The 142,565-nt window shown below is 47.5% G+C and overlaps 2 protein-coding genes and 3 pseudogenes across 5 annotated transcripts; 2 read left to right on the top strand and 3 right to left on the bottom strand.

Moving 5' to 3' along the window:
• Positions 1–4,960: 4,960 nt before the first annotated feature.
• On the bottom strand, positions 4,961–25,122 carry LOC129045040 (uncharacterized; annotated as a pseudogene).
• Positions 25,123–43,991: 18,869 nt separating this feature from the next.
• On the top strand, positions 43,992–44,389 carry LOC129006076 (small ribosomal subunit protein eS12-like; annotated as a pseudogene).
• An 11,166-nt stretch (positions 44,390–55,555) lies between these two features.
• ANXA11 (annexin A11) lies at positions 55,556–106,218 on the top strand. Of its 2 annotated transcripts, XM_054435317.2 has the most exons (15): positions 55,558–55,791; positions 88,490–88,552; positions 90,438–90,553; positions 91,995–92,387; positions 94,037–94,124; positions 94,366–94,460; positions 95,163–95,276; positions 97,312–97,402; positions 97,835–97,914; positions 98,043–98,099; positions 99,409–99,502; positions 102,153–102,248; positions 103,341–103,399; positions 103,600–103,722; positions 105,434–106,218. In XM_054435317.2, the coding sequence occupies exons 2-15, from the start codon at positions 88,498–88,500 to the stop codon at positions 105,491–105,493; spliced, it is 1,521 nt and encodes a 506-aa protein (XP_054291292.1). In that variant the 5' UTR covers positions 55,558–55,791; positions 88,490–88,497; the 3' UTR covers positions 105,494–106,218. The 2 variants fall into 2 exon arrangements, with proteins under 2 accessions (XP_063525966.1, XP_054291292.1); XM_063669896.1 differs by having other exon boundaries at positions 55,556–55,791; positions 103,600–106,218.
• A 10,127-nt stretch (positions 106,219–116,345) lies between these two features.
• PLAC9 (placenta associated 9) lies at positions 116,346–128,844 on the bottom strand. Of its 3 annotated transcripts, XM_054435876.2 has the most exons (4): positions 128,517–128,844; positions 119,189–119,286; positions 117,027–117,150; positions 116,346–116,479 (listed from the first exon to the last, which is right to left on the bottom strand). In XM_054435876.2, exons 1-4 carry the CDS (start codon positions 128,578–128,580, stop codon positions 116,469–116,471), a joined length of 297 nt encoding a protein of 98 aa, XP_054291851.1. In that variant the 5' UTR covers positions 128,581–128,844; the 3' UTR covers positions 116,346–116,468. The 3 variants fall into 3 exon arrangements, with proteins under 3 accessions (XP_054291851.1, XP_054291850.1, XP_054291852.1); XM_054435875.2 differs by lacking the exon at positions 119,189–119,286 and having other exon boundaries at positions 128,517–128,835; XM_054435877.2 differs by lacking the exon at positions 117,027–117,150 and having other exon boundaries at positions 128,517–128,820.
• Positions 128,845–134,705: 5,861 nt separating this feature from the next.
• Positions 134,706–135,086, bottom strand: LOC129006326 (large ribosomal subunit protein eL22-like; annotated as a pseudogene).
• Positions 135,087–142,565: the final 7,479 nt, after the last annotated feature.

Raw genomic sequence — 142,565 nt, forward strand, 5'->3', positions numbered from 1 at the left:
CCCATTCTCTATTTCTGTATGGATTTCTGTCTACATCTGGACTTGCTCTTCTATTACATTTATCTGTCTGTCCATACATAAACAGTTACTACACTGTTTTAATAAATGAAGCTTCATAACTGAATTGCCTTTAATAAATGGTATCAGCTCCAATACCAATTATAGCAGAAAACATGTTCCCCTGTATTAGGTATTTGAGAGCAAGATGGATGATCTGGGTGCTCGAGCTGAGAGAGTTTCTTTCCCTATGCCAGGCCTCCTCTTTACTCTTAGAGAAAGGTACCCCATTTTATAGATACAGAAAGTGAGGTGAGGTCAAGGAAAGTCAGTCCCCAACTGTGCCAGCTCTGAATTTTGCAGGGTTTAGGAGCACCCAACCTCATATGCCCATTTGTGGATGAGAAAACTGGTTCTGGGTGGAGATAGGGACATGTGGAGAAGACAGATCTGATGATGCATTATCACTCAACCACTCACTCATTCACCACTTCACCCCAGCACGGACTGACTGTGTGCTCAGGCCAAGCCCTGCATTGGGGCAGAGAAGGGGCTGCTCTGTCCCCTGGGATCTCACGGTGGGCTGGAGGGAAAGGCGAGGAAGCACTGAGGGACAGGAGGATGTGACTCTGGTGGGAATAGAGGGAGGAACGGGGCTGTGGGCGCCCACAGTGGGGCCTCATGGTCTTAGCCTAGGCCCCCCTTCCAATGCTGAAAGTAGGGCGTGTGCCCAGGACTTTGCAGCAGGAGAATTATTTCGAAAAGTGAATCCAGGGAGCAGAGTGAGGGTCTGAGAAAGTAACAGAGGAGAGAAAAGCTAAGGGTTTACTGCAGAGATGACCACATTGAAGGCAACTGAGGCTTAACTCAGTGTGATCTCTAGGACAGCATCTAGAAAGTGCATCACGGCCAGGTGTGGTGGCTCACACCTGTAATTCCAGCACCTTGGGAGGCTGAGGCAGACAGATCACCCGAGGTTGGGAGGCTGAGGCAGACAGATCACCCGAGGTCAGGAGTCTGAGACCAACCTGACCAATATGGTGAAACCCCGTCTATACTAAAAATACAAAAATTAGCTGGGCGTGGTAGTGGGTGCCTGTAATCCCAGCTACTCGGGAGGCTGAGGTGGGAGAATTGCTTGAACCCAGGAGGCGGAGGGGGCAGTGAGCCGAGATCACACCATTGCACTCCAGCCTGGGTGACAGAGCGAGACACTATCTTAAGAAAAAAAAAAAAAGAAAAAGAAAGAAGGAAGGAAAGTGCATCAGATTGTGCATGTCTCTCTCTCAGTGAAAAAGAGAGAAGCATTTAACTCCACGTTCCTGTCTCCATTGGTTGAGGGCTGTCCTGTGGGAACAGGGCAGCAGTCCACCAGGGATGTGTGGATCTGGTGACAGCCAGCATGCATGGACTGTTTGCCAGAGCTGTGGCTGGAATCTGGAGCCAGGTGAGAACAGATGAGGCTGGACAAAGGGGGTCTCAGCCTGGTTCCCAGGTATGGGACTTGACGGCCACCTAGCTAGCCAGGATGGGAAATGCAGCAGGGACCAGGGCGGCTAGGGAGGCTGCTCGGGGTCCCCACCCCACAGAGGAGGCAAACCTGAGACAGGGCAGCCCTTTCCCCTGGAAGTCCTTGCTTCAGTGAGAGACCCAGAGGCTCCACACAGCAACCCAGCCACAAGGGAGGCCTACGTGTCCCCATGTGATGGGCTTTCATGGCGCTGGGCCCCAAGGAGGTCACGGCCTTCGAGTGCAAGAACTCCTCCTGGCTCCTGAGTCCCAGGACTACCTGCCTTTGCTGTCCCCTCACCCGGGCCATCTGCCCGCCTCCACCTCCTGCAGGCTCACCGCTTTGTTCCCTGCTTTCTCTTTCTCTGCTTCTCTCTGCCTCCCTCTTTGTCCTTCCTTTGTCTCTTTCTGTGACCCTGTCTTCAACAACTCTTTCCCTTCCTCTATTGTGCTGTTTCTCTGTGATTCTCTCCACTCCCCTCTCCCTGTCTCATTCCTCTCCATCTCTCTTGTCTCCTGTCTCCATTCCTCTCTTCTCTTTTTTTCTCTGCTTTTCCCTCCTTGTGTGGATCACAGGCCAGGTCTCTGGACATCTCCCACCCTCCAGCTCCCTTGGTTCTCACTGTGAGTCCTTCTATCTTTGTCTCTTCCAGCTTTCCTTTTCTCCCCCTGGGCCCAAATCAACTTCTCTCCATGACTCCATCCTCCCATCTCCATCTCTCTCTCTCTCCTCACCCTCCACCTTCTCTCTCTCTCCCTTCTCTCTTTCTCTCACTGTTTCAACCCCTCTCTCTCTATCCTCCTTGTCTTTCTCCTCCTCTGTCCTTCCCCTCCCTCTCTCATCCGTTCTCTCTCATCTTCTCTCTGCCTGTTCCATCCTCCGACTGAACTCACCCCTGCGTTCTCTACTCCTCTCCAGTCCTGCTCAGTGAGCCTCTCACCACCGATCTCTGCCTGTCACACAATTTAAAAATTACAGGAAGACTGTGGGGGGCACAGGACTTATGGAGAAATGTCTACACCCAGCTCAACTTCCCTTAGAGCCGCCTGGAGTTTGTGCTACTGGGGGCAGCTGGCTCAGTGGGGAATGGGCTCTGACAAACCCTGAGTCTCTGCGAGGCTCCTCACGGGCTCCACAGCCGCTGCTGGGCCCTTCTATTCCCTGTCAGAAGTTGGCCACCTCATGGGGATGTATTCCTGTCTATCTGCTCACAAGGCACCACTGGCAGTCACTAGGAGCACAGTGACTCTTTCTAGAATGAATGAGCACAACCTCCACCCATGGCTGGATACAGGATATTCCCCCACCCCAGAAGCCCCCCTCAGGCCCTTCCCAGTCAACACTACCCAAAGGGTAACCCTGCTTCTGTGTCCAGCAAGGCAGTATCTGCCTGAGTTTGAATAGTGTATGAGGAGTCACACCTGGTATAACCTGGGATATGAACTGGTCCTCCAGGAAGCGGACATCCAGAAAGATAGGACTGCAAATGTTTAAGGGAAACACTGTGGAAATGAGAGAGAGAGAGGGGGAAGCACAGGGCATGGAGCATCAAATATGGTAGAGACTTTTCCAAGATATCATGGCCCAGGAGACTCTTCAAATTTCAAAATTGTCCTGTAAGGTAAAAAGATTTTGGTTTATTTCCAGGTGACCTTCTTTTGCCCAATATACATTTTGTCTTCTATGAAGTATCTGTGCCCCTGCTGAATACTTGTGTGTATGGCCGCATCTGTGTCTGTATGTCATGGAGAATAATTATCCACGGATCGCAGACATAAATCTCAGAGTTTAACTGTGTATGCATTTTTAGAATCTCTTCATCTCGTAAGGATCTGAATTCTAATCTTGGAGACAGGGGCTTTCCCTTATCTTTTGAAAGAGAAACTGGAAATCCCAGAACCTGAGCTGTTACACCCTAAGGTTTATTAAATGAACTTCAGTGAACATCTTTTGCTGATCTTCTGAGTGGAAATATTTTCATTTAACCAGCGGGAGGGGTGAGGCTCTACCATCTACCAGCTATTTTGCAGGATGTTTTCCTTATGAGCCTGGTCTCCCTGTCGTCACCATGACCTCATAATTGCATCATTCCCAACTCATTTCTGAGAGAGCTGGGGCTCTGAGCTCTACTGAGAGTTGGTGTCTGGGCTTAGGCAGCAAAGACACAGGGAAGGGGAAGCATTTTGCATGCCAAGGTAGGGAGATGCAAAGCTGAGAGTTGTGGGTGGGAAGGAGAGGGTGCTGGGGATCAGAGGAGGTCAGAGCAGCTCAGGATTGGCTTTGAGTTTCCGGCCAGAGTCGGCCTCGTTCTGAAGGCCAAGGCCGCAGCTCCACTGAACCAGACCCATCCTCATTGTTAGTCTCCTTAGGCCATGAAAACTCAGGGAGACAGGTTCCCCTGACAGAACCAAGTTAAAATTTTCAGACCTCTAGGCATTCATTCACCCTGATCCAGAGCCTTCACACATCCAGGGAAAGAATCATCTTCCTACCGATAATGGACTAAAGGCTGTAGGGCAACAAGGAAGTGCTGGGGAGAATTCCCTGTGCACACTGTGCTATCTGAGCTCCCATGGCAGCTCTGTGTGGCCCTCACGCAGCCTCCACGCTCCTGCTCATGCTGCTTGCCTGGCTAGGAGCAGCCTTCCAGCTCTACCTGAGTTCAACAACCCACGATGTGACACCTCCCTGCTTCAGCTTTCTCTTCCACAGCCTCCTGTTTACTCCCAGGAGATTCTGTCTCCTCCTTCTGCACCCTGTGTCCCTTCACTTGTGCTTCCATTGGGGTGGTCAGAAGTTCTGTGACCTTCAGTGTGGGTCTCTCTGCTGCAGGACACAGGATGCCCTGCCAGTCAGGGATGGGTCTCATCCCTCACAGAGCTGGCCATATGGCCCAGGTTCCACACAAGCCTGCAAAACTTGTATTTCTAGCTTCTATAAATAATATCTGGCTGGGCACAGTGGCTCACACTTGTAATCTCAGCACTTTGGGAGACCAAAGTGGGCAGATGGCATGGCTCCAGGAGCTTGAGGCCAGCCTGAGCAACATGGTGAAACATGGTCTCTACAAAAAGTAAAAAAAAAAAAAAAAGCCAAGCGTGGTGTTGCACACCTGTAGTCCCAGCTACTCTGGAGGCTGAGGTGGAAGGATCACCTGGGCCCTGGAGGTGGAGGTTGCAGTGAGCCAGGAGTGCACCCCTGCACCCCAGCCTGGGTGACAGAGCAAGACTCTGCCCCCACCCCTTAAAATGAAAAAAACTCTTTCCTCATCTACAGAAGATACCTGCTGCCAAGGTCATAATGAGGAAATAATGCAACTGACTTGTAGTCTCAGAAACTTGAGCAAAGTGACCACATCCTCAGCCAGTGCAAAGCCCTGCAGTACAATCTGTGACATTTCTATTCATTCAAAAAAGGAAAGATGAATCCATTTTGCAACTCAGTTCATACTGTTCAGACAAACATCCCAAGTGGTACATGTGGAGGTGGTGGTCGAGGTCCTACAGGCCACAATGGGTAGGGGAGCTGGTTGAGGTCCTGGAGGAGTCAGTTCAGATAGCAGAGGCCAGCCAAGTGGAGGAGGTGGCAGATGTACTAGAGGAGACCCTGGTGGAGGAAGTGACTGAAGTCCCAGGGGCCACAAATGGAGATTATTGAAGTAGCTGAGGAGATTCATATGAAGGTGGTTATTGAGGGGCCAGATGCCACCCAGGTAGAAGGGGTGGCTGAAGATCCAGAGGTTACTAAGTGGAGATTTAGTCGGAGATCCCAGAGGCCTCACAGAACAAAAAGGCGAATGACGTCCCAGAGGAAGGCAGCTACAAAAGATGGATGAGGTCCTGGAGGGAAGGCACATGCTGGACTTGGATGAGGTCTGGCAGGACCAAGAGCTGCAGGAGGTGGATGAGATCCTGGAAGACAGACACATGTAGCATGTTGATGAGGTCCCAGAAGACTTACAGCTCCAGAAGGTGGATGAGGTCCTGGAAGACCAACAGCTGCAAAAGGTGGATGAGGTCCCAGAGGACCACCAGCTGCAGAGGTGGATGAGGTCCCGGAGGACTGACAGCTGCAGGAGGTGGATGAGGTCCCGAAGGACAGATGCATGCCGCGGGTCGATGAGGTCTTGGAGGACCAACAGGTACAGCAGGTGATTGAGGTCCCGGAGGATTGACAGCCGCAGGTGGTGGATGAGGTCCGGAAAGACAGGCAGCTGCAGCAGGTGGATGAGGTCTGGGAGGACTGACAGCTGCAGGAGCTGGATAAGGCCCCGGAGAACAATCAAGTGGAGGAGGTGATTGAGTTTTCAGGGCACTCTATAGGGCAGAAGGTGGCTGAGTTCCCAGAGGACAGTCGAGTGGAGGTGGTTGAATTCCCAGAGGACTCTCCAGTGGAGGAGTTTGTTGAGGTCCCAGAAAACCTTCAGGTGGAGGGAGTGTTTGAGTTCCCAGATGATACCCAGGTGGAGGAGGTGGTTCACAGCCCATCAATGGTCCTGAAGGGCCAGCCATGAGATCGGGCAAGTAGGGCCATTCTGAGAAAGGATGAGGCTTCCCTGCAGCCACATTGACCTGCAATTCAGGAGGAGAAAATGTTTTGAAATATATGAATATGATGGACAAAAACACCAAAACCAACATAAGCTGCACTTCATGCCGCAGGTGACAGTCCGTTGCACCTTTCCCTCCTCCAGGTTTCAAAATGGCAGCATCAGTGCCATAAAGTCTCCCTTCAACTGAGTCCTGCCAACGGCAGGGGAATGAAGAAAAGTCGTGGGGACAAACTGCTATCCCCACACGCCACTCTGTCTGGAAATGTAGGCAGGCTGGGGGCCTGTCCCCGGGAAGACAGAGTCATAACCCAGTAACAAAGAAGCATGTTTCTGACACAGGGGTGTCTATGTCTATCCTCATTCCTCCCTCACCGCCATTACCAGAGCATGTTCCTTGCATCAGATAAACAGAGAGAAAGAGAAGCATGAAAAGCCCATTGTCCACACATGAGTCGCAGCTGCTCTTAAGAGAATGGCCTCCAGGCTTTTCATGTGCTGTCTCTGATTCTCAGAAATCTGCAAGGTCAGTGTGACCACCTTGCTCCAAATCTAAGAAAATAGAGGCTCCAGAGGAAGGAGAAATTTCACCTAGCATCACACAGCTTGCAAGAAGCAGAGTGGAAGTCGATTCCAGCTCTGCATGCAAGACTCTCTCGTCCCCCTTCTGCTTCCCTTCTTGACAAAGGGTCTTCCTTACTTTGGAGGCGCCATCCATGGGCACAAAGAGCTCTGGAGAGATGGGGATTCCTGAAGAGCTGCAGGGGAACTGGGAGAGGGTTTTCTGACAGAATAATCCTACATACAGATATTAGTTTGGCACGGCTATCATATTTCTTTAACTGCTAGGCAATACCAAATTTTAAGTGCACCATGACATAAAGAATAATTTTGTCCATGGAAAAATGAGGTGGGAATTCTCAACAACAGAAACAGTTTAAAAATGTGTTTGATTTCAAGTGTACAAGTCCCATCATGTGTGATCAGAGGATTCAGCAGCTGTTGAAGCTACAGAGGCCACACGAGAAACAGCTTAGCTGAGCATCATTTAAAGCCTTCATTGGGAATTGTCTCTGCAGATAATGAGTGACGTTCACTCTCCACTACCTCACAGCCAGGGCATATTTTCTATTAAAATATGGAACCTCTGACACTTAGAATACTAGATCAAGGGCAACACTGGGTGAGGGTAGGGCCATTTTTGCTCAACACAGTTAACAACAGAGATGGGACTGTGATGAATTATGCAATTGACTTTGCCAAAGAACATTCAAAATTGCACAAACCACATATTAATGTTGGATCAATGAGTTTTAACTTCTGGGATTACAGCAAATATTCTAAAGGTTAATCACTTACCTTATAGCAGAAAAGAAAATCACAACAACGACAAAAAGAAACCCTACATATTTTGGAAAGGGGACCCCACACCATCTTGAGTAAAAGGGATCGGTCAGAGTCTACTGGGCCATAAGACCTACCACAGTGGAGTTCAATGGCATCCTCTCATGTTATTTCTGGAAACAGAACAGTGACAGCCCTGCAGCCCCTGGCCCTTAAGCATTTATGGCTTCTGGAGGTGCCACCAAAGAAGACCAGCTGGAAATGGAGAAGTCTGAAAGCTCATGGGGAAGATTTTGCTTTCAAAAAAGTCCAGATAGAAAAGGCACCACAGAACCCAGAGAGCAGAGGACAGGCCAGGAGAGGGCGCTGTAGGAAAAGACAAAAGTGTCCTGAAATAGGCAGAGGGAAAATGACCCCAGCATTTACCTTTGTCTTCTCTGTGTCTTCAGGTGGGACAGAGCGGCTGTTCCTCATGGGAACCGAATGAGGTCCTGAATCTGCTAAGGGCCAGAGAAGGGAACGGGCCTTAATCAGGTTTGCATGTTCTATGCTGAATGAGAAACCCTCCACACCCTCCACTGCCACCTCACTCTCTTTGCCACCCTCTGGGCCTCATCCTTGAGGAAGACACCACAGAGCCCTCATCCAGGAGTTTTCTTAATTCTCTACTGACTGCGGACAGGCCGGGCTCTAAGCAGCTGGAAATGAGCTCTAAATCAAAAGTTCACTGTACATATCAGAGGAATTCACTCATTATGTGAGCACAGACTCAAAATTAAAATAGGAATAGCCATGGATGGGAAGAATATCAATAAACCCTGGACAGAAACAGCACTCTCTCCTTTTCTTCAAGCCATAGGGGCGTTCAAAATTCTGTGGATTTATAGTTAATCTAACCTCCATATCTGACCAGGTATTAGCAATATTTATGAACAGAAATGGACATAAAGAGACTAGCAGTCATGAGAAAAGGTAACAGCTACAGAAATTAACTGGAAAGTTTTAGGGTTACACTTCAAATGTTAGAGGAGTAAGATGACATAGAAATTTAATTTACTAATGAAGCTTTATAGTTTACCGTAAACAATTTAAACAAACAAAAACAATGAAGGAAGCTCCAAAAAGTGTAAATAAATGCTTCTTTAAGAAAAGAAGAAATATTGATCCATGAAGACATAGCCAGAAAATTTCTGCTCCCATCAGCACATATGGCTCCCATTGTAAAATGTTATTGGTGTTACTTTTCTCAAATGAAAATAAATAAATAAATAAAGCCTTCCCACTGACTCAAGGTTGGAAGGAAAGCCGGCCCATTTGCCTTCTAGGCTCATCCCCTCAGTTAAAAGTAACCAAGTCATCAGGGTGGAACGATGTCCACAGTCAGTGGAGGGGCCTGAGCTCCGCTATTCACAAGGGACCAGCCAAGAGCCATTCAGCTGTGGCACCTGAGAAAAACAGGGTCCTGACACTTAAGCCCTCACCCCCAAAAGGAGAAGCAGGGTGTGTGGATTGTGCAGCAGAAGTTAAGCGGCTGCCTTCACAGCGAGCTCCTACTTCTCCAGAAAGGGTTCTCTAGCCCCAGCCGTCCTTGGGCTGCCTCCTGACTCAAGTGTCTCTCCGGCACTCCCTGCTTTTCCATCATTTCCTGTCTTGAAGACAGAGAAAGAACTGACCTGAAGAATTAAAACACCATGTTCTTTACTAGACACTCAAAGCTTCATCTTAAAACAAAAACATCCTTAAAATTTGTCCATCACAATCACCTACCTGTGCTGCTTGCAGGCAGCCTTCCTCTCTGCTGTCTTCCTCTGCAAGGCTTGAGTACAGGACTGTGGGGAGAAAAATACATCCATGTCCTGACTTGGCAGACTAGGCCCAAAAGCAAGGAGGGGAAAAAAAAATTTTTTTTTAAACTTACCCATTTGTGGAGGGCCTTTCTTGCAGCAGAAGGGGCGATCTGAAAAAGCCAACACATGAGAAAGTGTATGTTGACAGATTCTAGGGGCAGTGGCATTGTCTTGATGAGCTTAAGGATCCTGCAACTGCAGGAAGGAAGGCTCCTTGCCTCTCATCTGTAGGAGTCCTCTACCCACCGCCGCAGCTCTTGTCTGTCTTGAATCGTTTTTCTATGGTTTAGAATCACTTTCATCAGACAAAGCATCATCTTTAGTATGATTTTAAATAATCTGCCATGTTCCTGTTGTCCTCACAACCGTACCCTTACACAATCTATCTATACATAGAAAATGTCTTTCACATGGCTATAAAAGTACAGTATGATCAAAACTGTTGCTGTAATGCTTCCTCCTCTTTTACTTAATGCCTGCTGGGTTCTGAGTTGACAATTTCCTTACCCATTTTCAGTATGTCCCTAATTCATCCTTCATTGGGCATCTTTTATCATAAAGCTCTATTCTCCTGGAATTAATATCCTTGCCATATTTCACAGGGCAGAAACAGCTGAGCTTATAAACAGGCACAGTCCTTTTGAAGGATGGGTTGATCCTACAACAACACACTTTCCTAAGGATGATGACAACTCACACCACCCCAGAATGGCTGGTATGAACTGAGTTTCCACACAGTCTGGCTGGCATTGCAGTCAGGAGATGTTCAGCTACTTCACATGTTTTGAACACTAGTAAATCTTAAGGTACTTGTGTTCTCTTGTGTGAATTCTCTCTCTCTCTAGGTATCTCTTCTGACCATTTGTTTCCATTTCTGTGTTAACTGGGTCTAAACATTGTACAAAGATTTAAAACAAAACACTCCAGCGGAGCTTCCCCAAGAGGCTGGTGTCGGTTTCTGAACCCACTTGCAGGTGGGTATTTTTTCTAGAGCCAATTTCATGGTTTCTTCCACCTCTGACAGCCGCCTCTCCTTTTCTTCCCTCTCATGTTCTTTCATTCTCAGCTTCCTGAGTCAAGAAGGGAAAGAAATGCATGCACATGATCCACTGGCCCATGTGGGATTCCTTCTTCCCTTCCGACATCTGAAGGCCGTGATTCAAAGGTCCCCTGACAACCTTCCCATAAATGAACCAACTGATCCTCACAACTGGAGGGAGAATTAACACCTTCCATGGAGGGACAAAGAAAAAGCACACTCTGGCCTGCTGGCAAGTCACCTGTCATTTCCAGCTCATCTTCATCGCTCTGTATTCCTACTCTTTAGTAAATATGAACTATTAAAAGCTTCTATGAGATGTGCTGTGTGTGCTTCTAGGGTCAGTCTTGTGGCGGACACAGCGAAAGCTCATTTTAGTTCAGTATGGAAAACCAGACCTCACCAGCTCATCACAACTAAACCCATAAGGACTGAGCAGGGGATCGCTCCTCGTCTGACTCCTCCTATAGGGAGACCTGATTCTCCATCAGAGGCTGATGCCAGAACCCAGACAATCAGCCTCAGAGAGATCCTTCCAGGACATGCTGTCATTAGCCCTGCGGTTCACTACTGCACATGTCCATGATTCAGGACTGGAACTCTTCTCATCGACTTTAAAGATCCTGGTTGAGAGAAAAGGCCAATCTGAGTGCTGGGTGCATCTACTGAATTGGAAATGATCGAATGGCTCTTTAGTCAGTCAGGGTGTTGTCCTGAAAATAGATGACAACTGCAAACCATCCTCTGGTGTTGAGTGACTTTAATAAGGTTTGGTTCACAGAGAGTGAGGGCAGAAAAAGGAAATGGCCTGAAAAGGTGGGTTTGCTGTGTTGCCCTCACACTACTTGATTCATGCTTCTGACTCTAAAAATCTCACTTGATACTTGATTTCATATGAAAGACGTGTAAAATGCCAAGAACTCTAGGAAATGGGGACAAACACACTTCAAAGAGAAAGTTCATGCACTTGCTTCTGACCGCCCAAGGCACCCTTCAGCACATGCTGTCTCGAGTGGCCCGAAGCAAGGAGTTTGTTGTGAGGTGCAGAGGATGCAACGGGAGCAGGGTCCTGTCCCCACCCTAAAGGAGTTCACAGTTTAATGCTAATGAGAAGCCAGTGAGGATGTCACTACTCCTGCTGTGCACTTGGGAACTAGAAACACAAAACCTGAATCTGGAGGGAAACTAAGGAAGCATTCTGCTCTGGAGTAGACATGAGTGCATGTGCAGCTTCTGATCTCCCATGAGAACAATGGGGACATGGGGCAGAATCTAAAACCCATGACCATCAAATTGCTAACATGGCAATAAAGAGACATGAGGCCAAGACGGAGAAGAAGGAAACCCAGGATGAAGGTCAGCCTCACATATGGGGCTCATTTCCCTGAGTTTCATCACTGAATTCCAGAAGGGACTAACTGAGATGCAAAGAAGCAGAGCAGCTTTTGCACCATGTGCAGGATTAGATGGAAAACAAGTAGATTGAGGGTCTGCCAGTGAAGGTGACCCCTACTGAAGTCCACTGGTCTTGGTTGGGACCCAGAAGAGTCACATGCCAGGAATAGAGGTGGACAGGAAATACCCTGACCTTTGTAGGGACTGAACCTCACTGATAACCTCAATTGCTGATGGTATGGAAGGTGTCTAGGTGTGCTAGGACCCCTGACCATCCTCCAGAAATAGACGCCCATCTTTTCTTTTCTGCAGTGAGCTAACATGCTAGTAGGCCTAAATTCATTGCTAAATATTTTTTTAACCAGTGTCCAACATTTAGCAAAAAAGACTAGTTATGTGGCAGGAAAAATACAATGTCATGTGATCAAAAGCTAAAAGACTGTGAAAATGAATCCAGAGGTGACCCAAACATTGATTTTTTTTTTTTCTGAGATGGAGTCTTGCTCTGTCGCCCAGGCTGGAGTGCAGTGGAGCAATCTCAGCTCACTGGAAGCTCCGCCTCCCGGGCCCACGCCATTCTCCTGCCTCAGCCTCCCGAGTAGCTGGGACTACAGGCGCCTGCCACCATGCCCGGCTAATTTTTTGTATTTTTAGTAGAGATGGGGTTTCACTGTGTTAGCCAGGATGGTCTCGATCTCCTGACCTCGTGATCCGCCCACCTCAGCCTCCCAAAGTGCTGGGATTACAGGCGTGAGCCACCGCGCCCAGCCAAGCATTGAATTTAACAATGCCAGTATCTGGACCTGCTCTTCCCCCTAAAACATTACAATCAAATATGTAGGAAGAGAAAGGAAACACGAAGATTAATCAAGCAGGAAGGACAAGCTCAATTTTGCACCCACTGAATTTGCCACAAATATTGTGGAAAATATTCTCAGGGACATTGCAGTTGTCTACTTTGGTTGGCACATGGTTCATACAACAGTATTTGTGTCAGTGAACATCTTACTCTTCCTCAGCAGTCTTTCTTTGCCCAGAGATTTCGCAATGACTGTCGACCTTCATCATCACCTTTTGGACTTCAGCTTGCACTTTAGCTTCTGTAGATCTCCATGATGTAGAGAAGTATTTTAGGTCCATTTTAATTCCTGGAAATGATAAAATCCTTTTATTTGAGTGCACACAAGTGGACCTGAGCCCTTGGTTAGCGTGTAGAGAGAAGGGGAGAAACCTGAGGGCCAGAAGCTGTTCTTTCCCTTAACAGGGCAAACTCATTTCCACCCTATGGGGACTCTGAAAGATAGCATAACTTTCCTGGGTACTGCTGTTGGACTTCCAGGCTTTCCCCTGTAAATCTGTGGATCTGTCATTTATATTTCGTGACTTTAAGACAGACTTGAGAAAAGACATCTAGGAAACAATAATTGAACAATGATGTGAATATACTTCACACAGCTGAACTGTACATTTCAACAAGGTTAAGATGGTAATTATCACGTTATACATATTTTACCACAGGTTAAAATGTTTCACAGGTTGAAAAGAAAGCAACTACCTTCAGTTCTCTGAGTTCAAGAATTTGTAGCATTTCACCCCCTGCTCCTTCCTGATCTTCTGTGGAGCATCTTTTTTCTGTCCATGCTCTACTCAGAGCCCACTTTCCCTTCCCTGACACCAGCTTCACTGAGGCTGGTTGGAACCTAACACAAAACATTCTCAGTAATGACTGAATTCCCACAAAGAATTCCATATAGATGGCGTATGAGTTGAATCTTCTAAGACATTAAATATTTGTTCTCTTCTTGGCTAATATGCAATGCAAATCCTGTTGCAGATGTGCGTCATATACCTCTGAAATTCCTGATGTATTCAATGAAATAACATCTTTAAAGTTCTTTATGGAATGTTTTTTTTCTGATTTCTTCACATAGGATAGAAGAAAAAGAACACGCACTAGGAGTTCGATAGAAGCAATGGGTGATCTAAAAAGATGAAAGAACAACCGTACGCCCCACAGCTACTGCTAGATTTTATGGGGAAAGCAGCTGGCCCAGTTTGCAGCTAGGAGAAATGTCAAACACGTGAAGAAATGAGAAGCAAAGAAACACCGTGAGGCATGAATGTTTCGTGGCACCCATGATGCCCCGGCTTGTGAGATAATGGGATAGAGGAGTAGATAACAAGGAGAAAGATGAGAAGGTGCAAAGTGGTTCAAGTCAAACAGCTCAACTGAACTTTTCTTAATGGAATATTTAAAAAGTGGTACATTAAAAAACTTCCCCCAGTTCACATCAAAAATTCTCTCTTTAGGACTAAGTTGGGTAGAGACTGTTCAATGTGCCTAGATATCTTCAGAACTCATATATTTTCTGTTTTCTATGTATCTTGAAGGGCAGTGCCAAATGATGTGTAATTATCTAGGTTGTAAAAATAAAACATACTCCCTCTTCCCCTGACGATAAAAAAGCATTGTGGTATTAGTACTTTTTTCTTGGATCATCGTTCAGAAGATGTTTAAGCCCCTAGATACCCAAACTTTTACTGTCATGAACAGCAAGAGAAAACGTAGAGCTCAATTTACTCAATGGACAAAAATGCTCAAAAGCCAAATTATGGCACAATTTGGCAGCCACATTCTTACGAAGTACAGACTTTTGACATACTGATCCCTCTCCAGTGGCAACCAGGAACATGTACTTTGAATGATGCCATTCGAAATGACCACTCATTACTCCGCCCAGACACACTTTTCATTGATTCTTCAGAGGGCAGTTCCAGGAGATTCTCTGGGGCTTTCTGTGCATCATGAGACACACTGCAGTTCTGCCCTTCACCTTCCTGCAGTTTGTCACCTCTTCCTCATGATCTCAGAGGAACTTTGTCTCAGGCCAACTGTTTGTTCCTTGGGCTCTTTCATTTCCCCTAAAAATCATTTGCTGCCCTGCCTACCTCTCCATCTCCCTTTTCCCTGAGAAAAAGGTGCTCGTTAAGCATCAATCATCTGGCCCTTCTTGCAGTCTCATTTTTTGGCTGGCTCCCTTATTTATGCCTGTTAATAAGGTTCTATGTTTTCCTTCTGTTAAGCTGTCTGTTGTTAGTACATTGCTGCAGTGAACCTTTAGAGAGGAGAGTGGAAGTTTTCCTTCCACCCATACAATAGAACTATAAAACAGAAAAGTTGAGAAAGAATTTCTTATTTAAGTGCTGAAACTTTATACTCCAGTTTTTGATAAAGAGCAGAGGGGTTAAAAAAAAAACCGTATTTTTGACCAAAAGGTCTGTTGACATTCTATTAAACAAACAAACTTATTTAATTTTTTAATTAAATAGGTTTAATCAAAAATTTAAAATTTTTAAAAAAATTTAAAAGAAATCTGCCATAATTTAAATGGCAGAGTTTTCATAATTCCTATGCTAATAAATCATTTTCCTGTTTTTTTAATAAAACCCAATATTCATAATGAAGTCCGGAACCACAAATTGTTTTAAATAATTTCTTATTTATGATTACAAGTCTACCTCTAGGGGAAGTCAGTATACTCACACCGAGGCTAGTTTTCCAGAAGAAAATGGCAAGTGTAGAAATTCCCAGGGACACAACAATAATAATAAGCATCCAAGGAATTCCAGAAAAGTCAGGCCCGGGATGAAAATGCTCAGGCAGAAGATTGATGATACGGAATAATAATAGTTGACATAATGAGAAGGCTCAATGACATTTACAATATTTCAGTTACAAAGAATCATCCTTAGAAACCCTCAACCTCCTCCAAGAGCTAACCACACCCCTCAGATATCCCCGGGAAAATCCACTGCTTCAGGAAAGATTGGAAGTTTCCAGTCTCATGTTCCTTGCATGGCTGGTAGTGTATTTAGGCATGCAAATGTGGGGTGTCTTTTTTCTTGGTCTGAAGCAGGGATGTTCAATCTTTTGGCTTCCCTGGGCTATATTAAAAGAAGGAGAATTGTTTTGTGTCACACATAAAATACGCTAACAATAGCTGATGAGCTAAAAAAAAATCACAAAAAAATCTCAGAATGTTTTAAGAAAGCTTATTAATTTGTGTTGGGCTGCATTCAAAGCTGTCCTGGGTTGAATGCCCTCTGTCACCCATGGGTTGAACAAACTAGGTGTAAAGTAATTATATTTTCTTTAAAGTCATTTACTTATTTTTTAAATTGACATAACATTGAATGTGTATTTATCATGTATCACATGATAAAAGAATCTCTCTGGATCCCACTTCTCTCTTGAATTACATGAATCTTTGCAATTTAAAGAACATAAGTAAAAACAAAAATACAATTAAGAGATGACTTCATTCAGAAGTAAGTATCAAATTTTAGTGCTTAAAAATAACCAAGGTGGAGGGTGGGTGCAGTGGCTCATGCCTGTAATCTCAGCACTTGGGGAGGCCGAGGTGGGTAGATTACCTGAGATCAAGAATTTGTGACCAGCCTGGCCAACATGGGGAAACCCCATCTCTACTAAAACGTACAAAAATTCTCTGGGTATGGTGGCAGCTGCCTGTATGTAACCACAGCTAATTTGGGAGGCTGAGTCAGAAGAATTGCTTGAACCCAGGAGGCACAGGTTGCCGGGAGCCAAGACCACACCACTGCACTCCAGCCTGGGCAACAAGAGGAAACTGTCTCAAAACAATAAATAAATAAATAAATATTTAGAAATTTGTGTTACATTGGCCGGGCGCGGAGACTCACGCCTGTAATCCCAGCACTTCGGGAGGCTGAGGTATGCGGATCATGAGGTCAGGAGATCGAGACCATCCTGGCTAACATGGTGAAACCCCATCTCTACTAAAAATACAAAAAATTAGCCGGGTTTGGTGGCGGGTGCCTGTGGTCCCAGCTACTCTGGAGACTGAGGCAGGAGAATGGCGTGAACCCAGGAGGTGGAGCTTGCAGTGAGCTGAGATCACGCCACTGCACTCCAGCCTGGGCAACAGAGCAAGACTCCGTCTCAAAAAAAAAAAAAATTTGTGTTACATTATTTGTAATATATCAAAAAATATGTCCACATTGTATGATGGAAAAATGAGAAAAATATAAGAAAAAAGTCTTAAAGTTATAGATGAAAATATGATATAAAGATATGCTTATATCTACACAAAACTGAGAGTGGACAGCTGCTATAACAATAATACCTGGGTTATATTCCAACAAAAATAATCACAGATTGTTGTTTAGCCCAAGTTTCTAAAAACACTTACTTTTGAAAATCAGTGTTCACTTTGCTGCTGACACAGTGCACGTCATGTCATATTTTCAAAGCCAAAAAGAATTTGCATAACAAAGTCTTTTTGGAATCTTTATTAAAACTGCGAGAATTGAATTTAGTTAAAAATACAACACTGGCCGGGCACGGTGGCTTACGCCTGTAATCCCAGCACTTTGGGAGGCCGAGGCGGACAGATCACGAGGTCAAGTGATCAAGACTATCCTGGCCAACATGGTGAAACCCCATCTCTACTAAAAATACAAAAATTAGCTGGGCACGATGGTGCGCACCTGTAGTCCCAGCTACTAGGGAGGCTGAGGCAGAAGAATCACCTGAACCCGGGAGGTAGAAGTTGCAATGAGCCGAGATCGCGCCACTGAACTCCAGCCTGGTGACAGAGCAAGACTCTGCCTCAAACAAAACAAAACAAAACACACCAAGTAACCAGTAACAAGAGTTCACCTTCATATTTTAGAGCATCGCACCTAAAGCAATCAGTAGCAACCTTGGAAATCTGCATGGAAAACAATATAAATGTTCTAGAATGTATGGCCACCACCACAAAAGGCACACATACTATTTTACAAGCACTAAATTTACAAGTATTGGGGAAGAAAGTAAATTCAAAATGTAATTCAGACCAATGCACACACCAAGACTCAGTTTTGTGCAAATAAAACCTCTCTAGAAAGCAGTCTTTGACCTCTGTAGCACTTTTGTCTTCAGCCTCACAGTGGAGGTGAATGCAGCCTGGGCTCCTGGGAGGGATGCACTGTCCCTGAGGAGCCTCTGTCTGAAAGGGAGTAGGGGCTCTGGGCACAATGGTTAAAGATGTGGATCAAACACACAAGAAGGATAAAGGCCATCTTGTCATTGACCAGGAACTCATCCCCCGTCTTGGGCACTCTTGTCACACCTGACAACTATCTGGTTGTAGGTTATCAGTAGTGGGCTCCTACCTAGATTAGGTCCAATGGGGCCAGTAAAAGCTTAGGTTCTGACAGTCGATGGCCATGAGCAAGGGCGAAAGTAGAAAATGCAATGAGGAAAATGTATCCAAGTCTTCAAAGGTGAAGTAGGGAAAGAGAGTTTAACTGATCTATGAAAATGCAGCCAGGTAAAGGGGAAACAATTCCAGCAAAGATTCTCAACACATTTCCTCCTTCGTAGCCTCAAAAGAAACAACATTCTTTGATTGGAGGGATTCATGTGGGGTGATTCTGCCTCGATGCAGTGGTTGCTCCACATCACTAGACTTTCCAATCCCTTCCTCAGAATCTGGTGCATGCCGGTCAGAACAAATATTCTCATCTCCATAAAAGCGCCCTCTCCTGAGTGTAGTGGAGAGGTTTTATAATGTGAGGGTGAAAACTTTCAAAGTAGAAACCTGTCATTTCTTTATATTTGGACAATCATAAGCACTTTAAGGCCCTTTCTGGTTTGGGTAAGTCAATGATCTGCACAAGACACATTTTACAAAATAAAGGACAATACAGTCCTCATTCACATCCTGGTCATGTCACTCCTAGTGACTCCTGCATTGCAAACATCCCAGCAGGGAGCAGCCCTTTATTCTTTCATCTGATGAGCTTCTTGGGCTCCCATACACTGATTGGACACAGACGCCCTGGAGGCAGCTCCCAAGAGCAGAAGACACGGATGACCCAGAAGTTCCTAAAAAGTCATCAAACCAGATGACATAAAACTCAAATTACATTTCACTTTTGTTTTGTTTTGTTTTGTTTGAGACAAAGGTCTCGCTGTCACTCAGGTTGGACTGCAGTAGGGCAATCTTGGCCCATTGCAATCTCCACCTCCTGGGCCCAAGCTATCCTCACACCTCAGCCTCTACACTAGCTGGGACTACAGGCACGTGCCACCAGGTCCGCCTAATTTTTTTTTGGAATTTCTGTTAGAGACGGGCTTTCTCTATGATGCCCAGGCTGGTCTCAAACTCCCAGACTCAAGCGATCTGCCCCCCAGGTCCCCTCAAAATGCTAGGATTACATGGGTGAGCTGTGTAATTTCATGCCGTGTGACACAGCCCAAGGAAAAGGAAGAAACCCCGCAGGTCCAGCATCTACTCACATGGCTGGATTGATGGTTGGGAAAGCAGGAGGAGCCAAAGAGCAGTCACCTCACTCGCATGGTGTCCTCTCAGGGCGCCCTGAGGCGGCCAGGACAGAGGTGGGGTGGCTTAGGGTTGGGGGGGGGAGGGAAGGGGAAGGGGATGGGGCGGGATCGAAGTTGGGGAGGGGGAGGGGGGAGGTGCGAGGGGAGGGAAGGGGAGGGAAGAGGAAAGGAGGGAAGAAGGGCTGTTGGGCACCTGGAGGAGGAGGAGGAGAAAGGTGTCTGGGAAAGGATCCAGTTCAAACTAAGTCCTCAAGCATTGGTGGGAGGCTCAGCTACAGGTCAGGGGGAAATTCGATCAGCAGAGCCGCAGGAGGCGCGGGGCAGAAGAGCAGGAGGCTCAGGAGCAGTTGGAGGGAGACCAGGGCTCTCGTTTCTGCCAACCCTTCTCCTGTCTGGGCGCTGACTAAGCAACCCTGGGACTTTATACTCCCTCTCCACCAATCCCCGGCCTTGGTACGTGGTCCCTCACAGTGGACATTTCACGTGTCAGCGTGTTCTTCCAACGCCCCCTCCCCCACCTGAGCCCCCCAACCACCATCCCAAGGACAAGTCCTCTCTGGAACCTTTGCAGACCTTCTGATTTCTGGTCTTCCCCAACGCAGCTTCCTTTCCCTGCTTCTGGGCCGCTCCTTCCTTCTTGAGCTCTCAGGGTTCCTCGTGGTCAATCCTGGCTGCAAAACATGAAAAACAAATGATGGCAGGAAGGCCGGAAGAACCTCATAGACAAGCAGGGTGGGAGGCTCCACAGCCCCCTCTCAGGAATTCACGTACTAAGCAACAAAACACCAGTAGGATGTAGAAGGTCCGAATAGTAAACCATTTCCATCACATCCATGTAACCATCCCTCCATCATTCTTGTATATTGGGAATAAATGTTGGAGATACATTCATTTAAAGCACATATGGTACACTTAAATTTTAAGCAAAGTGGTACATTTACAAAAATTAACCCTACTTATTTTGTTCATCAAGCAGATCTCAATCTATTTCAGAGAAATCAAATCACAGCATGTTTCTGATCATATAATTGTGCTAGAAGTCAATAATAAAAAGCTAACCACAAATTCTCATATGCTTGGAAATTCAAAGTGCCCTTATAAGTAAGATACAAACATAAAAAATAATCCAAAATGAAACAAGACTGCCTTTGCAATGATAAGATCATAATATGGCAATAAAATGTCTCCATCTGGCCTGAGAATTCCACTTGCGGCACAAGGTTGTGTGGTCTTAAATCATCCTCACCCACCTAGACATTTTAACATCTGAAATGGGGTAATGATGTCACTTATCTATGTCATCTTACTGTCTGTGACCGTGGACTTTAAATTTTGATCCCTAATGAGGGGAAGAAAACCAAATTGACTCTCATGATTGACCTCCCAGGGATGTTCAAGGAATCTGTGTATTTCAAGAGACAAAGTTCATCAGCTTCTCTCCTGGGGGATTTGGCTGCAATACCCAGAGGGTTTGGCAGCACCAGGAGTGATGGATGGGGAGTGTCAAGCAGGTGGGCAGGACCCAGGGCCCTGGTGACCAGGATAGACACCTCAACTGGCCATCAGCTTTCCTGACCTTGTCCTCAGCTAAACTTCCCAAAGGCCTTCTTCTGCGTGATCACATAGAGTGTGCCCAAACTCACTCAGGCTTCTGGCAGCCTAAAACCACTGCTTTAAATCCCTTCACTATTTATGATGACATGAAGTTATTGTAAACAGGAAATATTCTATCACTGTTCTAAATGGAAAGTCAATGCCTTTACCATAAATAGAAACCCTAAGAAACAAGCAAAAACAAAACAAAAACAGGGACAACAAAACAATGGAATTAAATTCTATTTGTGTGCTGTCACCTGCATAAAGAGCCCCAGATTTGGGTTGTCTTGGTTGTAAAAGGAAAGACCAAGTAAGGGGAGTTGAAGTCAGATTAGCCCAAAAGTGAATGGGAGACCCGTGATGTCCATGAAGTGTTGCGGGGTCACCTTGATTATAGCCCAAGCAGAGAGAGGGAAAGGAAGGAGAAGCGAACAGAGTTTGGGCCCTCGGACAAGAAGTCATTCATGTAACCAGGAAACACCTCCCCAAAGCCAGAGTCAACCTCCCTTGCAGGTGGGCCCCTCATGGTCCCTTGGAGGCTTGGCCAGGAGCCCTTGGCAGGACAAGCCACCTTGGGTGTGGGACAAGCTTTGCTGGTGACCAGCTGTACAACCCTGGGCTGGATTCCTTCTGTACAACTGGAGTGCTAATGGCTGTGTGCAAAGAATGTCAGAAGACAGCAGGAAGTGGTTGAGCAGCTGTATACCTGAGCATTGTAACCTCCCAGGGGCATGTTTCTGTTGGGAGAAAAGCTGAGTATTGGGAGAGAATCTGAGGCAGGGCTTGCATGTCTGCTAGACTTGCTGGCTCCTTGCTTCTAGCACTCCCGTTATCTCAAGCAGCCATATGTTTCTCATTCACTTGATACACTGTTTCCTTTCAACCCCCACATCCTTACCACCTGTTTGTTTGAGCACCAATGAATAGTGTGGGCTCCCAGAGCTCGGAGACTTCACAGCCTCCACACTGGGGATGGGCCCGTGGTCCCCTTTCTCTCTCAAATTGTCTTTTTCTCATTCCTTTGACTCCATTGGACTTCATCGCCCCCACGACCTGGTGTTGGGTTTGATCACCCCAACATCTTTCTTCCCAGAACTGGCATCTTGGAAGGTCCTTGGCCACTAAAGACAGTAATGATGATAAAAGCAGCCCCTCTTGTCGCCACTGTGCTAAGCATAGCACTTTGCAGGCATCATCTCCTGAGATCCTGAAGTACTATCACTGTCCCTTTGCACAGATGGGGATGTAGGTTCAGAGTGGTTGGGGGAGAAGGTGTATCCAGGCAGAGAAACAGATCTGGGGGAACTTGATTCTCAGAGGGGACATTAGGAGAAGGGGAAGCTGGGGCTGGAGACTCTCCAGGAAGATGGGGCCACAGAGATGCTTTGCCTAGGACCCAGCGTTGCCCTGGTCAGCCCTGCTCAGATGAGGTCCAACCAGGTGGCTGTGTTCCCAGCCCAGCACCTCCACCTGTGAGGGAGGGTCGGTCGTTGCTGTGATGATGGTGATATATCACAGAATGTTCCTCGTAGCATTATTGTGAGGCAGAGAGTGCCAGCCCACTCAGGCGCAGGGCGTGGTTCTGGGGGCACATCTGTCTTTCTGTCTTGACCTCTAGATCTACTAAGCACCATGCAACACCCCCACTCTAAGCATACCCCCACAGGGTCCCCAGCCCAACCTTGCGCCCCTTTTCCCAGAGTCGCCCAACCCTGGCCTCTCTCTGGCATCTCAGGGCCCAGGCACAGCCCTTCTGTAGGCCCTGGAAGGGGCACATCCCCAGCCCTGGGTTTGAAACCTGGAAAATACTTTCTTCCAAGAGAGCTCAGGAGGGCCAGGTCATGTCTGGGTCTGTTCTCTCCGCTGGCCCCAGGAGTGCCCTCTGGAGTGCCACCTCTGGTTGTACTGTGGGCTGGGGTCTGGGAGTGTGTGCATGTTTGGGTGTGTAAATCTGCATGTATGCATCTGTGCGTCTGAGTGTCTGTGTCTGTGATAATGTCTCTGTGTAGCTATCTCTGGGTGGCCCTGTGTTTTTCTCTATCTTTGTATGCATTTGGGTGTCCTTTCTTCCTGAATGAGTGTGTGTTGGTTGTGCAAATCTGTGTTTGTGTTTCTGATTGTGTAATGTGTGTGTCTCTGGCATGTGTGCCCCCTGTGGGAGTGTCTGTGTATACCTGGCTTCTGTATCTTTGTGTATGCGTTGAGGTGTGTGCATGTGAATTTGCTTCTCCTTTGGGTGTCCCTGATTTTGTCTGTATTTGTGTGTTTATGTTTCTCATAGTGTCTGTGTTCTACGTCTGATTCTCTGCCTCTAGGTCTGTGCCAGTGTGTGTGTGTGTGTGTGTGTGTATGTATGTGAGCGCGTGCGTGCGCACGTGGGTGTCCATTGTGTGTAGAGTCAGCCCTGTGGGGCTGTGTCTCATAGTCCTGTGTGTGTATCTGTGTCCTCCTGGTGTGTGTGTTTATGTGCCTGTCCATGGGCCATACTCCTGAGTGCCCAGGTGAAGCTGGGGCGGTTCTGTGCCTCTGTGTCTCTGTGCTTGTGGTATCTGTTTATTTCCCTGTGAGTTTCTGGGCTTGTGCACCTCGGAAGTTGGCAGTCACAGAGAGGCCTCGCCAATGCTGACCTCCAGGGGTGGGTGAGAAAGGGACAGTATGTGCTTCTCTCATCTCCAGGCTGGGCCTTTTCTGCCCCTGCTTTTCTGAGCTTCTGGTGGCCCCCTGGTGGTCCCTCTTAGGCCCCAAGGAGGGATGGCATGAAGGGTCAGGACACAGGACTCCAGGCCAGGGGTGTGAGGAGGACTCTGGGTCGCCGGAGAGAGTTATACTGAAAGAAGGAAGATTGTCTGTTGGGGGAGGATTCCGGGCTGGAGGGAGCCTGGGCCCTGGGAGGGTGAATGAGTGGGGTCCTCTAGGAAGGGCTCGGGGACAGAGCTCCTGGGTCACTCAGAAGGTCTGATGTGTAGGTGCCTACAGGGGATAGCTAGGGGCAGGGGTCCTAGGCCCCAGGCAGGGCTAGAGAGTGCTGGGTGCCCAGAGGCTGAGGCCCTCACTCACACATGCCAGGTTTAGGCTGGGGCACAGGTGCACATGGACACTACTGGGGGACACAAAGGACCATTGGGTTGGGGAGGCAGAGGTGGTCTGGCAGGCAAATATAGTCCCCAAGCCAAGGCTGACCACTCTGGATATCTGCCCTGCTCCGGCCTTCCTGGGGCCTCACTCCAGGGCACAGGCAGGTGCCTGGAGCCACATGGAGCACACCTCCTGGACCCCTGTGTCCTGGCCATTGAAGGGTGCCTAGGGCTACCCTGAGAAACTGGTGCCAGGAAGGAGAATCTGGTCCCAAGATATTTCAGGTTGTGGATTAGGGAGAACTACAGAGGGAGGGCATTTAACATAGGTTCATTCCCAGAATAAATGCTCCACACAGGGTATTGTTGAAATTAGTATTTTATTACCTGGAACTCCAATCTGCATACTCACCTGGGAAATTCTAAAGACACAGAGAGGACTTGGAGGAAGCAGAGTAACTGAATTTAATTTAAAAGAACAAAAACAGGCCAAGTGCAGTGGCTCACGCCTGAAATCCCAGCATTTTGGAAGGCTGAGGCGGGTGGATCATCTGAGGTCAGGAGTTCAAGACCAGCCTGGCCAACATGGTGAAACTCTGTTTCTACTAAAAATACAAAAATTAGCTGGGCATGGTGGCAGGCACCTGTAGTCCCAGCTACTCAGGAGGCTGAGATGGGAGAATGGCTTGAACTTGGGAGGTGGAGGTTGCAGTGAGCCAGGATTGCGCCACTGCACTCCAGCCTGGGCAACAAGAATGAAACTCTGTCTCAAAAAAAAAAAAAAAAGAAAGAAAGAAAAAGAAAAGAAAAACATTGGAATTGTGGCACTCCTGATACTTTTCCAAATCAATCCTCCCAATGTCCCATCATCACCCCGCCCTAGTGGGGAGACTGAAGTGGCCAGGGATTTGCCAAAGGTGCCAGTCGGTTCCGAGTTCACTGCTGATTACATCTGACCAAGCTCCTTTTCCGAAGTCCACCTTGTTTAATCTTTCCAGTGACTGTTTTCGGCAGCTCCGGGACAAACTCCACCTGGTTAAGGATAAGGGAAATCCACAGTGACTTAGTCCTGTTGTCATTTCCTACCAATTCCCTACCCTCCTCCTCTGCCCCTCCACAGTCTCCCACACAGGCTGATACCATATGGTGGCCTTAATGGAATCCACCGAGTGTGTCAGGTTCTCCCCTTGGCCCCTTGAAGGTGGATGTAGCCATGTGATTTGCTTTGACCCAAGAGCTGTGAGTGGAAGTGAAGTGTGTCACTCAAGACAGAAGAGTTGGGAGCCACTGAGACTGGCCACCCTCTCCTCCATCTCTTAGAGAAGCTGACAGATGGAGGCTGCTCCTTTATCCTGTTGGTGGATGAGGGGACGTGAAGCACAAGGCCCAGCAGAGCCATGGTGGACGTGCCGCATGAGCAGGATAAGAACCTTCAGTGTTGTAAATTTCCATTGTCTGGGGCTGTCCACTGTACCTACAGCGATATCTAGCCCGTCATAGCAGGCATGCACCATCTATTTCATGCTCTGTGAAGCAGACTAGCCTACCCTCAGAACATGAACTTGTTGTCAGACACACACAGCTTTCAGTTTCAGCCCTGCCTCTTAATGACTGCAACCTCGGGCATTTAACTTTGAGTCTCTGAGCCTCAGTTTTGTTTATGTAAAATGGTTTGCTATGCTATCTCAGGTTGAGGAGAGGATTTAATGAAATAAAAATCCATGTAAAGCATTGAGCCCAGGGCTTGGCACACACCGTGAGTACTCAATCAATGTTAGCCATGTAACTTCATAATGTGTATTGATTGTCAATAGACAATGCAGCAAAGTATTACAAAGAAGGAAGTGTTAACTTTTTGGCATATGTATCTCTTTGCACTTTATTTTCAAACAGATAATACCACATATACTTTTTCACAGTATGCTTTTTTCTCTTAATATGTGTTGAGATATATGTTAAATACAAGAAAACTGCATCATTATTTTAAATTGCATGATAATATTCAATTTTATGAAAACCTTATTCATTTCTGTATTGTTTAACTTTTTGTAGGTTGCACAAGGCATTGAATTAAAATAATCAGAATGCATTGCATTCATAAAAATATCATTCCATTAATTTTTGTTATATGTATGTATATATATTTTGAGTTGCAAAACAGAACATATTTCTTCCTATGAATCATGTTAGAAAAAGTTTGGATGCTGCCGATTTGGATTTCTTTTTTAATTTTTACAGGATTATAAATAACCTTTTTAAAAATATCCTTGGGCACTTGTCTGATTTTTGTCTTTAGGTTAACATGCCAGCAATGATTCCTTTTGGGTTTGTGACACAAGATAGCAATTTCCATCCATATAAATCAACTATGCCATCCCATCCCTAAACCAAATTCCTTCTTCTGCAGAAGAAAAAGCCAGTACTGTGACTGCCTAAGCTTCCCCTTGCACAGCCACCCTATGAGACGTGGGGCGGGAGCACTGGGAGCTGTTCAGGGGCACCAGACCCCTTGCATCTGCCTTCACTCACTTTCCTTGGGGATGTGCATGAGACTGTCACTGACTTTACATGCTGCTGCAGCTCCTTGGTCAGGTGGGCCTTGTCACGGTGTGTCTAGAAGTGGGTTCCTTCTGGTGGGATCTTGGTCTTGCTGACTTCAAAATTGAAGCCACGGACCTTTGCAGCAAGTGTTATAGCTCTTAAAGGTGGCACTGACCCAAAGACTGAGCAGCAGCAAGATTTATTGTGAAGAGCAAAAGAACAAAGCTTCCACAGCGTGGAATGGGACCCTAGCAGGTTACCACTGCTGGCTGGGGTGGCCAGCTTTTATTCCCTTATTTGCCCCTGCCCACATCCCGCCGATTGGTCCATTTTACAGAGTGCTGATAGGTGCATTCACAATCCCTTAGCTAGACACAGAGTGCTGATTGGTGCGTTTTTACAGAGGGCTGATTGGTGCATTTACAATCCTTTAGCTGGACACAGAGCACTGATTGGTGCATTTACAATCCTTTATCTAGACAGAAAAGTTCTCCAAGTCCCCATTCGACTCAGGAAGTCCTGCTGGCTTCACCTCTCAACCAGACAGAAACTGTGGGGTCAGGACAATAAACACCTTCACCACCTGCAGAACAAGGGCAGAGGCTTATGGTGAGTGTCAACCTATTACATAACTTAAAAAGTCAATATTGGTCAGGTGCAGTGGCTCACACCTGTAATCCCAGCACTTTCAGAGGCTGAGGCAGGCAGATCACTGGAGGTCAGGGGTTCGAGACCAGCCTGGCTAACATGGTAAAGCCCCATCTCCACCAAAAATACAAAAATTGACTGGGTGTGGTGGTACACACCTGTAGTCCCAGCTAATTGGGAGGCTGAGGTGGGAGAATTGCTTGAGCCCAGGAGGCAGAGGTTGCATAAGCTGAGATCATACCACTGCACTCCATCCTGGGCTGCAAGAGTGAAACTCTGTCTCAAAAAAATAAAATAAAATAAAATAAAATAACAAGAAAATATAGAGAATTTCACCAAATACCTGGACTTTATTTTTTAAGAATTAAAAACATAGGCTGGGCGCGGTGGCTTATGCCTGTAATCCCAGCACTTTGGGAGGCTGAGGTGGGCGGATCATGAGGTCAGGAGATCGAGACCGTCCTGGCTTACACGGCGAAAACCCATCTCTACTAAAAAATACAAAAAAAAATCAGCCGGGCTTGGTAGCAGGCGCCTGTAGTCCCAGCTACTCGGGAGGCTGAAGCAGGAGAATGGCGTGAACCTGGGATGTGGAGCTTGCAGTGAGCCAAGATCATGCCACTGCACTCCAGCCTGGGCGACAGAGCGAGACTCTGTCTCAAAAAAAAAAAAAAAGAATTAAAAGCATATATAGAATTGAGAAAAATAACAGAGATTAAAAACCCCATAGATGGATTTAACAGCAAATTAGACAAAACAGAAGAGAGGATTAGAGAAGTGGAAGTTAGGTTAGTAGAAAACACTGAAATTGAAGGTTAGAGAGAGAGAAAAAGATGGGAAATATAGGAAAGTTAACAAGAGACATGGAACACATCAGACAGGTCTAACTTGTGAGGAATTAGAGTCCCAGAACCAGGAAAGGAAGTGGAACGTACCTCTGTTTAAAGAGAAAATGGGGTTGCGTGTAGTGGTTCACACCTGTAATCCCAGTACTTTGGGAGGCCGAGGCGGGCAGATCACTTGAGGTCAGGAGTTTGAGACCAGACTGGACCAGACTGAGACCAGTCTCTACTAAAAATACAAAAATTATGCGGGCATGGTGGTGGGCGCTTGTAGTCCCAGCTACTCTGGAGGCTGAGGCAGGAGAATCGCTTGAACCTGGGAGGCAAAGGTTGTAGTGAGCCAAGATGGCACCACTGCACTCCAGTCTGGGTGACAGAGCGAGATTCTGCCTCAAAAAACATAAATAAATAAAAATAAAAATAAATTTTAGAAAAAAGAAAATGGTCCCCCACAAATCTCAAAACAAATAAAAGACATGAATTCACAGACAGGAATCTCTACAAATCCTAAGCAGGCAAATAGAAAAAAAATCATTATTAAATTGCAAATAAATAAATAAATAAATAAATAAATAAAAATAAAAGTAAATTTAAAAAAAGAAAAAATGGTCCCCTACAAATCTCAAAACAAATAAAAGACATTAATTCACAGACAGGAATCTCTACAAATCCTAAGCAGGGAAACAGAAAAAAAAATCATTATTAAATTGCTAAAAAAAAGATAAAAGGAAACATTCAAAAGCAGCCAGATTAAAAAAAGACATATTACTTTCAAAGAAACAACAAGTGGGAGAAGGACTTTTCATCAGAAACTATAGAAGCCAGAAACCCATGGAATGACATTTTTCATGTTGAAATGAAAAAACTCTGCCAACATAGAATTCTACCTACTGAAATATACTTCAAAAATAAAAGCGTAGGGTTCTAGAAAATGACAGCAATGGCGATGATGTCACTTTTAAATCTCCCCTTATCATCACATACCAACGGAGTAACTAGATAACAAAACCAAAAACTCATGGACAATACAACACAACTACATGATAAAATCCTAGCAGAAACAAAACGAGACTTCCAGCAAGACTCATCAAGAAAAAAGACATAATGTCCAATTTTGAGAACAAAAAGAAGATATCAATTAAATCCTACAGATATTAAAAATAAAAGAATATTATAAACAACTTTATGTCAATAAACTTGACAGCTAGATGAAACTGACAAATTTCCTCAAAAGACACAAATTACAAAATCCAAATTATCCTATATCTATTAAAGAAATTAAGGCAAAGAGAATCTACAGCTAAGTTATTAGAATGGATAAGAAGATTTAGGCCTGGTGCAGTGACTCATGCCTGTAATCCCAGCACTTTGGGAGTCCGAGGTGGGAGGATTGCTTGAGCTTAGGAGTTCGAGACCAGCCTGGGCAACATGGTGAAAGACCATTGCAAATTTTTTTTTTTTTTTTTTAAAGAATGGATAAGAATATTCAGCAAAAATGTGGGATACAAAATATAAAAATCATTCTCATTTCTAGCAGCCACAAACAGAAAAGACAAATTTTGAAAAGATACCATTTGTGGTTGCAATAAAGGATACAAAATGCCTAAAAATAAATTTAACAAAAGATGTGTAAGTGGGAAAAATTATTTATCTTTATGAAAGCTATTAAAGAGGCCAGGCGTGGTGACTCACGCCTATAATCCCAGCACTTTAGGAAGCCGAGGCGGGTGGATCACCAGAGGTCAGGAATTCGAGTCCAGTGTGGCCAATCTGGGGAAACCCCATATCTACTAAAAATACAAAATTAGCTGGGCATGGTGGCACGAGCCTGTAATCTCAGCTACTGGAAAGGCGGAGGCAGGAGAATCTCTTAGAACCCGGGAGGTGGAGGTTGCAGTGAGCCAAGGTCGTGCCATTGCACTCCAGCCTGGTTGACAGAGCGAGACTCTGTCTCAAAAACAAAATAAAAACAACAAGAAAAAGAGAAAAATATTAAAAGAAGTCTTAGGCAAAAGAGACATAGGTCATATTCTAGCTTTTATTTGAAGTTCAGGAGTACACGTGCAGGTTTGTTATATAAGTAAACTCGTGTCATGGGAGTTTGCTGTACAGATTATTTCATCACCCAGGTATTAAGCCCAGTACTCACTAGTTATTTTTTCTGCTCCTCTCCCTCCTCCTACCCTCCATCTTCCCATAGGCCCCAGAGTCTGTTGTTCCCCTCTATGCACCCATGTGTGCTCATTATTTATCTCCCACTTATGCATGAGAACATGCAGTATTTGGTTTTCTGTTCCTGCATTAGTTTGAAAAGGATAGGGACATGTTCATAGATTGGGATATTCAGTCCTTTGAAGATGTCAGTCTCCCAACTGATATATATTTTTTTTGAGACAGTCTTGCTCTGTCACCCAGGCTGGAGTGCAGTGGCGCGATCTCTGCTCACTGCAAGCTCCGCCTCCCGGGTTCAAGCCATTCTCCTGCCTCAGCCTCCCAAGTAGCTGGGACTACAGGTGCCCGCCACCATGCCTAGCTAATTTTTTTTGTATTTTTAGTAGAGACAGGGTTTCACCATGTTAGCCAGGATGGTCTCAATCTCCTGACCTCATGATCTGCCCGCCTCAGCCTCCCAAAGTGCTGGGATTACAGGCGTGAACCGCAGCGCCCGGCCCCAACTGATTTAACATGTACTATAATTCAAACAAATCCTAACGGGTTTTTGTTTTTTTTTTTTGAGATGGAGTCTGGCTCTGTTGCCCAGGTTGTAGTGCAAAGGCACGATCTCAGCTCACTACAACCTCCGCCTCCGAGGTTCAAGTGATTCTCCTGTCTCCTGCCTCAGTCTCCCTAGTAGCTGGGATTACAGGCTCACGCCACCATGCCCAGCCAATTTTTTGTATTTTTAGTATAGACGGGGTTTCCCCATGTTGGCCAGGCTGGTCTCGAACTCCTGACCTCAGGTGATCCACCCTCCTCAGCCTCCCAAAGTGCTGGGATTACAGGAGTGAGCCTGTAATGAAATTTGATAATCTATTTTAAATCTTATTTGAAAGAGCCAAAAGCCAAGATACTCTTGAAGAACAAGATTGGGTAAGTTACTTTAGCAGACATCTAGCAGATAACTAGAAAGCTATAGTAATTAAGACAGACTGGTTTACACAATTACACCGTGATAGACAAATTAAATAATGACACAAAATAAAGAGGCCAGAAACCAACTCTCCTTTACACAGAAATTGGATTCATGGGCTGGGCGCGGTGGCTAACGCCTGTAATCCCAGCACTTTGGGATGCCGAGGCGGGCAGATCATGGGGTCAGGAGATCGAGACCATCCTGGCTAACACGGTGAAACTCCGTCTCTACTAAAAATACAAAAAATTAGCTGGGCGTAGTGGCGGGTGCCTGTAGTCCCAGCTACTCGGGAGGCTGAGACAGGAGAATGGCGTGAACCCAGGAGATGGAGCTTGCGGTGAGCGGAGATCGCGCCACTGCACTCCAGCCTGTGCGACAGAGCGAGACTCCGTCTCAAAAAAAAAAAAAAAAGAAGTTGGATTCATGAATGAATTTTAACTGCAGATCTGTGAAGAAATGATGGGCTCTTCAATAAGTAGTATAGGAAAAATTGTTATCCTTGTGGAGGAAAAAGGAAGTCAGAGCTCTACCTCATACCATAGAAAAAAATTGATTTTGAATACTTAAATGTGAAAAATTAAAACTGTAAAAATTTTAGAAGAAAGTATCAATCACATCAATCATGAGAAGTTTTTTTTTTTTTTGAGATGGAGTTTCCCTCTGTCACTCAGGCTGGGGTGCAGTGGTGCGATCTCGGCTCACTGCAACCTCTGCCTCCTGGGTTTAAGTGATTCTCCTGCCTAGGCCTCCCAAGTAACTGGGATTACAAGCACACACCCCCACACCTGGCCAATTTTTGTATTTTTAGTGGAGACGGGGTTTTACCGTGTTGGTCAGGCTGGTCTTGAACTCCTGACCTCAAGTGATCCACCCATCTCAGCGTCCCAAAGTGGTGGGATTACAGGTGTGAGCCACCGTGCCCGGCCTTCCAAGAATTATTTTTTAAGCTCAGAAGGTGAAATAAATACAGAAAAATGCTGATGAATATAACTACTGTATTTGTTTGCTATTGCTGCATAACCAATCCTCAAATTTAGCAGCTTAAAGCCATCTGTTAGCTCGTCGATCTGTAGGCCAGAGGCCCAGGCGTGGTGTGGCTGAGATTTCTGCTTGGGGTCTTGCCAGCTTCAATCAAGGTGCCGGCAGGACTGTGTTCTCACCTGGAGCCCTGAGTCCTTTTTCACGCTCAAGTGCTCGTGGCAGGTTCACCTCCCTGAAGTTGTAGGATGGAGGTCTCGGGGTCTTTGTCTGGGTCCTTGTCGGCTATCAGGCAGGACCTGCTCTTAGTTCCTGGAGGGCATCTGCACGTAGCCTCCTCCATCTTCAAAGTCAGCCTTGGCCGGGCACAGTGACTCACTCACCGAGTGTAATCCCAGCACTTTAGGAGGCCAAGGCTTGCGGATCACTTGAGGTCAGGAGTTCGAGACCGGCCTAGCTAACATGGCGAAACTGTCTCTACAAAAAAATACAAAAATTAGCTGGGAGTGGTGGTACGTGCCTATAGTCCCAGCTACTCAGGAGGCTAAGGCACGAGAATCACTTGAACCTGGGAGGCAGAGGTTGCAGTGAGTGGAGATTGTACCAGTGCACTCCAGCCTGGGCTACAGAGTGAGACCCTGTCTCAAAACAAAACAAAACAAACACACAAACACACAAAAAAAACACCAGCCAGATTTGCTTGCCAAGTTTTTCCTGCAATTTGAAACTCTCTGAAGTTTTCTGTCTCTGGTCCCTAGACCCCAGATTGAAGGGATCATGTGATGAGGTTGGGCCCACCTAGATAATCTCCCTCTTGATTAACTCATATGCAACCAATTAGTAATCCTAGTTACACCTGCAAAATTTCTTTTGCCATATATGCAGCATGATCACAGAAGTGACATCCTGCTATATTCACAGGTCCTGTCCACTCTTCAGGGGGACATCTTAAAAGGGTGAGGGTCGTGAGAATTCTGCCTACCACAGTTACATTATAATTAAAAACTTCTATTCTTCAAATGACACTATAAGAAAGTAAAAGGGCAAGCTACAGAATGGGATGTAAGATTTACAATACACATAATTGATAAGGGAGTTGTTTCTAGAATATGTATTTAATTAATTTATTTAGACATGATGTCTCACTCTGTCACCCATGCTGGACTGTAGTAGTGCAATTGTAGCTCACTGTGGTTTTGACCTCCTAGGCTCAAGTGATCCTCCAACGTCAGCCTCCCAAGTAGCTGGGACTACAGGCACATGACAGATGCTCAGCTAATTTTTATGTTTTTTGTAGAGATGGGGGTCACACTATGTTTCCTGGGCTAGTCTCGGACTCCTGGGTTCAAATAATCCTCTCGCCTCAGCAGCCTGCCAAAGTGCTGGAATTACAGGTATTAGCCGCTGCGTCTGGCAAAGAATATATATTTTAAATCTTACATATTAATAAGAAAAAAGACAATAGAAAAAGAGACAAATGAAATAAATATTTTCACAGAAAAAAACTCAACATATCAACACATGTATGAACACATGTGTATTTTTTTTCTTTGTTTTCTTTATTTTTCTGAGACGGAGGCTTGCTCTGTGGCCCAGGCTGGAGAGTGCAGTGGTGTGATCTTGACTCACTGCAACCTCCAACTCCTGGGTTCGAGCGATTCTCTTGCCTCAGCCTCCCGAATAGCTGAGATTACAGGTGTGTGGCACCACACCGAGCTAATTTTTGTATTTTTAGTAGAGACAGGGTTTCACTATGTTGTCCAGGCTGGTCTTGAACTCCTGACCTCAGGTGATCCGCCCACCTTGGCCTCCCAAAGTGTTGGGATTACAGGCGTGAGCCACTGCACCCGGCCATGTGTATTTTTAATTGTGGAAAAATTTGGTGTCCAGTGCTTGTTCTTCCCTGCTCTGGGAGGCCCAGGTGACTCCGCCACAGCCTGTGTTACTCTGTGACCTGCAGGTACTGGGAGATCCACAGGGAAGACACTGGGACATCCTAGAAGTTGGGAAATGAAAAGAAGAGTGAAGAATGCAACCACACATGGACGGATGGTCTTTTCCATAACAATGCCTGCCTCTCAGGCTCCAATTCCAAAGAGAATCATTTACAAGTTAATTTCTGTCTCCTGGGTTGATCATTCTCAACCATCACTTGCTGCCCCTCAAAAGAATTGTCTACTTCCCTATCTCCTCCTTACCCTATGAAAAAGGGTATGTCAGCTTCTATACCCCATTGGGAGGCTGGGAAATCACTGACTCTCCCCTGCCCCATACATTAATGAACATTTGTATGCTTTTTCTTCTATTAAAAATAAGTGAAAACGGCCGGGCATGGTGGCTCACGCCTGTAATCCCAGCACTTTGGGAGGCCAAGGTGGGCAGATCACGAGGTCAGGAGATCGAGACCATCCTGGCTAACATAGTGAAACCCCGTCTCTACTAAAAATACAAAAAATTAGCCAGGCGTGGTGGCGGGCACCTGTAGTCCCAGCTACTTGGGAGGCTTAGGCAGGAGAATGGTGTGGACCCAGGAGGCGGAGCTTGCAGTGAGCGGAGATCGCACCACTGCACTCCAGCCTGGGTGACAGAGCAAGACTCCGTCTCAAAAAAAAAGAAAAAAAAAAGCGAAAACTCAGTAAGACACCATTTTACCCTGCTGTATTAGCAAACCTTTAAAAATCTGACAATTTCAAGCCTTTCCAGTGAATCATAGTGTTACTGGTGGTAAATCCATAAGGGGCTGCAGCAACCTCAATTCTTTTTTTTTTTTTTTTTTTTTTGAGACAGAGTTTCGCTCTTGTTGCCCAGGCTGGAGTGCAATGGCGTGATCTTGGCTCACCGCAACCTCCACCTCCCAGGTTCAAGCAATTCTCCTGCCTCAGCCTCCTGAGTAGCTGGGATTACAGGCATGCACCACCACGCCCGGCTAATTTTGTATTTTTTTTAGTACAGACTGGGTTTCTCCATGTTGAGGCTGGTCTCGAACTCCTGACCTCAGGTGATTAGCCCGCCTCGGCCTCCCAAAGTGCTGGGATTACAGGCGTGAGCCACCGCACCCGGCCAGCAACCTCAATTCTTGCGTCCTCAGCAGAAAGAATTTGACCAAGGGCATAATAAGGCAGAATGAGAGACCGAGGCAAGTTTTAGAGCAGGAGTGAAAGTTTATTAAAAAAACCAGGCCAGGCTTGGTGGCACATGACTGTAATCCTAGCACTTTGGGAGGCCGAGGCGAGCAGATCACATGAGGTCAGGAGTTTGAGACCAGTCTGGCCAACATGGTGAAACCCCATCTCAACTAAAAACACACACACAAAAAATTAGCTGGGCATGGTGGCGGGTACCTGTAATCCCAGCTACTCATGAGGCTGAGGCAGGAGAATCACTTGAACATGGGAGGCAGAGTTTGCAGTGAGCTGAGATCGCGCCGCTGCACTCCAGACTGGGCAGCAGAGCAAGACTCCCTCTCAAAACAACAACAACAACAACAAACTTTAGAGCGGGACCAAGAGGAAGTAAAGCACACTTGGAAGAGGGCCAGGGGGCGACTTGAGAGATCAAGTGCACTGTTTGACCTTTGACTTGGGGTTTTATCTGTTGACATAGTTCCAGGGTTTCACATCCCTTCTCCCCTGATTCTTCCCTGGGGGTGGGCTGTCCACGTGTGCAGTGGTCTGCTAGCAGCTGGGCGGTGAGCATGCAGTGTGTTTACTGGAGTTGTGTGCATGCTCACTTGAGGCATTCTTCCCCTACCAGGTGAATGTCCCTAGAAGTTAAACTCCACCATTTTGCCTCTTAGTGTGCATTCTTGAGCCCACTCTCCCAACTCCTGAGATCTTATCGGGAAGCTGCTGATCACCAGTTTCAAGTTTGTTCTATTAGGAGACGGCCTTTCCCTGGTGCAGGCTGCGACCCATTATTAGAGACAGTTTAACAATCGCCTGATGATCGGTGACATTACTGGTGAGGGGGTGGGGGTCAAGCCCTCTCCTGCCCTGCTCATGCCTGACTAGCTACCTGTAACAATAGGAACTCACATACTTTTGACACGAGTTTAAATTAATGCAACCTCTGTGGATAACAAATTGTGATGATCTATAAAGTTGGAAATGTACACCCTCTACAATACAAGAGTTTCATCCCTGGGTATGTAATTGACAAAAATGCATGCATGGCTGGTTACAGTGGCTCACGCCTGTAATCTCAGAACTTTAGGAGGCTGAGGCGGGAGGATTGCTTGATCCCAGGAGTTCGAAACCAGCCTGGGCAACGTGGCAAAATCTCACCTCTACGAAAAGATATGAAAATTAGTCAGGCATGGTGGTATGTGCCTGTAGTCTCAGCTACTCAAGAGGCTGAGGGGGTAGGAGCAATTGAACCCAGAAGGTCAAGGCTGCAAGGAGCTGTGATTGTGCCACTGCACCCCTGCCTGAGTGACAGAGTAAGACCCTGTCTGGAAAAAAAAAAAAAAAAAAAAAAGAAGAGGAAGAGGAAGAAGAAATGCATGCACATGGATGTCCAAGCCAGAAAAACAAACCTGGAGACAATGGGAAATAATTTAAATGTCCATCAACAACAGAATGTTGTAAATAAATTATATAATAATGTGTAAATAAATTATAGAATACTTTAAAGGTAATTACGTGGTTCTGTTTCTTAAAGTTGGTGGATACTACAACACAGGTATTTGTTTCACTCTTCCTTCAAGAAGTCTTTCCTACTCCTCTGTCCCTTCCCTTGACCAGAAGTCAGAGGTGGACAGGCGCTTAAAGATCAGGAACTCACCCCTTCGGCTTCACAAACAAGGGGACGAGGTAAGGAGACACATGTCAGGGCTTCCTTTGAAACCCTCCTCTTTGTCTGCACAGGATGCCCTCCTCTTTTCCTTCTCAGTACCCATCTGTCAACATCCTCTTTGTCTTCCTCTGGATCCTTAGAGATCACCCTGGTCCATTTACCTTTTGAGAAAACTGAAGTTCAGAGAGGTTCGAGGATGAGCTTAAGGCATGCAGTCATTGAGAGGCAGCCTTGGCTCTCTGGAATCTGCAACATCCAGGGCTAATTTATGTCTGTACCCATAGCACACTTGAAGACAGTTCCTTATAAACAGGAGGTGCTCAGTAAATGCCACCTCCTCCCTCCGGGTCTTTACTGAGTTTAAACAAGAGCTTTGTAAAACTATGGCTACTTTGATGCTGCTAACATAGAAAATGACCGGCGGATGGCAGCATTTAGCTTTCTCAGCTCTCAAATTTGCAATTGCCGGTTTAAGGTGAGAAAAGTTGGTTTTTCTTTTCCATTCTCCAAACTCTGCTTGTTGTCAGTGCCTGCCAAATGCCCACTGCTCCCATTGGAAGCATCAACCTACTACCCCCTTGCTGAAAAAGCATCTTGAGCATCTGCAGAAGCTCCAGTTTGAGACCTGGTGGCAGAAGGGGGTACGTGGACACACAATGAGAACATGAATGCTTTTTTTTTTTTTTTTTTTTGAGATGGAGTCTCACTCTGTCACCTAAGCTGGAGTAGAGTGGCGCAATCTCAGCTCACTGCAACCTCTGCCTCGTGAGTTCAAGCGATTCTTCTGCCTCAGCCTCCTGTGTAGCTGAGATTACAAGCACCCGACACCATGCCTGGATAATTTTTTGTATTTTTAGTAGAGATGAGGTTTCACCATGTTGGCCAGGCTGGTCTTGAACTCCTGACCCTCAGGGGATCCGCCCACCTTGGACTCCCAAAGTGCTGGGATTACAGATGTGAGCTACCATGCCTGCCCAAACATGAAAGCTTTTCCTCTCCACAGAGCCCAATGAAATGCTGATTCTCACCACAGCCCTGGGATACCATGGGCTGCAAAGGCATCTTAGGGCTCTGCTTTTCATCTGGGGAAACAGACTCCAAAAGGCAAAGTGATGAGCTCAAATTCACAAGTTCAGATTTTCTGATTTGCAACTCCGTGCACTTTCCTGCATTAGTTCTCTAAGGTGAAATCTATCCTGAAGGCATGTTCTGCCTATATGTACAGAAAGGAGGCCAGAAAGTTTTTTAAAAACCAAATGCTACATGGTAAATAATAAAGGAACAGCAGAGAAAAGAGTGTTGGGGCTCAGAGGAGCAGACTGCACCATTTTCAGGGCTGGGGTGGGTGAGAAATTACAGAGTCAGAAAAGAGCTGTTGAAAACAGCGGAGCTCTCACCCTTAAAACAGTCAAGACATGCACAAGAAAAGGAGCAATGGTGGAAATTCTAGATCAGGATGGCCAATGTATGGCTTGGGGCTGCTACTGTCTTTCACCTTCCCCTGTCGCCTGGCCCGCATGCCCATGACAGACATCAATAATCAATCATGGGATTCTTTCCCCTTGATCTCAGGGCCTGACCAGAATCCACTGTGTACAGTGCACCAGGCTTCCTCTACCAACTCATAGGAGATGGCACCAGAGGAAGCCTGTTGCTCCTCCTCACCCTGCCGTATTGCCTCCCTGGTGGCCACAGTTTATTGTGCACTTCCTGTGTGCCAGGAGTTGTGCTGAGCTCTTCACACACACCTTCCATTTAATTCACTTAGCACATTTTCAGGAGTTAGGCATCCTTCTGGTTTTACACAGGAAAATGGGGCACAGAGGTGTTAAAAGCCTCGTAATGGCAGAGCCAGGATTCAAATCCAAGCCCACCTGTCTCCAAAGCCCAGCCTGGGAAACTGCTAGATAGGTGCGATAAGCCAGTATGGAAGAAGGCCTGTGGTTTGGGCCTTGTTTAGGCCTGAAGATCAAGACTAACTAGGCTGCAGTGGAGCCTGAGGTTCAGAGAACAGAGGACACTAAAGATGCTTTTGTTTGTTCATTCATTCCTCAACCCACGTTTATTAAGTCCCTGCTACATGCCAGACACTTTGTAGATCCTGGGGATACAGTGGTCAAACAAGAGAGACAGAACACCCCACCCTCAATCAGGGGAGACTAACAAATAAGCCAGTCAAATGTATTATATGTCGGGTGATGTATGTGCTAAGGGGAAAAACGAAGGCTGGGGAGTGGTGGAGAGAGCCACATAGAGCTATATGCAGACTCAGGCCTAGGAGAAAAGGGAAGGGATGACTCAGGGGCCTGAGATTCTTAGAGTGACTGATGCATATCGAGATAAAGGCCCTAAGGAGTTGGGTCCTGATGCTCTCAGGGAAAATAATGATGGTGGGGGGTGTCTGTGGTGGGGGAGGAAGGAGGGATTGTCAGGAACACATGGAGTTCCTGGGGCCTTCTTCACTTTGATAACAATGTGGCCGAGGGAGGGGGCAGTCTTACCCAGAATACCCCCAGCTCCTGGGCTCTCTCCTTACTCTGGCAGATGTGGGATGGAGGCAGAAAGTCCCACTCATGCGTCATACATTTTTTGAGTATTTAATGAAATAAATTTCCCCGGGTGCAGTGACTCAAGCCTGTAATCCCAGCACTTTGGGAGGCCGAGGCAGGTGGGTCACCTGAGGTCAGGAGTTTGAGACCAGCCTGGCCAACATGGTGAAACCCCATCTCTACTAAAAATACAAAAATTAGCCGGGCGTGGTGGCATAAGCCTGTAGTCCTAGCTACTCAGGAGCCTGAGGCAGGAGAATTGCTTGACTCTGGGAGGCGGGGGTTTCAGTGAGCCAAGATCACTCCACTGCGCTCCAGCCTGGGCAACAGAGTGAGACTCTGTCATAAAATAAAATAAAATAAATAAAATAAAATAAAATAAAATATAAAATGAAATGAAATGAAATGAAATAAAATAAATAAAATAAATAAAATAATAAAATAAAATAAAATAAATAAATAAAATAAATAAAATAAAATAATAAAATAAAATAAAATAAATAAAATAATAAAATAAAATAAAATAAATAAAATAAAATAAAATAATAAAATAATAAAATAAAATAAAATAAAATAAAAGACCGGGCATAGTGGCTCATGCCTGTAATCCCAGCACTTTGGGAGGCCGAGGTGGGTGGATCACCTGAGTTCAGGAGTTCGAGACCAGCCTGACCCACATGGTGAAACCTCATCTCTACTAAAAATACAAAAATTAGCTGGGTGTGGTGGCAGGCACCTGTAATCCCAGCTACTCAGGAGGCTGAGGCAAGAGAATTGCTTGAACCCAGGAGGCAGAGGTTGCAGTGAACTGAGATGGTGCCATTGTACTTCAGCCTGGGCGACAAGAGCGAAACTCCATCTCAAAAATAAATAAATAAATTTCATTCCTCTGCCCACTGCCAGTATCCAGCCCTGCTGATGAGGTTGGGGTGAGGTAGGAGGTAACTTTTCAGCACCTGGGCCCTTATGTCCAGCAAGGCCATGAACAGGGACTTTTTGTGCCAGGAACAGTAGAAAATATGGCAACTGGTGTTTGCCACTATCAACAAGGAACTTGGAGTTTCGTTGAAGGAGCAAAATTGTAACCACCCAAGGGGTTCACGTTGCCTGCTGCCTCGACAGAGCTGATTGATCAAGACGGCAATTGCAATAGAAGAAGAGTAATTCACGCAGAGCCGGCTGCGCGGGACACTGGAGTTTTATTATAACTCAAATCAGTCCCCTTGAGAATTCGGGGAGCAGAATTTTTAAGGATAACTTGGTAGGGGGAAGCCAGTGAGCCAGGGGTGCTGATTGGTCAGGGATGAAATCATACGAAGTCGAAGCTGTCTTCTTGCGCTGAGTCAGTTCCTGGGTGGGGCCACAAGATCAGACGAGCCAGTTTATCCATCTGTGTGGTGCCAGCTGATCCAGCAAGTGCAGGGTCTGCAAAATGTCTCAAGCACTGATCTTAGGAGCAGTTTAGGGAGGGTCAGAATCTTGTAGCCTCCAGCTGCACGACTCCTAAACCATAATTTCTAATCCTGTGGCTAATGTTAGTCTAGTCCCCAGACAAGAAAGAGGTCTGCTTTGGGAAAGGGCTGTTACCGTCTTTGTTTAAACTATAACTACAAACTAAGTTTCTCCCAAAGTTAGTTCAGCCTATGCCCAGGAATGAACAAAGACAGCTTGGAGGTTAGAAACAAGATGGAGTTGGTTAAGTTAGCTCTCTTTCACTGTCTCAGTCATAATTTTGCAAAGGCGGTTTCAAAATGACTATCCATGAGTTTGTAAAATAACCCAGGATGCCTGTTGTTCATAGCACATAGCCTACTGTGTGTCTAAGCTGATAATCAGCTAGACTTTGGGGAGAGAAAAATGCCAAAAGAAAATGGCCTTGCCCTGCTAGAGCGTCTTCAGGTGTCCCTTTGGATGCATGAGCAATATGGAAGGGAATGGAGAAGGAGGAGAAAGAAAAGTCATCCTCCATAATTGGGACAGGGTTTGGAGCTCTTGCAGCCAATTCTTTCATGCTGCCTGGCCCCACCTGCCCCGGAGACTTCTGGTGCTTAATGGAGGCTTTCTTGTGGCTGCCCTGGAACTATGAATGGGCCTGCCTTGGATAATTTTCCCTCCAGGCACTCTCTACCTGGGGTCTGTGAACACCCTCGAAGTAGTATCCACCATGAATTGTGTGAATAATTACACATATGTGCACACGCATGAATACACGGACCCATGCATATGTGTTCACAGCGTTCTTCAGATGCCCCCATGATATCTATGCCAGTTACAACTTATTACTTCTCAACTCCATATTTACCCACTAATACCTGCTCTGTGATAATGGACAGGATTCCCATGAGCATTTCTCCTCTACACTAAGCATAACGTGAAGCTTTCTCAGTGGAGGGTGCTGAGAGAACAGTGCAGGTGAAAGGAGCTTCTCTTCCTGGGTCTGGCTGGTGTGAGGAGATCCAGTGGTACTCTGCTGGAGTCATGTGCCCAGAAGGTCCCAGGCAACTAGTCTTGGCCTGGCGTGGTGATCATCCTCTTAGTATCCTCCCAACACAGGCACCATGCGATCCATGCCTTCTGTCCATACTGGAGACCCAATCATTCTGCATGCTCATACACTCGACGCAGCAGTAACCCAGCAGTGTGGCTTGCATGGGCTGTGAAGGTTTGTTTCCTGCTTGTCCAATAATTGCAACCAGCTCTAGACCATGCAACCCAGCGAATCTCTCTGCCATGTAGGGGGCTGCAATGATACCTTCTCCAACAATGTCTGATCTCCAGCTTGGGGAGGGGGGCCCCGTTCCAAGATTGTCCTACTTGGGTACTCTTCTCCACCTGTAGGGAGAGTAGCCCTATAAGGTTCTCTTTACATCATACAGTTGCTCTTTTATCATAGCTGAATAACTCTTTATATTAAACTTCCATTGCATAAATCACTTGTGGTTTCTATCTCTTGATTGGAACCAGGCTGATACAGTACTTGTGGCCCCCAAAATATTGAGATCCACCATACCTAGTCCCAGGTAAAACAAAAATATAAAAACTCTCAGCTCATTGCCTAGCACATAGAACACAATCCATCTAAGTAGCTATTACTACCATGTGTTGGAGATGGAGGTCAGTTGCCGCATAGGGTCGGCAGCTCTGCAGAATCGCCTTAGATGTTCCCTCTTGCCTGTTTAGCTTGAGCTGCATTCTCTCTGGTATAGCAGTAAAATAACAAGTGGCTAAAGCTATCACTTATGGAGCACACACTTCATCTCAAGCAGTGGGCTATGAGTTTTGTATGCACTATTTGCCCCATTTTGCAGTTGGAAAAGGTGAAGATTAATGAAGTTGGAAACTTGCCCAAGTTTTCACAGTTGACCCTGGAAGAGCTGGAATTTGAACCCAGGTGTATCCAATTCCAAAAACCAAAGTCTTCACCACCACAATATATTTCTTTGTAGCATTTATTGCTGGGTTAAGCTCTGTTCTAAATGGTTCACAGTGGTTATGTAACGTGTTTCTTGTCACAGCAGTGTTTATAAGCAGTGCTTTGTTCCTGTTTTATAGATAAAGAGACTAAATGTCTCAACCAAGGCCTCTCAGTTAGTGAGAGGTGGAGACAGGATTAGAAACTGGCCCCCGATTCCAGAGCCCACACTGCTAATGTCTAGTATACTGCTTCCCTGGCTCACATAATAGAAGTGAACTTTGGGGTGTGAATGTACCTACTCCTGGGGACTGTGATGGCTGAAACAATGGAAAGCACATGGCATTTGACTCACATGCAGTTCCTGCTGCTCCCAACAATGCCATCCATGTGTGTTAGTAAAGGATAGAGAACTGGAGAGAAGGGTGTAGGTATAGGAGCAGGTGTGCCATGTCATCACCCTAATGTACCTAACCCTAAACCCAACTCTAACCCTCAGGGGCAGTGATGGCCTACCGGCACCTGCATTAGGGTGGTTTGGAGGATCCATGTTCATCGCCAACCCTCCCCTAGGGAGGGGGTTCCCTGACACTCAACATCTGGATCTGCCCATGGCAGATTGAGCCACTACGGCATCTTGCCTATACCCCAGGCTCTGATTCCACCTCACCAACTGTGATTAGTCCTCTTTGTGTGGGCTCATGGTTGTTCACTGGTTTGGCTCTAAGATCCTAGCTGCTGACGGGGAGAGGGATATATGACACATTATGAGATCCAGAATATTTGCAGGTTGCTAAGAAAAAGCACAACTATTCCAGATATTGAGGACCAAAGAGCATATTCTCCTCTAGGCATTCATAGAGAGGCTTCATAGAGAAGCCATATCCTCAACAATATCCCTGCAACAGATAGGGATCAGTGTTCAAAACCATGCTTTGAATAATGTGTATCATGTCCCTCAACCAAAGCACAAAGCATTAAAAGTCATTCTTCAAGGAGTCAGTGGGAAGCAGTCAAGCTCACAGGTTCACGGCTCTGGCTAAATTGGTAATAGATTTAAGAATATTTGTCCAGAGGATTGAATACAGCATGTACTCTGCAGGTACTTATCCACGAGTAGCATTTCTCTTAGCCAAGCTTTTGAAAAGTATAGTGTGGCTCTGAGGTTGAGATTCTACTTGGAATGCTGGAACTTTCCATTGCCAATTAAGAGACGAGCCATATACCTTAATAACAAACTGAGCTGTGGCTTGAAATAGATCCTCTTATGAAAACTCATGCACCAGAAAGAACATTCCTCTCTTTCCCTGCTGCCGCCAAGATGTGTGGAGGTGGAGGCTTGAGATTGGGCTTCACCTGTAACCCACCATCATGGCCAAGGAAGGCATTGCTGCTGGAGGTGTAATGGACGTTAATAGTGCTTTACAAGAAGTGCTGAAGACTGCCCTCATCCACAATGGCCTAGCATGTGGAATTCGCGAAGCTTCCAAAGCCTTAGACAAGTGCCAAGCCCACCTTTGTGTGCTTGCATCCAACTGTGATAAGCCTATGTATGTCAAGTTGGTGAAGGTCCATTGTGCTGAACACCAAATCAACCTAATCAAGGGTGATGACAACAAGAAACTAGGGGAATGGGAAGGCCCCTGTACAACTGACAGAGAGGGCAAACGCTGTAAAGTGGTTGGTTGCAGTTGTGCAGTAGTTAAGGAATATGGAAGGAGTCTCAGGCCAAGGATGTCATCGAAGAGTACTTCAAATGCAAGAAATGAAGAAATAAATCTTTGCCTCACACATGGAAAGAAAAGAAAAAAGAAAGAGAGAGAAAGAAAGAAAAAGAAAGAAAGAAAGAAAGAAAGAAGAAGTCAATGTGTTTCTGAAGAGAAGGCCAACCCACATCCCCTCCAAAGTGCATCAAGGGAGTCCCTGCAGGCAGAGCCAAGATTCTCTTCAGGAGGAAATTTGAGAGTTCCCTAACAAGGCAATGAATGGGTAACTGATTCCCTACAATTCCACATCATAAAATGCAACAGCAATAAAAACAGCCCAGAAAAAATGTAAAGCAGGCATGTAACTAATATCTTGTTTGGCTACACATACACATATACATGTGCACACACACACATACCTGTGGCACATCTAATTTTGAGCAATAAGCCCTGTTAAAACTGGTTGTGAAATGTACTCCCAAACTAACTAAATAAGATGATTTATTGTTTATCATTATTTCCCATAAATCTCCCTAAATTTGGGGGATTTCCATTAAAATGATTATTTCAGATCCAGATTTGGTAGCCCTTGTTTCTGGAGGTCATTAGATAGCAGTATTCATTGTCTACTAAAACTACTCCTAGTCCATGATACCCACATCAGGTTATTTGCATCTGAGAGAATGCTTGACCTTCTGTGCTCCAGTGCAGAGCAGGGTGGCGGGGCCCTACCATATGCAACAACCTGCAGGGCACAGATACTGATCCTTTGAAGCTGATGCTGGTCAGTAGCCTGCACTGTGCCTAACGTTATGTGGGTCAGTAGGAAAGCAAACTAATGGGCTATCTCAATATGGTTTCAAGTTAAAAATAAAAGGATCCAGGACACATCTTTGTGTTGCCCACTGGAAATTACAAGCAGGATAGTTCATATTTTTCCTTATATATTGTGTCAAAGGCTGGAAGAGGATCAAGAAAAGTCACAAGCCATTTAATATGATTTTTGGCAGGTGTTGTCACAAGATTATATAAATTACAGCAGATGACTGTGTTCCCAGCCTGTGAGCTGTGAATATAGGTCAGGCTTGCAAATTATTAAGCAAGGCCATGCAAATGGACGTTGCTTGCACATGCTAGAATAGGACGACTAACTCGTTCTGGTTCGGCAGAGATTTTTCTTATTTTAGTACTTGTCTTAGTATATTGTGTTGCTATAGAAGAATAGCTGAGGCTGGGGAATTTATAAAGAAAAGAGGTTTATTTGGCTCACAGTTCTGCAGGCTGGGAAGTGCAAAAAGTATGGTGTCAGCATCTGTTCAGATTCTGGTGGAGGCTTTTTGTGCTATGTCATAACATGGTGGAAAATCTCAATGGTGAGTGGACACGTGGGAAGACAAAACCCGAGGGGCATCCTGGCTTTACAACAACCCATTCCTGCAGGAACATTCCCATGAGAACTAAATCCAGTCTCTTGAGAGAGCTGCAGTGCACCAAGTCATTCATGAGGGATCTGCCCCCATGACCCAAACACCTCCCACCAGGCACACCTCCCAACACTGACACGTTGGGGATCAAAGTGCAACAGGAGTTTTGGTGGGGACAAACTCAAACCATAGTAGTACTGACTGTCCCATGTCCTGTGAAACCCCTCGGTCCCTGGCAAGCCAGGAAGGTTGGTCACCCTTGCTGGAGGCCTTCCTCCCAGGTGGTGACCCCTAGCTGTGTATTCACATTTGGGGGTGAGGCACAAAACACTGACTGCAATCTCTGCGGGGGAGTGGGGCTTGTTGACTGATGGAGCTCACCACAGAGTGTCTGAGCATCAGGTCAGATCCTCATTGAGGAAACCAGCACACATCAGCCACTGGAGGCCCTTTGTCTGGGACATTCCTTTTCTCCACAAATGAATCCTCCGGACTCTAGCCTGTAGATTGTAAATTAGGTTACTCACTCTCTGGGGACTGGGGTCCCATCATTCAATATGTAGATTGTGGCTTAATCCTTGTGTTTAAACTTGTCCTTACCTCCTCCTCCCAAACCTGTGTGGCTCAGACCTCCCATTCTACAGTTTTTTTCAGTTCAATTTATATGACAAATAACTCTCCTTTCTTCCCTGGGTGGAGGCGACCCCTGGCTGAAGAGGGTAGAGAAAGTGGCCTGGGGTTTCCACTTATGCCCCTGTTTTCCTGTTTACAGCCTCACACTGTACCTCACCTCTTTAAGTGTGGATCCTTTCTGAGACTCTGGGGGTGAAGTAGGGAGAATCCGTTGGCTTCCTCTTCTTTTCTCCCTCTGGGGCATCCAAGTGAGAACACGCACCATTCTGTCAAATTACCACTCCTTTGTACACTATCTCCAAAATACATGTCCAAATTCTTGGTTGCTGTTTTCTCCTCTCTTGTCCCTATTGTCCTTGAAGGATTTTACCTGTGCTCTTCCTCTACTGCCATTTTACTAGGATTTGGGGAGGGAGAGGAAATAAATTTGTGTTGCAAATCAATCATGTTTCATTGGACATCCATTTCTCTAGCAGTCTCTCTTTTGGTAACACCCAGTGGGTGGACGTTGGCACTTCTGGAACTATCTTCCATGTCTATTATCTTTTCTTTTCTTTTCTACTTTCTATTTATTTATCCCAGTCTGTTGTTTTCCAGGAGGATTCCAATCTTTCAGTTCACTAATCAGCTCTTCAGCTGCATACGTTCCACTCTGTAGCTCATCCACTCAGGTGGTTTCATTTGTTTAAACTATGAATATATTTTTTGTTTTTTATTCCCATGATCAGTAATACAAAATGAACACATTGTTCATCTCTAACATCCCTAATTGATTCTTTCCCATCCTTTCTTATTTGAGAATATTCATTATACTTACTTCAAAGCACATTACTGGTTGTCTATTTGTTCTGTTTAATTTTCAGATCTGGAGCCAGACAGCTGAGGTTAATCTGTGGCTTCTCATGTTAAGCTATGTGACTTTGGATGAAGTTACTTAATCACTTGACACTTTAGTTTCTTCATTTGTAAAATGGCAATAAAAATAGTCCTACCTTAAACTCTTATAAGGTAGGACTCTTGTAAGGTATTCATGTGTCTATTGCAAACATAAAATAGTCCCACTTTATGTCTGCAATAGTGCCTGACACATAAATGCTCAGTAAATATTAGCTATGGTTATTATGTTTCCTCAGGTGGAAGTCTCCCTTTCATGGTGGTGCTTCTCAAATGATATTTTTTGACAGTGAACTCAACTTCACCCATGAGATTTTCTGCAAGAAATCTGCTGGCCTAGCTTGCTGTGAGGGAGGGCTGTAAGTCGCTGGATGAGCTTGTGCTCCATGTTGCTTTCAAGGAGAGTGCAGAACAGGCAGAGGCACCATCAGGTGGACCAGCTGTGCTCTCACAGCCGGTCTTTGGAATGTGGCTGCTACTTAACTCTTCCTTGGCTTTGCCAGCCATATGGGGCCCTGTCCTGTCTTTCATTCCCTAACACAGCTCATACCAGGAGACAGACATCTGTCCTGGTCATCTTGTCTGCCGGGGTGGGGTTGAGGGAGATATTCAGGGTCAATTCATCTAGCTCCTTCCACGGGGATACTTGTTTAACCCTCTGTCAGTAGCCCTTTGGTCCCATCTTGTTCCAAGCATTCACCACATCTGGGTGTGGAATGCCTTGTTGCTGGTCCCATTATTGAAGTATATACTGTAGTATATACACACAAGGATACCTATAGTATGTCTTTGGCTGCTGCTCATGAGCTGGGCTGCAGTATCAAATCAGATCCTGTCTGCTTTTGGCTTCTCAGAAACGTGTCAGTGCTTCTGATTCTCTGAACATTTCCTGTTATCTTTTTGAGAACACTAATTTTTTTCCTTCCCTGTCATTTCTGGAGGATGGGCCTGGGTGGAGAGATGGCAGCATGCACTCAGTTCACTATCGTGAAAAGGGAAGTCAGAGAATGTATAGAAAAGATAAGAAGTAAGCAGAATCTTGGAGAATGAGTAGGAGCAGCCAAAGTGAAAAGAGGAGAAAATGCCATCGTAGGCTGGGGAGATGGCCTGAGCGAAGGTGTGCAGACAGGAGACCACAGGGTAGGGTGAGGGGACACAAGCAATGCGATGTTTCGAGAGAGGCAAGACTTGTAAGGGAGAAGCAGGGCATGATAGTCTTATGTATCAGGTTAAGGGGCTTAACTTTATTCTGGAGAGCCTCTGATGGTTTAAGAAAGTGACATAGGATGGTTTAAGAAAGTGATTATAGGCAGCGGCTCATGCCTATAATCTCAGCACTTTGGGAGGCTGAGGTGGGAGAATCGCTTGAGTCCAGGAGTTCAAGATCAGCCTGGGCAACATACTGAGACTCCATCTCTTAAAAGAAAAAAAGAAAAAAAAAAAAAAAAAGGAAAGAAAGAAGGTGACAAAGTCAGATGTGCATCTTGTCCACTGTGGAAGTTAGATTTGAGGGGCGTGAGACTAGAGCCAAGAAGACCAGTTAGAAAGCTCTTGCAGAAGTCCAGGCTAGAAACTACAAGTGCCTGAAAATTACCACAGCAGTATGTAAGGGATGGAGACAAGGAGTCAGATTCAACAAATATTCAGGAAGCAAAATCTATAGATAAGGAGGATTTTCTAATACTGTTTTCTTTAGATATCATAGAAAGATATTTCAGCCTTCTTCCACTGTGACCATATGCTTTTTTTCTTTTCCTTTTAATTGCATTTTCTGCTTAAGTCGGCCATATGCTTTTTAAAAATTTGCAGAAGTAAGCTATTTTGACTGCAGATAGTTAATCCCATTGGTACTAGCATGTAAAATTTTAAGACTATAGTCCAAGTTGAAAATATTTCTATCAAGTTTCATATATGAGCTGTAAGATTACTGGGCATTTTAAGTTTTCTGCGCAGTGTCTAATCTTAATACTTCTTGAATTGATAGAATCATTATCCAGTTTATCATGGACGGTCTTGTTGTAATAGTGGATTGAGTTTTATGTTATCTTTGTAGATGTTAGTATTTCATATCAAGTTATGAAATTTAATCTTTCTTAGTGTGCACATCTAGAACTTGTGGACTTCATTGGAATAAAATATATCAGACAAGCTAAGATGTAATCAGATACAGTGAGATGCATAAGACATCTCATTTCACACAAAAGCATACTTCTATTTGCAATACTCCTCTAGTTCTGCCTTACTACACAGGAGCTCTAACAAAATACATTCACTGAAATTGCTCAAAAAAGACATATTTATATATGTGTGTTATAAGTGTATATATTGCACTATTGAGTATGTTCTCTACAGAAGAGAACTTCCATTTTAAATAGGCATGGATGTGAACAGCCTTACATGCTTAAAACTCTATACATATGATGGGGGAGAGAGTTTTCCATAGACTAGTTTCTGGCTCCATACTTGTTTATTCTCCACTGCTGACATATTTCTGAAAACAGGTGCTGGGGAAATGTTTATTATTTAGATATCATCTCCGACCCTGCTGGCTGAATCAGAACAATATTCCTGGAAGCCATTCCTATGCTGGAAGACTAGCAGTAACGCAACCACACATAGACGTGTCCATAAACTACATAAAGCTGTCTCATCCCTAGCCAGATCCTAAAAATACCTATGACCACTCCAACATGAGGGGCATGAGGAGCAATGAGATGGAGGGGAAATCAGAGTGGAAAGAGTCAGCCATCTTAACTACAGTCAAGTGCTGCACGAGGACATTTCAGTCAATGACAGACCATATGAGACCATGATGGTCAGGCAGGGGCACAAGACAGGCAGGCAGCAGGGGCAGGAAGGACTAGCAGCTCTTCCCTGGCTAGCAGCTGGGGTTCTGCCTCCACCTGCCTCCCCAGGACAGAAGCCAGATAAGCTGGACCATGATGGTCCTTCAGATTATCATACCATATTTTTCCTGCACCTTCTCTGTGGTTAGGTATGTTTAGATAGACAAGTACTTGCCATTGTGTTACAACTGCCTAATATATTCTGTACTGTAACACACTGCAATGGCTTGTAGCCTAGAAGCAATAGGCTATACCAAGCAGCCTAGGCATATAGTAGGCTCTACTATCTAGTTTTGTGTAAGTACACCCGATGACGTTTGCACAACAACAAAGTCACACAAGGATGCATTTCTCAGAACACATCCCTGTCGTTAAGCAATGCATGACTGCACTTGCACTTAAAATAGCTTACTTTTGCAAAGTCTGTAAAAGCATATTACCATATCCAACATTGTTAAAGCCTCTCCCACCAGGACCTTGTAAGGAGCCCATGCAAGCAAGGGGCTCTGCAGTTTCCTGGTGAATCCGTCTCTATTGACAGCATTTGAAAAATGATTCTGGCAGACAGAAATCCAGTTGCTATCAGATCTCTAGCTGGAATGGCTTGTCAGACTGTGGTACCCCAGAGGGGGACAGAACCCAGGAGAAAAAACAGGTTTAGAGAGGAAAAGTTCATTTCTTGACATGATACATTTGAGCTTTTGAGGGATATTCTGGTAAAGGTACTAGTAGGCTGGTATTTATTGATACATCTGTAATTCTTGTACCTCCCTCCTATTAAAGAAAATTCAAACAATCCAAAGGAATGCAGGGAAAGAGAAAAAAGAAACAACAAGAAAGCATATTGTACATGATATTCGAAATATTAAGCCACTGGTGTAGCCTGTTTGCTGACTAATTAGAATCTCAGAAAAGGTCCTAGAGGGTCTCCCTGTGACAAGCATTGACCCTTTTTTGCCAGATCAGAAGAAGGTCAGTAGTGGAGGCACTGTGGGGTCTCAGGTGAGCAGCTATTTACCAAGCGGCATGGAAGAATTCCAGTTTGTAATAATTCATAGGATTTTATCGATGTGTTCTAGATGAATATCCATTTCAAGGGCATATGTATAACACAAACGATGGCAGAAATAAGCCCAAATATTTCTGTTATTCTTATCAATGTGAACTGGTTAAACTCACAAATTAGAAATAGAAACTCAGATGAACTTTTTAAATCTTGTAAAAAACAATATGTCATTTCCAAGAGATAAACCTAAGTAACAATACAGAAAGAGTAAAAAAGCAGAAATAAAATATATACTAGACAAATGCTATCTCAGGATAACAATATTTATACAAAAAGTAATAAAACTGAATAAGTCATAAAAGGATAAAACAATATTAATTTGTATGAGCCTAATAATTTGCTCTCAAAATTATAAGGCTGGCCAGGTGAGGTGGTACATGCCTGTAATCTCAGCCACCTAGCAGGCTGAGGCAGGAGGATGGCTTGAGGTCAGGAGTTTGAGGCTGCAGTTATAATCATACCTGTGAATAGCCACTGCACTCCAGCCTGGGAAACATGGTGAGACACTGCCTCTTAAACAAAAATCAAAAAACCAAAAAAAAAAAAAAAAAGTATAAAGCAAAATCAGACTAAATTAGAGGGAGAAATTGACAAACTACAATAAAAGTGGGAAATGTTAAACCCACTCTATCATAAATCAATGGATTGAACAGGAGAGAAAAAAAAAAAACCCAGGAGATAAAAGATCTAAATAACCTGATTAGCAAGCTAGATGGAGAGATACAGAGAAAAAAAAACCACATAAAAAGTGAAGAGACATTCACAAAAATTGGGACAGCCAAAAAAAGTCTGTATATGAGGCCACAAAAGAGGCATTAACAAATTCTAAAAGAACACATTTCCTCATCTCCAAGCATTAAAGTTAGAGATCAATGACAAAATGATTGGTTTATTTTTATTTTAATTTTTTTTTTGTAGAGGGGCTCTCACTGTGTTGCCCAGGCTGGTCTTAAACTCCTGATCTCAAGCGATCTTCCCACCTTGGCCTCCCAGAGTGCTGGGATTACATGCCTGAGCCACTGGGCCCCTCCCCAAATGATTATTATTATTTTTTTAAAAACTGAAGTTTGAAAACAAAAAAAGAATGGAAAATATACTTCTAAATAATCCATGAATTAAGCATACAATCCTAACATAAAAAACAAAATATTGGCCAGGCACAGTGGCTGACGCCTGTAATCCCAACACTTTGGAAGGCTGAGGCGGGTGGATCACTTGAGATCAGGAGTTGGAGACCAGCCTGGCCAAAATGGTAAAACCCCATCTCTACTAAAAATACAAAAATTAGCCGGGTGTGGTGGCGTGCACCTGTAATCTCAGCTACTCAGGAGGCTGAGGCAGGAAAATCTCTTGAACCCGGGAGGTGGAGGTTGCAGTGAGCTGAGATCCTGCCACTGCAGTCCAGCCTGGACGACAGAGCGAGACTCTGTAACAACAACAACAACAATAAAATCCAAATATTTATAAGTAAGTGATAACAAAAGCATAGCATATTAAAACTTGTGATATTCAGCTAAAGCAGACTTTTGAGGGAAATGATAGTCATATATACTTATTAGAAAACAACAAAAGAGGCCGGATGTGGTGACTCACACCCGTAATCCCAACACTGGCCCTAAAAATTAAAAATTTTAAAAAGGAAGCTTATATACCACACTACTCAGAGCTATATAGCACGTCACCATTTTTTACAAGGCACTCACCTTCCCTTACCTCATATGATGTTTCTATGAGCCCTGGGAAACAATGAAGCAGGGGTGATTTTATGGATTTTTATAGGTCACGTTGAAGATTTTATGGGTGAGAAAGCCGAGGATCGGAGGATGCATGACTTGCAAGTGTCAGAATCAGAACTAGAATAGATCCCACACATTTGAACACCTAGTTTGGTGTCTTTTCCTTCACACCGCGTTCTCTGGGGGTGCCTGGGCGGTGACCCCTGCCATTGGCCTTGAGGATTAGGACCTCAGCTCGGGTCCTCCGCAGAGCCTCCTCAGTCCCTAGCAACTTGCTGGCACCTAGCCGGGGCTAAACGCAGGTTTGTTGAAAATTATAAAAGGGTAAGCCGGGGTAGCTATTCACCATTCTGGGTTTGAAGAGCTCTGATGCAGAAAGGTGTATACATCCAGCAGGAATTTCATCCTACATGATTTATTATAAACGTGGTATTCTAGGAGCATTCGCTCAGCCACGGAGAAAAATGGGCCATTCGAAGAAGCTAGCCTTCGCGGTCGCTGTGGGGCGGCAGAGCGGGCGCAGGCGTCCAGGCAGCGGGGGCTGGGTCGGCGCCAGGAGACCTTCCCGGACCAATCCCCGGGCCCAAAGAGAGCGCCTGGAGACTTTACCTCCCCAGGAAATTCACACCGATTTCTTGGGGGCTTCACACCCGCGCCCCAAGTCCCGCCATCTCCCACGCCGCAGCGGGCGCCCCCACCAGGGTAATAACTCACTCTGAGAGTCTCTGGTGGTGCCTCTGATCCTCTGCTCTTTTGTTCCAGGCGGCGTTTTCTCCGATCCGCTCTGGAGACTTTGGACTGAGTTTCACCCTTACTCGCCGACTCATGTCCAAAAAATGCGGTCCAGCCCCGAAAGAGAGCCGCGCCTGCTGGTGGGGGTAGGGGGTGTTGGAGCGGCCACGGAATATGACTGAGCGCCCGGGGCCCGTTGTGAGGCCGGGGCCAGGCTGTCCCAAGGCGCGGTTGCTGCTCGGCACAGCACACCTGCCCAGAACGTCGGAGCCTCCCCTCCATTCTTTCCCGCTTTTATTGTTCGGAGCGACTTTAAAACGCAAATCGGGCCGGGAGCGGTGGCTCACGCCTGTAATCCCAGCACTTTTTGGGAGGCCGAGGCGGGCGGATCATTTGAGCCTAGGAGTTCGAGAACAGCTTGGCCAACATAGTGAAACCCCGTCTCTACTAAAAATATGAAAATTAGCCGGGCGTGGTGGTGGGCATCTGTAGATCCGGCAACTCAGGAGGCCGAGGCAGGAGAATCGCTTGAATCCGGGAGGCGGAAGTTGCAGTGAGCCGAGATCGCGCCACTGCACTCCAGCCTGGGCGACAGAGCGAGACTCCGTCTCAGGAAAAAAAAAAAAAAAAAAAAGAAAATCGAACCAGCAGCCTGTTTGTAACAGCCAAACATAGGCAACAACCTAAATGTCCTTCAGTAAGGAGCTAGGTAATGAAGAATGGTGAAGCGCACGATGGCGCGCAGTGTGCAGTGGATGGGAAGAACCAGGTCTGTTCAGGAGCGCTTGTATGGAAAGACCCTCCAAGATATAGTGAGTAAAAAAACATGTTGCAGAAAGTACTGCAATATCGTTTTGTAAACAATATGTTTATGTAAACACACACACACAGTGTTGAAGAGAGATATTTGGAAGGACACACCTAAGAGTGGGCTGGGGGAGTGGAGGGAAGAGTGAATCTCAATTTTTACTCATTTTTTGAATTTTTTATTTTTAGTTTTTTAGAGACCGGGTCTCACTATGTTGCCCAGGCTAGTCTGGAAGCCCTGTCTTCAAGCCATCCTCCTGTCTTGGCCTTCCAAAGTGTTGAGATTACAGGCGTCAGCCACCACTCATTAAAAAAAAAAATTGCATACCTACCATATATGCATATATTACCTGGGTGACCTTTTAAAAATATGCTTTATTTTTAGAACATCTTTAGATTTACAGAAAAAGTGTGAATACAGGGAATTCTCATAAACCCGGGTTTTTCCTATTATTAACATCTTAAGTCATTTTTATATCTCCGTGGGTTCCTCTTGGCTGTGACAGTGTCCTAGACTTTCCTTGTTTTTGATGACCTTGCTAGTTTTCAGGAGTACTGGTCATGTATATGGCAAGGGCCTCAATTGATTTGTGATGTTTTTCTCATGATTACAGTGGGGTTAGGTGTTCTTGGGAGGAAGACCACAAGCGGTGCATGCAATCAGTATGATTTACCCCTGTCGAGGTCACCTTGACGGCTGCGTGGTTTGTCAGGTTTCTTCACGATAGTCACTGACCGCTCCCTTCCTCACATACTGTGCGTGACCTTCCCCCCTCCACCACCACCGAGTGTTGCTATAAAGGAAATGCGTTTGACCTTTTCAGTGTAACAAGTTTTCTCTACCTTAAAGAGAGTCACTAACCGACGCACACGGGGCTGGAGAGGACTTCGGAAATGCTCACCCCTGCAGGAGGACGAATGCGGCTCTGCGCGGCACTGGGCGCCGCATGGGTTAGGGGCGGCAAAGAGACCTCCGGAGCCCAAGACTTCCTGGAGCAGCTCCGCAGCCGGAAGGCAGCTGCTCCTCACGGGCCCGCCCTGCCCAGTCCTCATCCCGGGGGCGGGGCCGGGGCCGCGCTCAGGCCCCGCCCCTCCCCTGCCGTGCCTCCGGCGCTTGGGGCAGCCGCGCCCGCGGAGTTTTCCCTCCGGCGCTGACGGCTGCGGCGCCCGCGACTCCCCAGTGCCCCGAGTGCCCCGCGTGCCCCGCGAGCGGGAGTGGGACCCAGCCCCAGGCAGAACCCAGGCGCCGCGCCCGAGACGCCCGCGGTGAGAGCCACTCCCGCCCACGTCCCATTTCGCCCCTCGCGTCCCGAGTCCCCGTGGCCAGGTGAGTGAGAGTCCCGGGCCGGCTGGGGGCCTGGGACCAGGCGGCGGCAGTGCACCGCGGCGACGCGGCTGAGGCCCGGGGCTGCCTCGCGCCCAGCCCAGCGCGGCCCTGCGGCTTCCTGGTTGCACTACAGGCGTGGGGGTGGGGGGCAGAGGAGGGCGTCGGCGGGTCGCGGGCGGGCCGTGTCGGCCTGGCAGCCCCCTCGATCAGCCTCCGCGTCTGGGGCTGCTCGCTCCCGTGTGGTCGGGGTGCACTCGCCGGCCCCCCCGGGCGCAGGGGTCAGGATCTCAGTCTGGGCCTGGGTAGGGCCAGGGGCCGTGACCCTGGGCGCAGGAGGCAACGGGTGGCGGGAGGGGTGCCAGAGACCCGGCCCCGCAGCCCTGCGGAGCCCTCCGGGGTGCGCGCGCCCTTCTAGGCGAGGCTTGGGGAGACTAAGCAGAGAAGGCTATCTTCGGGAACTTTCCTCCGAAACTGGGAGCTCGCACATTCCTGGGAGCTGCTACCATTGCAGTTTATTTGTAAGGAACTCTCCCCAGTGTTTGAGAGAATGCGGGAGCCATCCCAGGTGCTGTGCCTGCCTTCGCCCCTTCCCCAACCTTGATCCCCAGTTTCAGGAAGGGATTCCTGGACTTGTAACTCCCATGGGTGCAGGCCAGGCCCTTAAGACTTAGAAAGGTAAAACGGTCTGTTGGTTTAAAGGAGACACGCGAAGTTTGTTACCTAGAGACTTTGGAGGGGAAAAGTTAAGCCAGCTTGCGCTAGCCCAAGCTGGAAACAGTCGGCCCGGGGCATTTCTGTCTCTGCCCTCCAATCCGTGACCTCTCTGTAGAGATTGGGCGTTTGTGGTAGCTCTCCCCTCTGTTCTCTGCGCTGGGCATGGAATGGAACTGTGAGGCCGAGCCCCTGCCCTGCCCTGCCCACGCAACAGGGACTAGGTTTGCAGGGCAGGGCCTGGTATGCTCACCTTTCACTGGCTCTCATTGCTTTCCTCATTCCTTTTATGCGGCAGTCAATTGTTGGGGATTCCAGGAGGATTAACAGGGCCTCTTTCCTCAAGGCATTCTTTGTGCTGCAAGGTGTTCCCTGAGGAGAGGCCAGGTGAGGTGCCGGGGCAGTTTGTTGCCCTGGCATTGGGTGCCCACTACTTCAGGCTCCTGCATACCTTGCTATCTTGTCTCTGACTACTGTCTGTGCTTTGGTTTCCTCATCTGTAAAATGGGGATAATAGTAATCCCTGCCTCACAGGCTTGTTGTGAGATTCAGTGCATTCATTTATTTAATAACAATACAGAGCTCAGGTAGGGACCAGTCAGAACAGGTGGTGACTGCTGCACCACACTTGTGTATCCCAGATGGGTGTCACTCACATTAGCCATAAAGTGTGTGAGGCAGGCCTGGGTCATAAATAATCAGGTGTAAGCGTCAATAAATAGTAGCAGTGGAAGGTTCAGCTAACGTTGAAATGCGCTTCTCCTGAGCCATCTTTCTGGCTTAGCTCATGCTAAGCTCATGCTCTCTGTCTTACTGGAATGCCCTCCCTCCCCCGTCTGGCCTAGCATTCTCCACCCTCCTGGGAGCCATCCGGGTGCCTGCTCCCAGCAGGAGGGACGGGATATACTCTGAGCTCACTCAGCCCTTCTGGCACTGACTCGGTTCTCATCTCTCGCCTTGCATAGTATTTGCGTGGCCGTGTGGCTTATCGCTGCCCTGTCCTCTGACTCTGAAGGGTGCGGGCTGTTTCTGACTTACCTCTTGGTGGCAGCACTTAGGATGGGCCTTGCCTAATGTAGGTGCTCAGAAAATTAGTTGTCGTTAGTTGAACAACAGAGACAGCACAGGGAAGTGGTTTCCCTGTGGTTAAAATATAGGACCTTGAAGGCAGGGTTTGGATAGGCAGAGAAACGTGGGGAGGGTGAGATGGAGATGAATTGGGACTAAGAGGTGGGAGTGGAAGCCCCATCTGATGCCTTTATGCATGATATTATAGAAAGGGCCCACCCTGGGTGGATGTGTCTAGAAGGCCAGGATCGATTAGTGATGCCTAGTTCACGTGCTTGGGGAGGTGATATGTGGCTTGGGATGACAGGAGTGGGAGTTGAGACAGAATAGGTTAGTGTGGGTTCTTCTTGGAAATTGTAGAATAGAGAAAAGAAACTGGTGTGGGCAGGAGCTGAGTGTGGAACCAAAATGCATGCTGAATGCTGGAACGTCAGAGGTCCTGGGACCTTTCTGGTGCACCCCCTCCTTCCTCCTGGATTCACCCCTCTTCTTCGGCTGTCTTTTTTTTTTTTTTTTTTTTTTGAGACAGATTTCGCCCTGTCACCCAGGCTGGAGTGCAGTGATGCAATCTTGGCTCACTGCAACCTCTCCGTTCCCTGGGTTTAAATGATTCTCCTCCCTCCGCCTCCCGAGTAGTTGGGATTACAGGCATGCGCCACCATGCCCGGCTAATTTTTGTATTTTTAGTAGAGACGGGGCTTCACCATGTTGGCCAGGCTGATCTTGAACTCCTGACCTCAGGTGATCTGCCCGCCTCAGCCTCCCAAAGTGCTGGGATTACAGGCGTGAGTCACCGTGCCGGGCCTCCTCTCTCTTCTTAGCCACCGTTTTCCCCCATAAGCCTGAAGCAGTTCCTGGCACTTGTTCCCACGGGGAAGCGTCTGTGTAAGGGTGTGCTTCACCAGCACTGCCAAGGAAGCAGACTTTTCACGTTCTCTGGATTTTTCTCTGCAACACCCTCTGATCCCATTACCCCCAGAATAGTAGGAATTTTGAGTGATACCTAGATAGGAAAGCTCTTAGGATTGATGAAGAAACTGAGGTTTTCTTGGTGGGAGTTTGTGCTTTTAAAGGGAGTTGTTGCAATTCAATGGAACTCTGTAATAACCACTGAAACTGTTACACATTAGGCTTACTGACCCTATCTCCTATAACCCATGAAATAAAGACCTGATAGTCACATAGTTGTTTGTTATTTGGGAGGATCCTAAAAGTACAGCCTGAACAGTGACCCAAACCACAGCTGGCCTTGCCCATGCTGATGTGAGGAAGGAATGGGTGGGGGCAACCAAGAAATTGGGGGACAGAGTTCTTTGTGCTGGGTATCCTAGGACAAGCCACCCAGCCACACAGAGCCCCCCCCCCCCCCCCCCACAGAACAGTTCTGGATGATGAAATGCCTGCCTGGAATGGAGAATCAGATGAGAAGATGTTTGCAAAGGGGTTTGAGATCAGTTAGGGGGTGGTGATGACAATGTTGATATCGTGGGTGTGTGACTGCCAGGAGCTGTGAAGCAGGGGGTGGAGTATTTGGTGGTCAAAGCCTGGTTCTGCGCGCTCTAGTTTTCCAGGGGCTTAGGCTCCGCCTTAGCAGAAAAGAAGGAAAGGAAATTGAGAAGGAAGTCAGGTGTCCCCTGCCCCTCACACTTGGGAGTGGCTGACTTGGAGGACATGAGATGGGAGAAATCCGAGTGAGGGCAGAGAGGAGAAATGTGGAGGCTGCTCACAGGGAGGCTAGGGAGCATATGGCATATCCAGCCTGGGGAGTGGCACCGCTGGGGGAAAGGGTGCGTGTGTCGGTGGGGAAGGAGTGGTGATAGCAGATGTGAGCTTGCTGTGTCCACTAAAAAGGTCACGGCTATTTTTAGGAAGTAGGTGACAAGGCATGTTCCTCTAGAACTGCTTATTACTGAGAACCCACTGTTGGCCTCGCCCTGTGTGGTGTGCTTAAAAGGAGAGACTGCCCCCACTCACCCTAGAGTCATCCACCTGGTGTCCCTGAGACATGGGACACTGGATGAGGACCAGGTTTGGAGGATGAAGATCATCATGTATTTGGTTTTGGACACGTTGTGTTTGAGGTGTCTTTGAGGTACCAAATAAGCTGGTGGATCTGGGACTCAGGAGGCATCTTGGCTAGACAGACATTTGTCTAGGTTGTTTTTGTATTTGAAGTCATGGGCACAGCGAGATTGAAGAACTCACCTCAAACAGCTGAATAAAGGAAGATGAGCATATAAAGGACCCAGAAAAAGAGCGACCTGAGAGGGGCCCAGAAAGCCAGGACAGAGTTGTATGCCAGGAGCCAGGGTGAGTCTGCTTCGTGGGATGGAGTGGTCAGCTTGGCATCGCGGCTGTGATGAGTGATATGGAGGAGACGTGGCTGCCTTCACTGCTTTGGTGGGATGATGTGAGCAGAAGCGAGTTTGGAATGAATGGGTGAGGAGTAGCAGGACGTGAGGATCTGATGATAGTAAGTTTAGACAGGCTCTGAAATGTTGGCTTTGAAGGCGAGGAGGATGTCGTTGAGGGAGTGTTTGATTCTGTTGTCTCGATTTACCCTCCTGATGCCTTTCCAATCCCAGAAGGGAACATGTGGATGGCCTGCCACTGACATCCCTCCCCACGGCGCTCCGTGCTCAGGCAGACCTAGGTACCTGCAAGGGTTTGCTCCTTTCACAGAGTGGATTCATTCTCATGAATGAATGAATGAGTGAATGAAGCATGTTGCCCAGGTTGGTCTCAAAGCCCTGGCCTCAAGCAATCCCCCCGCCCCACCTCAGCCTCCCAAAGTGCTGAGATTACAGGAGTGAACCACTGCACCTGGCTGGTATTAAATTTTGTTTGTGGCCAACTGCATGATAAATATTAACATGTTTCATGGGCGTGAAAGGAGAAAATAGGTACTCTGCGGGACGCTGACTTTAGATAGATCTCTTAACTTCAGTTGCCGTTATATCCCTGCTTGCCTGGCTGTCAGATTCTGAGAGGTATAATAAAAACTCTCACTGTAGTTTTTTAAAGTCTAGCTCTACTTATATTTGTGGGAGTTCTAGCCTTTTGAATTTGGCTTTCATGTTTCATGTATATAGGCTTATCAAGCTGATCTTCCTACCTGTCATTTGCTGGTTATTTAATGCCTTTGGTCTTTGGCCTTAAATTCCATATTGTCTGTGTTTTAGGAGAATACATGGCCAAGGATCTGGGAGAATCTCTTTTCTTTACAGTCTTAAAATTAATAAATAAGTGCATTTTATAGTATAATAAGTGAAAGGCTCAGAAATTTAAATGCAGGCATCAGAGGACATTCAAGCCATGCCCCTTTAGTTTCTGTTCAGGCTCACATGGAGCGGTTAGTAATCAGGTCTCACTGATGACCATGAGCTCCCTGTCCTTGGCTGTCCTGATGGTCCCCATGATAGCCAGATTTTTAGGAGGGGTGGGTGAAATGAGATTTGCGTACAAACTCCTGGGACGTTGCCTGGGAACCTCTTCTCTCACTTTGCAATTCCTGCCCCCTTCCTGTAGGTCCAAGGAGCGGACTGCTCTGCCTCTCATTTACACATTTCCTTCCTCATTCCGGACAGCAAGATGAGCTTTTGACAGAGTAGCCAGTACAAACACTTCCCAGGGCCAGATGTCAGAAAGACGCGGGCCCCAAGTCATAAGCTCGTCTCTGTGCTTGTGTTTTAAGCCACATAAACTGTCTCAGCGGGCTGGACTAGCCTACGCCTTGTTGTACCCTGAGATCCTAGTGAGTAGTTCTCCAAGTACTATGTTTACAGATAAAGGCAAATGCCAGAGAGAAATGGCTGGAAAAACCCCTTGGCCTGCTGAGGCAGGATTATCGAAAAGTCTTCAATGTATATGTTTTTAAATTTTATATATTTTTTCATTTTTATTCATTTTGAGACCAGACTAATTTTGTATTTTTGGTAGAGATGGGGTTTTGCCATGTTGCCCAGGCTGGTCTCAAATTCCTGGGCTCAAGTAATCTGCCCACCTCAGCTTCCCAAAGTGCTGGGATTACGGACATGAGCCACTGCACCCGGCCAACCACTGTGCCCAGCCTATTTTTAATATTAATATTTCCACCTCTGTTTTTCTTTGCATTTATTTGGTATGTCTTTGCCCAACCCTTAGTTTTAAATATTTCTTTCTCACTTAAAAAAGTTTATCTTGGCTGGGTGCGGTGGCTCACGCCTGTAATCCCAGCACTTTAGGAGGCCAAGGTGGGCAGATCACGAGGTCAGGAGGTAGAGACCATCCTGGCTAACACGGTGAAACCCCGCCTCTACTAAAAATATAAAAAATTAGCCAGGCGTGGTGGCGGGCGCCTACAGTCCCAGCTACTCGGGAGGCCGAGGCAGGAGAATGGCATGAACCCGGGAGGCGGAGCTTGCCGTGGAGCCGAGATCGTGCCACTGCACTCCAGCCTGGACGACAGAGCAAGACTCGGTCTCAAAAAAAAAAAAAAAAAAAAAAAAAAGGTTTATCTTGAAGATGGAATCTTCGTAAATAAAATTTGTTTCTCTTATAATCAGAACGTGGTTCAGGGTAGTTGGAGGTTGACAGAAGGCAATGATAACAGCAACAAACCTAATTGCATGGTTTCTGTCTTTGGTAGAGGAATTCTGACTGTTGACATACCAGATATACTTGATTTTATTCTTTGCATCTTGCTTATCACTTATTATACTTGCATGTGTTCCTTTCCTGATTTTTGCTGTTTGGGTTAAGTTTCTCATTGTCATCTTCCCCATGCCACCTGTATTATGTTTCAGGTTTGATTGTGAATGAAGAGAGGAGCCCCGTCTCTCTCTCTGTCACTCACTCACTCACTGTCTTACTCTGTCACTCTTTCTTGAAAAATCAGGGTCGAGGTTAAGTGTGTGTTCCATGAGGTTGTCTTGGCACCAGGCTCCTTATGGACTGTTGTCCCTAGCATTCCCGAGGGCTGTGGTTTTCAAACTTGAGCATGTATAAGAACAATCTGGAAGGCTTGTTAAAGCATAGATTCTTGGACTGCACCCTGAATCATTCTGATTTAGGAGGTCTGTGATGGGACCTGAGCATTTTAATTGCTTACGGGCTCCCATATTGTATAATGCCGCCGGGCCACATGTTGGGTAGCACCGTCTAGGTGCCTCCCTTACCTGCATGGCCCAAGACAGCTCACTTTCTCATCCCCATGGCAGGCCCTCCTAGCTGCTAGGGGTCTGGGAAGCAGTCCTTAGTTGGGGCTGCTGTGTGCCAGGCTATGGTGAGTGTTGTGTTACTAAAACAAGAGAGAACAGATGGTTGAGGAGGACAACCAGAAGTTTCTGGAACACCACCCACTACTCTCCTGAATTTGAAACTACTACTATGCTTATCAGTCTTGCTGGTGGCTAAGCCTGTGTTCCTCAGGTTAGGACGTGGGGATGGTTTCTCATGACAGTGGCAAGCCCGCAGGCAGTGCAAGCAAAGCAGCCTCTGTTCCTGTGGGCTGGTGCACAGGCTGGCAAGCTGCTGTGGCTTTGCCGATGCCCCGAGAGTCATCTGCTGCTCCCAACCGTCAGGTCTGGCATCCACATACTCCATTGCTGCAGCCACCACCAGATCTTCCAGACCCCATGGGATCGAGGGGCCCCCTCCAAGACCCAGTGGGATAGGGGTTATTTTTTTTTTTGAGATGGAGTCTCGCTCTGTTGCCCAGGCTGGAGTGCAGTGGCATGATCGCAGCTCTCTGCAAGCACTGCCTCCCGGGTTCACGTCATTCTCCTGCCTCAGCCTCCCAAGTAGCTGGGACTACAGGTGCCCACCACTGCGCTTGGCTAATGTTTTTTTGTATTTTTAGTAGAGACGGGGTTTCACCATGTTAGCCAGGATGGTCTCGATCTCCTGACCTTGTGATCCTCCCGCCTCGGCTTCCCAAAATGCTGGGATTACAGGTGTGAGCCACCGCGCCTGGCCAGGGGTTATTTTTTTGTGCTACCTCCTCCCAACTTCCCTTCTTCAACCCCAAATATGACACCTAGGTGACTGTTTCTAGGAGAGTTTGAGGATAGAGGCTATTTGAACCCTGAACTGAGGTGGGGGTGATGTTCGGTCTCTGTGGCTGGTAATATCCTTGAGAGATCAGAGCAGTGGTTGCCAACCCCCATTCTCTGTTGTCATCAACACATAGGGAGGAGATCTGGAGAGAAACAGGGTCATAAGGCTCCTATGGAGCGGCTGGTACTTTTCTGAGTGGCTTGATTATATGGGACATTATTTGGGAGGCAGTAGTAACTTTCTTCTCTTTCCGGGGTTTAACCTTTGTATTTCTCAAGTCCATTCTCCAGCCTGAGAAGGTGTGATGGAGCCCAGAAATACGTTGAGTGGTCGGGGACCAGCCTGGTTCATAATGCACTGGCCTGGAAATCCAGAGATGTGGTTCTAGTCATTGTCCTGCCCCCAGCCAGCTCTGAGACCTCAGGCAGAGTCCTTCTGCTCTCTGGGTCTCAGCTCCCACCTCAAATAAAAAGGTTGAATGAAATGATTTCATGAAGTCCCCTTCCAGCTGCAGTATTTTAGGATTCTTATGTAATCCAAATGCTAGTGCACTGGGAATTGACTTTATCTTGAAGAAGTGTCTTTCAGAACCTGCTTGCTCAAGTTCAGCCCCTTGGTGAGGCTCCAGACACTGCCACTCTCCCAGCCTGCCTTGCCTGGAGTTTCTCCAGGCTGAGCTGCCCCAGGTGCCAGCCCTCAGAGGGGAGGGTCTGAGGCACAGCCTGGCTAATGATTAACATAGGCTACAGCTATTTTAGTTCCTGGCATGTGGGTGGGGAGTTGAATGCTTAACAGCACCTGTGTAGGCTTTTTGTTTAGTGCCTGGGAAAATATGGTCAGGGTTGGTGGAGTGCTGCCCTGAGGCTGGCTGGCTGGCTTTGGTGACTTAATGGCACCTGTGACCAGCAAGGGCAGGACGCTGGGGCTCTGGAGTGCCCGCCCAGGGCCCCCACCCGCTTCTCAGTAGAGCTGGAGATGTTCATATGCCCACTCACATCACTTACGGTCCTGCCTTGGGGTGGGGGAGAGAAGGGAATGTCCTAGATGTGTCCTCCCTGCCCCCAGAATTCCTGGGGCCTACGTAATAGAGGCTACCAAAACAGGTGCCACCCAGAGAGTGGAAGAAATGAGTCAGGGTCCACTGGGGTTCCTGCCAGTATTCAGTATGTGTCAGGGGCCTCACAGTGCCAGCCCTGTGGCAGGTGGTGGTGGGAGACAGGAAGAGAGGCCTGTCCTACAGCCTGTAGCACTGATGCTCTCATGGGGAGGCCTAGAAAAAAAGCGTCTGGCTCTGGCACTTGGGTGTGTGACCTTTCCGTGTCAAGAGTCAGCTCAGCCTTCGTTCCCTTGCTTATAAAATCAGGATGATAATACCTATCCAATGGGAGCATTGTGGAGGTTAATGAGGTAATATATAGGGAGGTAATATATGTATCTATCCTGGGAGTTAGAAAAAGGGGAGCTTATTAGAACATTAGAGAACATGGAAAATATTTTAGGACAAGTGCTGTGAGAGTTCCAAGAAGAGCGAACATTGTGGGTAGGAGATCAAGGTGGGCTTCCTGAAAGAGATATGGTATGGTTTGGCTGTGTCCCCACCCAAATCTCGAATTCCCTCGTGTTGTAGAAGGGACTTGGTGGGAGATAACTGAATGGGGCAGGTCTTTCCCGTGCTATTCTCATGATAGTGAATAAGTCTCACAAGATCTGATGCTTTTATAAAGGGAAATTTCCCTGCACAAACTCTCTTGTCTGCTGCCATGTGAGATATGCCTTTCACCTTTGGCCATGATTGTGAGGCCTCCCCAGCCATGTGAAACTGTGAGTTCATTAAACCTCTTTCTTTTGTAAATTGCCCAGTCTCAGTTATGTCTTTATCAGCAGTGTGAAAATGGACTAATACAAGGTGGAACTTCATCTGGACTCAGGGAAGGCCAGGAGACAGGAGGTCAGACCAGCTAGAGGGACCACCTAAGCAGAGGTGTCCTGAAAAGGGAAAGTGCTGAGCTGGGCTGGGCTAAGGACATGCATTTTTTGTGCTTCTCTCCATCATGCATGTCCCTGAAGTACCTTCTGTTTTCTTGCTGTTCCTCAGTGGCCCAGTGTGAGTGACTCTTGGCTCCAGACTGCTTGACACAGCTTAGGATGCCAGCTGCAGAAGGGTCAGCCCATTCCCAAGTGAAGGTGTTTTCTCCTTCAGAGCGAGCTGCAGGTCCTTGAACTTCCAGTTGCATGCGGCTGACTGGGGACATTGTCACCATCTGAAGAGCAGCCCTTGATAAGGGATATTTGGAAAGGTTTCCTGAGGCTTCTAGGCAGAGTGGGGGTGCTCAGCCATTTGGAGCTGGAATATACACTCTGTTAAGTCTCCCAGGCTTGAAGGGGCTGGGCTTCCAGAGTGGTTTGAACAGGCCCCGAGGACTGGCTGATGGGCATCAGGGCCTTTCCAGGAGATGCCAGGGGACACCCTGCTGCCATCACACTCTTCAGTCTTCTTCGCCTGTCTTCCTCAGCCTGTGGTGAGAGAAGGGTCTGTGCCGGCCATTCATAAGGAGATGAGATGGCTCATCACACACCAACTGGAAGGGCCCGGTAAACCTCTACTCCTGTAATCACAAATGCAGATTCCTGCAAGGACAGCCCCGGCAGCTGAAGGAGGGAGGGAGGGAGGTGCGCAGCTATTGCCAGCCCTAGCCGAGTGTCACCATGCAGAAATGTGGGGCCCTTGTTGCCAGAGCTCCTGTTTTAATATTTTTGAAAGGTTTATGCCAGAGTCTCCCTTTTGCAGCCCTTTCCTCCCTCCAATGAAATAATGCTATTGAGCTCCAAAACCTTCAGGAGCCCCAGGTTCTGGGAGGCAGCATGCAGACCATTGAGGCCCTCCAGGCGCACTCATTGAAAATAGGTGAGGTAGACGAGGCTGGGAGGGCTTAGATTTGCCAAGGCCCCTCAGAGAGAAGCCAGTTTCTCAGATGCCCCTGTGCTCCACTGCCAGGGAACACATTTTCTGAATTCTTTGTCTTCCCCCCCCACCGACTCTTCCTGGGAGTGGCTCTTAAATATTGTAGTGTGTGTTTCCCTGGAAGTGCGATATTGTGTTTATCTCCCTAGCTAGAGGGAAAGCATGATGCAGGCCAGGACTTTATTTTTTTCTTCCCTATCCTAGGGAGTGTAGCCCAGCCCCTGGTGCCTCCATAAACCCAGGTGGGATTGCTGTGAAGCTAATGAAATGGAAGCTTCAGGTCCCCGGACTTGTAGCACCCTAGTGAGGGGCCGTGGGAGGGGCACTAGCAGTGAGTTCATGGAGTCATATGGTTGATAACATTTGCAAAAAACTTAGATGTTTTGTATTCTTTGTCCTGAAGAGGGTTCCTAAAATTATATAAGCTTCAGGCCCCACAAAACCTGGACCTACTGCAGATGCTGGTACCAGTCTCACAGACTGGCTGCTAGTGTTTTAACTTTCCCCTAAAAAATATATGCCTTTTTTTTCAGAAAGCAGTTGAAGAATATAGTTCACCAGGCTGGTCAACATGGCGAAACCCTATCTCTACTAAAAATACAGAAATTAGCCCAGCGTGGTGGCGCATGCCTATAATCCCAGCTACTTGGGAGGCTGAGGCTGCAGTGAGCCGAGATTGCGCCACTGCATTCCAGCCTGGGTGACAGAGCAACAGACTTCTTCAAAAAAATAAAAAAGAAGAAGAATGTAGTAATATTCTCTCTTTTTTTTTTTTTTTGAGACAGAGTCTCCCTCTGTTGCCCAAGCTGGAGTGCAGTGGCACGATCTTGGCTCACTGCAGCCCCAGCCTCCCGAGTAGCTGGGAGTATAGGCATGCACCACCACGCCAGACTAATTTCTGTATTTTTAGTAGAGACGGGGTTTTGACATGTTTGCCAGGCTGGTCTCGAACTCCTGGCCTCAAGTGATCTGCCAGCCTCAGCCTCCCAAAGTGCTGGGATTACAGATGTGAGCCACTGCACCTGGCAGAAGTAATGTTCTCTTTCTAAAGTTAGATGATAAAGGATGCTTATTTTATTATGCTTTATAATTCATATATGTTGTATTTATTGCTATATTGTAAAAATATTTTATTATAATAAATGAAAAAAGCCAAATATGTTGATCCAAAAGGCCTATAGTGAAGCCAGCAGTCCCCTGACACATCCTTCCTCTTTCCCTCTTTCTCCAGAGTTAACCATTTTTAACTATTTTTAATTAATAGGCTTATATGACTGTTTCTTAATTTATCAGTTTTGAAATATGTTGACTTCCTGCTTGATAGATTAGGAACCAATACATACATCAATATTTAATGTCTGCATTATAGTGACCATAAATTGTATTGTTCGATGCTGTGCCAGTAATGTGCTGTGGTCACACATTAGGAGTACAATCCTTCCTGTCCCAATATTCCTCAGGTGGATGCTTTCCCTTCTTGGGGGCCTGATTTTCTGTGTATCTGTTGTTCCAAACTGGTCTAGTTGCTCCGCAGGCCTGCTGCTCAGCTGTTGTCCCGGGACTTCTTTTTACAGTCTTCTGTGTTAGATTCTCCTATTCCTAGATCCTATATATTTTATTTTCTTTATTTTCCTTATTTATGTCTCATTTTGCTGAAATCATCCAGAAGTTCCTAAGAAAAGTGCATGGGAGGTAGATTTTGTTTTGTTTTGTTTTTGTTTTTGAAGCTTGTGTGCCTGCAAATATCTATCTCCATTCCTCCCTAATGGATAGAAATATCCATTCCAAATATCTCTATCCAGTAGTGGATAATTTAGCTGGCTATAGAATTATAAGCTGCAAATAATTTCCTTTCTGAACACTGAACACATTATTCTGTTATCTTCTAGTTTCCAGTGTGACTGTTGAAGTCCAGTGTCCTTCCAGTTCCCCTGAAAACGACCCTTGTTCTTTTTTTTATAAAGTTTTAGTATCTTTCTTTTGCCTCTTCTGTTCTCAGATTTCACAGTGATTGCTTTGCTGATCTTTTTGCTTTGTGGATATAATATTTTCTCTTCCGTCTCTGAGGATATTATTGATTGTATTTTTGTCCTCTGTTTCTCACCATTGTCTGTTTCTTTGGTTCTCTTCCATCTCTGAGGATATTATTGATTATATTTTTGTCCTCTACTTCTCATCGTTGTCTGTTTCTTTGGTTCCTTTTCTTCTGTTTTGGTCTCTCCCTTTCTTGGTATAGACTTTCTCAGATGTCCTGTGACCCTTTGCTGTCTATATGAAGAGGGAGACCATAAAAATCTGATTAGAGTGCGTAGGTGAAATGTACAGGAGGGGCAGGATTTTATCACATCTCTTCCCCCTTCGGTGTGTTTCCTGGAAGGCAGTCATTCCCCAATATTGCAAAATTAATCTCTCCTCAGCCCTGGTCTTCCCACTCTACCTGCTGTTGCCTCGGGCAGGAAGCAGCAACCCCGGCTTGAACTCCCACGGGCTGCCCCCGTGTTGGAACAAAAAGAATCGTCCTAGAGAACTGGGCCTGAGTCTGCCAGCGGCTCTGAGGACAGGAAGCCTCTCTACCCCACCCGCCCTGGGGACGATGAGCTCTAGCCTGGGAGTGGGGGATTCGGCACCAGCCCTCTTAGGGTCTTGCTTGTATCACCTTGGCATGCCACAACCCTCTCTCTGGTTGTCAGTGTAACCGTTTGTGAAATGGGGTGAGGTGGGGTCGGTGGGAGTGAACTGAGTCGTCTCTGAGGTGCTGAGCTGGCCTCTGGCATCCCGGTTGTGAGGTCCTGGCCGATGGGGTGTGATGCCCTGCCTGTGCAAATCCGACTGGGCAAATGCTGACTGGGCATGCGTAGCCTGGCCACACGGAAGCCACTGAGGGCCCAAGTCCCCTGGTGACTCATGTTGACTGGTAATTCAAGTTAGCACACCTGTGCCGAGCCTGTTCCCGACACATGGGAGAGGCGAGCACCTGGTTCCTGCTTCCGCTGTTGGAAAGGGTTTTTTTGTAGTCTTGGTGGTTTAATATTTCCTTTGTTGAAGAAAGCTGGCTGAGTTAGGTAGACGTGTTCACAGAGCTCTTATGCAAAGAGAACAGAGGCCTTTGGAAAGAGAATGCCACAGAAGGATCTGGGAGGAAAGAAAAGGAATGGTCACTGTATATATTAGTTTTCTTTAAAGTTTTTTTTGTTGTTGTTTGTTTTTGTTTTTTGAGACAGAGTCTCGCTCTGTCACCCAGGCTGGAGTGCAGTGGCACAATCTCGGCTCACTGCAACCTGTGCCTCCTGGGTTTAAGCAATTCCTGAGTAACTGGGACTACAGGCATGTGCCACCATGCCTGGCTAATTTTTGTATTTTAATTTTAATTTTATTTTATTTTGAGACAGAAGTTTGCTCTTTTTGCCCAGGCTGGAGTGCAATGGCATGATCTCGGCTCACTGCAGCCTCCACCTCCCAGGTTCAAGTAATTCTCCTGCCTAAGCCTCCCGAGTAGCTGGGATTGCAGGTGCATGCCACCACACCCAGCTAATTTTGTATTTTTAGTAGAGATGGGGTTTTGCCATGTTGGCCAGGCTGGTCTCGAGCTCCTGACCTCAGGTGATCCGCCTGCCTCAGCCTCCCAAAGTGCTTGGATTACAGGCATGAGTCACCGTGCCTGGCCAATTTTTGTATTTTTAGTAGAGACAGGGTCTCACTATGTTGCCCAGGCTGGTCTCAAACTCCTGGCCTCATGCAGTCCACCCACCTTGGCCTCCCAAAGTGCTGGGGTTACAGGCGTGAGCCACCATGCCTGGCCAATAGTTTTCTTTAAAAATTTTTTGGCCAGGCACGGTGGCTCACGCCTGTAACCCCAGCACTTTGGGAGGCTGAGGCGGGCGGATCACGAGGTCAGGAGATCGAGACCATCTTGGCTAACACGGTGAAACCCTGTCTCTACTAAAAATACAAAAAATTAGCCGGGCACGGTGGCGGGCGCCTGTGATCCCAGCTAGCTACTCAGGAGGCTGAGGCAGGAGAATGGCATGAACTCGGGAGGCGGAGCTTGCAGTGAGCCAAGATAGGGCTGCTGCAGTCCGGCCTGGGCGAAAGAGCAAGACTCCGTCTCAAAAAAAAAAAAAAAAAAATTTTTTTATTATAAATTAACATTTATAATTATGTAAATTTATGGAGTACAAAAGTGATGCTATAATCTATGAATACAATGTGAAATTATTAAAGCAAACTAGTTAATATATCCATCACCTCAAATAGTTTTCAATAATTAGTTTTCAATTTGCTGTAACAAATTACCACAAACTTGTGGCTTAAAACCATGGAACTCTTTTTGTGGTAAAAATATACACAACATAAAATTTACCATTTTACCCACTGTTAGGTGTGCAGTTCAGTGGTGTTAAATACATTCACTTTGTTGTGCAACAGTCATTACGATGCATCTCCAGAATGTTCTCATCTTCCCAAACTGACTCTGTACTCATGAAATGTAAACTCCCCATTCCCTCTTACCTGAGCCCTGGCCAACAGCAGTCTACTTTCTGTCCTTAGGAATTTGACTCCTTTGGAGACTTCATATAGGTGGAATCAGAAGTATTTGTTCTTTTGTGCCTGGCTTGTTTCATTTAGCATAATGTGTTGAAGATTTATCCACATTGTAGCATATGTCAGTTTTCTTCTGTTTTGAGGCTGAATGATATTCTCTTTTTATGTGGAGATCTTGTTTTGTTTATCCATTCATCCATCGATGGGCACTTGAGTTGTTTCCACCTTTTGACTACTGTGAATGAGGCTGCTAGGAACATGGGTATACAAATGTCTGTTGGAGTCCCTGCTTTCATTTCCTTTAGGTATATAGGTTGAGTATCCCAAATCTGAAATGTTCCAAAGTCCGAAACTTTTTGAGCTCCAACATGATGCTCAAAGGAAGTGCTCACTGAAGCATTTTGGATTTTGGATTTTTGGATTTTGGATGCACAGTGGTAAGTATGATGCCAGTATTCCAAAATCTGAAATCATCTGGTCTGAAGACCAGAATGTCTGAAACATTGCTGATCCCACACATTTTGAATGAGACGTACTCGGCCTGTATGCCCAGGAGTGAGATTGCTGGATCATACGGTAGTTCTATGTTTAATTTTTTGAGGACTCTCCATACTGTTTTCCACAGTGGCTGCACTATTTTACCACATTTTTTTTTATCTTTACAGTTTTATCTCATGGTCTTTTGGATCTCATGGTGCTAAAATGAAGGTGTTGGCAGGGTTGTGTCTTTGTCTGGTGGCCCTAGAGGTGAATGCTTCCTTGTCCTTCCCAGCTTTAGAGGCCATCTGAGTTCCGTGGCACTTGGCCCCTTTCCTCCATGGGTGGAATCCCTCTCATGCTTGGACTCTGTCCTGCTTATTCTTCCTTTTCATCCTTAACCCAGCAACAAAGGCTCTCTGCTTTGAAGGACGCTTCTCACTGGATTGGTCCCACCCGGATAATCTAGGCTAGTCTCCCCATTTCATGGCGGGTAACCCTAATCATGTCAGGACAATCCCTTTTGCCATGTAAAGTAACACATTCACAGGTACCGGGGATGTCTTTGAGGGACCTAATCAGAGAAGCTGATGGTAGCTGAGTTTCAGGCTCTGAAAAGTCCTCCCTCTACCCCTCACCTTACCAGCATTTTCCTGAGGCCCCGGGACCCTAAGGGTTGGCTGGACACTCCCCTTACTGTGTGAGCTGGGCTGGTCCCCTGGCAGGAGCCTGACACCTGACACCTGAGGTTAGTGTGTGTCCAGGATCTGTGACCCTTTTCTCCCTCTCCAAATGTCAGAGCCTGGCCTCTTTGGCCACTAGGCGTGTTGGTCACAGAGCGAGGATAACTGTGTCCTGCTTTACAAAGCGCGTTCCTGTTCTTTTTACTTTTAGTCCCTCGTAGTAATCCAAGGTAGGTGGGGTACATCAGGTCTTTGCAGATAGAATGGAGGTTCAGAGAGGTTAAGTTGCCCAGGGGGGCCACACAGCAAGCAGTTGCGTTAGGAACCAGACCTTGGCTCCAGGCTAATGCCTCCTAGGGACTAAGTTAAAATTAACTGAGCACCTACTGTATGCTAATACCTGTTGTAGTGCTATATATATATATATATATATATATATATATATATATATGAATACTACATTCTCACAGCTGTGTAATGAGATGGATGCATTTTTCCTCTTTTCACAGGTGAGGAGAAAGGCTCAGAGTGGTCAATCTATATATCCAGGGTCACACAGCTAACAAGAGGTAGAGCTAGAATGGAATCATTGTCATTGGACTCCAAACCCTGTGTACCATTCCAGTGGCCCAGCAGCAGTGTTAGAAGATGATATCAAAGCTGTGTGGGCTGTGGTAAAACTCATGCAGCAGAATCTAGAAGTCCCTTGTGACTGTCCTGTGATGTTTGGGGCTCTTGATGGGGGAGTGTGGGCTTGTGAAAAGATGGGGGAGCTGGTTTAGAGTGTGTGAGAGAGAGTAATTGGGGGTGGTAGAAGGGCCTGCCAAGAATCTAGGGGTAGACATTGTGAAAGCCAATGTCAGTGAGGCTCCGGCCCAGTGTCTTGGAGCTGCTGAGCTTCCCTTTACCTCCTATTGCAAGATGAGGAAGGGGTTTAGAGAAGTTTCTGCTTCCTTCCGGCAGAGCTGCTGTAGACAGCAGGGTTGTCTTGTAGACAGTAACTGCTGCAGGACTTGGGGTGTGGCATATCCCTGTGGGCCCAGGAGATCTGGGAGAAGCTGGGTTGGACTTTGCAGTGACTGGAGTGACCTGACAGCTAAGAGGGGTGGGATCGACAGGGAAGCCTCAGCCACCCTGGGACTTGTGCCCGATTGACATCAGCTCACTACCATTGTTTTGCTGGTCCCTCCTAGGCGGGCCCTGGCAGAAGCTCCCTCTGCTCAGGTGGTGTAACTGGCGGTGGCTTCCCCTTGCGGAAGTGGGTAAACAAAGACAGAGACCTGTGTCCCCTCCCCGCCCCTGCCACCTGCACTTACAAACACAACCCACTGTTTCCCTTTTTGGGAGTGTGTGAGAGTGTGTGTGTGTGTGTGTGTGTGTGTATGCGCGCGCATCCTTAGGTTCTGTCTAAATCTGTTCAAGCTGCTGTAATAAAATATCATAGACCGGGTGGCTTATAAACAACAGAAGTACATTGCTCACAGTTCTGGAGGCTGGAAGTTGAAGATGAAGGTGCCAGCAGACTCAGTGTCTGGTGAGTGACCACTTTCTGGTTCACAAATAGGATAGCACCTTCTCCCTGTGTCTCCACATGGTGGAAAGGGTTGGGCCCTCTGGGATCTCTTTTATAAGGCCGTGAATCCCATTCATGAGGACTCCAACCTCATAACCTTCCAGAGGCCCCATCTCCAAATGTCATCACATTGGGAGTTGGGATTTCAATAAATGAATTTTGGGGAGACAGAAGCATTCAAACTACAGCAGGTCCTGGCCACACTTTGGAGTCAGGACTTGGGTGGGGGGCTTTTTCTGTCACTGCCACTGTGTCTGTTACAAGAACCTCAGCGTCCTCCAGGACCTGAGTGCCCATCACATGCTGGTCTGCAAGGCAGCCAGATATTAACACTGTGTCTCTGTCACCTTCTTCCTCTGCTGCCCACTTTCCACTCCTCAGAAATTCTGAATTGGACTCAGCATTTGACTGAGCATTGGCTCTTATGTGAGCCTGTTTGGTGTGGGCAGGCCTCAGAGGTCACTCTGCCCACAAAGAGGAGTGGCCTGGCTTGCAGGGAAGCCTGCTGTGGAGGAGCGTGACGGAGAGACCTGCGTGTGACGCTGTGTGCTCTCGGCCTGCCTTGTATGGAAAGTGAGTTCCTCCTCACTTGCCCCCATCCCCCTTCTCAGCACCTGGTCTGGAGAGGCAGGCAGGAGGAGAGAAGATGGCCCCGTCCGTGCCACACCTCAGTGAAAGTTCTGAGGACAGGCTCTGGTGCCTGCAGGGTTGGAGCTTCATGCAGGCCGAGGCCCCGCCTCTGCGGGTCCCTCTCCCAGGCAGGTTTACTCTCCGAGGGTCTTTCAGATCTCCCTGCCCGGTGGCCTCCCTCCACCATCAGTCTTGCCTTCGCTGCCCCCTCTACTCTTGGAGTGGAGCAGGCCCCCATACACCCAGGCATGTGGAGGGGATGGAAAGAAAACAGCGCCAATTTCCTGTTGGTGCTTTCTCTATTGGGAGGCTGGAAAATCCAACACAGCCATGCCAGTGTGCTCCCCACTCCCATCCTCCACCCGTCACACTGCCCTGACCCTCCCCAGTTCCATGTTTCTCTCCCACCCCCCCCTTCCCCCTTCAGTCCCCACAGTTCTCATCCTGGGCATTATCAAATGGCCCAGGATCCTCTCTTTCTTATTTTGTTTTGGAGAAACGGGATGTCATAATATGTTATATGGTACAATGGGAACAAACTTGGTATTAAACTGTTAATATCCCCATTTTACAGATGGGGAAAACTGAGGTGCAGAAAGGTCTCGTAAACTGTCAAGATCGCGTTGCTGGTGGGGAGCAGGACTAGGATGTGAATCTGAGTAGTCTGGCTTCAGAGTCCATGTTCTTCTCACCATCCTCCATTGCCTTTAGTGAAGTACCTGGGATCATACAGTGAAACTGGACTTAGAAGCCAGGTATCCTGATTCCGAATTCCATGCTATTTCATCATACCAGTGTTTCTAAAGCTCTGTTCTTAAAATACTAGTTCCTGGGGCCAGTGGGCTCTGTGAGGAAGTATAGTGTAGTGGTAAAGTCTGGGCTTTGGAAGCGGACTGCCTCGCTCAGCCATTCAATAGCTATAACCTTGAGCAAGTTACACAGCCTCTCTGTCCCTCAGTCTTCATTTCTGATATGAGAAGGATAATTTTAGTATTTGCCTTATAGAGTTGTTATAAAGTTCAGTTCCATGTGAAGCACTTAACAGTGCCTGGCACATAGTAAGCATTCAATAAATGGTAACTATTATTATGGCCTAATTAGTTTGGGAAATTTGAGGATAGAGTTAAGCAGACACCTTTGTTACAGGATTTATCAGAGCTTTTATTACGCTATTGCAAATTGGCAGTTTCCTGGAAAGGGAATGTGTAGTTATAGTACATAACTATATGTAGTAAGCATTTTCTAAACTTTTCGGGCAACTAATCTCTTGCTCTTGTCTGCCTGTCTTGCTCCTTAAACTGCGTGCCTTCTAACTTCACAACTTGCGAGATATGAAGCTGGTGTCAGGGAACACATTCCAGGCAGCACTGAGCTGCCCATCGTGCTGTCTGCTTCTAAGTGAAGCTGAGCTGGATCTGGGCATCCTGGTTAGATCTGAGCAAGACTTCTGGGGGCAGTAGATGGTAGGTGTTCAGAAGCAAACAGACTTATAGTGAAAATGAACAGACCTGATGCCTGGAGGAATTGTTTGGAGCGTGTATCCTCCGGATACTTGTAGCTATTCAGCTGTCCATCAGTTGACTGTCATGCACCAGGTGGGTTCTGCTCTACAGAAGGCCAAAATGCATATTGTGGGAGTGTGATGTCCTTGCTGAGAGCCTTGGATTTATAAGTGTTTATTATGCTGTTCCTTGCCCTGCAGGCCAAATACATCCTATTTGATACTTAAATAATCTCAGGAGCCAACGAAGGAAGAGGTTGTAAAGGAGAAAATTGACTAACTGGCAAAGCAGAGGCCAGTCCCCAGAACTCCATCCATTCTTCACTCAAGCTGCATTTATGGGGTGCACATTCAGCCAGATGCTGGGGTAACAGTGGTGAACAAGGCTGTGGGACTGCATTTTTGACTCTGGAAAACATTTGCAGATGGTTGGCAGCATCACCACTAGGTAGAGCTCAGTGGTCCTGGAAGAGTCCTGGGGAGGTTGGTTTTCTGGCCATCTTGTATTGACAAGTGCCCCCTCAAGCATTCCAAGCTCATACTCTTCCTAAGGTGAATCAGCACCTGAGTCTTTTGCTGGTGTAGAAGCCTGATCTCAACTTAGAGTCCCAGCTGTATTATTGTTATATAAACACACTCTCTGTCTGTCTCTCTCTCTCTCTCTCATATTAGTTATATAAACACACTCTCTGTCTCTCTTTCTCACACACACACACGGACCCTGACTCAAGATGGTTGAACTTACAGTTTTTCAACTTTATGATGGGGTTACATCACTTTCAGAAGGGATGTAACCGGCTCCTCCACTTTTGATGGGGTTACAATGAGGCTACGGTTTTTATTGAGTGCATGTCACTCTTGCACCATCATAAAGTTGAAAAATCGTAAGTCGAACCATCATAAGTTGGGGACTGCCGTGTTGCCAGCATTAAGTGCATTTTCAACTCATGATGGGTTTATTTGGATGTAACCCCATCATAAGTCAAGGAGCATCTGTATGTATTTATATTTAAAGTTCCTAACATTTAGAGATATGAACAGTTACAGATGAAATAATATATGATGTCTGGGATTTGCTTCAAAACAATACGGGGGTGTGGGTGGGGTTCGGGATGAATCAAGATGGGCCTTGAGGTGATAATTGTTGAAGCTGAGGGATGATGGTTTATTAAACTGTTCTGTTTTATATACGTGCTCCATAACAAAATGTTGTGAAAAAAGTCGACCATTATTAATCAGCGCCTCTGTGATTAATGGATTAATTAGGATTGTGGCTCACTCCATGGAATTCCACAGCCACAGTTAGGTACGTGGTCCGCTGGGGCCAGCTCCTGCCCCTGAAGGGGTGTGTGGGGCAGAGCTTGGGCTCTATCTGCCTTCCCTCGTCTTCATAGTTATGGGGGAAGTATGAGCTGATGCACTGAGGGTTTCTGGAACCTTCTGGCTGTGAGGAATGGCCTTGGCAGACCCTTGTTTAAAGCATGCTTATTGCACTGTCTCCTTTTGCCCTTGGAGGAGGGGTCTTCAAGTAGGTTGCCAAGGGCGGGGCCCACTGGGACCACCAGTGAAGCCAGCCCAGCTTGGACAGAAGTGGCACACGTTTTGCAATGCAGCACTGTGAGGGAATGTCAGGTTTTGTCGTCAGCTGCCAGTGGGCCAGGCTGTACCACGGACCCTCTCCGCTACACCCATGTGATGTGAGCAAGCCATGTCCCTGGTGTATTTTAGCTGCAAAACTGAGGAAGTTAGAACATGATCCCTTCCAATGTGGACATTTTGTGAGTCTGTAAGTCTAGGATTTGGGGTGAAAGCTGAAAGAGGCCCCCTTCAGAAATCCTAAGATCCCAGAGGAAGGAAAGACCTCAAAAAGGGATGCCCCTGGTTTTGCCCATGGGTCAAGCGAGGTCTGGGAGAGGAGGCCTGGTCTCAGGTTGCTGGCTGAGATCCTTTTCTGGCTGAGATCCTTGGAACAGGGCTACCGTAGTAGACGTTTCTGCCTTGTCTTGGACCTTCCATCTTGAGTTCTGGGCTCCAGGCCGTTGTCTGCACCTTGCTCTAACCTGGTGCCTCCCTCTCTCCTGCCCAGTGACCTGGGACGAGTGCCTAGCCACTCACAGGGCACTGTGTGGAGGTCGTGAGCCACTCACATCAGCTCAGGGCTAACTAAGTCTTCATTTCCCCAGCCCATGCCAGGAGGGGCACCAGGTCAGAATGTGAACTAAGAAGGAAAACTCCAAGCAAAACTCTCAACACTTCACCCTGCGACCAGATTTTTTTTTCCCCCACACTGACCAATTCTCTGACTCTAACTGGGTGTCCTATAATGCAGCTCAATTCTGACCCTAACTGGAGTCACTGCAGACCCTATAGGTTAAAGGGCTCAGTCCCACAAGACTGCCAGACACATATTTCTTATATCACATTATCACCTGAGCCATTACTTAACCAGAGCTGAGCCTTCTGCTGGAGTGAAGAGAGTTTGCAGATGCGTCAGTTTCTTTCCTCTTTTTAAAAAAAATTATGTACATATATGGGGAATGGGGGGCCAAGGGAGGGAGAGCATTAGGACAAATTCCTAATGCATGCGGGGTTCAAAACCTAGGTAACAGGTTGATAGGTGCAGCAAACCACCGTGGCACATGTATAACTATGTAGCAAACCTGCATGTTCTGCACATGTATCCCAGAACTTAAAGCCAAAACAAAATGTACGTATATCTGAGCATGTATAAACACATATGCATATACATTTATATATTTATGTAAATATATATACATATGTATTATACATTTCTGTCTGTTTTAAACTATACTTTGAAAACTGCTTGGTGGTGACCTTTGTGTACAAGGATAGAGGGAAGAATGCTTGCTTTTCATTTTGTGTGTTTCTGTTCTGTTTGAATTTCCCTACAGTGCGCTTGTATTCCTTTTATTTGTTAAATAAAATTTATTTTTTAGAGTGGTTATAGATTTACAGCAAAATTAAGTGGAAACCACAGAGTTTCCCTGTCCCCCTGCCCCCACACTTGCACCCCCCGCATTAGCCTTCCCACCACAGTGGTATATTGTTACAATCAGGGAAGCAACATTGACACGTCACTACCACCCCAAGTCCATAGTTTACATTAGGGTTCACTCTTGGTGTTGAATATCTCCGGGTTTTGGCTAATGTGTAGTGACGTGTATCCATCATTACAGCACCACACAGAATAGTTTTACTGCCCTACTATTCCTGTGCTCCACCTATTCGTTCTTTCCTCCCCGACCTCTGGCAGCTACTCATCTTTTCGCTGTCACCATAGTTGCTTTCTCTAGAATATCACACAGTTAGAATTATACAGCGTGTAACCTTGGGTGCTTCCAAATTGTTGGCCATTATGAATAACACTACTGTGAATGTCCGTGAGCAGGTTTTGTGTACGGCAGAAGTTTTCAGCTCATTTGGGTAAATACCAAGAGCATGATTGCTGGATCATTGGTAAAACTATGTTTAGTTTTGTAAGAAACCACCAAACTGTCTTCCAAAGTGGCTATACCGCTTTACATCCCCACCAGCGATGAATGAAAGTTCCCATTGCTCTGTATCCTCACCAGCATTTGGTGTTATCGGTGTTTTGGATTTTGGCCATTCTAATAGGTGTATAGTAGTATCTTATTGTTTTCATTTGCAATTTATTAATGACATGTTGAGCGTCTTTTCATATGCTTATTTGCCACCTATATATCCTCTTCAGTGAAGTGTCTGTTCAGGTCTTTTGCCTATTTTTTAAATTGTAAGGTTTTCTTGTTGAGATTTAAGAGTTCTTTGTATATTTTGGATAGTAGTCCCTTTATCGGATATGTCTATTGCATTTATTTTCTCCCATTCTATGGCTTGTTTTTTCTTCCTTTCATTTTATTTTATTTATTTATTTTTTATTTTTTTGAGACAGGGTTTCACTTCCATCGCCCAGGCTGGAATGCAATGGCGTGATCTGGGCTCACTGCAACCTCCACCTCCCAGGCTCAAATGATTCTCCTGCCTCAGCCTCTTGAGTAGAGTAGCTGGGACCACAGTCACATGCCATGGTGCTCGGCTAATTTTTTTGTATTTTATTTTTGTAATGACAGGGTCTCATTATGTTGCCCAGGCTGGTCTCAAACTTCTGAGCTCAAATGATCTGCCTGCGTCAGCCTCCCAAAGTGCTGGGATTATAGGCATGGGCCACTGTGCCTGGCCTTGTCTTTTCATTTTAAAGAATATATCAGCAGGAATTATTGGACCTGCATGGTTTAAACTATTGTCTTAGTTAATTTTGTGCTGCTCTAACAAAATATCACAGACTGAGTTATTTATAAGCAATAGTAGCTTATTTGGCTCACAGTTCTGGAGGCTGAGAAGATCGTGAGGCTGCATCTGGCAAGGGCCTTCTTGCTGCTTCATAACATGGCAGAAGACATCATGTGGGTAAGAGAGAGCATGTTATACTTTTGTAACAAACACACTGGTGGTAAGGAGCCCACTTCCTCCGTTAACACATTAATCCATTCGTGAGGGTAGAGCCTCTTAAAGGTCCCGCCTCTCAGAACTGTTGTATTTAAGTTTGCAGCACATGAACTTTGGGGGATACATTTAAACAATAGCAATGATATATTTAAATTTTATGGATGCAGCCTTATGGGGAAAGTATTTTAAAAAATTGTGTGTGTGTGTGTGTAAAAACAGGTTAAGGATCTAATGTTAAAAAAAAACAAAAAAACCTAATATACAAATGAATATTCCAGCCACCAGGCTGGGGAAGGCCAGTGGAAAATCACTCCACGAAAGCATCCACTCTAGTCCAGGTCTGCTTGGTTTGCTGTTAGGCCCTGAGGGCCAGGGGGTGTCACTGCTGTGTGGCTTCTGGCCCGAGATGATGTTTCTAGGCCCTTGCCTCTCAGCATTAGCCTGATGTAGGCTCTGTTCCCAAATGAGCCCTGTGCTGTCTTTCTGGGGAGGACACTCCAGAGTCCCAGGCATGGCACTAACACCATCCACCCCTCCTTTCCCTTCTGTATCCCTGAAGTCAGGCAGGACACCAGCAAATGTGCATGGCCTAGCCTTGCTGGTGGCTGGAGCCCATATCTCCACTTCCCATTGTTGGGTAGAGACACAGCAAGGCTTCCCTTTTGGTAGGGGGATGACTGAGTCGGGGCAGTGAGGCTCTTTTTGCTCTGGCAGTTGCCTGCTGTCCCAGTGTAGCATTTCTAGATTCCTGTGTTAGGGGACTCCAGCTAGTACCCTTTTAGAGCCTGTGGAATTGAATGGTACACTTACGTACACATAACATGGCTTTAGGGAACAGGCCGTTTTGCAGCCACTGAGAAGCACCCCCAGATAGCCGCTCTATGCTTTTGGCATTCACCGAACGCTTTGAGGCTGGCTTCTGGTGCAGTGCTGTCATGCCAGACTCCTGTCAACTTTAGTAGGGATGGCACCATGTTTGAGAGGCCGAAGAAGAGACCCAGAGCCAACAAACAAGGCATAGGGCTTATTGAGGGGACTTACATATGGGGCGGTCCAGTGGCAGCAGGCTGGATGGGAGGACCACTACTGTTTGTAAAAAGCATGCAGTTTGTATAGCATTTTAATTTAGCATCCTCCTTCCTAACTACCTCCACCTGGCAACCTTCATTTAACGCAGAACAAAGGGCCTTGATCTCCTGTATGGCCTGCATCCCATGGAATGGCTTAGGGGTTCTGATGTTCCTTATAGATAAGGAATGGATCTCCAGGTTGGCCACAATTCCTCAGCTCAGAACTCTGAACACACATTCTTCTTAGACTATAGGGTCGTTCTGGGTATGCTTAAGTGATTGCTGTCAGGTGCATCTGCCATACAACTGTGGGGGTGCTTAGGTCTAGTCCGTGTCCCTAGAGCTTACTATTGTGAAGAAGAGTGTATTCATCCATTCTCACACAACTATAAAGAAATATCTGAAACTGGGTAATTTATAAAGAAAAGAGGTTTAATTGGCTCACAGTTCTGCAGGCTGGGCCTATCCCAGGTTTAAGGGCCCAGAATATGGGAGCCAAGGGACCAGCATTTTTAGCGAGCTCTCCAAGTGAGGGAAAGCATGATGTTGGCATCTGCTTGGGGAGGCCTTAGGAAACTTACAATCATGTGGCAGGCAGATCTTAACCTGGCCGGAGCAGGAGGAAGAGAGGTGTGGGGAGGAGGCGCTACACGCTTTTAAAAAACCAGCTCTCACCAGAACCCTATCATGAGAACAGCACCAAAGGGGGAAATCTGCCCCCACGATCCAGTCAACTCCCACCTGGCCCCACCTCCAGTGCTGGGAATTACAATTCGATTGTATTGTAATTACAAATTACAATTTGGACAGGGACACAAATCCAAACCATATCAAAGAGTGAGATCAGATAAGCTAGAGAGTGTCCAATACCTTAAGGGAAAGGGTGTTTCCTAGAGTGTGGACCACAGAACCAGTTACATCAGAATTACTGGGGACTGGGGGGTATGTATGCTTGTTTACACTTCAGATTCCTGGGCCTTTCCCAGGTTAAAAGGCCCAGAATATGGGGGCTAGGGCGCCAGCATGTTTAGCGAGCTCTCCAGGTGATTATCATGCATGATGAAGCAGTGTGGCCTGCAGGCAGGCAGCATCAGCATCACCTGGGAGCCATTGGAAATGCAACTTCTTGGGCTCTGCCCCAGAGACACTGATTCAGAGACTCTGGAGGTGGGGCCCAGCAGTCTGTGTTTTAACAAGCCCTATAGGGGACTGTTTTCCAGAAGCACCGATTTAACTGGAGAGGGCCCCAGCTGGATGAAATTAGGTGCACAGCTGCAGGTGGATGGTCACAGTGAGGAAGGAAGGGCGGTATTTGTGCTGCAGCCTGCCCTGAGAGGCAGGACCAGAGGCCAGAAGGTCCCCAGAGACAGGTTTCTAAGAATTGGACCAATCCCTAAGGAGGCCGGCTGCCTGCTGTGTGCAGGAGGCCCTCTCCAGTGAGTCCCCATGTCAGAGGGCCATGATCAGAAGCAGGCGTAGAACGGGGGACATGCCCCGGCCATCAGAATTGCACCAGCACTGTGAAGCATGTCCCTTGCCCCACACAAGGAAAGAAGGAGGAGAGAGGCATTGGTCAGGGCGAAAGGTATGATTCTCATGGATGCCAGAGAGAGAGAGCAGATCTGCTGGATTATAGCTCACTGTGTTGCCTCTCTCCTGGAGAGTGGGGGCTGGACAGGCTAGGGAGGGGGACATGAGGGCCTTAGAAGTCCTGCCGAGCCCAGATATGGCAGCCCTGGGGTGCCAGGAACAATATCTCCAAGGACAGCCCCTTGCGGTGGCCTCTTTTGAAAAAATGCAGAGGTCACAGTTACCAGAAGACTGGACCATGAGCAGATTTCTTAATTTTCAAAGAAAAGGAGGAGAAGAATGCTGCTTCTGTGAGTCAGAGAGTAGTGTGCTAATCCTGCAGCCTCTAGCCTCCTAGAACATGGATAGCTGGCGGGGGAGATTGGTCAGCGCTGGGAGGCTGTGTCCACCTGAAGGTCACCCCTGGCTATTGGGCTGCATTTACTTTTCTCTTGGGGGGGTAATTAGGCAGATAAACAGACTCTCTTCAGAGTACATGTGCTAGAACTCTCACTTGGGCATGTGGAGAAATGTGTACTGGGTGGTGGCAGAGTGAGTTGGGGGAGAGCTGGTTAAATGCCTGCACCCACATGATGCCTAGTGTTTGATGTTGAACTGGGGAGTTCTGGGTATGACAGTTCTGTAGTGTCCCTCATTGGCCCTTTCATCATGGTTACTTGGCAGAACACAAATGCCATGCTTATCGCATCCGTGGATGTAAAACAAAGCTGAGAGAGGGGGAACATGTTTGATGTTGAGCAGAATCCCAGAAGGTCTCAGCAGACTGGAGCAATGGGCAGAATCCAGGGGAGAAATTTCATAGGAGCTCACATAAGGTCTCCGTGGCCTGGAAAACCCACGTGTACCAGTCCGGGGAGGTAGGGAGTAGCATCCACTGGAGGGAGATGAAGGTCCCGCCCTGCACTCTTCAGACCATACCTGGGGCCTTTGGTCCTGAAAAGATCTAAAAGAGAAAGATAAGAGTGGGGTCAGGCCAGGCATGTAATCCCAGAACTTTGGGAGGCCGAGGCGGGTGGATCATCTGAGGTTGGGAGTTTGAGACCAGCTTGGCCAACATAGTGAAACTCTGTCTCTACTAAAAATACAAAAATCAGCCTGGCATGGTGGCAGGTGCCTCAGGTGCCTGTAGTCCCAGCTACTTGGGAAGCTGCGGCAGGAGAATTGCTTGAACCGAGGAGGTGGAGGTTGCAGTGAGCCGAGATCGCGCCACTGCACTGCGGCCTGGGTGACACAGTGAGACTCCATCTCAAAAAAAAAAAAAAAAAATAGTGGGGAGCAGGCTTGAAAAACTATTTCAGGCAGAGAATGATAGAGGGAAAAATGAGTCTATTCTTTCTAAGAAGGGAGGACTAGAGGTGTATCTTGGGGAGAGGGGAAGACCCAGGGTTGCAGGACCACAGCTCACAGTGGGTTCGTCCTGCCCTGTGGGGCCGTGCAGGGCAGAGCTCCTAGCCAGGAGGCAGATTTTGACTCCTGCTTGGGAACTCCGTTAAAAGCCACCCCAGGAATGAGCTCCACGAGCGCCATCAAGGCTGGCCTGCAGGCCCTCCAGGGTTACCAAGGCTGCCTGGAACTGAATGGACCCTGTGTGTGTTCTTTTAGTCTTGGAAGACCAGCCAGGACTTTGGGGGCCAGAGGGCTAGCCTCAAGTGAGCTCAGAAATCTGCACCTGAATTGGGCCTTTTTAAAAGTTGTTTAATGGCCAATACATACATGTGGCAGAAATGCACAGGGAACAGATCTAAACCGGAAGCCTGATTTTCTAGCCCCAGCTTTCCTCTGGAGAGGCAGCTAGTGTTAGCTAGTTTCTTGTGTGTCATTCCAAGGATGTCCGTGCACGTATACACACAGGAACCACTTAGTTTGTATGTTTCTGGGGTTTTTATTAGCTTAGTACATACACAGTACTGCATCTTGATTAATAATGGTGGTCATTTCATCTTTCCATATACAGAGCTGGCTAATTCCAGAAATAGCTACAGAGTATCCATTGTTGGATCTGTTGTGGTTTATTTAACCAGCCTCATTGGTGGAGGTTTAGGAGTTGTTGCAGATAAGGCTGTAGTAAAATTCATGTCTGTATGACATTTCACACAGGTGTGTGTCTGGGAAAGACACAGAAGTAGAGTTGCTGAGTCAAAGGTGTGTCATTTTAAATTTTGATATCTCTGTATTTTATTTATTTATTTATTTTGGAGATGGAGTCTCGCTTTGTCACCCAGGCTGGAGTGCAGTGGCACAATCTTGGCTCACTACAACCTCCGCCTCCCAGGTTCCAGCCATTCTCCTGCCTCCCGAGTAGCTGGTATTACAGGCACCCACCACCATGCCTGGCTAATTTTTGTATTTTTAGTAGAGACAGGGTTTCACCATGGCCAGGCTGGTCTCGAACTCCTGACCTCAGGTGATTCGCCCACCTCGGCCTCCCAAAGTGCTGGGATTATAGGCGCGAGCCACTGCGCCCAGCCGACATCTGTGTATTTTTAATTGGTGATTTCCTCAGCACATTGGTGAAGGTGAACATCTTCAGCTCCTTTTCTGTAACTGCCAGATCTGTTCACATCATTTGACAGTTTCCCTTGTGGTTATTGATCTTTTTCTTATTATATTAATAAAACTTTTTTCCTAAGTTTTTTTCTCATCTTTATTTTTTTAAATTTGTCTCTTATGCTGAAATTTTATTTTATGCTGTTGGTTCTTGGGGCTACTTCTTTCATTGCATTATTTGGCCTGGCTGGAATTTACTTGGTATAAAGAACAGGGTGGTATCCAGCTTTTGTTTCTTGGGTTTTTTCCCTGGCCTGGCTGTGGATGGAGCTTTTGGCTTCATTTCTCTGAGAGGAGGCCAGGAGTGGAGAGTGTCTTTGGTGCTCAAAGGTCCTGCCTAGTGGTGTCTCCAGAGAGGAAGGTGGCAGAGACACCATCCCGGCTCTTCCTGCTCACCTGTGGGGCAGTTCCTCCTATTAGAAGGTTCCTGGCCCACTGGTCATTTACATCCCCCAGGTTACCGCCTCACCAGTGAAGTCTGAGGGTTTGGCAGAGTCTGGGCAGAAGGGTCAGGCTGGGGCCAGGATGGGGAGGGCTTTGTACTGACAGCCCACCCAGCCTCAGGGACACCCTCTCTGAAGGTTATGCCACCAGGGACCTCATCCACCACGTGCTTAGGGGCTCAGAGAGACCGAAAGCTGTGCAAGGAGTAGGTCCTTGGTCCACACTACAGGGAGCCAATTCCAGCTTTCTCCAAAGCCATAGGGCTTTGCCTGCAGTCACCTCTGGACCCACTGACTCAAACAAATGACTACACCCATAGGGCTGAAAACCAGGCCCACCCTATGGGGACCGGTGGTACCTTAAGGAAGTTCTTTAGCTTCCTTAAAAACAGCATGTAGGCCAGGCACGGTGGCTCATGCCTGTAATCCCAGCAACTGTGGGAGGCCGCGGCGGGAAGATCACTTGAGGCCAGGAGTTCAGACCAGCCTGGCCAACATGGTGAAACTCCATCTCTACTAAAAATACAAAAATTAGCCAGGGATGGTTGCGCCCTCCTGTTGGAGGCTGAGTTACAAGAATCCCTTGATCCCAGGAGGTGGAGGTTACAGTGAGCTGAGATTACACCACTGCACTCCAGCCTGGGTGATAGAGTGAGACCCTGTTTAAAAAATAGAAGTAGGCCAGGCGTGGTGGCTCATGTCTGTAATCTTAACACTTTGGGAAGCCAAGGCAGGCAGATCACCTGAGGCCAGGAGTTCAAGACCAGCCTGGCCAACATGGTGAAACCCCGTCTCTATTACAAATACAAAAATTAGCCAGGCGTGGTGGCGGGCACCTGTAATCCTAGCTACTTGGGAGGCTGAGGCATGAGAATCACTTGAACCCAGGAGGCAGAGGTTGCAGTGAGCCGAGATCACACCATTGGACTCCAGCCTGGGTTACAGAGTGAGACCCTGTCTCAAAAAAATAAAAATAAATAATAAAAACTTAAAAAGAACAGCATATACCAGCCTGGGCAACATAGTAAGACTCTCAAAAAAAAAAAAAAAATTAGCTGGGTGTGGTGGCACATGTCTTTAGGAGGCTGAGGCAGGAGGATTACCTGAGACCAGGAGGTCAAGGCTGCAGTGAGCCATTGTGCCAGTGCACTCCAGCCTGGGTGACAGAGTGAGACCCTGTCTCAAACAAAACCCAACAGGTCCAGTTCTTCAAGATAGATATGAAGGGCAGCTAGACTCATAGTTGGATAGCGTGGCCAGAACAGTGGTCTTCAAAGTGGGTTCCCTGGACCAGTAACATCATCTGGGAACTTGTTCAGAATGCAAAAACTGGTTCCACTGTCTCAGAAACTCTTGGTGGTGGAGCCCAGCAATGTGTTTTAACAATCCCATCAGGTGATTCTGATATGCATTTCAGCGTGAGACCCAGTGTGTAAAAAGAGGCCACGTACCCAAGACGAGCAGGTGTGATTGTTGAGGGGGCCTACAGGTTTCCTCACATGCCTGCCTACCATTGGGTGTCTCTGCAAACTGCAGCAGCAGCTGCTATTAGCAAGAGCAGGCAGGTTGCACAATGTGGCTGGTGTCACAGCAGATCTGTGTCCTTCCTCACAATTTAACTGTCAGGGGACATTGCCAAGCGATCCATGTTCAGAGGGACTTTGTGAGAGCAAGTGTCTCACCTGGCACTTGTCCAGGCCGCTCTTCTTCCCTTACTGACAGATCTGCAAATCACTTACTTCTTTTAATCAGCAGCCTCTGCTGCAGAAACAGGGTGGTGCTGCCTCATTTGCCCTGGTTCTTCACCCTGCATCAGATGAACCTCTTGAGGGTCCTTTTTGCTTCTAGGAACGATGATTCCATACCTTACCAGGTCCCCTTGCCTGATGAACCAGAGGTTGGAGAATGAAGAGAGACAGGGGCCTCTGACTTCCCCTGTTGCTGGAGGGATGGCAGTAAGGACACAGGAAGATAAGTAGACAGAACTGGAGTCCTGAGAATGAGGCAGTGCATCTCTACCTCTGAGGTGGGAGAACAGGCCCAGAGGCGCACTGCACCCTTGCCAGCAGAGGCAGGAGCAAAGCTTCAGTGAGAGGGCCTTTCAAGGAAACAGGCTCCTGGGCAGTGAATCCTGTCACTGTGGGTGGGGCCGGGGGTGTGACCCTGGCCCAGAAGTCAGGCAGCATGCTGGTGGGTACTGTTTCTAGCTGGAGGCGCCAGCAGGAGACAGTGAACTGGTCTGCGACAAGCAGGGCAGATGCAGCAGCTTCTCCTGCAGCGTCCCGGTTGTGGTGGTGGCTGCCCTCTGGAGAAGCTGGGTCCCACAGGCCAGCAGGGGCTCCCAGGCAGAGCCTGAATGTGCTTTTGTCTTCTCTTCCAGATCTAACCATGAGCTACCCTGGCTATCCCCCACCCCCAGGTGGCTACCCACCAGCTGCACCAGGTAAGAGGGTCTGGGGTGGGGAGGAGAGTGAATGCTGCCTCTGTACAGTGGCTGGGAGTGGAGAGGGGAGAACAGTAGTTTCCTCACTCCCCTCCTCCCCTCACAGCACGGCCCAGCAGGGGAGGAGAGGACAACAGGAGTAGAGGGACAGCCAGCTGAGGCAGGGGCTGGAGAAGAGCATGACGCTGAGGCCATGGGAGGCCTGGGTTTGAAACTGGCTCCAGAAAGCCCTGGACCAGGACCAGGGCTGGGTCTCTTGCCTTACTCTCTAGTAACAGTGGGCAAATGCTGTCACTTTGAGACTCAGTTTTCTTCTCTGCAAAATTGCTTCAAGGATTTCTCCCTCATTAGGTGGTCCTGGATACTGATGAGATAGGCAGGCAGAGCGACGCGGTGTCCCCCAAAGCATTGCTAGGTGATGGTTGCCCCTTGCCACCTCTCCTACCCTCTGCTCAAGGTGTGTGGGTTTGCAGCAACAAGATCTCCCTTGCCAAGAGAGGAAGTGGAGGCAGATGCTAAGGGTCAAAGGTCACTCACTCCCTGTTTTCTGCAGGAGCAGTGGGTAGTCACATGGAGAAGTCATCTTCTCTGGCCCTGGCCCCTTTTGGTCCTCAAATGAGATTTGGTCCCCACTGTGGGAAAGGAAATATGAGGGCTCATGAGACCAAGGGGAGAAGAGGGCCGTTCCAAGGCTGGTCATCCTGAGGGTGCCTGAGCCGCTGCCCCTCGCCCCAGGGGACTCTAGGCATCATTCATTTCTTTGGAGCTGAGGTCCTGTGGTTTGAGCACCCCTGACCTGCAGGCCATTTACCTTCCCTCCCATTCAGCAGGTGAAGAACAGACTCAGACCGAGAGGCGGCTCAGCTGCTGTCCCAGGGCACATTAGGAGCTGAGCTGGGCCACTGCCCTCTGAACGAGCCCACCCCAGGTTGGCTGGCACTGGCCTTGGTTCCCTCTCTATAGTAGAAATCCTGCCATCCAGATCCTGCCACTGCCACCTTTGCTAGCACAGCTGAGCAGCCTCTGAGCAGCAAGAGAGGAGGAGGCAGGAGATTTAGGAAAGGTTCTTCCTGGAGGGTCTGGAGCCCTGGAGATGAAGAGCCGATCCGAAGCTGCCATGTACAGGAAAGCATCTAAGAGGCCAGAGGCCCCATGATGATGTCGAATGCCCATCGGGCACCCAGCTGAGCCCTGCTGGGTTAACTCAGTCTTCGTCATAGCAGTCTAGGCATACACTCACCATTAGCCCATTTGTCAGCTGAGGAAACAAGCCTAAGGAGGGTGAAAGCCTTGCCCCAGGGCACATACCGGTCCTGCTGGTTTCAGAGCGGGCTTTTCACCTCTGTTTCTTCCTGTCCTCTTGTGGACTGGTATCTGTGTTTACCATGACCCAGCCCCATCTCCCTCCAGCCTCTTATCCTGCTTCTCCCTGCCTTTTACAGACTTGTAATAGCAAACAGCAAACCCCCTCCTGCCAATACCTTCGCATTACTGAAATCTCAGAGCTCCCTATGGTCACCTCTGTCATGGGCTCAGCATGGTGTCCCCCAACAGTCTGTCATTGTCTGTCCTCCTGCTCCATGATGGTGAACTTGGGAGGGCAGAGCCTGCCTGGGCTCTCCCAACTTCCTTAATACCTCACAGAGGGTCTTGGGAGTGTTTGGGGAACTCCACCTTCCTCCCTGGGAAGAGGGGAAGGTTTCCCCTCCTCTGCCAGTGGGATAGGGAGAGACTTTCCTCCTGGTGTTTTCATGTGGTCTGTGACGTCCCGAGGCTCGAGGCTCTACTGGGCCTCCATTCCTGACCACCTGGGAGCTCCCATCTCTGCCTTTCCCTGTGTGGTGGGGGACTGGCAGGGGGCTAAAGGGCTTGGTGTTGCTTTCAGGTGGTGGTCCCTGGGGAGGTGCTGCCTACCCTCCTCCGCCCAGCATGCCCCCCATCGGGCTGGATAACGTGGCCAACTATGCGGGGCAGTTCAACCAGGACTACCTCTCGGGAATGGTGAGTCTAGCCCTCCTGCTGAGGCAGCCCAGGGGCCACACCTGCGTGGCCAGAGGAATCAAAGCTAATGGCCTCTGGGGCTCCGGAGTTGTCTATGTGTGTGTTGCTGTGGTGTGTAGTGTGTTGAGCCGTACCTTAGAACAGGGTTTTCATCAGGCTTCTGCCACCTGCTCTCTGCCCCTCTCTGGGTCTCACTTTTCCCATCTGTAAAATGAGGGGAAGGGGACCAGATGATCTCACAGGTCCCTTTCAGCCCTGCGGGGTTAGGGTTGGGAAGGTGGCGAGGGTATGTGCATGCGTGTGCATGCATGTGCTATGTATGAGTATCCACATTCATATACCTGCGTGTGCATGTGTGTACATATGGAGGGCTCTTCTGGTTAGGCCTTGGTGGGTGTGTGGCAGGTATCTTGGGCAGACATGCTACTTTTTAAATTTGTTGCTTCACTTTTAAAATAATACATTTTATGATTTGAAAACAAACGTATGCTTAGTTTATGATTTGAAAACAAACGTATGCTTAGAGGAAATGATGCAACCAATACACACCCTAATTTGTGCCAGGCCCAGTTCTAGGCACTGGGGATATGTGAATAAAACAAACAAAAATCTCAGCTGTGCTGCATTTATCATCTATGGGGAAAAGACAGGCAGTAACTTAAGTCAACGATGTGATGTTATTGAAAGTGTAGGTGCCATGGGAACAAGATGACCAGGGTAAAGGGGTCAGGAGTGGGGGTGGGGTGATGTAAGGATAATGATTTTAAGTTAGCGGTAAGGTGGGTCTGGCTGAAAAGAGGATGTGTGAGCAAAGACCTGCATCAGGGGAAGGAAGTGCTGTATGGATGTCTAGGGAATGCCAGTGCCCTGAGGTGCCAAGGGGTGTGAGGTGCTCAGGGACAGGGAGGAGAGGCCAGTGTGGCTGAAGTGGAAAGGCGAGGGGGTAAGATGGGAAATGAAGTCTGGGGGTCCAGCTCTTGCAGGGTATAGGAGGCTATCCATCCTAAGGATTTAGGCTTTTATTCCTGGTGAGTGCAGATTCACCTGAACATGCCTGCCAGAGGTGTCTGTGGGTAGCAGGCTGATGTGATGGGGGTGCCCCCAACCCTGCATATGGGACCCACGCGCCTTCTTGGGCAGTGAGCTCTTAACCTTCACCCAGGTGGTCTGGGATGGGAGGAGCAACCATGTGGAGAGGGAAGGCATCTCCCCTGCAGAAGGGGATGAGGATCTCTGGTTTGGATCCAGTTGCACTGTTTACTGGCTGTGTAGCTTTGAGCAAGTAAACTCATTCTGTGGTCTGTGAAATGGGTATAACAATACTTCATATTCCACAAGCAGAGATGCTGTGAGGACTGACTTGGCTTAGGTATGAAAAAGGGTGGAGGGACGGAGTGCAGCGGGGCCCATTGTCCTCAGGCTCTGCTTTGTGTCCTTGCAGGCGGCCAACATGTCTGGGACATTTGGAGGAGCCAACATGCCCAACCTGTTCCCTGGGGCCCCTGGGGCTGGCTACCCACCAGTGCCCCCTGGCGGCTTTGGGCAGCCCCCCTCTGCCCAGCAGCCTGTTCCTCCCTATGGGATGTATCCACCCCCAGGAGGAAACCCACCCTCCGGGATGCCCTCATATCCGCCATACCCAGGGGCCCCTGTGCCAGGCCAGCCCATGCCACCCCCCGGACAGCAGCCCCCAGGGGCCTACCCTGGGCAGCCACCAGTGACCTACCCTGGTCAGCCTCCAGTGCCACTCCCTGGGCAGCAGCAGCAGCCAGTGCCGAGCTACCCAGGATACCCGGGGTCTGGGACTGTCACCCCCGCTGTGCCTCCAACCCAGGTGAGTGTCAGCCCACTGCCTCCCTCGGTCCAGGCCTGGGCCCCAAAGGCTGGAGACACATGGCCCAGTAGATGGGGAGACGGGGAAAGGCGCAGGCCTCCAGCTGCAACTCCTTGTTTTAACAAACAGTGTCGGCCAGGTGCAGTGGCTCATGCCTGTAATCCCAGCACTTTGGGAAGCTGAGGTGGGCAGATCGCTTGAGCCCAGGAGTTCAAGACCAACCTGGGCAAAATGGTGAAACCCTGTCTCTACTAAAAATAGAAAAAAAATTAGCTGGGCATGGTGGTGCATACCTGTAGGCCCAGCTACTCTGGAGGCTGAGGTGGGAGGATCACCTCAGCCCAGGAGGCAGAGGTTGCAGTGAGCCGGGATCATGCCGCTGCACTCACTCCAGCCTAGGCGACAGAGTAAGACACTGTCTTTAAAAAAAAACAAAAACAAAAAAACAAAACAGAAAAACAAAGAGCGTCACCTTCTTGCAGACTCCCCACCTCTGGGTTGTGTTGCTTAAGGCCCAAGGGAGCTGTCCTGTTTCTCCTAGTGTGATGAGACGCTCCACATGCGAGCTGGGTCAGAACACCCCTGGCGAGTACTCCTTATTCCTCTGTGTCACTTACTGCCTGGGCTGTGTGTTTTGTAAGAACTGCCCAGGCCACCTGTCTCAAGGCTTTGTGCCCAACAGCTGTCTTCGGTCCCCTTGATATGCACCCCCCCACAGACAGGTTTTGGAGGATTCTTAAAATTCCCTTTGGGTAGGGAGAATGTTGGCAGTTCCTTCAGGGTTGATCTTGGCTCATTTTGGAGAACAGTTCGTGTTTGCAGAGCCTAGAATTCGTTGTCATGGTTCTGTGGTCCAACCAGCCAGCACAGGGGTAGTGGTATGTGCTCAATGACTATTTTTAGACAGAGGGTCTCCTTTCCTCCTTCCCTTCCATACCCACACGTTCCCCCACCCTGTGCCATCCTCCAGCCTCCCTCCCTTTTCTTTTCCCTGAGCTGCCCCCTTAATTGTGTTATAACCATTTTGTACCAGCCCCTAGGAAGACAATCCACTGGGAGACAGTTTAGCCTGGAAAGTTCCAGTTTGCCGGGTTTTGCAGCTGTCAGGGTCTGGAGGAAGTCCAGCAGATGCTAGTCTAGAGAATAGTGCGAGGGAACCAGTGCTAGATCAAGAGGTCATCAGGCTGCCATGCACAGTGGTGGAGGCTCAATACCTGCATCCACTGGAGGGGACACGTGGGCTAGCCAGCTCTGTTAGGAGTACCCATGTGTGCTCACATGTGCTGTGGAGGCCAGGCATCGATGAGAGAGGCCACAGCCCCTGCTCCCGAGACCTGCCCTTCATCAGGAGCCTGAGCCCCAGCCCTGGAGGACTTGGGCACTGGGCAGATTTTCAGCATCAGGACTCAGCTATAGGTGGGCTCCCAGCCAATGGAGCCAGGAAAAAGCTTCAGTATAGAACACAAGGCCAGATAACAGTCAAGTTAGGTAGACTCGGCGTAAAGTCCTCTGCATTGTTGACTGTGGACTCCTTTAGATACTCCAACTCTTAGAGAAAGGGCTGTTGCCAGAGTCTAGGGGTGGAGCAGCCTCAAATGTGGGGAAGGCGGCATGCACGTCATCTTACCTGAGACTGTTTGTCCGAGTAGTTTGGAAGCCGAGGCACCATCACTGATGCTCCCGGCTTTGACCCGCTGCGAGATGCCGAGGTCCTGCGGAAGGCCATGAAAGGCTTCGGTAAGAGACCCTGGGCGGCTCAAATCCTACCCCCTGACCCCTATTTCCCAGGCACTTTCACTGTGGCTCTGTGGGCTGGGGTAGCTGGGGGACGCAGACCTGGCCCCAGTGGTGATAGAAGGTGGATGTGGGGGTGTGGCTGGCATGCCCAGAACAGTTGAGGGGCCCAGGCCAGGGAAGTCTCAGCTGCAGAGCATCTCATGACCCCTACCCGACCCACCCCTGCTGCCTCTTCCTCCAGGGACGGATGAGCAGGCCATCATCGACTGCCTGGGGAGTCGCTCCAACAAGCAGCGGCAGCAGATCCTACTTTCCTTCAAGACGGCTTACGGCAAGGCGAGCTGCGGGGTGGGGGCGCGGGACAGCAAGGCGGGACAGCAAGGCGTGTCCTGGGCTCAGCACAGCCCTGCTCACCCCTGCTTTTCCTTGGGTGGGCCCGGATGTCCCGGATGGACAGTAAGGAGCAGGAGGGCATTTCCTTCTGCCCATCCAGCCGGTGGCATCGTTGGGAGGTGAAGGATGCCACAGGGTGCCAAGGTTTGCTGAGAGGCTCCAGACATCTAGCCCTGGGTTCTAGCCCTTCCTCTGCCACATCTCACTGAGGTTGTGGCAACGTCATTTTCCTTCCCCTGCCCTCTTCATTTCCACCTTGGGGGGTTTAGCTGATACAAGGGCTTTCCAGGGAAAGCCTGTGAGTGCTGCCCAAGTACGAGGGGCGTGTATGAGCATATTTTGAACTTCTGGGGTTTTGAATCTTAGAAAGGTAAAAATTCGGTAAATATTGATTAGATTCGTGTTCTAGCCCAGTGCTTCTCACACTTCAATGTGTCACCGATCCCCTGGGCATCTTGGTAAAATGTGGTCTCTGATTCGGGAGGTTTGGGGCAGGGCTGAGAGCAGGCTTTTCTCTCAGGCCCCTTGGGGGTATCCATGCTGCTGCTCCTCAAATCTGGGATATGGCGCTTATTAGTCACCTCTTGTGGATTTTTAAAATAGACTTGTTTTTTTGTTTGTTTGTTTGTTTGAATATCCAATCAGGATTTGATCAAAGATCTGAAATCTGAACTGTCAGGAAACTTTGAGAAGACAATCTTGGCTCTGATGAAGACCCCAGTCCTCTTTGACATTTATGAGATAAAGGAAGCCATCAAGGTGTGTATGTGTGTACGTGTGTGTGTGCATGTATGTGTGTGTGTGTGCATGCGTGTGGACACACAGCCCAGAAGGAGATGTGGACGGTGTGCTGTGTTCTAGCCCACTCATCAGCTGATGTTGTCAGTATGGCTCCCAGGCCTTCCTGGGTTGGAGTCCACATGCTGTAGAAAAGGGAACTCCCTGCGATTTCCCCAAGAGGCAAATGACGCACCCATCATCATCAGGGAGGCTTAAGTCTCTCTCCATCTTAAAGAAATGGTGGAACTAGGGTTTGAAGGTTGCGATTCTATGGTAAGAAGAGGGGTAGGAGGCCATGGTTGGTATCGTTCTCATTCTTTAGGACTCTGTTACTAGCAAATGACAGAGACACACTTCGGTTTAAGAAGAACAAAAGTGGAGAATCAGTTATGTGGGTAAAGCCAAGCTGCCTGGCGTGGAGAGGGCCAGGCCAGACGTCTCTTTGGTCTCTGTCTCTCCTGAGCACCTGCTTTTCTGTCAGTTTCTGTGCTTCTCCTGCCGTGGCTGCTTCATGTGGGGTGGGAGGGGGGGCCTGTCGACCACTCTCCGCATACCTATGAGACCCAGCTCCAGAAGAGACCAGCAGGGTCTCCAAACAGGGGCAGGTTCTGACGGGCCCGGCTTGGGCTCACTGTTCCCTCCAGTCCTGTGGGTTTTGACCGAGGGGTGGATCCTGTCCATTCTGTGCAGTCCCGCAGCTCTGTGTGCACCCTGCGGGCAAGGGCAGGCAGCCTATTCCCGCAGCTCTGTGTGCACCCTGTGGGCGGGGGCAGGCAGCTCCCTTGGAAGGGGAATCCCATGAGTCAGGCTAGAGCCCAGAAGGAGCCTGTCACTCAGAGGCCTGATAAGCACAGTGAACGTTCCCTCCTTCAGGAGAAGCAGAGACTTCAGTATGGTGGCCTGGAAAGGAGAGGGGTCTCCGCTGAAACACATCTACATGTGTTATTCTAGGGAGGGGGTCAGGAGGCCATCAGGCAGGGCGATGGCCCGGGGCCCCAGGGAGTGGACCCAGACATCTCCCTGGCCCCCGTCTTCAGCCGGAGTCATGAGCTGGTGGTTGTGGAGTGTTAGAAACCACACAGGTTTGGGGCAGCTGTCACTCACCAGCTGTGTGTCCTTGAGCACCTGTGAAATGGGGACAGTGGATGCTGTCTCAGGACATGCTGGGAATACTGGGTGAGGGGCTAACGTGTAGTAACCCAGTAGTAGCTGTAGCAGGAAACAGCTGACACAATGTCGCACGTCCTGCCTGACAGGCCCTAAGTGCTCTACATACATTAACTCACTTAATCCTCATGATTTTCCTGTGAGGTAGGTCCTAGTATCACTCCCATCTTACAGAAATGGAACTGGAAGCACAGAGAGGTTAAGTAATGTGCCCGAGGTCACACAGCTGGTAAGCTGCAGAGCCAGGATTCAAACCAACATACAAGCCAGGCTGCCTAGCCTGTCCTCTACCGTCTCACTGTCCCTGGCGTGGTTGTCCCATTCATCCTCGTTGTTCCTACCTTTTCCTAGTTGTTTTCAGACATTCCACCATCACCTCTAGGACCAGGGTTTCGTATGTCCACTTGGATCTCTCTTGCTTTTTACCCGTTTTTTCAGTTGTTGTCATCTCACTTCTGGCTGAACTCTGAATAAAGCAGACCTCGGTCCACATTTTAACCCAACCATTTACTGTGTGGCCTCGGACCAGCCAGTACCCCTCTCTGATGCTCAGTTTTCTGATCTATGGGGATGCCCCTTTGTGTGAGCCCTAGCTCAGTTTTCTGATCCATGGGGATGCCCGTTTGTGTGAGCCCTACTCATCACCACTGCCACTGTCATTGTGCTTGCCCAGACTATGGAGAAGAGCTGACTCCCTCTAGCCTGGGAGTGGCCAGAGGCTGTGTCTCTGTGTCAGGGGCCTCTGTTGCTGGGGTCAGGGCAGCAGCATGGCCCCCACTCTTCTTCCCGGGTGCTGGTGAGGCTGCTGGAACAAGCGCATGGTTGGTTGTATTCTCTGCCCCTACAGGGGGTTGGCACTGATGAAGCCTGCCTGATTGAGATCCTCGCTTCCCGCAGCAATGAGCACGTCCGAGAATTAAACAGAGCCTACAAAGCAGGTGAGGCCGCTCCCTCTGCCCTTTGCTCTCTGCAGATCCCTGTGCTCTCGGGGCTGTGGCCTCACTCTCTCCTAGGGCCTCTTACTCCTTCCTGGCCTCCTTATCAACCCATCTTCTGCCACCCCCAGTACTTTGGGCTTTGACCCAAGACCCAGCCCTTCGTTCTGTTTATACATGGTGCAAATGACTAAAGTAAGGGAGAGCCAGGGAAAACCTGGATGTGGTTTGGGCCAAGGCTGACTAGAGGCCAGGTCAGCCTGGAGATCACAGGCTTGTATATCCCTGGAGGGCCATATGGGCTATTTGTTCTCTTGAGCCCGAGCCAAGACCTCCAGCCTTTTTCTCCCCAGTACCCACTGTTGATAGTGTTTTGCAATGGGCAGCTCCATAAAGAGAGCTACAGGATGGACCTTCCTTGCTTCTCCCTTTCAGAATTCAAAAAGACCCTGGAAGAGGCCATTCGAAGCGACACATCAGGGCACTTCCAGCGGCTTCTCATCTCTCTCTCTCAGGTACTTTTCCCACGACAGGGCTTGGGGCTCCAAAGCCATGGAAGTCAAAGAGATGGGATCCCTGCAATGAGGAAAGGGAAAAGAAATGGGGAAGGAGTGGGCTTGACCATACACCTGCTTCCTTTCAGGGAAACCGTGATGAAAGCACAAACGTGGACATGTCCCTCGCCCAGAGAGATGCCCAGGTGAGTGTGATGGCCAAGCCCCTGGACTTCCTAAAGCAGGGATGCACCCCGCTTTCTTGCTTCTTGAGAGAGGTACCCTAGGGTGGAAAGAACAATAGATAAGCAGTGGGTTGCAGATGCTGCGAGTTTCAGATGCGCTGAACTGTTCAACTGTATGACCTAGAACAGGTCATCTGACCTCCTGGGCTTCAGCTTCCCCACCTATAGGAGGGAACATGTGAGATAATTAGTATTTCAATAGTTGATAGATCACGGTTTTGGACGTGGGATTTTGTGTGACAGCGTACTTTCACCATGTTTAGTTGCACATAGCATTATGTTTGCAAAAGGGCAGAATTTGCACTTGCCTATTAAGTTTTTGAGGGTTTGAGCCTAGAAACCAGCTGCCACATGAGTTGAGTACCCTTAGAATTCTGTTGTTGTCCCCTTGTGAGTTGCAGACAAAAGGGGAAAAATCCAAGCAAAGTCCAGGCATCTGAGCTACTCTCTCGAAAAGTTTGGGTGTCCCACTAATGAATTTCAACCGTAGTATTATGGCAGGGCAGAGCCATGACTTCCTGGTGGGGTGGAGTTGGCCATACCTCTCTGTCTCCCTTCACTGCTCTTGTCATCCACGGCAGGGCATTCACCAGGAGCTGCCAGTGGTCTAAATTATCTCTACCATCTGCGGGATTGGAATGAGACCTCAAGGAATGCCCCCTTGTTAGGGCTGGAGGAGATCTACTCCTCTGGTCTGGTCCTTTTGCTTTCCGGATGAGGAAACTGAGGCTCAAAAAGGTTGAGCACTGTTCCCAACTGAAAGCTAGAAGCAGAGCCCAGACAAGGGCCTATACCCCTAGCTCGGTCCTCTGTGCCCAGTTAGCACCTGCCTCTGCCCTGGTCTCAGACCTGCTGCTCCTGCAGGGTCTGCCTTATTCAGTGTCTCTCTGGCTGGTAACATTGATTCCCATTCTGGGAGTCAGGGCTGGACACCCCTGGGGCTCAGGGCTCTGGCTTTTGTTTCAGCGAGAGTTTTGCATGCCACTTTTAGCGGGGCAAAAATTGTCCCATGCTCTGCCTTCTCAGTCCAGACCTGCTTTGGCCTCATCTTGACCTGTGGGATCTCAGCCCCTGATTGCTGCTTTCTGCTCTTTTTCAGGGCTGCTACCTGAGGCCTAGCAGGCACTTTAGAGGCCATCTAGTTCAGAGGTTGCAAATTGGCAAATACTTTAGGCTCAAACCTTCAGAAGTTTACCAGGCTCTCCTGGGTGACCTGGGCCTGGGGTCTGGGTGTGGCCTGTGCTGCATGTGCATCTTCCTCTCTCTCCAGGAGCTGTATGCGGCCGGGGAGAACCGCCTGGGAACAGATGAGTCCAAGTTCAATGCGGTTCTGTGCTCCCGGAGCCGGGCCCACCTGGTAGCAGGTAAGGCAGGCCGGGGTCCCTCTGAGGCCAGTTAGATGAGGGCAGTCGGGATTGTGCGGAAACAAAGCTATGAGAACACTTGGTGGTTCCTCCCTGCGTGGGGCTTTCGCCTCCTCAAAAGAGCCCCCTGGTGGGGATTTAAAGACACTGTCAGAGGGTTTCCTGAGTTCTGGCAAACATCCAGTTCTGGAGGTTCCACCAGTGTAGAAACCTGGTGTCTTCGTACGTGGGAATGTGGAACGTCAGAGTTGGGAGAGTCCTTCGGGAGCACCCGATCCAGTGTTTTCCAAAGCCTGGCATAAGAAACAGTCATAGCAATAATACTGGATGCCATTCATTTACTCATTCATTCAACAGATGTAAATCACTCTCCCCCATGGGTCAGTCTGTCAGGTGGTGGAGCAGGTGTGGGGCCACGGTGCGGGGGAGGGCACTGCAGAGTCTGTGTTCCGTGGGCTGCACCATCTCATTTGGGGAGACAGACAGTAAACAACAATGAAATAAAATCTGTATCAGATGGGAAGTTCTGTAGAGGAAAATCAAGCTGGAAACAGGTAGGGAGTGATGGTAGGGTCCACCGGGAGGTGCTTGGGCCATGACTGAGGTCATGACATTTGATTTAAAAACCTAAAGGAGATGCAGGGGCAGAGGCCTGCCTGGGGCTCCCAGCACGACTGAGAACAGTGAAGGGGGACCATGTGGAACAGGTGGAGTGAGTGAGAGGAGTGGGAGGTGAGGGCAGAGAGGGGAGAGGGCCCTGCTGATGACTTCCCGAGGTTGGGTATTTATCCTGAGCAAAAGAGGAAGCCAGTGGAGGGCCCTGAGCAGAGGAGGCTGTGCAGAATCCCTGGCCGTGGTGCCGAGAATGGAGTGAAGGGTGCAAGGCTAAGCAGCGAAGCCTGTCAGGAGGCTGCTGCAGGGACCTGGGGAGGAATGGTGGTAGTAGGGGCTTGTGGTGAGGAGGTGTCAGGTTCCGGCCATGTTTGCTGATGAATTGGACGTGTGGTGTGTGGGAGAGAGGGGGTCGAGGATTACACAGGGCTTCTTTAGGCCAAGCAGTGGGAGAATGACCCTCAACTGAGACAGGGGAACTATAGGTGGAGCTGGCTTTAGCTGCGTGTAGGGTGGAGCTGCAGGGAGGCTGCTGGGTTGCTGAGTGTGGAGGTCAGGAGAGGTGTGGCCTGGACGTGGAAGGTAAGGGAGCTATGGGTAGTCGAAGATATCTGAGGCTCTGGGACTGCAGGAGGTCCCCTCAGGAGGGAGACTGTGGGGAGCCCACCAGTGTGAGGAGACTAAGAAGGAGCAGCTAGGGAGGTAGGAGGACCCAGAGGAAGGGGGTCCTGGAGGCCAGTGTGAGGTGGCAGGCAAGGCCTGAGGGTGGTGACCACACTGAGCAACTGGTGGGCTGTGGCCAGGGCTGCTCCAGTGGGCAGTGAGGGTGAAAACTCAGCGACTGCTCTGTGCTGCACACAGAGACAGGTGCTGGGATTTGAACCCAGGCCACCCGACCCCAGAGCACACTTTTTAACCTCTGCACTATCCTGTAATGGAGCCTGAGTGAATGCATTTTCATCTTAATCATTATTTCTTTTAATGAGTACAGAACATGTAAGTGGTGCATCAAGCCCATGGCTTCACAAACATTATTACTTAGGGGAAAAGAGTAGCTGATTTGAAGAAGATATTAATTGAGACAGATACACACAGAGCAGAAATCACAACTTTAATATGCAAATGGAAGCTGAGACTTAGGCTGGGGAAGGAGGGTTTTATGTCCTGGGTCAGAGCTGGAGTCAGGACCGAGGTCTCCATCATGCCGCCTGTCTCTCTAGGAGCCAGCCATCCACTCCTGTGGGAGCTTAGCGTGTCCTAGGTCGAGGTGGGCAGCAAAAAGCCAGGCAGGCTGGGGCAGGCTGGGCCTCAGCTCACAGGCAGGCTGAGGAAGGCAGATGGATACATGAATAAAGCCAAGGAATGGCAGAGACTGGAGGTGCAGGGGATTTGAGAAGAGGGGACACTGTCTTGGGGTATGTGGGAGTGGGCCCTGGAGGGGTATTAAGGTGCGATTTGGTTAAGCAGATTGGCAGTCCTGAGAAAGGGACCACGCAGGGAGGGACATCAGGCGGTGCATGTGACTTGTGACGAAGACTCTGGCTTCCTTGAGAGCTAGCAGGTCTGGGGACGTGCAGGGTGTGGGAGCAGAGTGGGAGGCGGGGGGTTTTGGGGCAGAGGCCACCTCATGTGAGTCCTCTGTTAGTCTGCTCATGCTGCCATGACAAAATACCACAGACTGGGTGGCTTAAGCAACAGATACTCATTTTGTTACAGTTTCGAAGGCCGGATGTCCAAGAGTGGGGTGCCGGTTTCTCCCGTGGCCTCTTCGTGGCAATCGCTGTGCTCACATGGTCTTTCCTCTGCATGTGCACATCCCTGGGGTCTCTGTGTGTGTCCTAATCTCCTCTTCTTCTAAGGAGACCAGGCGGATTGGATTAGGGTACACCCTAGCAGCATGTTTTCACTTAATTACCTCTTTAAAGATCTTATCTCCAAACACGGTTATATTCTGAAGTCCTAGGAGTTGGGACTTCCACATACGAACTTTGGGGAGACACATTTCAGTTCATAATATAAGCCTCTGTTGTCCCCATAGTTTTCAATGAGTACCAGAGAATGACAGGCCGGGACATTGAGAAGAGCATCTGCCGGGAGATGTCTGGGGACCTGGAGCAGGGCATGCTGGCCGTGGGTAAGTGTCTCGGGTTTGCCTGCCCACCTGCCAGGGGCTAACGTGTATCGTGAGTGTTCAGGCTGCTTGCCTGTCCTCCAGCTGATGGGTGACACCGTGAAAGGACCACAGGATCCAAGATCGCTCAGCCCAGAGTGTCCAGATGCTGGGAAGTCATGCCGCTTCCTGGTTCCCTGTGCAGTTGAACCCGTAGCTGTCCTGGAGGTGTCTTCTGTGTGTTTGCGGTGCAGCTCTGGAGAAGGGAACTGCAGTGTGGGTATTAGTGGGAGGGCATCCAACTGTGCTCCCGGAGGAGTATGACTCATATCCTGCCAAGTTTCCTCTAAAAATACATCCCTGCAGGCAGTTGTCAGATGTTTGTGATGGAAACACGTGGAAAGATTTTTACTTGCAACAGCGAAACAGGCCCATGCTGAGGAAAGCTGGCTTGGCTCCAGGATGGTAGTGTGCCTCTTACATTGCCCATGTCCTCTAGCAGGGCCCGGTGGGCTCCAGGTCCCTCCCACTGTGCAGAGTTGGGTCCCTGCCCTGAGGCCCTCACAACCCCTCTTTCTACTCACTTGGGAAAATCAGTCTGCCCCTTTTTTCATTATGCTTTTTTTGGAGCTTTCTGGATGGGAGAGATGGAAAATCCTCATTTCCCTGCCTGCCCCCCACAGTAGGTCTCGTGGCCTGGGAAGCCTAGGGAGATGCACATTCCACTCGGCCATGGTTTCTCCATGAGGGTCATGGCCTCTCCAGTCTGCCCCTCCTGCCTGAGCAGCAGCACAGTTCCTCATCACCATCCACATTGCTTCCCTGTGCAGCTCCTAGCCCCACTAAGACCCCTGCCCCTCTGACTCTTGGTCCTTTCACCACAGTGGTTGCCAGGAAAGAGGGTGGGTTGGTGTCCAGGCTCTGCGTGTTTCTCTTCCAAAGAGCTGGAGCCAAGATCATGGGATAGTTGAGCCTGGAACAGAAGGAGGAGGAGAAAAGATGGATGCAGTGATGGGTTTGACATCTGGGCCTCTAAGGGGACACTTGTAGACTCCATGCCCCGCTTGGGCTGAGAATTTTCTGCAGATCTGGTTATGCCGAGTTTCTCTCTTCTAGTGAAATGTCTCAAGAATACCCCAGCCTTCTTTGCAGAGAGGCTCAACAAGGCCATGAGGGTATGTAACTTCCATGTGCTGGTCGCGATGCCTTAGCCTCGCCTGTGCCTGGGACCAAGGGCTGAGGGTAGAAGGCCTGGGGAGAGCTAAATCTCAGCCGAGAGTTCCGAGGACCTGGGTAGGGAGGGGACTGGAGGGCCCAGGGCGGGTGGGAAGGTGAGGAGGCCTGGTGCTCATGCTCTTGGGTGGACTCTCTTTAGGGGGCAGGAACAAAGGACCGGACCCTGATTCGCATCATGGTGTCTCGCAGCGAGACCGACCTCCTGGACATCAGATCGGAGTATAAGCGGATGTACGGCAAGTCGCTGTACCACGACATCTCGGTACGAGCCTGCTGCAGGCCGAATGGGCTCCCTTTTGGCATCCCAGTCACCTGTGGAACCTCCCTCCTTGGAGTGGCCATATGCTTGGCCTCTGTGCTGTGTGTGGGCATCTTGATTATGGACCTCAGACTTGCTCATCCCGTTGCCCTTAAACAGATTATAAACTTCTGAGGGCAGGTGGGTCATGACCTTGCTGTCGCCCCCACCTTGCATCCTCCAGCAGCATCAGAGAACACTCGGGACCTCCCCAACCTTGACTGTGACCTTCAGCGTCCCGACCACCCTGTGATTCCTTGATCTGTCAGTGAGAACTCACGTCCCAAAGGCTCTGTGGAGCTCTGCTGTCACTCCCTGACAAAGCACTTCCTGCACTCAGCTTTATGGCATAGGCCACATAGTAAGACCGTTCAGAGCGAGGGCCCTGGGGGTCACGCCACTTGGAGTCCAGCTTTTCTAACTGTGTGACCTTGAACGGCTTCCTTAAACCTCCCTGAACCACAGCTCCATTGTCTTTAAGATGAGAAAATAATCATTCCTTCCCGGGAATGTTGTGAGTATTGAGTGAGGCGGTGCAGGTCAAGTGTCTATTAAACACTAGCCACAGTTGTATCACTGTGTGTCAGAGCCAGTCTGACAAAATACATTCTCAGCTGCATTGTCTAACGCTCAAATTCTGAACTCACATGAGCCTTGAAATTGTGCCATGGGGACCACGTGCTCCCAGCTTAGACTCAGTAGCATTTAATGATGGTGGGCATGTCATCACAGGAAACTCACTTTGTTTCCTTGGCTGTATGAATGAAGCTGTTGCTAGAGAATTAGCAATTCTAGGCTGGGCACAGTGGCTCATGCCTGTAATCCCAGCACTTTGGGAGGCTGAGGCAGGTGGATCACTTGAGGTCAGGAGTTCGAGACCAGCCTGGCCAACATGGTAAAACCCTGTCTCTACTAAAAATACAAAATTAGCTGGGCGTGCCTGTAATCCCAGCTACTCGGTAGGCTGCGGCAGGAGAATTGCTTGAACCCGGGAGGCGGAGGTTGCGGTGAGCTGGGTTCACACCATTCCACTCCAGTCTTGGCGACAGAGTGAGACTTCGTCTCAAAAAAAAAAGAGTTAATAATTCTTTACAGAGTATCTCCTGCATGCCAGCGGGCTGTGGACATCTGGAAGAAGCCACATGCCTTGCCTCCAAGTTGCTTAGGGTGGAAGGAAATGATTAGAAATGAGCCAAGCCGAGCCTGCACTCGTAGAGTAAGTGTGGTGGCCTCAGACAGAGGAGAGATCCCTGGGACCTAGGAGGTCCGAGCCTTCCACTGGACAATTTGTGAGGAGATTGCGTTTCCTGAGCAGGACACTGTGTTGCATTACATTGGTAACCCCAATTTAAGGCAGCATAAATGCGCTGGGAAAAGAGCGGTATTGGTTAGCCTTGGAAGTGGTTTTTAGGATGATTATAATTTTTTTTGTGGATATTCATTTGATGTGGATAGTTGGGGTGAGTGCTGCTTTCCGTCTTCTAATGGGGGCCTGGGGAAGGCTAAATTGCATTTTTTAAGGTCTGTGACGCCTGCTGCAGGACCTGCAGTGGGGGAAAATTCCCCAGGATGGGGCTTCCTCCCTATAAGGTGCTCAGGGCTGAAAATCAGGAGCCAGAAGGCTGAAAGTGACCGTGCCTCCCTTAATGGATGTCTTCCTTGTTTCTGTGGCCAGGGAGATACTTCAGGGGATTACCGGAAGATTCTGCTGAAGATCTGTGGTGGCAATGACTGAACAGTGACTGGTGGCTCACTTCTGCCCACCTGCCGGCAACACCAGTGCCAGGAAAAGGCCAAAAGAATGTCTGTTTCTAACAAATCCACAAATAGCCCCGAGATGCACCGTCCTAGAGCCTAGGCCTGTCCTCCACCCCTCCTGACCCGTATAGTGTGCCACAGGACCTGGGTCGGTCTAGAACTCTCTCAGGATGCCTTTTCTACCCCATCCCTCACAGCCTCTTGCTGCTAAAGTAGATGTTTCATTTTTCTGACTCATGCAATCATTCCCCTTTGCCTGTGGCTAAGACTTGGCTTCATTTCGTCGTGTAATTGTATATTTTTATTTGGTGGCATATTTTCTTTTCTTACAGTCATTGCCAGACAGATGCATACAAGTCTGTTTGCTGCGTACACATTTCTGGTGAGGGCGACTGGGCGGGTGAAGCGCCGTGTCCTCGCTGAGGAGAGAAAGGGAGGCGTGCCTGGGAGGGTAGCCTGTGCCTCTGGTGAGTGTGTCACGAGCTTTGTTACTGCCAAACTCACTCCTTTTTAGAAAAACACAAAAAAAGGGCCAGAAAGTCATTCCTTCCATCTTCCTTGCAGAAACCACGAGAACAAAGCCAGTTCTCTGTCAGTGACAGGGCTTCTTGTAATTTGTGGAATGTGCCTTAAACCTTGAATGTCTGTAGCCAAAACTTGTTTCCACATTAAAAGTCAGCCAGCTCTGGAATGTTCTGGAAATGTCTTCCTGGTACCAACTTGTTTTCTTCTGCTTGATTCTGCCCTGTGGCTCAGAGTTCTGGCCTTATCAGCCAGTGAAAATTCATGTAACTTTACGTAGAGATTTGTGTGCAGGAAACCCTGAGCATACACTAGTTTGCGGGGACTCGTTCTAAGGACATGGGAAGGGAAGTTCCCGAAATCCAGGCAGGAGGCACAGACACCTGAAAGGCAAAGGGATCTTGGTTGGTTGCAGGTGCAGTGAAGTCCACTGAAGGTGTGGTGGGAAGAATGTAGTGCTTCCCCCAGGTCCCAGGCAGGAAGAAGGGTGTGTGCCAATTCCTGGTGCCCCTTGGCGGGGGCCAGAGAGAAGGATGGGGACAACCCAGAGTCACAAGACCAGCGCCTCCCCTCAGGGTGCCTCCAGGCTGAAAGGGGCTCCTGGCTCTGGTCTCTGGGGACCCTGTGCCCCTTGGTTGGTGGTGTGAGGGGAGAGAATCCATAAGAGAGTTTCTGAGAATTATGGTGTCACGTCCAGAAGCTAGAGCTTACCTTGCATCAGGGGTCTCCACTCACTCCTTTTCCAACCTCCTGTGTTGAGGTTTAGAAAAGAAAGAATCGACTAGGCACTATGGCTCATGCCTGTAATCCAAGGACTTTGGGAAGCTGAGGTGAGAGGATCACTTGAGCTCAGGAGTTCAAGACTAGCCTGGCCAACATAGCGAGACCTCTGTCTCTACTAAAAAAATTTGGCCAGGTGTGGTGGCTCACGGCTGTAATCCCAGCACTTTGGGAGGTGAGGTGGGCAGATCCTGAGGTCAGGAGTTCGAGACCCAGCCTGGCCAACGTGGTGAAACCCCATCTCTACTAAAAATATAAAAATTAGCCAGTCATGGTGGCACATGCCTGTAATCCCAGCTACTCAGGAGGCTGAGGCAGGAGAATCACTTGAATCTAGGAGACAGAGGTTGTAGTGAGCTGAGATCACACCACTGCACTTCAATCTGGGTGGACAGAGTGAGACTCTGTCTCAAAAAAAAAAAAAAAAAAAAAAAAAATTTACCTGGCATTGTAGTGCATTCCCTGTTAGTCAGCTACTCTGGAGGCTGAGGCAGGAAGATCCTTAGAGCCCAAGAAATTGAGGCTGTAGTAAGCTGTGATTACACCACTGCACTCCAGCCTGGACAACAGAGCGAGACCTTGTCTCAAATGAGAAAAAAACAAAGAAATGGGAGAATCCAGAGAGACTAAGCTAGATCAAGCCTGCTGGGTCCTGGCAGGAGCCCCAGGGAGTAGCTCATCTGCAGACGTTTGCTTGAGGACTGCCTCCTAAACATAGAGGAAGAATGACATCCTAAGGGTGTGGAGCAGCCATGAGCTGAGAACTAGCTTGGTCTACCTGAGATTGATGGCGGGTCCTGGTCAACACGTCAGCTCTGCATCAGAGTCTATGCCTCAAGCCCAAGCTGAAGCCCCATCCCTGCTGCTCTCCCAAGAATTCCTCTGCTAGGGCAGGCCCCTTGCCCTTGGGTGCCAGGTGGGACCTGCCTGATGGGATGGGGTGCTTGGCAAATACAACTTGCCATGAACTCAAGGTGACCCTGGGGGCCTCCTGAGTTGTGATGCAGCCTAGAACCAATGTGCTGTGATGTGACCATATTCTGTGACATTGCCTTGCCATGTTTACTCCAAAGTTCCCAGCCTGGTGCCCAGCAGGCAATATTGCACCTACAGACACATTTACTTTGGTTTCCAAAGTGTTTTTAGACATATGAATTTGTTGCCAACATTTAAACATTGAGAGATTACATATTTTTAAAAATCTGGAATTCTGGCTTCTCTTGAAAACTCAGAAATTCTGGCACCATGGGGCTTGCATTCCTGCATGGCTGGAGCTGAGTTGCAGCTGCCCCTTTAGGCCTGTACTCCTTATTTGCTATAGGCTCCCTCTTGTATTACACTGAGCCCATGCCACCCATTTGGCTCCTGCAGGCCTTTGGGTTTGAGACCCTGGTCTACACACTTGGGGACCACCTGTTGTAAAGTACATGGATGTGCTATGGTCAAGGAATAGACCAAGGTGGATATCCAGGCCAGAGTGACTCAGCGAGTTTAGGTCACAGGCGTATACTCCACTCGTTATATAACCTGTTTGTGTAAGTTCATACTTGGCTCAAAGCCACTATTGTTTGGAAAAGGTATAACTGCCCTGCTGATGCTATACAGACGTTCTTGGGCTTGGATGGGCATGGCTCCACGTGGCGTGCACTGGCACCCAGAGAGAGAGCGAAACTACTGACCCCTGTAAGGGAGAGTGACCATCTGGCAGATAGACAGAGGGGAACCAGGACATGGCTCGGCTTGTGCCCAGAGGGAGAGTTAAGACGCTGACCCTGTAGCTGGCCTTGCAGCCAGGGAGTGCATCTGCAAGCATGGGGGTGGCAGGAGCCACAGAGCTGGCTGCTGAGAGGAGCTGCAGATCTGGAGAAGACAGCCGAGGTAAAGGTGGACAGTGTGAGAGCTGCTGATGAGATAGCTGCTGAATAAAACTACATTTTACCTGCCTATGGCCCGCCAAGTTTTCTTTCAGCTGTCGCCCATCCACCCAGTCCCCTCGAACCTTAGCATGGGCTGGAACCTGACCCTGGGCATGACATTTGGCATAGTCGTGGACCTGACACCTGTGTTTGTCCTAGTCCTGGTTCTCCCTGCCTTCCTGTTCCCCTCGCTGCCCTCATGGTCACTCCCAAGGGATCCAACCCATGTTAAATATGGGCTGGAGGACTGCATGAATGCCTCATGATCTTCCCAGAGGCAAAGGCACCTACTGCCTTCCAAGGTCAGTGGGAGGTTGGGATCAACACTGTTTATTATGTTTAGGACAAAAAAGATAGGGAGAAAGACGTGTAACCTTACAGGTCATCTTTCTGGGATAGAACACAATGGGTCTTTTCCTGCCTCCTGGATATGTTAGTCAAGGCCAGTCCATGCTACACATCTAATCTGATTTCTAAAATAGCAAGTAGAGGACGAAGCACCAGATGAATTCAGCCCTGAGAGAATTTTCAGCAGCTGTGGGGGCGCTGGAGAAAACACTATTAAATAGACCTGAGACAAATGACCTCACTCGCCTCACCCTAATCCTGGTGGCATATGTCTCAGGTGCAAAATTTAAGAAAGAAACCTTGGAGTGCTCACCCTGTGGCTGGGTAGATGATCCTGAAGTGGTGGTTTTCAAGCCTGAGTGTGTATCAGGATCATCAGGGGAGCTTGCTAAAGAGCAGTTCCTGGGGTCAGACCCTCATGCATTTTGAGCAGGTGTGGGGGCTGGGAAACTGCATCTGTAACCTGCTGTAATCTTATGCTTATCTAAATACTACTGTGCTCACACACAGAACTCCCCAAAAGTAGAGGTGTTCCTCCAGAGGGCAGGTGAGCAGATGGCACAGTCTGCTTGGAATTCAGTCAGGTGATGAGAGATGAGATGAGTCACTCCTAGCTTTGGGAAGAGGGAGCTGAAAGACGAACCTTTGCAGGCGCCCATGGTCAAAGTGGTGGTTTAATGCCATGCCATGCCCATCTTCTGTTGGCCTTGGCAGGGAGTTACAGCCCTAGCTTAGGACCTGGCCCCTTATTTCTGCTGTAGGCTCTTTCCTGCCCTGTCTGAGATGGAGTGGAATGAGACCTAGAAACAGATCAAGCTAAATACATGTCCTCAGAAAGATAAAGGTTTACATTTTCACTCCCATCAAATCTGAAAGCTCTCTGCCTGTGTTTTTCTAAGAGACAGGGACATCATTACTCAGTCCACAACCTGGACTCATATAGGGTCCCCTGTCAGTAAAGGAGTCAGTCAAGCCCACCAGGTATACCAAGGACTCTTACCCTTAGCCCCTACTCCTTGGAAAGCTGCCCCTTGGCCTAATATTGGTGTTTAGCTTGAGCCTGACTCCTTCTCAACACTAAGAGATGATGAAGTCCTGAAGCAGAAAAGAGTTCTGACCTGAGAGTCAAACATCTTTATTCTGATCTCAGCTCAGCCCCTAATTTGTTGTGTGACCCTGGATATGTCACTTCCCGTCTTTTTGACTTTATAAAATGAAGGGTAGACTAGAGGAGAGCCTCTAAAACTAGTGTGGTCAATGAAATGGAATAGGAAATTTCACAAGTCTGTCCTTCCACAAAAGCAGCAAATAAGGTGGCAAAAACTCAAACAAATTTATGGGAACTCTGGAAACTAATTGAAAGTTTACAGCAATCAGGTGAATACCTAAGAAAAGCTGGATTTAGTAAGAGCTTTGTTGTGTTTTAGCTTACCCTGGCCCCATCTCCCACTCCCCAGCATGGCAGCAGCATCAAAAACAGTATCCCTCATTCCCTGTATAGGTCCCTGTCACTGGAGGTAGCAGATTAGACCTTATTTTCAAGAAGTATGTTTATTTTGATTTGTCAGGTTGCTCCCTGAAGGACGGTTCAAATGCCTTGCTTTTATTTTGCCTAATTTGGAGCTCTCCTAAAGTGAAGATGGCAGGCTGGAAAGACATTTCAAGGTCAATGTATTAGTGGCTCATGCCTAGGGGAAGGAATAACATTTGGAGCAAACAGGAGACAAATGGAAAAGCTTCAGGAGGAAAGGCTAGGAAATAAGATTCTTTGGGCGAGAATAAGGACTTTAAAGAGCTTCCACATATTCCTGGGAATCTGGAAGGCCATACACATGCCTAGGGCTGAGCATGTGCTTTAAAAGACTTGAGAGGGCCCTATGCTCTCACCTCTGCCTGACCTTCAGGCTCTGTGCAAGCAGGAAGTGAAGGCTAAGGCATAGTTATAAACTGCATGGGTGAAGGTTGAAATGTGTGTCCCAACGCAGAACACATCTGCAAATGCTACGAGGCTTTTTGTTCCAAGTGTTCAAAGAAATCTTTTGAATCACTAGCTGACCACTAAGCTAACCAGAGAGTTAGTGGCCACACCTGACAAAGAATACAAACTAAAATACTAAAAATGTAGTTCAAGAAAATAACAGGCTGGGCACAGTGGCTCACATCGGTAATCCCAGCACTTTGGGAGGCTGAGGCAGGTGGATCACTTGAACCCAGGACTTCGAGACCAGCCTGGGCAACATGGCAAAACCCCATCTCTGCAAAAAATACTAAAAATTTGCAGGGCTGGTGGCACACACTTATAGTCCCAGCTGCCCAGGAGGCTGAGGTTGGAGAATCACCTGACCCTGGGAGGTCCAGGCTGTAGTGAGCCATAATCCTGCCATTGCACTCCAGCCTAGGTGACACAGTGGAGGAATAATTTTATTTCCAGACTTGCCACATTATAAATAATATTCAGAATGTTCAGTTTTCAACAAAAACTATGAGGTGTACAAAGAAACAAAGTATGGCTGATACATAGAAAAAAATCTGTTAATAGAAACTGAGGAAAGCTCAGACATTGGACTTAACAGACAAGACTTTAAGTCAGTTATTTTCAAAAGGGTCAAAGAACTAAAGGAAACCAGGAGAATGATGTCTCACCAATATTGATAAAGAGACTGGAATTATAAAAAGGAACCGAATAGAAGTTCTGGAATTGACAAGTACACAAATAAAAAATTAATTGGAAGGGTTCCAGAGCAGACTTAAAAAGGCAGAAGACAAAAATCAGCAAACTTCAAGATAGGTCAATTGAGATTACCCATTCTGAGGTGCACAAAGAAAACGAACAACAACAACAACAACAAAAAAGCTAACTGAGCCTAAGACTCCTGCAGGACACCATGAAGTGTACCAACGTATGCCTAATAAGAATCAAGAGAAGAGTGAATGTAGAAATTTTTAAAGAAACAATGGCTGAAAACATAATGAAAGACATTAATCTACACATACAAAAAGCTCAATGAATTGTAAGTAGGTTCAACTCAAAGAGACACTCAGTGTGACATTGAGACACATAATCATACTGTCCAAAGACAAAGCAAATCCTGAAAGCAGAAAGAGCTACTGGACACATACAAGAAATCTTCAATGAGATTAATAGCCAATTTCTCATCCAACATCATGGAAGTGAGAAGGCAATGAGATGACATATTCAGTGTGCTGAAAGGAAAATCTTGGGTGGTCTTGATACTTGTAGATGTTCGTCTGTGTCTGAGCATTGAAGAGTTAGGTATTTATCAGAGTCTTCACAGTCTGTGCTTGTTTGTACCTGTCCTTCTTGGGAAGGCTTTCCAGATATTTGAATGGCTTGGGTGTTGTGCTCTAAGCTGTATCTGCTTAAGGATTCACCCCAAGCCCAATAACACTTTGGTTTTTTTTTTTTTTTTTAGCCTCATAGAGGTACTGCCTTGATGGTCTTGGACAAGATTCAGGATTCTCTGGATTACCATACAGAGACTCTTGTTCATTCCTTTACTGTCTCCCAAACAAAGAGAGTCCCTCTCTCTGTTCTAAGCCACCTGAAGCTGGGAGTGAAAGGACACAAGCACCCCTGTGGCCACCACCACTAGGACTGCACTGGGTCAGACCTGAAAGCCAGCACAGCACTGGCTCTCACCCAAGGCCTGCTGTTACCACTCCCTGGCTACTGCCTATGTCTGCTCAAGGCCCTGGGGCTCTACAATCGGCTGGTGGCAGAGCCAGCCAGGCTTGTGTCCTTCTGTTTAGAACAGCAAGGTCCTCCAGGCCCCAGCTGGGCCCAGAGGTGCCATCTGGGAGCCAGCAACTAGGGTAAAAAATCTTAGAAGTCTACCTGGTGTTCTATTATACTGCAGGTGAGCTGGCACTGAATCCACAAGATGCAGTCCTTCCCTCTCTTGCTTCCCCTTTCCCAAGGCAGAGGTGCCTCACTCCATGGCCACCACCACCAAGGCCCACAGGGAGTACTGCCAGACTACTGCTGATGTTCCCTTAAGGCCCAGGGAATCTTCAACCAGCTTGCGGTGAATGCTGCCTGGCATGGGACTCACCCTCCAGGGCAGTGGGCTCCCCTCTGGCCCAGGGTAGGTCCATAAATGCCATCCAAGAGACAAGTCGTGGAATTGGCATTCCCAAGAACCATTCGGTGCTTTACTCTCCTGTGGTTGAGCTGGTACGTAAGGTGTAAGACAAAGCCCACTTTACTTTTCCTTCCACTTTTCTCTAGCAGGAATCTTGCCTTGTAACCACCACAGCTGGGAATGTGCTGGCTGAATCTGAACCTGAAACTGACAAGACTCAGAGTCTCACCCAAGATCCTCAGCATAGTACCCAGGTATCTCTGCTGGTTATTCAGGGACCAAGGGCTTTTCAGTTAACAGGCAATGAATGCAGCCAAGACTGGGTCCTTTCCTTCAAGGCAATGGGTTCCCTTCCAGCCCAGGGTGTGTCTAGAAATGTGGCCCAGGAACAAAAATCCTGAACAACATGCTAGCAGACTAAATCCGGCAGCATATAAAAGCATTATACACCATGACCAAGTGAAATTTATTCCAGGACTGCAAGGGTCATTTAATATATGAAAATCAGGTCGAGCACAGTGGCTCACTCATGCCTGTAATCCCAGCACTTTGGGAGGCTGAGGCAGGTGGATCACCTGAGGTCAGAAGTTCAAGACCAGCCTGGCCAACATGGCGAAACCCGGTCTCTACTAAAAATACAAAAATTAGCCGGGTATGGTGGTGGGTGCCTGTAATCCCAGCTACTCGGGAGGCTAAGGCAGGAGAATTGCTTGAACCTGGGAGGCAGAGGTTGCAGTGAGCTGAGATCGCACCACTGCACTCCAGCCTGAGCAACAGAGTGAGACTCTGTCTTAAAAAAAATTGATGTAATGCATGTAATTAATAAAATGAAAGGGGAAAATCACATGATCATCTCAATTGATGCAGAAAAAGCATTTGAAAAAACCCAACATCCTTTCATGATTAAAAAAACAACAAACTAAGACTAGAAGGAAAATGTCTCAACCTGCTAGAGGGCATCTATGAATAAGCCACAGCTAATATTGCAGGTGGGAATGTAAAATAGTACAGCTGCAATACAAAAGAGTTTGGTGGTTCTTCAAAAAGTTAAACATAAGAGTTAGCATGTGACTCAGCAACTTCATTCCTACATATAGACCCAAAACAAATTAAAAAACAAATACACAAAAACTCATATACGGATGTTCATAGCAACATTATTCATGATAGCCAAAAAATGCAAACAACCCAAATGTCCCTCAATTGACGAATAAATGAATAAAATGTGGGCCGGGTGTGGTGGCTCACGCCTGTAATCCCAGCACTTTGGGAGGCTGAGGCGGGTGGATCAAGAAGTCAGGAGTTCAAGACCAGCCTGACCAACATGGTGAAACCCTGTCTCTACTAAAAATACAAAAATTAGCTGGGCGTGGTGGTGTGCACCCATGATTCCAGCTACCCAGGAGACTGAGGCAGGAGAATTGCTTGAACCCAGGAGGCACAGGTTGCAGTGAGCTGAGATCATGCCACTACAGCATGGGTGACAGCGAGACTCTGTCTAAAAAAATAAAGAATAAAATGTGGTATATTCATACAATGAAACATTATTCATCCATGAGAAGGAATTAAGTACTGATACATGCTACAATACAGATGGCTCTTGAAAACATTATGCTCAGAGAAAGAAGCCAGATACAGCTAGACTACGTATTGTATGATTCTACTTACAGTACTACCCCTTTATCTTCAGGGGATAAATTTCAATACCCCTAGCAGATGCCTGAAACCACAATAGCATCTAATCCTATTATACTATGTTTTTTCCTATGCATGCATACCTATGAAGTTTAATTTATAAATTAGGCACCATAAGAGATTAGCAACAATAGCTAAGAATAAAATAGAACAATTAGAACAATATGCCAGCTTCTGTGAAGGGAGAGTTGTATGAAAAACAACAACCATATGCCAGCAGCACTGCTCTTGCACTTTGGGTCTTGATTAAGAGAAAGAAGTGTTGCTGGAACACAAGCACTGTGATACTCTGGCCGTTGATCTGGTAACTGAGAAGGCTGCTAAGTGACTAACAGGCAGGAAGTATAGACAGCGTGGACCATGCTGGACAAAGGGAGCATTCACATCCGGGGCGGGATGAAGTGGGATGGCGAGAGATTTCATCACGCCACTTAGAATGATGTGCAATTGAAAACTCATATATTGTTTATTTCTGGAGTTTAATATTTTAGGACTGTGGTTGACTGCAGGTAACTGAAACCATGGAAGGTGAAACCACAGATAAAGCAGGACTACTGTATTTAAAGTGTCCAGAATAGGCAAGTTCATGAAGACAGAGATCAGTGGTTTCCAGTGGGGTGGGGGGAGCGGGAATGGGATGTGACTGCTTAATATACAGTTTCTTTCTAGAGGGAGAACAATGTTCTGGAACTGGTGGTGATGACTGCACAATTTCTGAATGTACTGGAAGCCACTGCATTTGTACAATTTTTTTTTCTTTTTCTTTCTTTTTTTTTCTTTTTTTTTTTTTGAGACAAGGTCTCACTCTGTCACCCAGGCTGGAGTGCAGTGGCATGATCATGGCTCACCGCAGCCTTGACTTCCAGGGCTCAGGTGATCCTCCCACCCCAGCCTCCTGAGTAGCTGGGACTACAGGCACGTACCACTATGCCCGGCTAATTTTTGTATTTTTTTGTAGGGGTGGGGTTTCACCATGTTGCCCAGGCTGGTCTCAAACTTCTGGGCTCAAGTGATCCTCCTAACTTGGCCTCCCAAAGGGCTAGGATTATAGGTGTAAGCCACCGCCCCCAGCCTTGTACAATTTAAAATGGTTAAAATGATGAATTTTACATTGAATTTCACTTCATAGGAAATTTTTTTAAAAACAAAAACCATTTTAATGGATACATAAATTCCCTGGGGGTCTCATTGCAATGCAGATTTGGATTAAACAGTCTGGGTGGGTCCTGAGACCCTGATCCCCTTGCTTCTCACCTATTGAGAAGCACATTTTGAGAAGCAAGGCCACTCAAAGGGCCCCCATCTGTGTGAATCAACCCCTGCTCCATCTGCCCCTATAAATGACAGGAGTGGGGGTGTCCCCAGGTCTGAACCTGGAGGGGGGTTGCAGGCCTCCTCCAGGCATGGAAGTGGAGTGAGAGGAGGGTGTAGTTAAACGGGTTACTCTGTCAGCAGACACAGAGGAGACCAGAAGAATAGCTTTTATTTCACATGAAGCTAAGGAAGGAAGGTGAGAGGACAGGGCTGGTTCTGTGGGCGCTGCCTGGCAGGTGCACCACCTCCAGCTGCTGGGCTCCAGCTCCGGGGCTCAGAAGCCATCTGAAAGAAAGCAGAGGCCCCCAGTGAGCAAGCTGGGGTGCCGCAGAGTACCTGCCCTCGTGGTACCCAGCAGTTCCTTCCCTTCGTTCCCCGGCCCCCAGGAACTACTGCGTGCCGGACACAAGGATCAAGGAGAGAGCAGAGTGCAACCCCATCCCTGCCTGATCAGTGGGGATGCCCATCTTCCCTGCGAGGGTTTTGGGGTGGAAGAGGAGTGGCTGCTCAAGAGGAAATTAAAGGAGCTGAGGAGCTCCAGTCGTGAGAAGGCCAATGAAGGAGGCAGTTTCTCCGCGCAGGGGTTGTGCTGAGATGGCATCTAGGGCCGGCTCTTCCAGAACCTCATTTGATACTGGGCGGCAGCGACCGGGTGTGGCAGGTGGGGCGGGGAGCAGGGATGATGCCATCCCCCTTCCATCCCCAGGGAGCGCTGGGGCCCTCCCTGCCAGCCAGGCTACACCTGTGCGGTGGAGCAGCCGTCCCTGTCTCGCCTGCCCAGCCCCAGATGACAGCAGCCCAGAGGCTGTCCTCTGCCACCTGCACTGCTCACCTTCTCCGAGAAGGTCGGGAGCGGGGCTGAAGGGTCCCGGGGGCAGGTTCCAGGCCAGCTCCTCCAGCAGGCCCAGCAGGCCTTTCACCTCTGTCCCCAGGTGATCCACGGTCTTCTCTACCATCTAGAGTGGGAAGTGGGGTAAAGTCGAGGACAGAAGTGGTTCCACGTTCTGCATCATCAGCCAGGTCCTAAGAGAGCAGCTGGCGGTCCAGTGCGGTGCAGTGGGAAAGGACTGGGCGCTGAGTGACCTGGGTTTTCCTCACTCAGGCTCTGCCCCTACCTGCCTCAGTTTCCCCAGATGACAATATCCTAGGGGGCTCGCTCTCTATGGCTCCTTCTTTTTTGGCACTTAGTCACAGATTTGGATGAAGCGCCTGTAGAATACCTTCTCCCTTTTGGACTTTGCAGCCTGGAGCTCACATTCCTTTTGTTGTTCCGCCCCCTGGTGGTGTCTCTGCCAAATGACAGGTTTGGGATTCTGAAATTTGCTGAGTTCTTAATGGTTTTTCCCTGTGTATGCCATGGACCCCATTGGCAGTGTGGTGAAGCCTACAGACCTCTTTTCAGAATAATGCCTTAAATGCAAAAAATAAAACATATAGAATTACTAAGGGCACCAATTGCATTAAAATATTATTCAAGTATTAGGCCGGGCGTGGTGGCTCACACCAGTAATCCCAGCACTTTGGGAGGCCAAAGAGGGGCAGATCACCGGAGGTCAGGAGTTCAAGATCAGCCTACCCAATGTGGCGAAACCCTGTCTCTACTAAAAATACAAAAAGAAGCCGGGCATGGTGGTGCGCGTCTGTAGTCTCAGCTACTCAGGAGGCTGAGGCAAGAGAATCACTTGAACTGGGAGGTGGAGGTTGCAGTGAGCTCACACCATTGCACTCCAGCCTGGGTGACAGAGTGAGACTCTGCCTCAAAAAAAAAAAAAAAAAAAAAAAAATTCAAGTATTTAAAATTAAACTTTTTGGCCCAGCATGGTGGCTCACGCCTGTAATCCCAGCACTTTGGGAGGTTGAAGTGAGATCACTTGAGGTCAGGAGTTTGAGACTAGCCTGGCCAACATGGTGAAACCCCATCTCTACCAAAAGTACAAAAAATTAGCCGGGCATGGTAAGTACAAAAAAATTAGCTGGGCATGGTGGTGCATGCCTATAGTCCCAGCTACTCAGGAGGTTGAGGCACGAGAATCACTGGAACCTGGGAGGCAGAGGTTGCAGTGAGCCAAGATTGTACCATGTGCTCCAGCCTGGGTGACAGAGCAAGACTCTGTCAAAAAAAATTTTAATTTTTTGATGTAATATATGTATTGGCCAGGCACAGTGGTTCATGCCTGTAATCCCAGCACCTTGGGAGGCCGAGGTGGGCAGATGGCTTGAGCTCAGGAGTTCGAGACCAGCCTGGGCAACATAGCAAAACCTCACCTCTACAAAAAAATACAGAAATTAGCCAGGCATGGTGGCACGTGTGTCTGTAGTCTCAGCTACTTGGGAGACTGAGGTGGGAGGATTGCTTGAGCCTGGGAGGTGGAAGTTGCAGTGAGCCGAGACTGCACCATGGCACTCCAGCTGGGTAGACAGAGAGAGACCCTGCCTCAAAAAAAATAAAATGTATTTATTAACTCACTAAATCACATGATTTAACATCAGGCCTAATAACAACTGAAATTTTGACATAAGGAAGGATAAAAATTATATGTTGAGATATTCATAACTAGAAGATGAAATTATCTGGATTTCTATTGATGACAAAGTTATAGTGCTGTGAATAACATGGCTTGCTGTTTGTATTTCTGATGAATGAGAATGCTCAATTTCAGTTAAAGGCTTGTGACAATAAAGATGTAAACTTTTCCCCACACAAGTTAGGAATCATGGCTATATAACAAAACAGTGACTGAATTTCCACCTTCCCATCCAGTAATGATGTTGAAATATCCGGGTGGGGGTAAGCAAGGCCTTAGGGGAGGCAGGGTCCACTGGGGGCTGGGCAGCCTGGCAGCCTAGATGGGAGGGTGATGTTGGACCAGGTGGCCACAGGGCAGGATCGGCCCGGATGTCCTCACATTCCAAAGCAAACTCGCATCTGCCCATAAAAACACCATCCTAGAAGGTGGTCCTGAACTCGCATGTCCTTCCAAACCACCCTGTTACCTCCTCCATGACATCTAGACGGCGTTGCACAGCCATGTGTCTGTCACACGCTGTGCTCTGAGCTGAGTCTCCTCGCGGAGGGCTGAAGGGTTCTGCAGCTGTGGGAAAACAAGTCTTGTCACTGTGGGACCCTTAGTTTTCCATAATGCCAGAGACTCCTGTAAACACTGGGCTCAAATGAGGTCAGTCCTCAAAGCAAACTCAGGAGCAAGCAGAGGAAGGCCCAGGTGGGGGTCAGTGTGCGAGTGTCAGCCATCTCAATCCCACCAGTCTCTACAGCCACAGTCACCTACAGACCCAAATGAACTTCCTCAAGGAGGTGAAGCCCAGGGAGGAAGGGAGGATGGGCCTCAGCCAGGGAGAATGGCACCTGCAATGATGGAGAGGTCTGAAAGAGCAGGGCTCACTGTGCAAACCCTGCAGGGAGCCTGCAGTGGCTGGAGATACAGGGTGGGCGGGAGAGAGAGACTGGAGAGGGAAGTCCTGGAAATGAAGCCAAGGGGGCAGAGCTTTAACCCAGGGGCTTTAATAAACCAGTTCTGATGCTTGTTTGTTGTTTTTGTGTGTTTGTTTGTTTGTTTGTTTTGAGATGGAGTCTCGCTCTGTCGCCCAGGCTGGAGTGCAATGGTGCGATCTCGGCTCACTCCAACCTCCGCCTCCTGGGTTCAAGTGATTCTCCTACCTCAGCCTCCTGAGTAGCTGGGATTACAAGCACCTGCCACCACGCCCTGCTAATTTTTGTATTTTTAGTAGAGACAGGGTTTCACCATGTTGGTCAGGCTGGTCTCAAACTCCTGATCTCAGGTGATCTGCCCGCCTCAGCCTTCCAAAATGCTGAGATTACAGGTGTAAGCCACCAAGCCAGGCCAAGGGGGGTTATTTTAACAGAAAAGTCACAGAGTCAAACATGAATTTTTAAAATATAGGGAATAGATTGGAGGGAGATGCCTTTGAAGGCAGGAGGTTACTGCAGCAATCAGGGTAAGAGGGGTGAAGGAGAAGTGATGAGCAGAGGCAGGAGCTGTAGGAATAGTGAGGAAGAAAATGAAAGGAGATATTTCAGTAGCAGCATTGACACTGGGAACCCGTTAGTAACAGCTGGCATGTGATGAGTGCTTACCATGCACCATGTAGGGTGCTAACTTAACCTCTCCAACATCCCGTTGTTATGCCCAATCTACACGTAGGAAAACTGATGCACAGAAGGGTGAAAGGATGTGTCCAAAGTCACTACTCATAAGCAGAGGACTCATGAGGCCAAGAAGAGGGCCAATAAATTGGGAGAAATGGGGGCTGAAGAGACTGGAGGTCTTAGGAATCACAGGAGGAACAAGAGGTAAAGAATATTGCAATTTTAGCCAGGCACGGTGGCTCATGCCTGTAATCCCAGCACTTTGGGAGGCTGAGGTGGGCGCACGAGGTCAGGAGATCGAGACCATCCTGGCTAACATGGTGAAACCCCGCTCAACTCTTGATTCACCATTGTTCTCCTTGAGTTAGCTCTTCCAGGCACCATCAACGCTCACAGCAGAAGTCTGAGAGTCCTGATGCCAAGCTTGGGTTTCAGAGTTGGTAACCCTGAGATGCCTGTGGGGCATCAGGGTTGGCTGGAATCTTGGAGAACGCTGACATTCAGGAAGGAGGGTGCTGCCCCCAGAAGTCAAGAGAAGCCAAGAGCTTCACAGATTCTACAGAGGATGAAAAGGGTCAGCAGGGCCGAAAGCAGCGGAGAGGTCTAGCAAGATAAGGACTGGAAAGAGACCACAGAAAGGCCCTGCTAAATTTCACCCCAGCACTTTTAGGAGTGGTGGAAAAGCAGAGTTTGGATTACCATGAGATGAGAAGGGAAGGTGAGGTTGGGGGTGGAAATTTGGATTCTGGAAAATTTCACGAAGCTTGGCTGTGAAGGAAGGGAGATTGGTGTCACAAGGTCTAGAGAGGTATTTATGGTTGTCACTTTTTTTTAAAGCATTGGAAAACACAATCATGCTTACAGCCTGAGGAACAGGAGGAAGACAGGAGAACCCAAGGATGTACTTCCTGAACTGATGGGAGGCCCTGGATCCAGAGGGGGTGGGACCACATCTCGAAGGAAGACAGAGGGAATGCAGCAAAAATGGGCAAAGGCAAACCATCTAACTAGAGGGCCAAAAAGTGGAGTGAGCTCCCACCTGATGGCCTCTATTTACTCTGTGCAGTAAGATGGAGAATCACGTAGGGAGGAGAGCTAGATGTTAAAATTACAAGAATTCTACGAGTAGGTTGCTAAACACAGACATTAAAATAGTGACCATGGTGTCTGGAAATGGTAGCTCGTGCCTGTAATCCTAGCGCTTTGGGAGGCCAAGTGGGAGGGTCGCTTGAGGCCAGGAGTTCGAGACCAGCCTGATCAACATAGTGAGACCCCCATCTCTAAAAAGAAAAAATTTTTTAAGTTAAAAAAAAATGGTGGCCATGATGAGAACATTTACACTACGGAAATCAACAACCCCCCCTCCCCACTTTTTTTTTTTGAGAGCCAGTCCATCAGTGCACCACTAGGTAAGGGACTTGAATAAAGAGAGGGCTTCAAAAGGGGATGTGCAGAATGAGGCATGCAGTGTAGGAGGACCATGCAGATTAAGCCGGCATCAACAAGGAACCCTGGAAGCACGAGTCCACCCCCAGCAGTGCTCCACAGTCTGGGCGCAGAGCAGCAAAGACGGATGGCTGGATGGAGCTGAAACCTAGGAGGCTGCAGGATGGATGTGGTGGAGGCAAGGGGCCAAGGAACTGAAATTTGGCCAGAGGTTTAGGAGAGGAGGCCTGGAATCCAGCTGGGATAAGGAAGGAAATGAGGCCAAGAAGAGGGTCAATAAATTGGGAGAAATGGGGGCTGAAGAGACTGGAGGTCTTAGGAATCACAGGAGGAACAAGAAGTAAAGAATATTGCAATTTTAGCCAGGCACGGTGGCTCACGCCTGTAATCCCAGCACTTTGGGAGGCCGAGGCGGGCAGATCATGAGGTCAGGAGATCGAGACCATCCTGACTAACACGGTGAAACCCCGTCTCTACTAAAAGTACAAAAAAATTAGCCGGGCGTGGTGGCAGGCACCTGTAGTCCCAGCTACTCAGGAGGCTGAGGCAGAAGAATGGTGTGAACCTGGGAGGCGGAGCTTGCAGTGAGTGGAGATCGCACCACTGCACTCCAGCCTGGGCGACAGAGCTAGACTCCTTCTCAAAAAAAAAAAAAAAAAAAGAAGAAGAATATTGCAATTTTAGCTTTTAGAGGTAGAGCAGCTTCAGATAGTGACAATATTAAGGCTGTGGCCATGGATGTGGGCATCCAAAGCTCAATAGGGGGAGTTATGGAACTTGATCTCTCTACGTGCAATGCTTGTAGCTGTAAGGCTTTGGTATTGGATGGGTTGGCCAAGGGGCCATCTGCAGTTGTCTAGAAGTGGGGCAGGTCTTGAGGTAGGACAGAGCTGATGATGGATGTGTAACTCTGAGAGGCTGAGTGATTTCCCCAAGGTCACACCATCTGCAAATGCCTGGACCTCAGGCACCCTGACCTCCTGGCCTCATCTCAGCAAGGTGGGGCTCCCTTGCCCTGTGATGTTCTGATTCCAACTCTATCTAGCTCTCAGCTTTTCCACTCAGGGATGAGAACAAGACCAGAGACAAAATGTCTTCCACTCTGAGCATCTTTTGTGGAGAACAATCTGTTTTCCAAATTATCCTTTTCATTATTTCCCTCCACTGAACTTAGAAAAGACTCTTCAAAAGATAATGGTGTTATTGCTGAATCTGGGGAGGGAGGAGGACATTATAATGGCCCTTTGGTTATTTTTTTAAGGCAAGTCTTTTAAAGACCTATACTGCAATATTTACAGATGAAAGGCTGTGCTGTCTTGGATTTACTTCCAAAGTAAATAATCCAGGCTTCGGTGGGGATGGTGGAGAGGCATGCGTGGATGTTTAGAGCAAACAGGATGGGCTGAGAGTTGCTGATTGTTGAAGCTGGGTGATGAGCACATGGGGGTGCATTCAGCGATTCTGTCTACTGTTGTGTGCACGGTTTGAAATGTTCCATAACAAAAGCTGGCTGTCTGACGAGGTTGTCAGCAGAAAGCAGCAGCCATCGTGGACTGCAGGCATCCATGTAAAATATTCAGAGAGAGAGAGGCCCCTGGGGGCTATGCTCCATCCTGGCCCCACATCCTGAGAAGGCCCTTGAGAGGCAGGAGCAGGTCTAGAGGAGGCTATGGGAAAGGACTCCTCTTTTTTTTTTTTTTTTTAGACAGGGTCTCACTCTGTCACCCAGGCTGAAGTGCGGTGGCACGATCATGGCTCACTGCAACCTCTTCTTCCCGGGTTCAAGCAATTCTCCCACCTCAGCCTCCAGAGTAGCTGGGACTACAGGCACACACTACCATGCCTGGGTACGTTTTGTATTTTTTGTAGAGATGGGATTTCACTATGTTGCCCAGGCTAAGCTCAAACCCCTGGGCTTAAGTGATCTGCCTGTCTCGGCCTCCCAAAGTGCTGGGATTATAGGCGTGAACCACCGCACCCAGTCTGGGACTCCAAATTTTAACTCAATTTTCTCAGCTGAAACTGGGCTGCTCAGCTTGGAGAGGAAAAGCTCTGAGGGGGCCTCTGTTCTCACCCACAGAGTGGCTGTCCTAGGGGAGGGCCTGTTGTCATGAGTCTGTGGATACACACACGCCCCTGCTGGCTCTGTCCAGAGGCCTTTGGCCAAGCCTTTTCCCTGAGGCTCACCTGCCCTCTCCCAGACCCTAGCCACTCTCCCCTTACACACTTCCCCCAGGCTCAGGCCAGGGGGATGCAGGGTGACCCTCCAGCCAGATGGGAGTCTGGCTGCTTTGGAAGTCAGAACAACCAGAGCCTGCTCCTCTCCACTGGCCTAAACCACCCTGTTCTCTACGTGTCTGTGATGAGGTCTAACTTGGCTCCAAAACCCCTCCAGGGAAAAGGCTGGGCTGAGGTCGCTCCCAAGATGGCTCAGCACTAATCCTTCACATCTGGACAAAACTGTGCTCTGTGCACCCTGGAGCAACCGTCCATGAGCTCATCGGGGCCTCCACGGAGTGCATCTGAGAGAGCAAGCTTGGAGCAGGGCCTGACATTGTATTGCCAGCGTCCTCACCACAGCGCTGACTTGAACGCATCATGGTAGAAAACATGCTGGAGACCACTGTTCTCAGCCTGGTTCAGCCACTAATGATTGTGGGATTGTGAGAAAGTTTCTTCTGCTCCCTGAGCCTCTGCTGCCTCTTCCATAAAATGGGGTAGGGTAGGCCTGAGGCCCTGACTCCCCCGTGTAGCGCATCCTTAATTCTTCTGTCTTTTGGAGGCTGCAGAGAGGCCTCAAGAATTAGCTAGAAGAGCTGGGCTCAGTGGTTCACACCTGTAATCCCAGAGCTTTAGGAGGCTCAGGCAGGAGGATCGCTTGAAGCCAGAAGTTTGAGGTCACTCTGGGCAACATAGTGAGACTCTCTCTCTACAAAAATAAATTAAAAAAAAAAATTAGGCAGAATTGATGGCATATACTTGTAGTCTCAGGTATTTGGAAAGCTGAGGTGGGAGAATCGCTTGAGCCCAGGAGTTTGAGACTACAGTCAGCTACGATTGCACCCCTGCACTGCAGCCAGGGTGACAGTGAAAGACTGTGTCTTGTAAATAAATAAACAAATAAAAAATGTAGACACGCACATGTACCACAGGGCTGTCAGTGGCTCAGACAAGGGGAGTGGAAAAGGCTGAAGGATTATGATGATTAACCCTGAGCAGCCAAGGCTGTGGCTCCGCAGGGCTCCCTTCCTTCCTTTCCTCCCACTCTCCCAGCCCTGCCAGTTGGGAAATGGACCTCCTTGGATGTTGCGTTGTTTTCTCTGGCCCGGCTCCTGCTAGGGGCCTGATGTGCACCCTGGATGGTGGCCATGGGCGGGGCATCCTGTGCTGGTGAGAACACACTGCTGTGGAGCCCGGAGGCCCCAGGGGAGGGCTGGGCTGGGCTGGCTGCCCCAGTTAAAGAGACTTGGCCCCTGGGTCCCATCCTCTGAGGTGGAAGTACTGCTGCTTCTACTTACAGGCCTTATGGGGAGACCTTTTGTATCTGGACCCAAACGGTAAGAAAGGGCCACAACACAGATGATTTCTGCATGCTGAGTGATGAGAAATGTTTTCTCAGTGGCGTCTCTGAAAGGTGCTGCTGTATCTTCTGAATTGTCAAAGTCACACTCTGCTTTGAAAAGCAACCCTGGCCACTTGGGGGTCAATTATATTTGACCACATTTAATATAATAGAATAATAAATTTACCACATCCAATATTTGTATTAAAATGTATGATTCACTCAAAACCATCCACGGGTTTTGATTATTTTTGAAAGCAGCAGAAAACTATTCTTCAAGTGATTTTATAAAAAACTCCAAAATATGGGCTGGGCGTGGTGGCTAATGGTCTAAAAAGCCATCAGGGATAAAGGTTTCTCTGATTGCTGCTAAAAGAAACCAAGACTCGGGCCCAGCGCGGTGGCTCATGCCTGTAATCCCAGCACTTTGGGAGGCCGAGGCAGGCCAATCGCTTGATGTCAGGAGTTTCAGACCAGCCTAGCCAACATGGTGAAACCCCCCCGCAGCCCCCGTCTCTACTAAAAAATGCAAAAATTAGCTGGGCGTGGTGGTGCACACCTGTAATCCTAGCTACTTGGGAGGCTGAGGCACGAGAATTGCTTGAACCCGGGAGGCAGAGGTTGTGATGAGCCGAGATCGCACCACTGCACTCCAGCCTGGATGACAAAACAAGACTCTGTCTCAAAAAAAAAAAAAAAAAAGAAGGCCGGGCGCAGTGGCTCACACCTGTAATCCCAGCACTTTGGGAGGCCAAGGCGGGCGGATCACGAGGTCAGGAGATCGAGACCATCCTGGCTAACACGGTGAAACCCCATCTCTATGAAAAATACAAAAAAAATTTAGCCGGGCATGGTTGCAGGCGTCCGTAGTCCCAGCCACTTGGGAGGTTGAGGCAGGAGAATGGCGTGAACCTGGGAGGCGGAGCTTGCAGTGAGCCATGATTGCACCACTGCACTCCAGCCTGGGCGACAGAGCGAGACTCCATCTCAAATAAATAAATAAATAAATAAACAAACAAACAAACAAACCAAGGTTGGAAGTCAGACATGCTAGAGATAGCTCTCAATTTATAGAAAATATAAGGGGTGGAGGTATTTAAATGACATAAAAGGGATGCAATTAGCAAAATCTAAATGTGGAAAACTTTACAGGACAAACTTAGTTTCTTCAACAACAACAAAAAATTAAATAAAAAAAGGGGAGAGAAGACTTACATATTTAAAGAGATCTAACAGACATATTGACCAAATGCAGTGTATGTAACCTTATTTGGATCAAACAAATGAATTGCAAAAAGATATGACACAATCAATCAAGGACATTTGAACAGTGATTGAATATATTCATTCAATCACACACGGTTTTGGGAGTATGATCATAGCATTGCAGTTATGTTTATTTAAAGTGCTTATCTCTTAGAGGTACACAAAAAAATATTTATAGATGAAAATACATGATGCTAGTCCAGGTGTTGTGGCTCACACCTGTAATCCCAGCACTTTGGGAGGCCAAGGCAGGTGGATCACTTGAGCCCAGGAGTTCGAGACCAGCCTGGCCAACATGGTGAAACCCTATCTCTACTAAAAATATCAAAATTAGTCAGGTGTGGTGGTGCGTGCCTGTAGTCCCAGCTACTCAGGAGGCTGAGGCAGGAGAATCAGTTGAACCCAGGAGACGGAGGTTGCAATGAGCTGAGATTGTGCCACTGCATTCTAGCATGGGTGACACAATGAAATCCTGTCTCAAAAGAAAAAAAAAAAAAAAGAAAATATACAATGCCTGGATTTCATTTAAAATAATCCAGGGAGGGGAGAGAGGGTGGAGACTATAGATGAGATAAAACTGCCCATGAACTGATACTTGTTGAAGCAGGGTTGATAAGTATATTATATGATTCTTTCACATACGATTATTTTGTATTTTTTTTGTATCCAAAAGTTTTCATAATCAAAAGTGAAGATATATCATCTAAAATCTGAAAGATTATGCACAAAAATGTATGAAATCAGTGTGAAATTACACTAATACATGAATACTTTCCTCCTTTTCTTCTTCTTCTTTTTTTTTTTTGGAGACTGAGTCTTGCTCTGTCACCCAGGCTGGATTGCGGTGGCTTGATCTCGGCTCACTGCAACCTCCACCTCCCAGGTTCAAGTGATTCTCCTGCCTCAGCCTCCCGAGTAGCTGGGACTACAGGCGTGTGCCACCACGCCTGGCTAATTTTTTGTATTTTTAATAGAGACAGGGTTTCACCGTGTTATCCAGGCTGGTCTTGATCTCCTGACCTCGTGATCCGCCCGCCTGAGGGGTAGGTGAGGGGAAGAAAGGGGACAGTGAAAGGCAAGGAACCCAGCTAATGGAGTACCCAGACAGCCTGTCCCTTCCGCACAGCTCTGCACTTCCACCCAGTCCCCCATCTCCACCCAACACAGCTCAGTTCCCCAGCGAAGCTCCCTGGAAACCGGGAGGCTGACTTCTTCACCGATTGCGGATCCACCTGAGGCCACCTGGCAGGTGAATCAGTGGCCTTTCTCCTGGGCCCGCCTGCCTGGTTCCTTAAGGCTGTGCTGGGCTAGCCTGGGTCACTCACCCTTTGGAGTGTGGCTTCTTATGCAATGTCCTATAAAGCCAGGCCTGAGCCTCCACAGGCCCTCTGAGATGGAGCTGGCCTCCGGGGCTGCCCCACCCAGCAGCTGTGACCTCCCACTCCAGATCCTGGCTCCTTCTCTCTTGCCAGCTCTACTCCGGGCATCGAGCTTCCCTCTCTCTCCTTTTTCGTCTCTCTCAAATCTTTCTCTTTTCTTCAATATCCTCTCTCCCTCCACCTCTTGCCATTTTAATCACTCTTTCTCTTTCCTTCTCTTTTGTCTCTCAAACTCCTTTTTCTTTGTATCTTAGTTCATATCTGTTCAGGGGAAGCCTCTTTCTGTCTCAGCCTCTCCTTTTGCCTTTTCACTGTGTATTCTTTCCTATCTCCTTTATCTCTCCGTTGCTCTACTTCTCTGCCTTTTTCTGAGTCTGTTTCCTCTCAATCTTTCTCTCCATCCCTCCCTCCCTGCGTCTGCCTTTCTCTCCATCTCGCTGCTGTGTCCAGCTCTCTCTCCGTCTCTCTCTTGCTCATTCCTTCCTCGCCATCTGCGGGTCTCCCCGACTCCAGGTCCCCTGCCGCGCCCTGCGCCCCACTCACCGGCCAAAGAGCCCGCGGCGCGGAGCAGGGCCAGTCCGGTCAGCGCGCAGAGCAGGGGCCGCATGGTGCCGGCCCGACCGAGCGCAGCGCCGCGTCTGCCCGCAGCCGCCCTTCCCGGATCGCACCCGGCCGGCCCGAGAGGAAATGCACTCAGTTCGAGCCAAAATTCCTGGGCGGCTCCGGACTTTCTGGCTCGAGAGAACCCGCCCCCTCCAGAGGCCCCTCGGCACCCCGTGGGCAGCGTGGAGCCCAGAGACCCCGGGAGCTGAGGCACTGACGTGCCACCTGGGCGCCTCCCGAGGAAGGGGCCGCCCCCCGAGTTCCCACACCTCCTGGGGGCCCGGGAGGGAAGGCGGGGCGAGGAGGGGATTGGGTGAGGTCTTGGGCTCAAGGCGACCGAGCCTGGGGTCAGGGGTTTGTTATGAGCCTGTTTCACAGGCGGGCAGACTAAGACTCGGAGAGAAGTGTCTTCCTGGGCATCACTCTCAGCCATGGCACAGGATCTGAATCCCTGTCTCCTGGGAGTGTGGAAGCTTTTCTCTGTCTACCTACGAACAAGAAATTAATTCTAATTACATGGAACAGTGTCTGCCCCTAAGAGGGAGACCCAGAAACTCACTGCTCTGGTAAGGGAGTGATAGCAATGTGAAAAGGTACTTTTCAAAAAAAAGGTAAAATCGTAACTCTCGCAGAGATATGAAATTAGCATATACTAAAGATTTTATTTAATTCATTATTAATGAGGGGACAAGTAAGATGGTACAAGCAGCCCAAAGTTTAGAGCACAGTAGTGGAAACTTCCCCTATGGGACATGCCCTCCAACAAGTGCAACAACAAATTAAGTTTTAGTGAAAACACAAAGCAAAAAAGCTGCCGCTCTAACTTCTCTGCTGCAGAGCCTTGAGTGCCTTGTCTGGCTGTAAGGGGAACACTTTTATCACCAAGCCTGGGAGAATGCCTTTGTCCATCAAGGGTCCCCGTTGGGGTTACCTGGAGCCCTTGCAGATCAAGGCTGCTTCTCTGCCTTCTGTGTTCCTGGCTGTGGCTATGCAATTGTCCAAAACAGTCACCACCCTAACCAGTGATCCAGTTCCCACTCCCTCCTCCAGAGCAAGATAATAGCTTCAGACGGAGAAATTCTGGTTCTGAGCCCGAGAATCTGAGACAGACTCAGATTTAAATCTTTTAAAAGCCTTCAAGGAGATTATGATGCCCACATGAGCTGGCTCAGAATAAGAATTTATTTCAGGAATGCCAAAAATCTCTCATGCTTGGTGGTAGGACATTCCTTGATAGTTTAGCCAGGTGGGAAAAAAGTTGTCAAAGAACTGCCAAACCCATAAGGATTCTTGTAGCTTAGAGCCAGTGGGCTACCTTATATTTTGAATTTAATATTAAGAAAAAAAACCACAAAAAACATATACAATACATTATTGTTGTGGTAGAGCATAAAGTAATTAAGTATACAGAGTAAAACATGAAAGTCTTTTCTGTTACGAATTCCCTCTGTCCAACGATTCAGGTCCAGTCCCCTCAACTTGGTAGGCTCTGCCTGTTCCACGTCTATGCATTCCCCATCTATCTAATGTATATTCAGACACAAATGTATATACATGAGATCAAGTCATAGATATTTTGAAGATTTGCTTTCATTCATTTTTATCTCAGTCATAACATTAAATCTTGGCTGGGTGCAGTGGCTCATGCCTGTAATCCCAGCACTTTGGTAGGCCGAGGTAGGTGGATCGCCTGAGGTCAGGAGTTTGAGACCAACCTGGCCAACATGGTGAAACTCCGTCTCTGCTAAAAATACAAAAAATTAGCAGGGCATGGTGTTGGGCGCCTGTAGTCCCAGCTACTCAGGAGGCTGAGGCAGGAGAATCAGAACCCAGGAGGCAGAACTGGCAGTGAGCCAAGATTGCACCACTGCACTCCAGCCTGGGCAACAGAGCAAGATTCCATCTTAAAATAAAATAAAATAAAATAATCTTGGAGATCAATCTATGTGAGTACAGATAAATTCACTTCATTCCTTTTAAGAGTTAAAATATCCCATGAATGGATACAAGCAGCATTATTTATCCAAACAGTCCCCTATTGACAGACATGTAGATTGCTTCCTTTTTCTCTCCAATATAAAATAAGCTTTAATAAACATTCCTTTGCATATGTCTTTATGTACATAGTACATATTCCTGTATTTCTGAAAGGCTGGAAGAGGAATCATTGCGTCAAAGGGCCTTTTACATTTTGCCAGATAAGCCAAAAACTGTTTCCCAAATTGTCACTAAGCCCACAGGAGGGACAGGGGTCTTCCAGCGCTGTACCAAGGTGCACCTCAGTATATGTTAGTCTAGGTAGGAATTGGGCTGCAGGGGGCGCCATTTACATAAAATACTTCTGGGCTGGGCGCGCGGCGGCTCACGCCTGTAATCCCAGCACTTTGGGAGGCCGAGGCTGGTGGATCCCGAGGTCAGGAGATTGAGACCATCCTGGCTAACACGGTGAAACCCCGTCTCTACTAAAAATACAAAAAATTAGCCGAGCGTGGTGGCAGACGCCTGTAGTCCCAGCTACTCGGGAGGCTGGGGCAGGAGAATGGCGTGAACCCGGGAGGCGGAGGTTGCAGTGAGCCGAGATTGCACCACTGCACTCCAGCCTGGGCGACAGAGTGAGACTCCGTCTCAAAAACAAAACAAAACAAAAAAACAAAAAAAAATCCTTCTGGATTGGAGATACCTGAAGTGTAAACCTAGCAGTCACCTACATTCTCCAATACTGGATATGTATTATTTAAAATTTTGACAGTTTGATGATGGAAAATGTTACCTTGTTGTTATTGTTATTTACATGCTACTTATTATGAGTGAGGTTAAGCTTTATTTGCCTCTTCGATTACTTTTTTCTATTTTCCTCCCTTTCCTTTATATACTCTGATTATTAATGCAATGCCTGTTATATATGTTGGCAATGTCTTCTTCCAGCCTTCCATTATCTTTAAGTTTCTTGGTGGTGACTTTCATCATTCAGAAGTTTTAAATATTAAGTAGCCAAATCTCTCAATATTTTATTTTATGGGTTATAGAGTTTACAACTTGCTTATGATTCCTCGAATCAAGGCTGTAAAGATATTTTTCTATGTTTCCTTCAAATAGTTTTAAGGTTTTCTCAAGGTCTAATGTCTAATCCATCTAGAATTTTTATGTGGTTGCAAGGAAGGAATCAAACTTAAATTTTTCCCTAAATGAGTATCTAAATGTCCTAATGCTCTTTATTGCCTAGTCTATCCTTTTACCACTACTTTGAACATAAAGTAGTTTGCTAGCTACTCATTTCCGAGGGGAGTTCTGGGAAAATCTCTCTACATCATGTCTGTCACAAGGTCAAGGAAACAAAAATGCAAAATAGACATATAATTTCAATAAATGCTGAAACCATATTTGATGAAATTAAACAGGCCTCCCTAACTTAAAAACAGTAATAAAACAAACTTAGGATAAAAATAAAGGAAATAATGGGACATTTCCTTAACAAGATAACTGCTTTTTAATTTTTATATTTATAATTTTTCTAATTAAAAAAAGAATAAAAATAGAGATGAGGGGTCTTGCTGTGTTGCCCAGGCTGGTCTCGAATACCTGGGCTCAAGTGATCCTCCCGCTTCAGCTTCTGAAAGTGCTGGGATTACAGGAATGAGCCACCATGCCTGACCAACTACTTTTATCTTAAATAGTTCATATGTACATACCAGAGAAAGGAGAAATGTATTCTTTATTAAATCAGGAACGAGGTAAAGATGCCATTATTGGCCAGGCTTGGTGGCTCATGCCTATAATCCCAGCACTTTGGGAGGCCAAGGTGGGAGGATCACTTGATCCCAGGAGTTTGAAACCAACCTTGGGAACACAGCATGATCCCATCTCTACTAAAAATTAAAAAACAAAACAAAACACATTAGCCGGGCATTGTGGCACACACCTATTACTGGGGAGGCTGAAGCAGGAAGATCGCTGAAGCCTAGTAGTTTGAGGCTGCAGTGAGCTATAATCACACCACTGCACCCCAGCCTGGGTGACAGAGTGAGACACTGTTCTAAAAAATAAATAATTAAAAATTTTAAAATTAAATTAAAAATTTTAAAAATAAAAAAAGATGCCACTATAAACAAGTGTTTGGCTGGGCACGGTGGCTCATGCCTGTAATCCCAGCACTTTGGGAGGCAGAGGCAGGTGGATCACTTGAGGTCAGGAGTTCAAGACCAGCCTGGCCAACATGGAGAAACCCTGTTTCCACTAAAAATACAAAAATTAGCTGGGTGTGGTAGCACACACCTATAATCCCAGCTACTAGGGAGGCTCAGGCAGGAGAATTGCTTGAACCCAGGGGGCGGAGGTTTCAGTGAGCTGAGATCGTGCCACTGCACTCCAACCTGGGTGACAGAGTGAGACTTTGTCTCAAAAAAAAAAAAATTAACATAAGTGTTTGGAAATCAATTTATTTCTGTATACCAACAGAAACTAGCCCAAACATGTAAAGGGAAACTCCTGGGCAAAATGATAGTATGGAGCCAGTGGACCCAGTTAACAAACCTCCTTCCAATATTCTCGAAAGTGACCAGTGAAATTAAAGATAGGGGAGACTGGCATCAGTGGCAGGAACTAGAGAAATATGCCAACCATATGCCAGGCCTCAAAGCAAGGTGGGTAGCCAGCTGGATCTAATCATACCTCTTATTATTTATTATTATTCTATTATTTGCTAAACTTCTCTGAACCTGGTATTGTGCTAAGGCTGTATATACATTATCCTATTTAATCCTTGCATCAGTAAACCTATCAAGTAGATATCCTTATCCCCATTTTAAAAAATAAGATCTATTATATATATCTGATTCAAGGGTAGAGGGTGGCAGATCCCAGTTTGGAAGCTAGGTAGATCTGATTCCAAAATTCATGGTCCTCTGCATGAACAGGCCTCTTGACTCTCAAGTCCCAGGAAAGGCACTCAATAGAGAATCTGGAGAAGAGTGGAGGTGCGAAAGGGACGAACGGGATATGGGGGGCGCAGAGTGGCAAGCCCTGTGCAGTGAGGGGTGAACACTCATAACCACCTGCATGAATGAAGTGCCCTAATGTGCAGACGTTTCTCTTTCACTTAATGCTCCCATGACCCGGGCAGGTAGCCTCACAGTTGACGCAGACTGTGACGGTACCTGCCAGGGTCATGGCACATACAGAATGTGAGGCTTGGAGAAGTTAGGAGGTGGCACACAGAAACTAGTTAGGGATTTGGGGATTTGCCTCCTATGTGCCTGTACTGCCTCCACAGGCAATGCTACAGGATGTACTTAGGTCCTTCCAGCCTGGCTGGGCCGGGGCACAAGTGGTGGGAAATCTGGCAGGGGCTTGCTCTCCCAATCCATACCCAAAGGCAAAGGGCCAAAGGAAACAGGAAATAGGGGGTGGTCATCTCTCTGGGGAGAGAGATGGGGTGAGAGGACAGCCCAATTAAAAGAGCCTCAGTGGCTGGGAGGGCCTGAGCTGTACAAAGCCTCCTTGTCTTCTTCCTTTGGCACAAGAGAGGATTTCCAGAGGTACCAGGAAGACTCGTGCTGGGAGAGCTCTCAGTGAGTGCTGGGCAAGCCTAGCCCACTCTGCACAGAGGAAGAGGGGCTACTAACCCAAGGCACAGAAGTTATAGCCAGAGAAAGTGAGCCAGTGAAGTGTGAATGTGGATGTCTCTCTTGGGGGAAGGAAACAGAGGGGGGACTCGATGGGTTGAGATTTGTTTTTTTGAAGTTGGATGTAGTGGCTCACTCCTGTAATCCTAGCACTTTAGGAGGCTGGGGCAGGAGGATGGCTTGAGTGCAGGAGTTCAAGACCAGCCTGGACAACATAGCCATACCCTGTCTCTACAAAAAAATTTAAAAATTAGCCGGGTGTGGTGACACACACTTGTAGTCCCAGCTACTCAGGGGGCTGACGTGGAAGGTTGGCAGGAGCTCGGGAAGTTGAGGCTGCAGTAAACTATGATTACATTACTGCATGCCAGCCTGGGTGACAGAGTGAGACCCATCTCAAAAAAAGAAAAAAATAAGTTTTTTTTGTTTCTTTTTCTTTCTTTCTTTTGTTTTTTTGTTCCCAAGTTTTATTCCAGAACTCATACAAGATATTCCAGATAAATGAAATTTAATCCTCGTTTTCCTCTTCTTCGTCTTGGTTAATTTGGAAGTAACATAATTCATAACTCTTTGCTGTTAGCAGCTACGCAAACCAATCATGTAGATTATTCTTCTTCAAATATTTTTTGGTGTGATATTTCAAATACCTTTTGGAAAAAGGCACCTCAGATGTCACAGTGATCTTTCTCTTGCTCCTTTCGATGGTCACCACCCCTCCACCAAGTTTCCCAGCTTTTCAGTTCACTTTGATCCTCTCTTGCAGAAACTGCTCAAAATTGGCAGCGTCCATGATTCCATATTCTACGGAGTGGGTGCAATCAATACTGAGCTTCAGAACCTGCTTCTTTTTTTTGCCCCTTTTCACCACAAGCTTTTTCACAGGCGCCATAGCAGCAGTGGAGGCAGAAAGAGAACTGCTTCTTTTTAAATCGTTATTAATTTTATAAAATTTCAGTAGCTTTGGGGGTACAAGTAATATTTGGTTACATGAATGAATTGTATAATGGTGAATTCTGAGATGTTAGTGTATGCACCACCCAAGTAGTGTTCATCGTACCCAATATGTAGTATTTTATCCCACACTCCCCACCCATCCTCCCCCATCTGAGTTTCCAGAGTCCATTATATCACTCTGTATGTGTCTGTGTCCTCATAGCTTATCTCTCACTTATAAGTGAGAACATATGGTATTCGGTTTTCCATTCCTGAGTTACTTCACTTAAAATAATGGTCTCCAACTTCATCCAAGTTGCTTCAAAAGACATTATTTCAGCCGGGTGTGGTGGCTCACGCCTGTAATCCCAGCACTTTGGGAGGCCGAGGCAGGCAGATCATGAGGTCAGGAGATCGAGACCGTCCTGGCTAACACAGTGAAACCCCGTCTCTACTAAAAATACAAAAAAAATTTAGCCGGGCATGGTTGCAGGCCTCTGTAGTCACAGCTACTCGGGAGGCTGAGGCAGGAGAATGGCGTGAACCCGGGAGGTGGAGGTTGCAGTGAGCTGAGATCGCGCCACTGCACTCCAGCCTGGGCAACAGAGTGAGACTTCATCTCAAAAAAAAAAAAAAGACATTATTTTGTTCCTTTTTATGGCTGAGTAGTAGTCCATGGTGTATATATACCACATTTTCTTTATCCACTCATTGGTCAATGGGCAGTTAAGGTGGTTCTGTACCTTGGGAATTATGAACTGTGCTGAAATAAGCATACCCCCTTTAATCTGCCACCTTTCTTACGTGTGGTCCTGAATCCTCCCATGTAGGAGAAGATGTAGGAAGATAGGAAGATCTGCTTGGTACAGGGAGAAGCCAAGTGTAGAATGAGGGTAGAGGTTTAATATTAACAGTTATGGCCGGGTGTGGTGGCTCACGCCTATAATCCCCGCACTTCAGGAGGTGAGGTGGGCGGATCAGCTGAAATCAGGAGTTTAAGACCAGCCTGGCCAACATGGTGAAACCCTGTCTCTACTGAAAAAAAAAAAAAAAAAAGAAAGAAAAAAAAATACAAAAATTAGCCAGGTGTGGTGGCACATGCCTGTAATCCCAGCTACTTGGGAGGCTGAGGCATGAGAATTGCTTAAACCCAGGAAGCGGAGGTTGCAGTGAGCTGAGATTGCACCACTGCACTCCAGCCTGTATGACAGTGCAAGACTGTCTCAAAATAATAATAATAATAATAATAATAATGATATTGGCCAGGCACGGCGGCTCATCTTGTAATCCTCGCACTTTGGGAGGCCAAGGTGGGTGGACCACTCCAGGTCAGGAGTTCAAGACCAGCCTGGTCAACATGGTGAAACCCCATCTCTACCAAAAATATTCGAAAAAAATTAGCTGGATGTGGTGGTGTGCACCTGTAATCCCAGCTACAGGAAGACTGAGGCAGGAGAATCACTTGAACATGGGAGGCAGAGGTTGCAGTGAGCCAAGATCATGCCACTGCGTTCCAGTCTGGGTACAGAGCCAGACTCCATCTCAATAATAATAATAATAATAATATTAACAGTTATAATACCAATAGTTATACTCCTAACAGCCAACATTCATGATTTTGAATTCATGTCCAACCCGGTGTGAAGTACTACATAGTCTGGTTTTTTTAATTTGTAAAAATTTTGTTATAGATTTATTTTCTTCTGATTAAAATATTTTTAATTTTTATGGGTACATAGTAGATATATATTTATGGGGCACATGAGATGTTTTGATGCAGGCATACAATGTGTAATAATTACATCAAGGTAAATGGGGTATCTATCACCTCAAGCATTTACCATTTCTTTGTGTTACAAACATTCCAATTGTGTGTGCTCTTTCAGTTACTTTTAAATGTATATAGAAAAGGTACAGTAGGCTGAGCGCGGTGGCTCACACCTGTAATCCCAGCACTTTGGGAGGCCGAGGTGGGTGGATCACGAGGTCAGGAGATCAAGACCATCCTGGCTAACATGGTGAAACCCCATCTCTACTAAAAAAAAATACAAAAAATTAGCTGGGCGTGGTGGCAGGCGCCTGTAGCCCCAGCTACTTGGGAGGCTGAGGCAGGAGAATGGCGTGAACCCAGGAGGCAGAGCTTGCAGTGAGCAGAGACCGTGCGCCACCGCACTCCAGCCTGGGGAACAGAGCGAGACTCCGTCTAAAAAAAAAAAAAAAAAAAAGAAAAGGTACAGCAAAAATAAAAAGAAAAAAACATAAAAAATGTACAATAAATTATTGTTGACTATAATTACCCTATTTTGCCATCAAATAGTAGATCTTATTCATTTTAACTATATACATTTCAACGGTTTTTGGAACAGGTAGTTTTTGGTTACATTGATAATTTTTTTGTTTGTTTGCTTGTTTGTATTTTTAGTAGAGACAGAGTTTCACCATGTTGGCCAGGCTGGTCTCAAACTCCTGACCTCAAATGATCCACCCACCTTGGCCTCCCAAAGTGCTGGGATTACAGGTATGATGAGCCAGTGAGCCGGGCCAACATGGATAAGTTATTTAGTGGCAATTTCTGAGATTTTGGTGCACCTGTCACCTGAGCAGTGTATACTGTATTCAATGTGTAGTCTTCTATCCCTCACCCCCTCCCACATTCTGTTCCCCCAGTCCCCAAGTCCATTATATCATTCTTATGCATTGCGTCCTCATAGCTTAGCTCCCACTTACAGGTGAGAACGTATGATTTTTGGTTTTTCATTCCTGGGTTACTTCACTTAGAATAATGGTCTCCACCTCCATCCAGGCTGCTGCGAATGCCATTATTTTATTCCTTTTTATGGCTGAGTAGTATTCCATGGCTACATAGTCTATTTTTCAGTTAATCTTGGCTGCTACCCTATGTGATGGGTTCTGTGATTATCCCAGAGCTTAGCAATAGCAGTTTTCCAACCACTGTCTTTTGAAGTGATAAATCCACATTTAGAAGAGGAGGAAACTGGCCTAAATGGAGGGTCCAGCAAAAGAACTCAGCCACCCATAGTGCCTGGTATCCACTTACTCGGTTTTGAGATGTTTTTGCAGCAGATTCACATTGCTAAGTGTCAATTCAGTTCATTGTGAAATCCATGACTATTTCCTGAGAATCCGTCAAGCTATGATTCCTGAATTCCCTGTGGGATCAGAGGGTAGGAGTGGGTTGGCATTTCCCTCAAGCTCTTTGAGAATTTTCTCTGCAATGCTCTCTAGGGAGATGATCTTATTTTGGCTCCTTGAGGTGAGAGTTGAAGTAAAATATAAACTGTCTGAAGACATTGCTTGGCTGACTGTTCAAAGCATTTCCGAGTTAGTATCTCTTAGTAAAGGAGGCGGAGGAATTGAGTTCAAATCGTGACTTTGTCCTTATTGGTGGTGTAGCCTCAGGCAGTTCACCTCCTCTCCCTGAGCCTCATCAACAAAGGGGGAGTAATAATAACATCTATGGTCACAGCAGAATGTAAATTCTCTTGCTCACTTGCCTCTAACCTGCTTTCCTGGGCCTGTCACTATGTTTTCTTTGCGGTATGTACTTGTAGGTTATAAATTTCCTGAGGGCAGAAAGGGTTGTGAGTAATGCCAGCTAGGCCTGCAGTGATCCTGGAGGAGGATCAAGGTTTCCAGGAGAGATGACTGGTGACCAAGGAGGAGCTGGCAGCTAACTCTGCTTCCTGAAGGAGGTGTAAAGTAAAGGCCTCACAAAGGGGTCTTTGAACATGAGTAGGAGTTTTCTAAGCAGTGCATCCTGCATGCCATGGAGATTAACAAACATGGGTGGGTGACAGGCGAGTGGGCAGTAAATCTGGGGGAAGTTTTGGTCAGATTACGGAAGGCCTCAAATGCCACTCTCAAAAGAGCAACATTTCATGCTGTAGGCAGAGGTGCCAGCAGGGTTTTTGGCTGAAGAATGACACAATCCCATCCAATTCCCTCTTTCTTTTTGTCTTTTTCCTTGGAAATAATTTTGAGCTTACAAAAAGAGTACAGCAAATTCTTGTACAACCTTCACCACCCTCCCCAAATATTAACATTTTACATAGCTACAGAATTATCAAAGTCAGGAAATGAATATTACTGCAATACTGTGTGTGAATCCACAAGACTTATTCAGTGTTGCCAGTAGCGCCACTGACGTCCTTTTTCTGCTCCAGAATGCAATCCAGGACTGCAAGTGGCATTCCGCTGCCGTGCCTCAGTAGGATCCTTCCATTCAGAACAGCTCCTCAGTCTTTCTCCTCCTCTCATAATTTTGACAGTTTTGAAGCATCCAGGCTAGTTATTTTTGTTTTTCGTAAACTTGATACTCTTGAAGAGTACTGGCCAATTATTCTGTAGAAATGTCCTCCAACTTGAGTTTGTATAATGCTTTCTCAAAATGAGAATGAGATTATGTGTTTTTGGTGAGAACATCACAGAAGAGAGGTTATACCCTTCCCCATGCATTATATCAGGAGGCACATGTAATATTGTAGCATCCCATTACTGGAGATGTTAACTTTGAGAGACGATGTGGCAAAGATTTCTCCATTGCAAAATCCTATTTTTCCTTTTGAACTTAATGAGTATCTTATGAGGAGATATCTTGCACACTATGCAAATATCTTGTTTATTATCATACTTTCACCCAGCAGTTTTGGCATTCATTGGTGATTCTTGTCTGCAATAATCATTACCACTGTTTTTTCCAACAGGTGATTTTTCTACTTTCATAATTCCTTCTCTATTTATTTATTGTAATTCATTGGTAAGGAAGAGCTGTCCCTTGTCTCCCAATTACTTTTGCAATTATTTCAGTGTAGACTCGTGGATATTTAGTTTATTCTGCCAGTGATAATTGACGACCAACATCATTTGTTTCATTGCTCCAGTTGTCCCAGGTACAGCCACTGTGAGAGTCTTCAAGTCACCCCCTGTGTTTTTGAAATGCACTTATTGTATTTTGAGCACTTTCTTTCTGACATAAGATATTCCAGGATTATTTTATAATTTCACTGACCCAGCCCTGTACTTAATCATTTCTCCAAAAAACTCTGCTTCCTTTTTTGAGGGAATGGTATTTAGAAACTAAGATCTGGGTGCTGGATGTCCTCATTGTTACTGGGGTGTCACTGCGTCTAGGCCCTCTCAGCAGACAGAGCTAGGGAATATAGGTTACCAACTCTGAAACTATTTTATCGGTATTCTGGGATTGAGCAATTAAGTAAATATATTGTATTTAGTGGGAGGTAGGCTTCTCACTGTCAAAGAAAGAACTACAAATAAAATGGGAAGGGCAGAGTGAACCCTGTTGTGTTAAATTAGAATAAGAGGCATTGACATGAGCTCCTGGTATTTAATATATATACAGATTGACAGATATAGAAATAAATATGACCTGGCAATTCCATTCCTAGGCATAAACCTAGCAGAAATGCATGGTCATAAAAAATATGGACAAAAATGATCAAGATGGGTGTGGTGGCTCACGCCTGTAATCCCAACACTTTGGGAGGCTGAGGCAGGCAGATTGCTTGAGTCCAGCCTGGGCAACATGGCGAAACCCCATCTCCACTGAAAATACAAAATTAGCTGGGTGTGGTGGTGCGTGCCTGTAGTCCCAGCTACTCGGGAGGCTGAGGTAGGAGGATGGCTTGAGCCTGGGAGTCAGAGACTGCAGTGAGCCGAGATTGTATCACTGCACTCCAACCTGGGGAACAGAGTGAGACCCAAGAAGGAAAGAAAGAAAGAAAAAGAAAGGAAGAAAGAAAGAAAGGGAAAGAAAGAAAGTGAGAGAGAGAGAAAGAGAGAGAGGAAGGAAGGAAGGAAGGAAGGAAGGAAGGAAGGAAGAGAAAACACAAGAATGATCGTAGCTGCACTATTATAATAGTCCTAAGCTGGAAACTACTCAAATTCCCATTGCCATCAGACTAAAGAATGAATGACGTACCACTACATGCAACATTATGGATGAAAATACAATTGATAAAAGAAATTTTCTCAAAAAATGCTGTATAATACAATTTATATAAAGCACAAACCAGGCAAAATTAATCCACGCCACAAGAACTCAGTATCAATTTCCTGCAAGAGAAACGAGGGGGCTTCTGAGCTGCTGGTAATGTTCTGTCATTTGGTCTGGGTGCTGGTTTCATGGATGTGTTTAATTCTTAAAATGTATATACATGATCCATCAATAAAAAGTTTCTTAAAATATTCATCTCCTTGCTCTAAGCCTCATTTATATCTTTATTTCAACTCAGCTGCTGCAGCGACCCCATAAAATGAATAGAATGGGACTAACCTCTAAACCTGCTCTGCTTCTCTTCCCTTCCAGACTAGGATTGATATTTTTCTTCCAGGACTGGGACTCTTGTTTAATTTTCTTTTATTCCCTCTTCTTTTTTTTTTGAGACAGAGTCTTACTCTGTTGCCCAGGCTGGAGTGCAATGGCGCAATCTCAGCTCACTGCAGCTCTATCTCCTGGGTTCAAGCAATTTTCCTGCCTCAGCCTCCCGAGTAGTTGGGATCACAGTTGTGTGCCACCACACCTGGCTAATTTCTGTATTTTTAGTAGAGACAGGGTTTCACCATGTTGGCCAGGCTGGTCTTGAACTCCTAACCTCAAATGATCCACCCCCTCCCTTGGCCTCCCAAAGTGCTGGGATTACAGGCGTGAGCCACAGCGCCCAGCTTCCCCCTTCTTTTCACAAGTTTGATTTCTCTCTCTCTCTCTGCCTCTTGTTTCTGCCCAGGACTCTTGATCCAGTCCCACCTGCTGGTGTAGGGAGGGAAGATATTATAGCCCCAACCAGCTAGGAGGCTGCGTAAGTGTAGGAGAGGAAAGTAACTTGCCAGGGGCTGCCCTAGGTAGGAGATGGGGCCATATTCCAGAGTTGTTGAAGGTTAATACCAGCTAATGGTCTTTCAGTTACTGCCTTCCAGGTATTTGCAACAAGGATTAAGGAGGAGAATAAAACTCTAATGCAATAGGCTTCTGTCATTTGTAATGAATTAACTTATATTGTCCTCATTGTTAAAAGATTCATTTATTAAAAAGATAAAATCATCAGCCTGGAGTGGCAGCTCATGCCTATAATAGCAGCATTTTGGGAGAATGAGGTGGGAAGATCGCTTAAGGCCAGGAGTTCAAGACCAGCTTGGGCAATATAGTGCAACCCCCCACTACATAATAATAATAATAATAATAATAATGATAATAATAATAATTAGCCAGGCATGGTGGCTCATGTATGTAGTTCTAGCTACTCAGGAGGCTGAGTTTGGAGAATCACTTGAGCCCAGGAGGTCAAGGCTTCAGTGAGCCAAGCTTGCATCCCTTCACTCAAGCCTGGGTGACAGAGCAAGACGCTATCTCAAAAAAAAAAAGATAAAATCATGACTCTCCAATGGCAGATTATAACTG

Source organism: Pongo pygmaeus, chromosome 8, assembly GCF_028885625.2.
Source record: "Pongo pygmaeus isolate AG05252 chromosome 8, NHGRI_mPonPyg2-v2.0_pri, whole genome shotgun sequence".
Classification (NCBI taxonomy): Eukaryota; Metazoa; Chordata; class Mammalia; order Primates; family Hominidae; genus Pongo; species Pongo pygmaeus.

Bases quoted from the DNA above. Each gene is read 5' to 3' on its own strand.
- PLAC9 (XM_054435875.2), bottom strand. From the start codon at position 128,580: ATGCGGCCCCTGCTCTGCGCGCTGACCGGACTGGCCCTGCTCCGCGCC. The intron at 117,151-128,516 runs GTGAGTGGGGCG...TTCCCACTCTAG, and splicing joins CGCCGCGGGCTCTTTGGCCG to ATGGTAGAGAAGACCGTGGA. The intron at 116,480-117,026 runs GTGAGCAGTGCA...GCTTTCTTTCAG, and splicing joins TCCCGACCTTCTCGGAGAAG to ATGGCTTCTGAGCCCCGGAG.
- ANXA11 (XM_063669896.1), top strand. From the start codon at position 88,498: ATGAGCTACCCTGGCTATCCCCCACCCCCAGGTGGCTACCCACCAGCT. The intron at 94,461-95,162 runs GCGAGCTGCGGG...ATATCCAATCAG, and splicing joins TCAAGACGGCTTACGGCAAG to GATTTGATCAAAGATCTGAA. The intron at 102,249-103,340 runs GTAAGTGTCTCG...TCTCTCTTCTAG, and splicing joins GCAGGGCATGCTGGCCGTGG to TGAAATGTCTCAAGAATACC.